Source organism: Monodelphis domestica, chromosome 1, assembly GCF_027887165.1.
Source record: "Monodelphis domestica isolate mMonDom1 chromosome 1, mMonDom1.pri, whole genome shotgun sequence".
Taxonomy (NCBI): domain Eukaryota; kingdom Metazoa; phylum Chordata; class Mammalia; order Didelphimorphia; family Didelphidae; genus Monodelphis; species Monodelphis domestica.
This window is the reverse complement of record NC_077227.1, coordinates 421,452,452-421,596,630: the sequence shown is the minus strand read 5'-3', so window position 1 is coordinate 421,596,630 and position 144,179 is coordinate 421,452,452. Positions and strand designations below refer to the sequence as shown.

Below are 144,179 nucleotides of genomic sequence, written 5' to 3'. Positions count from 1 at the left end.
ATCCCAATATTAAACAAACTATTTGACAGAATAGGCCAAGAAGGAGTTCTACCTAATTCATTCTACGACACAAACATGGTACTGATCCCAAAGCCAGGCAGGTCAAAAACAGAGAAAGAAAACTATAGACCAATCTCCCTAATGAATATAGACGCAAAAATCTTAAATAGGATACTAGCAAAAAGACTCCAGCAAGTCATCACAAGGGTTATCCACTATGACCAGGCAGGATTCATACCAGGAATGCAAGGATGGTTCAATATTAGGAAAACCATCCACATAATTGACCATATTAACAAGCAAACTGACAAAAATCACATGATTATCTCAATAGATGCAGAAAAAGCCTTTGATAAAATACAACACCCATTCCTATTGAAAACACTAGAAAGTATAGGAATAGAAGGGCCTTTCCTAAAAATAATAAACAGTATATATCTAAAACCATCAGCAAACATCATCTGCAATGGGGATAAACTAGAAGCCTTCCCAATAAGATCAGGAGTAAAACAAGGATGCCCATTATCACCTCTATTTTTTAATATTGTACTACAAACACTAGCAGTATCAATTAGAGAAGAAAAAGAAATTGAAGGTATTAAAATTGGCAATGAGGAGACCAAGCTATCACTCTTTGCAGATGATATGATAGTTTACTTAAGGAATCCTAGAGAATCAACCAAAAAGTTACTCGAAATAATCAACGATTTTAGCAAAGTTGCAGGATACAAAATAAACCCGCATAAGTCATCAGCATTTCTATATATTTCCAACACATCTCAGCAGCAAGAAATAGAGAGAGAAATTCCATTTAAAATCACCCTAGACAATATAAAATACTTAGGAATCTATCTGCCGAAACAAACACAGGAACTATATGGACACAACTATAAAACACTTTCCACACAGCTAAAACTAGATCTAAACAATTGGAAAAACATTGATTGCTCATGTATGTGACGAGCTAACATAATAAAAATGACAATCCTACCCAAATTAATTTACTTATTTAGTGCCATACCCACTGAACTACCAAAAAACTTCTTTACTGAATTAGAAAAAACCATAACTAAGTTCATTTGGAAGAACAAAAGATCAAGGACATCCAGGGAAATCATAAAAAAAAATGCAAAGGAAGGAGGACTTGCAGTCCCAGATCTCAAACTATACTATAAAGCAGTGGTTCTCAAAACAATTTGGTACTGGCTAAGAGACAGAAAGGAGGATCAGTGGAATAGACTTGGCGTAAATGATCTCAGCAAGACAGTTTATGACAAACCCAAAGATCCCAGCTTTTGGGACAAAAATCCATTATTTGATAAAAAAAAATCCCGGGAAAATTGGAAGACAGTGTGGGAGAGACTAGGTTTGGATCAACACCTCACACCGTACACCAAGATAAATTCAGAATGGGTGAATGACTTGAACATAAAGAAGGAAACTATAAATAAATTAGGTGAACACAGAATAGTATACCTGTTAGACCTTTGGGAAGGGAAAGGTTTTAAAACCAAGCAAGACTTAGAAAGAGTCACAAAATGTAAAATAAATAATTTTGACTACATCAAATTAAAAAGTTTTTGTACAAACAAAACCAATGTAACTACAATCAGAAGAGTAGCAACAAATTGGGAAACAATCTTCATAAAAACCTCTGACAAAGGTTTAATTACTCAAATTTACAAAGAGCTAAATCAATTGTACAAAAAACCAAGCCATTCTCCAATTGATAAATGGGCAAGGGACATGAACAGGCAGTTCTCAGCCAAAGAAATCAAAATTATTAATAAGCACATGAAAAAGTGTTCTAAATATCTTATAATCAGAGAGATGCAAATCAAAACAACTCTGAGGTATCACCTCACACCTAGCAGATTGGCTAACATAACAGCTATGGAAAGTAGTGAATGCTGGAGGGGATGTGGCAAAGTAGGGACACTAATTCATTGCTGGTGGAGTTGTGAATTAATCCAACCATTCTGGAGGACAATTTGGAACTATGCCCAAAGGGCGATAAAAGACTGTCTGCCCTTTGATCCAGCCATAGCACTACTGGGCTTGTACCCCAAAGAGATAATAAGGAAAAAGACTTGTACAAGAATATTAATAGCAGCACTCTTTGTGGTGGCCAAAAATTGGAAAATGAGGGGATGCCCTTCAGTTGGAGAATGTCTGAACAAATTGTGGTATATGTTGGTGATGGAATAAATACTATTGTGCTAAAAGGAATAATAAAGTGGAGGAATTCCATGGAGACTGGAACAACCTCCAGGAAGTGATGCAGAGCGAAAGGAGCAGAACCAGGAAAACATTGTACACAGAGACTGATACATTGTGGTACAATCGAAGGTAATGGACTTCTCCATTAGTCTCAATGCAATGTCCCTGAACAATCTGCAGGGCTCTAAAAAACACTATCCACAAGCAGAGGATAAACTGTGGGAGTAAAAACACCGATGAAAAGCAACTGTTTGACTACAGGGGTGGAGGGGATATGACTGAGGAGAGACTCTAAATGAACATTCTAATGCAAATACCAACAACATGGAAATGGGTTTGAATCAAGAACACATGTGATACCCAGTAGAATTGCATGCCGGCTGTGGGAGAGGTGGAGGGAGGGGGGGGTGGCAAGAAAAGAAAATGATCTTTGTTTCCAATGAATAATGTTTGGAAATGACCAAATAAAAATTAAAAAAAAAAAAAAGAGGTAGTGAGTTTCCCTTTCTAGGAGATCTTTCAGTGGAGGTTTGAAGACCACTTCTAGAGTATATTACAGTGAGAATTCTTTTTTCATATGAGTTAGAACATCTAGTTACCCTAGATCAGCTGTTCTCAACCTGTGGGTCACGACCCCAGTGGGGGTCGAATGACCAAAACACAGGGGTTGCCTAAAGCCATCAGAAAATACATATTTCTGAGGGCTTTAGCCGCTGAGAAATTGTGCTACTTTACAGCAAGATCTCGGAAAGAACGGGGACCCTGTTGCCTGCACATTGTACTAATATTAGTTACCTATCAGCAGCCCTCCCCCTATGAGGGGTGATGGATTTACCCTCTTGCCTGGAGACTGGACTCAAACAGAGACCCAGAGAGAGCACCCGGGAGCTGGCTCTGGCGGGGTTAAGAACGAGTCCTGGAGCAGATAATGGAGCTGAGTAACCCCAGCAAAGTGAAGCCTTAGCTCGAGCTGGAGGGAGACGACAGGAAGAAGGCAGCATCTGCGGACCCCCTCCCCAGGCAGGACTTACCTCCTGCCCCAGTGCTCAGGCTGCCTCCTGCTGGATTAATATTTCTCAACATATAATTAAATATTGTTTTTGTGATTAATCACTATGTTTAAATTATGTTGATTTGTAGCAATGAGAATACATAATGCATATCAGGTATTTACATTCCGAATCATAACTGTAGCAAAATTACCGTTTTGAAGTAGCCACCAAAATAATTTTTTGGTTTGGGGTCACCGCAATATGAGGAACTGTATTGCAGGGTCATAGCATTAGAAAGGTTTAGAACTACTGCCCTAGATAGTTATTAAGATCCCTTCAGACTTTCAAATTCTGTGACTCCATGATTATATGAAGGACATACCCTTTACTTGGATTGTAAAGAATTAGTGATAAGAAACAATAACAAACATAAAAACTTAATACTATGTAAATAGAATGACAAAAATTGGCCTCAAAGAAGAAATATGAGAATGCACCCTACTTCTTTGACTTGTACAGTTTTGCTCCCTTATAGTGTGGGAATCGCCACTCACTGCCTACCTTTCATACAGTTTCCAGAGGGAGAGCACTTTTACTTGTCTGGTTTTGATATCTGTCCTTTTGAGATGTTTTGTAATGATCAGTTGGAAGAGAGCAGTTCCAAGATTCTACTAGTATGCTGCCATCTTGGCTCCCTACCCCACTTCTTTGAAAAAGTAAAGGACTGTGGACTTGGAATGCTTTTATATGTTGTCTGACTTTGGTGGATGTGTTGGTTTGCTTTGCTGAATTTCCTTTTTGCCACCTTTTCCTTTTTTATTCTTTGTTATGAGGGATGGCTCTCTGGTGAAAGAGAAGGGAGGAATGTGTTGGGAAATTAAGGTAATATAAAAATCAAAAGATATCAAGAAAGATTTGAAAAGTAAAGACTAGGTACATATTCAATAGATGAAGAGTGGGAGACAAACCACTCTAGGTTTAGGGAGAAGTTGTTGAGTAAAGGGATGCAAGATAATATAGAATGCACTAGGGGAAGGAAAGTAGTACCAGTTGGCTAGAGCATACAGTTAACTAACCTGGATATAGTCTTTTGGACATGCTTTACATTATAGTCCTGATTTATGGTCACAGAGATATGGTATCCATTGAGTGCCAGTTCTTGAGAAAGATTTATTTAGAATAAGAAAACCAATCCTATTCCACTAGTCCCATGGAAAATCTAGTTCTGGGGAATGACTTCCATAAAATTAATGCTCTATTCATACCTGTTGTTTTTTGACTTATTAATAGCTTGTTTAATTTATTTTTAATTAATTGCCTATTTTACAGGGCACTAAATGAGAGCTGATCCTTATGTGTTGTTTGGATCACTCCCCTCCCCGCCAATAATATGATTGGTTTCTTAAATTATATTGGGGAAAAGTCTGAGAATTGATTTGTTGGAGAGGGTCAGGTCTTTTAACCAATGGTTGTTGACTCAAAGCTCTGCCTCATTTGTTTTATTTGCAGACTGGAGAATTCTACCACTCCACAAAAAGAATAGGAGATATTTCATCAAAAAGCTTTGATAAAATCTAGGCAAACTAGATCTATTGCCTTTCTCTCTATTTACTTTCTCCCCCTGCCCCCCACCCCACCCCAAATACTCTTGGTTATTATTCTGGAACCTTACTTAGCACTTTGTTGTGTGACGTTTTAAAGTAAGTCATTATGTGTGATTTTGAATTAGAACCCAAAGAAGGGAGAGAACCATTACTTGGCATGGAAGCATGAGGTATAAGAACTGAAGACAAAGATAAGGTAGAATGGCTTAACTCTTAGTTGGCTTCTTTTTCTATAGACTAGAGGGGACAAAATGAAAATAGCTAAGATGGAACAGAAAAGTAAGGGTAAGTCAAAGTAAAGAGGGAAAAAGTAAGATGAACCCTGTCCCAGGATGGATGTGAAAGCTGAACTGTTGCCAGGGACTTTGAAAGGTTGTGAAGAATAAGAGGGGTATTGTAGGCTCTGAGAAGGGCAAATGCCCCGGTATTCAAAAACAGGCAGTGAGTGTACTCTTCATATTGGCTAAATAAGCTTGAATTCAATTTGAGAAAATTTTTGAAATATTTTATTAAAGGGATAGTTACTAAATGACTAAAACATTAGATGACAAAAAGTCTGCTTAATTCTCTAGGCAAACTAGATCTATGAGCCTTCCTCTCCCAGTAGCCTCCCCTGATACTCTTGGTTATTATTTCTTTTTTACTCTGTCAAATTTAATGTGTACTTTATTTTTTTATTTAATTTTTAGAAATTCAGTTTATTATTGTGGGGTCCAAATTCTTTCCCTCTCATCTTCTCCTCCCATCAAGAAAGCAAGAAAAAAATCTATATAGACAGTCTGAATAACTTTATGAGAAACAGGTTATATACTTGGAGCTAAAAACTACTTTAAAAGTCTTTTAGTCCAACTCCATCTGTTATAGCCAAGGAAACATCTGCCCAGAGAGGCCAAATAACACAAAGAGAAGGCAAACTGGTTGCACTGGGATTCAAGCCCAGGTTCCCTGATTTCATTCAAATCCAATTTTTTCTCCATCATACCACTACTCAATTAATTGCCTTGTGTGACAGGGTTACTAGACTAGTAAATCAGGACAAATACTAAAGGTATCCTTTACTTAGATTTTGGTAAATCCTCTGACAAAGTCTCCCAATTTATTCTTGTGGACAAATAGAAAGATGAGACTTGTTAATGTTCAGTCGTGATCCTGTCCATGGGATTTTCTTAGCCAAAGCATTAGAGTGCTTCAACATTTCTTTATCTAGTGGATTAAAGTAAACAGAGGCTTAAATAACTTTGCCCAAGTTCACATAGCTAGCAAGTCTCTGAGGCCAGATTTGAACTCAGGTCTTCCTGACTCTAGGCCCAGCACTTTATCTATTAAGCCACCTAGCTGCCCCTAAAAGACCATGATATAGTTAGATGGATTTGGAACGGGTAGAATTGCCTGACTCAAAAGAATGATCAAATTGTAAAAAGGTCTTTAATGTCCTGCCTTGGAGATCTGACTTGTGCTGGACTAACTCTTTATCAGTCACTTGAGTAAAGGCACAAATGGTTTCCTTGCCAAATTTGAGGATAATACACAACTTAGAAGGATAAGTAATATTTTGGGTGATAGTCGAAATCCAGAAAGTTTAGATTGTTGGGTTGTGTCTAAATTTAAGAAGGATAAGTGTTAAAGTTCCAAAAATCACCTTCACCTAGCTTTGACTAGATGATACTTAGAAAAGAATCTTAGTATTTTAGTGGATCAATGTGAGTCAATTGTATGATTTTTCAGTCAATAAATTTTAGGCTACATTAAGAGATGAAATTTCCCAGAAAGGGGAGGTAATTGTCCTGCTGTCCTCCTGACAATTATGCTCAATACTGGATACCACATTTTAAATTTTTTTTTTTACCTTCTGTCTTAGAATTAATACTAAATATTGGTTCCAAGGCAGAAAGGTAAGGATTAGGCAGTGGAGTTAAGTGACTTGTCCAGGGTCCCACTGCTAGGAAGTGTTTGAGGCCAGTTTTGAATCCAGAACCTCTGACTCCAGGCCTGGCGCTCTATCCACTGAGCCTCTTAGCTGTCCCCTGGGTATTACATTTTAAGAAGAATATTAATAAGCTACAGAGAATCCAGAGAAAGATAACCCGAATAATGAAGGACCCCAGGATTTTGCTTGTGAAGGTCATTGAAGGAAATAGAGGTCTTTCTCCTAGAGGAGAGAATAATTATAACTGAATGATTATTGCTTAGCATTTATGTAGCATTTTGTGGTTTACAAAATTCTGCGCAAATTTTATCTCACTTTATCCTTCCTAGGAACCTGTGAGATGAGTGGTATTATTTTCTCCATTTTACAAATAAGGAAACAGAGGCCAAAAGAGATAATTAAGTGATTTTCCTAGTTAATACATGCCTGAGGCAGGATTTCAACTCAGGTTTCCCTGCTGTCAAGAAACTGCCACCTAACAGGCTCTAGAATAGCTTCTCCAAAAGAAGACTTATGGGGGACAAATATGAAGTGTTTGAAGGACTGTTGGGTGGAAGAGAGGTTAGAATTGTTTGACTTGACCTCAGAAAGCAAAATAGAAGCAGTGGGTAGACATTGCAGGGAAGAACATTAAGGTTATGCCTTATGTAAAGAGAAAATTTCTGTTATGGATATTTTAATTTTCTTTTTATTATTTGGGCTTCAGGTTAATTCCTCCTGAAAATTTTGATTAATATTAACCTGGTCAAAACTTTTCCCATCAGATGAACAAATTTACTTAAAGTCTTAAACATTCAATAGATAATGTTGTTTATAAGAACCCCCAAATCTGAAACAGTTTTAAAAAGAAACATATTAGATCATTTGGTAAAGGAGAATAATCAATAATGGAGCTGTGGCACCCTCTCCTCTAGGCTCTGGAAGATTTACATTGTATAGGATTTAGACAGGCGAGTCCACACACTAATCACATGCACATAGTTTAACAATTTTGCTGAGGGCAACTTTATTATTTTTTATCAAGATATTTTATTTTTACCAATTTCAGTAAATAAATTTCCAACTTTTCCAAAGTTTTATGGTACAAATTGTCTCCCTCCATCACCTCCCCCCTCCTAGAGCTAGTAGGTAATTAGATCTGGGTTATATATGTATTATCATGCAAAACATATTTTCATATTGTCCATTTTTATAAGAGAATAATCATGTTAAACAAAATTCCCCAAACAAAAACCAAATAAACAATTAAAAATTGATCTTTCATCTGCCTTCTGACTTCATCATCAGTTCTTTTTCTGGAGGTGGATAGCATTCTTTGGCATAAGTCCCTCAGAATTGTCCTGGATCATTATATTGCTGAGAACAGATAAGTCTTTCACAGTTGATTATCCCACAATATTTCAGTTACTGTGTACAATGTTCTCCTGGTTCTGCTTATTTCACTCTGCATCAGTTCATATAGGTCTGTCCAGTTCTTTCTGAAATCATCCTGTTCATCATTCCTTATAGCACTATAGTATTCCATCACCATCATATACCACAATTTGTTCAGCCGTTCCCCAATTAATGGACATCCCTTCAATTTCCAAATCTTTGTCAGCACAAAAAGAGTAGCTCTGTAGGGGCAGCTGGGTGGCTCAGTGGATTGAGAGTCAGGCCCAGAGAAGGGAGATCCTGTGTTCAAATCTGGCCTCAGACACTTCTCAGCTGTGTGACCCTGTGTGTAAGTTGTGTGTAAGCTGTGTGTACAATTGTGTGTAAGTTAAGTTACTTAACCCCCATTGCCTAGCCCTTACAGCTCTTCTGCCTTAGAACCAATATACCATATTGATCCTAAGATGGAAGGTAAGGGTTTAACATATATATATATATATATGTACATATATATACATACACACACATACATTTTTTTTTTGTACAAGTAGGTCCTTCCCTCCCTCTTTTTTTTTTATTCTCTTTGGGATACAGACCTAGTAGTGGTGTTACTGGATCAAAGGTATGCATTGTTTATATTCCTTTGGGCTTAGTTCCAAATTGAGAGGGCAAATTTAAAGCCAAGTAGATTGAGATGGATAGGGGTAAATGTCAGTAAACATTCAATAAAATTTGAGGGGAAGCCAAAATATAAGGGGAACCCAAAACACAAGTTTGAATGGACCCAAAATAAGACCTGGTTGAGGGGACCCAAAATATTCTTGGGTGCATCTAGAACCTAGGGAAACTCAAAATTCTTTGTAGTCATCTCCAGTACTTCTGGAGTGTTACTGAGGTCAGAATGATATTCTGGGTTCAAACCTTCCCTAATTACATCAAGTGGGGTTTAAATAGCATAATAATGAATGTTTTATGAATAATAAAATAAATTATAAATTATAGCCCTCAAGAAGAAGCCAGAGAACGAATCTTAATTGTTGCTGAATCCTTGATGATATATAAATTATCATTCTTAATCACACTACTTGTTCATCCTCTAAATATAGTTTAATTTGTAATCTGACTCAGTTTGCCTCTAGAGTTTGTTTGATGAGGTTTGTTTCTTTAGGGTATATGTGAGATTATGACTATTTAATGAAGTTTGCTCAACTTTTTAACATTGAAGGAAGTATGAAATTATGGATCTATCTTCCCTTTAGCTTCTTTGGTTCAAGAGGAATGTAAGAAACTGCAGTAAGTAAATGAACTCTTTATCACTCTGATGTAATTTTGCCTATAAGAAATACTTGTTAGAATCCTCATAGTTTTCTGAGGTCTGAACCTATGCACGAGCATAATAGTAAGACAGGTTTTTACTTCCATAACTTCTAAATTGTGGTAAATATATATTTGGCAGTTATTACTTGCCCCATGAGCTCAGAGAGTTCTGGCATCATTTTTCTGACCACTCGTGGTACTTGGTCAGTGATTCTGGTCTGATATAAAAAAACAAACACAAACAAATTTCATTGAGTTACTAAGAGATGCCCTTCCTGGTCTAGTTCTAATTCTGGTTCTAATTTGACCCAAATGGGGTCCAGTGCTGTAGTTTGTTCACTGGTTAAATAATCCTGGGAAGAGTACACATCTGGCAAATATCTGTGTTCCATTGAGACTAAGTCTGAATCATATGAGGATCCCATTCTTTCTGTTTACTGTCACAGTTATCTATTTTATTTCCAAAACAAAGCTGAGACTGACATATAAAATTTATCTTGATGGATTGTATAAACTGATTTTAGTGAATTGGTTTCAGTTAAATTGGTTCTGTGAATTGGTTTCAATTTGTTTGCTTCAGTGAATTGGTTTTAGTGATTCTGATTTGGTTCTAAAATCCTTCTTCTGGGTCCTTCAGATTCTGGTTCAAATATCCCTGATAGAAATTTTTGCCCCCAAGTACAGGGTCTAGTCAGTCCATTTCTTCTGAAGACACTCCTTTGAGTTGTCTTCTGGATAATTGGTAAAAGATTCCTTTTAAGGAATTCAAACTAAAGTCCAGTTTAAAAAAATTTTTTTTTGTGAAAATATTTGAACAGGACTAATTTTAGAGGATAGATATCTTTGGCTTCAAGGATGATCCTTTGATTTCAGCATTCTGTGTGGACTTAGAATGACCATAGAAAATCAATCCCTTTACCAAATGGCTTATTGGTACATTTGGGCAGACTTTGAGAATCAAAAATTCTGACCTAAAGTTGCTGCCCAACAATTGACTTTGACAACTCTTCCTATAGATGTATCCAAGGCCTTTGATAATCAGAAAACCCACTTCTTTTTGCTTCTGGAATCCCTGAACAGACTCCTATTCTAATTAAATATGCCTGTTTTGTAAATAAGGGGGTCATTGATTTCAGATCCATAGAGAGAACTGATACACAGAAACCCTTTATTCTGTGATGAGTAGGAAATTAGGATGATTCAATACTATTAAATTAATCAGTAAGGTTTTGTATCTAAATGATCTTTCCCTAATATATTTTGAGTAATAATACATGTATAATCCAATGGAATTGCTTGTCAGTTCTGGAAAGGGGCAGGGGGAGTAAGAAGGAAGGAAGACAATGTAAATATGTAACTTTGGAAAACATATGTGAAAATTTGTTATTGGAATAAAATAAAGATAAAAATAAAATAATTAATCAGCTCTCCCTGATCTCTGTAATATACTTCAGTTCTGATGCGAAGCTCTTCTTCTCAATAAGCAGACACTTATTTTCATTCATCCTTTGGTCAGGCTTTTAGAAGAAGATAAGGTCTCATGATAGGCAGGACAAAAACTGAAAAATAGTCTCTTTTTTTGTCTTAAGTCTAGCCAGGTCAAGGAACAGAAATGAGGATAAACAAAAAATAAGAATTAATGGTACTGTAAACTTATTGGAGGCTACACTTGCAATTAAAATATATCTTTCCTATAAATTTCTAAATTTTGATTTTAATGTTTTTGTAAAGGCTGAAACATCTTAATAGATATTTCAGTTGCTGCTTCCTAAAACCAAGATTACATAAACATAATGCTTAAGTATTTTTTAAAAATCATTCTTTCCCTTGAAGCATGATAGATTTATTATTTTAATAGAAAGTGATTTCATTACCTAGAGAAGAATAAAAGAAAAAAAGTTGGTTCACAGTCTATAGCTGCTGTGAATCTTAAAACTGCTCAAACTGTACCTTAGAGATTTGGTTAAGCAAATTCCCCTATTGTAACAATGTGAGAACTTTTAAAATTACTCCACCCTGCTCAGACAGTGCCTTAGGGCAAGATAAAGTTGTAAACTCCTTTCTGAACAATGAAATGTCCTCAACTCATACTTATAGTGAAGCAAAACCCCTAAGCTAGGTAGTCTATCTTTAGATCTAATACAAAAGAGTACTAAGTACCTATAAAGGTTAAGTTAATCACTAAAAGGCCAAGAAACTTACAAAAGGCAAGCTTAACAAAAGAAGTGTGAAGTTTTAGTCTACCCAGAGAAAGTAAGAACAAAAGAAGATGTGAACTAAGAATGGACAGTACTGGGGAAAACATCTACTGTGATTGGTAGATGTGAAAATTTAGGGGAGGTGACATGAGAGAAATTTCTCTTTAAAAGGAGCTGGTCTCTCTGAACTTAGTGGAAGGTTGGAGTTAGCTTGGAGGAACTGGCTCTCTGAACTTAGTGGAAGGTTGGAGTTAGCTTGGAGGAGCTGGCTCTCTGAACTTAGTTGGAGTTTGGAGTTAGTTTGGAGGAGCTGGGTCTCTGAACTCAGTTCAGGAGTTGAGGATTTCAATGAAGGACTGGAGTTTCACTTAGGACGATCTTGTGGTGAGTGATAAAAGACTGACTAGTCTTTCTTAAGGCTCAGGCCTAGGCCCTTCCTACTATTTCCTCTTACTCTCTCTCTCTTTTCCTTCCCTTAATTCCTTCATTTGTATTAACTAAAATCTTCCATAAAACCCAACTGACTTGGGTATTCTCATATTTGGGAATTTTTCCCATGGCGACCACTTATTTTTGATTCAAAACAAGACACTAAAAATTATCTTTAACGTTTTGGCAATTCACAGTCTTGAAATCCACATTTTCATGGTTACACTGCTAAGCCTTCTCCTGTGACACCTCCTTCTGTGAATGATTTAATAATCAATGGAGGAGACTACGATATAATTTGGAAAGAAAGAAAGAAAGAAAGAAAAATGGGGCAGCTGGGTGGCTCATTGGAATAAAAGTCAGTCCTAGAGATGGGAGGTCCTAGGTTAAAATCTGACCTAAGACATTTCCTAGCTGTGTGGTCCTGGGCAAGTCACTTAACCCCCATTGCCTAGTCCTTACTGCTCTTCTGCCTTGGAACCAATACACAGTATTGATCCTAAGACAGAAGGTAAAGGTTCTTTAAAAATTAAAAATAAAAATAAATTTTAGAAAAGAAGGAAATAAAGAAAAGTAACCAAGTTAATATAAAGAGTTGAATTAGGATATAAGAAGAAAGGGGCAGTGTTGAAGTTTGAAGGACTTTAATAGAAGTCCTTTAAAAGAGAAAAACGAGAGAAAATTTAAGAATATAGAGATAAAGAGATAAGATGTTAAAGAAAGTTGGAATCCATTGTCAGAGATAGCATGAACAAAGAGTTTGAAAATCAAGGATTGGAGTTTTGGGGAAAACATTTGAGAAGGTTATTCACTAAAATAAGTTACTAAGAAGGTTACTCACTAAGATAAGAAGATACAGAAAGCTTTTGCCTGTTTCGGCAATATTCTATAAAGTTATAACATTTGCCAAATGGAAACCATAGTAATAAATTTGCAGCATGAAATTATCTGAGTATAGTTTACTAAAACTCTGTCTTTGAAAGACCATTAGAAGAACATGTTCCAGTTTTTGTTCAAGGGTTATAAAGTCATTTTGTCCCTAAATTTACAATTTCCATATTTTAGGAGAGCCTCATAGACGAGAATGTGAGACTGTCACTATAAATCTGGAGCTGAGTTAACTAAAAGCAGTGGTCTCTAGGATTTGAGGTGATAAAAACTGACAGCTCTTGGGGAAAAAAAAGATTTCGAATGATAATATTTCTGATTTTAAATTCAGATTTGATTGAGAGTGTCCCAAAACTAAATTATAATATGGTCCCATTTAAAATGAGATATTTTCCTGTTAGGATAATTATCACATCTGACTCTCCACAGGTAAGTCATACCTTAATGCAAAATACAACTTGTACTTGACGTTAAGGTGATATACTTAGAAACTTCAAGAATAAGAATTAAAAGTAGAATATACTGTATACTGATCTTTGAATGTGGTTAGTATAGAATGGTAAACTGAAAGATGGATGAAGTAATTTTCTGTGTAAGTTTTGGGTTCAAACCTTGCCTCTTACATTCACTAGCTATTATGACTATGAGAGTCACTTAACCCCTCGATCTTGGCTTCCTCATCTGTAAATGGGAATAATAATACCTCTAGCACCTACTTCACAGAATGGTCAGGAGACTCAAAAAAGAGAACATAAAGTGCTTAGAGACAGTGACTAGTTAAGTGACTGACCTAGGGTAACACAACCAGGATGTTTCAGATGTTTCATAAGTAGAACTTAAAAACCAGACCTCTCTGGCTCTGGATCCAAACTTTGTTATTGTGGTTCTTCTTGTTGTTGTTGTTCCATAAAGCTATATGTTCAACAAAAACAAAAAAAAAATTTTTTTGTAAACCCCAGGGTCATTTAATATACCAACCATATTTTATCATACAATTATTTAATGTTTAAGAGGCCACTGAAGAATTTTTAGTGTGAATGTTTTAGCTAAGGGACCTTAGATCTGCTTGATTTCTTTTTTTTTTCCCATCCAACTTGCTCTAGTCCTGTGGGAAGGGATTTCAAAGGAGCAATCCTGCACCAAATTATTATACAAAGCATAATAGAACCTTGGGCTCAATGTTATTTGCCAACGGTTCATAGGAATGTTTGACTGCTCCTCCACATTAGTCATCTTATTTTAGAAATGTCAGGGAGAGCACCTACTGTCTTACTGAAGGCCCATCAACTCGTCATTGTGAACTTTAGATTACTCCACCCTACTTAGTCTAACAAAATCAGGAATGTCTACACTCATACTTAAGAATTAAGTATTTAGGAGGATGGCCTATGACAGACATGTGTTAGCAAATGACAAATCAGAAACAACTGACAGACCCCTGGGCTATCTTAAGTCAAGCCTAAGATATCATTGGTACATGTGAGATGCAGGAAAGAGATATAGAACCGTCTATGCATTTCGTGTCACTTTCTCTCTCCTGTGCTTAGACGGCAGAGAGGTGGCTGACAGCAGCTTGCTGAGTGTGTCAGCATCTTGGCATGGTGGCTGCTATTGTCCAAGTTTAGTGGCGAATTTTCCTTGATACCATACTGGAGGAAGCCTAGTAACCTAGTTCAGGTGACATGTCATCTCTGAGATCTCTCTGAATTTAGGCTGATTTTTCTCTCTTTTACCTTCCAAACACTATCCTCTTAGAGAAAACCTCTAATCTTCAAAGACTGGAGGACTTTGAACTCGCCTGGCACAAGCTGGGCAGGAGAAATCCTATACCTTTCCCTCTCTCTTCTCCTTGTTTTCTTCCGTATATATTGATTAAACCACCACAGATTTCCAAACTGACTTGGGTATTTTATTTGGGATATCCCCTGGTGACCAAAAATCAAACTTAGATTAGGTCACAACCCTAAATTATCCTTATATCATGAACCTGAATTCTTTTTCCTCCTGCCATTTATAGTAATGGGAGGAAAGCAGAGACCTTTTATTGTCCAGCTTTATCCATCTATTTTTCTGGCAGTTGATTCTGTGACATGGGGGAATAGTAGTGTAGAGAAAAGAGCACTGTGCTTGGAGGCAAGAAAATGAGTTCAGATCTCACCTCTAGTGCTTACTTTAAGGTTCTAGTCTATGAAGCAAAAAAAGTTTTTTACTTTTCTGGTAAAGTTTTACCATATTTAAATATATAAAAAGTGTTTCTAGCTCACTGGCAGTACAAAAATGGGCAACAGACCAGGCAAAGCCCTTAGGCATAGTTTACCTACTCCACCCTGCCCCCCCCCCCACTAGGAAAATCCTTGACCTTCACTTACCACCTTGGCAAAATGGGGATAATGGGCCCACACTCCAAATCCAAATTCAAAGTAGTTCCAAATTCTCAAATTTGGGGAAAGGAGAAAAGAGGAAATTTAATTCGATAATCATCAATCAATCAACTTTTGTTAAGCAATTACTCTGTGCTAAGCACTGAGCATGCAAAAAGAGACAAAAGACCCTCCCTCAAGAAGCTTACAATCTAAGGGGGGGGGGGAGCAATATGCAAATAAATATTTACAAAGTAAGGTATCTGTAAGATAAATAGGAAATAACTAAAAGAAGGAAGGCATTGGAATGAAGAGAGGTTGAGGAAGGCTTCTTGTAGATGGGATTTTAGTTCGGACATAAAAGAAGCCAGGGAGATAAATCCTAGGTGGCTTAAATTCTGCTTTAAGAAGCAGACACTGGCAAATGTTTAGTGTTGTTGTATTTGTTCCCTGGGAACTGGAACTGGCCCAGTCATTCAGTCTCATAGACTTGGGCTCCATATAAAGACTTGAGAAACTGATATGTCTATACTGCCTTCTCCTTCACCCTGATTCTTATCCACTACTCTATTTCCTAATCAGTTGATCTATCTCCTAGTGTTGACTGGGGTGATGGGGCAGCCCTTCTGAAGCCAACCTCAGGGCTTCAGCCAAACCTGGAAAGATTAGTCAGGGACTGTGGCCCAGGGCTGGGAATGGGACAGGAATTCTGAAATAGGGATGTTTTACTTAGAGAGGAATAGATGAATTCTGGAGCTTAGCACAGACCTAGTACATAGTAAATGCTTAATAAATGTTAATTGGCTGCATGACTGAAAAACATTTATTAAGTATTTACTTTGGGCTAGGCACTGGATCGTTTTCTCTGGCTGCCTCCATGCTCTCCTTCTTCATCTGCTCCCACTGGAGTCCAAAGCTTCCTCTAAGTCCCAGCCAAAAATCTCATTTTTTACAGGCAGCACTTCCCAATCCCTCTTAATTCTAGTGCCTTCCATCCTTTAATGATTTCCTATGCATTACCCAGAGAACTTGCTTGTACCTATTTATTTTATTATTGGTTCCCCCTTTAGATTGTGAGCTTAGCACATTGCTTAGCATGTAGTAGGGGCATAATAAATGTTTATTGACTGACTGAAGATAAAAATACAAAAATCCATCCCTTCAGAGGCAATGGCAGTGTTGATCTAATTACAGTTCTAAGAACTTCATTTGGTGGTGGTGGGGAGGGGTGTTAGCATAGGACAGTGGGAGAAAAGGGAAGTAAGGGAAAATGAGGCCAGCATATTCTCTTCAAATGAAGAGGGAAGCAGCTTAGTTCTTTCTGACCATGTTTTCTGAAGATTTGATTTGGAGTCAGAAGCAGATTTAGAAGGATGAGAAGGTCCACTTTTGATAGAAAAACTCAAGGTAGGGCTGTGATAGATATCTGATATGGGGATACAGGGTCCCCTGGACATCCTAAGTCTCTACATGAATCCCAGGTCAAAGAGTACATGAGAATTTCTCATCCTTAGACTTCTGCAATGCTGACTAAAGAAAATCATCCCTGATGCACATTGCATGATCAAAGGAATCTCTGAGAGATGCATTCTGGAACATTTCCCCTAGCTTTCTGACAAGCAGAAATATGAGCCTTTTGTTTGCATCTCAGACATCAATATATGCAGCCCAACCTCCTTTATGATCAAGGATACCTGTGCTTCTATCCCAGACCCCAAGGCACCTCACACAAGAATGTGACCTTTTGTTTGTCCTCCTCTCTACCTCCCACTCCTGGTCATGTAGTCTCTGTTCCTTTAAGGTATAAAAATCCTGAACGCCTTCTCTTTGAGGAAGCAGACTTTCCCAGCAAACTGCCTTCCATCCATTCACTCAATAAATTCCTCTATTTTTAAATATTCCTTGGAGCCTGGTCATTCTTTGAGAGCATACTCTCCAGAACCAAACATATCAAGCTGTCCCACAACTTAACCTCATTTATTTGATAGATGGCTATGTGGAAAAGTAGCTAAGTAGTGCAATGGATAGAATGTCAGGCCTAAAGTGAGGAAGACTCGTCTTCCTGAGTTCAAATATGGCCTCAGATGTTTACTAAGTATGTGACCATGGGCAAGTCACTTAACCCAATTTAGTTTAGTTTTCTAATCTGGAAGATGAGCTGGAGAAGTAAATGGAAAACCACTCCAGTATCTTTGCCTAGAAAACTCGAAATGGATTCACCAAGAGTCAGGACTGAAAATGACTAAACCTGAGATGCAGGAAGGCCCTGAGACATGTTTTTAGAAAGCTAGAGTAAAAGTAAATAAATAAAAGATTGAAAGAGAGAAATTTAAGCTTCATGTCAGTGGGTCCCAACTGTAAAGATTAAAATTTAGGGAAACTGAGGCAGGTAGAAATTAGTTTCTCTTTGTAAGGAGTATTATATTTTTATGAGGTTTATTAAAGATTAAGGATTAAAGAAAATACAGGATAAGAAACATGTGCCTAGGCCAGAGAGGCCTAGGCAAGATAATCTCACATCATGGAAGAGCTGCGTCTGCTCCAAAATGGAAGTCCAAAAAAGACCACGAAAGCCTTTGCAATCAGGTTAAATCTCTTCTTGATCTCGGCCCACCTGAGAATTCAGTGAGATTACAAAGCATTTTGGGGAAGTGGAGCAAGGGCTTGTGGGGATTGAAGTCCAGAGTTCGAGTCTATTTTTACACAACAAGAGAAGGAAGGGGCTCTTATTTTTGGTTCATAAGGTTAGATTCATCCTGCGGAAAGAGGGCTGTCCCCAAAGGAAAGGTCTGATCTTTCTCTCTCTGGGTTCACCTTTGCCTCAGAATCAACTTTTGGAAAAATCTCTAAAACAAAAACTTAGGTATGACTCATGTCTAGGCTCTCCAGAAAATAAGGATTGTAAGGTTTCTTCTAGAAAAAAATTCTCAGTGCATAATATGGATATCAGGTATAGAACTATAAGAGATGAAGTTCAGAAAGATGGTGGATTCCTGTTAGTGGATCACTAAAATGGAATAGGAGCCTTTCCATCAAAACAAGTAAAGTTTCATGTTACCAACCAAAACCCTATTTTAGATAGATAGGTTTGAAAAAGTCCTTGTCTTGATTAGTTAAAACTCATTTGAATAATTACGATAATTGTTTTTGTAAATTGCATGTTTTGATTAGCTAGCTTTTAAGATAAGATTGTAACTCAGAAGAATCCAGCCAATGGAGAACAAGGGGAGGGACCATCTTTGCATCAGGGGCTAGGATAAAAGAAGGCTACCTGCCCCCATGCTTTGTACTTGCTTGCTAGCTATAATGGTGTAACACTGGATCATGAGTACCCATTCTCATGAGGAGGAAATACAAGAGCCTTTGCCATGCTGACTCTGCATTCAAGATTCTTTTGAGTAGGTGGTCATTCCTCTGGGAACGGAAGTTTGTTTCCTTCACCACAGAAACAACTTAAGAGGCCAAGACTCACTGTCATATATTAACAAATAGAGAACTCACAAGATATTTCAAATAACCATTAAATTCTCCCTTCAAAAGTAATTGCTATATATATTTTATATTCATTTACCCCTCCAACCTGTATTTCTAGGCAATTCAGAGTCTAGATCCTCAAATCAGCCAGGGTTTAAAAAAAGGGTCATAGGATCTTAGGGTTGGATGGTTCTTCCAAGGTCACTGAGTCTTGTACCTGGACAGAAATGTCCTCTCCAACATAGGGATGTGTCCAGCTGAGCTCTGTGAGGGCTGGGCAATGCGGGTTAAGTGACTTGCCCAGGGTCACACAGCTAGGAAATGTCTGAAGGCAGATTTGAACCCATGTTCTCCCAACTCCAGGCCTGGAGCTCTATCCCCTGAGCCTCCTGGCTGCCAGATTCTATGATTCTTTAAAGATTCTTCTGAACTAACCAACTGAATAAGCATCTCTCACAGTCCTCATTTGGTATTCTTTGTTTCCCTAAGGTGCCTGTCATAAATAGTGTACATTAAAACTAACTACCTGAGTCATTTATTTCCTTACAAGGCTATAAGTTCCATAATGACAAGGAAAATATCTTATCTACACTTTGAATTTTGCTCATCATCAGAAGGTTTTATGTGGCTTGGGAAGGTGGTAAACATTGATTGCTGTTATTTCCCTCTGGGACACAGCTTCCAGGAACAGAACAAAGGAGATTCCTTCTATCCTGGGTTAATGAGAGGTGGAGATCCCTAGGGAGAGGGGACATCAGGCCTATTGCATGTCATTGGCCAGAAGAAAGTGGGGTTGGGGGCAGTGTAATGGCCTGAGTTGGTCACTTGTAAGGAGAAAAGACTAAAGAGAAGTTAATGAGAAAAAAAAGTTTAAACCAGATTCATGATTTCATCAGTGTAGGCTGTTCCAAGCGAGGAACTTTGTCTATGGATCTAAATAATAATGGTAATGATAATGATGATGATAATCATGTAAAATGCTTTAAGATTTGCAAAGTGCTTTACAAATATTTCATTTTATCCTCATAACTTTGAGAGGCAGATATAATTACTATCTCCCATTTTAATAATGAAGAAACTGGTGATGAGAGGTTAAGTGCCTTGCTGAGGGTCATGTGACTAAGTGTTCTCCTGGATTTGAACATAGGTCATCTTGGTTCCAAGTCCAACACTGTGCCCTAGCAGATTGACACCTTCTCTGCAATTATAATTTTAGAGAATTGTCTGGGGATACTGTGATGTTCAATGACTTACTTAGAGCCACAGCAAACTGTCTAACTCAAAGCACAGTCCCTGGAGAGGCATCCACTCTATGACCTTTAAGAAAGCCAAGGATTAGATTGTTATGTTCTTTGGAGTTGTCTTCTCTGTGAGTGTGCTTCTAAACTCCCTATGTATGGAGCCAGACAGCACTTTATGTGAAGTCCAAAAAATTACTCCTACGAGAGCATGAGAACTTGTAGGCAGAGTTCTCACACCTCCTTCCTGTTCCTAAGCCCTACCCTGAGAAGTATTTTTTATCAAAGTGACATTCAAAATGAAAGTTTAGGTGCTATTGTCAACTTATTGTGTGCTTGAGTTTCAAAAGTCTTGTCTAGAGCCTATTTGCAAATATATAAGGATCTAGACCAGTGATGGTGAACCTATGGCACAGGTGCCAAAGATGGCATACAGAGAGCTCTCTGTGGGCATATACTGTCCCACCACCCCCTCAAAGTTTGTTACTGGAAAGGCAGAGGGGCTCAGGTGGAGCTGCTCACCTCCCCCTTTTCACCAAGCCTGATGACATTTTTTTTACATCCCTTGCCCCTCTGCCCAATAGCCCAGTGGGAGTACTCAGGGGGTAAAGTGGGTGGCTCTCAGAAAACAGAGCTAGATGGGAATAGAGGGCTCAGGCCACTCTCCTTCCTTTCCTCACCTGTGCTGAGGACATTTCTCACATGACCTGTCCCTCTGCCCAGCAACCCAAAGGGAACACTTCTTCCCTCCCCTGTGTAGGGTAAGGGGAGGCCAGGATACATGGTCTCAGGGGTGGAGTGGGGGAGGAGCCCAGTACTCTGTCTCTAAAAGGTTCACCATCACTGAACTCATGCCAGGGGAATTGGGTAAGTACATTTGGAAAATGCCAATTTGAATTTCATTGGTTTTGTTTTACTTCTTTGAGTCAAAGAAAACAATTTCAATATGTACAAACTAGAAGTGTTTTGTTTGGCAAGAATTTGAGTCTTCAAAGAGAGAGCTCATTAACACTTTTCTTCAATAGTTATAGACCAGCAGAGTGAACCCTTTCACTGCCCCCCTCCAAAAGCAACCCTAGGATCAGAACATACTTTAGTTTATTTTTTATTTTTTAAACCCTTGCCTACCATCTGGTAATAGAGACCTTGGGAAGGATTGTGGGTGCATTCTGATCTAAAATATGCTTTGAAGAGGTCAGCTGGGTGGCTCAGGGGTTTGAGAGAAAGGTCCAGAGATGGGAGGTCTTAGGTTCAAATCTGGATTCAGACATTTCCTAGTTGTGTGATATTCGGCAAGACACTGAACCCATTGCCTAGCCCTTACCACTCTTCTGACTTGGAAACAATGCATAGTACTGATTCTAAGATGGATGACCACTCCAGGATTCCTTGGATCAAGTTGAGTCCTTAATGGAAATTCAAAGTGTTTCTTTGTTTTGTTTTTTTTTTTTTGAAGTTTTCTTTGAAGTCTAGAGTAAATCCATGGGAATATGTAAAGATGATGTTCATGAAGACCACTGAAGAACGCATTAAAGGTCACAACTAGAACAAAATTGACTTTCTTTTTGTATGACTATAGATTTGGAAATGAATTTGGTGTGGAAACCCTATGTGAATTTGTGACTCAGCTCTACTCATGACTACACAGTACAGGTTCTGATGACTTCAGTTACGAAAGGCAGTTTGAATCAGCTATGTTTTCCTTTTGGCACTGAAGATTTCTATTACCATTCAGTCATCTTGGTGGCATACCCTCAAAGTTTGAATCTCATCCAGAAGAGTTTCAAGAGAATCATCCATGACAAATACTTTGACATTAAAGCTGTAAGACAAGAAAGCCATCTAAATAAATATTTTCTTTTCAGTAAACCCACTAACATCTTATCCTCTGAATACTGTTAGGATTACATGAAAAGACTCTACAAATATTGAACTTGTCAAGCTTCTGTGGCAGTCCAAAGAGCACAATGAATATATCAATAGAGGTCCTTGAGTTTTTTCTTTTTATTTAGTCAATTTAGAACATTATTCCTTGGTTACAAGAATCGTATTCTATCCCTCCCTCCCCTATCCCTACCCTTCCCATAGCCCATGAGCAATTCCTTGATCAGAACCTATTTCCATGTTGTTGATGTTTGCACTAGGATGTTCATTTAGAGTCTATATCCCCAATCATATCCCCCTCGACCCATGTAGTCAAGCAGTTGTTTTCTTTGGTGTTTTTGCTCCCACAGTTTTTCCTCTGAATGTGGATAGTGTTCTTTCTCATAGATTCCTCCAGGTTGTTCAGGATCACTGCATTGCAACTAATGGATAAGTCTATTACATTTGATTGTACCATAGTGTGTCAGTCTCTGCATACAATGTTCTCCTGGTTCTGCTCCACTCACTCTGCATAAATTCCTGGTCATTCCAGTTCACATGGAATTCCTCCACTTTATTATTCCTTTGAGCACAATAGTATTCCATCACCAATATATACCACAATTTGTTTAGCCATTCCCCAATTGAAAGGTATTCCCTTATTTTCCAATTTTTTGCCACCACAAAGAGTGCAGCTTATATAATCAGTTTTGATGGATAGGTGATCCTTGGTTGAAGACCCAATTCTCTTGCCTTTCTGAATATCATATTCCAAGCCTTGTCGTCTTTTAGTGTGGAAGCTGCCAGATCTTGTGTAATCCTGTTTGGTGCTCCTTGATATCTGAATTGTCTCTTTTGGGCTTCTTGTGAAAATTACTCCTTGGATTGGAGGCTCTTGAATTTAGCAATTACATTCCTGGGAGTTGTCTTTTGAGGATTTAGTGTAGAGGGTGTTTTATGAACTCTTTCAATGTCTATTTTCTCCCCTTGTTCAAGAACATCAGGGCAGTTTTCTTGGATAATTTCTTGTAGTATGATGTAAAGATTTCTGTTTATTTCTGGATTTTCAGGTAGACCAATGATTCTCAAATTGTCTCTTTGTGCTCTGTTTTCCTGATCCATCATCTTTTCAGTGAGATATTTTATGTTTTCTTCTATTTTGTCAGTCTTTCGCCTTTACTTTATTAATTCTTGCTGTTTTGCAAGATCACTGGTTTCCAATTGCCTAATTCTGGTCTTTAAGGACTGGTTTTCCTTTTTGGTTTGGTCTATCCTGCATTTTGTGGCTTCCAGCTATTTCTCCAATTGGGAGTTCTTGACCTTTAAACTGTTATTTTCTTTTTGAACTATTTCCCACTTTTCTTGCCAGAAGGCTTCCATCTTTTTGATAAGCTCCAATTTAAATTCTTCAAGAGCTTGTGGACAATTTCCATTTTGGGGGGAAAGGTTTTGGTGCATTTATTTGTATTTCCTCTTCTATTTCCTCTGTAGCCTGGGTTTTTCCTCCATAAAAATTATCCAGGGTCAACCCCTTCTTGTTTTTCTTGGTGTTGGGAAGTTATTGTTCCTGGGCACTGTTTGCCATTATTATAGTGGTTTTTCCTTCCCTTTCCATTTAGAAATTTTAGTGAGATGGGCAGGCTCTCTGTGTATGGAGCTAAGGAGCAAGGATTTTGACTGAGGCCAGCTCTCAAGTCTCTACAGCTTCTGCTGTTTTCTGCCCTTCTCTGTGCTGTCTCCCTGCCGGTGCCCATGGTCTGTGCTCCTGAGTCTGCTGGGGCCTCAAGTCTAGCTGCTCTCAGGGTTAGGTCCTCGGTGGTCTCAGTCAGCTGCCAAGGACCCAGAGGTTCCCCTTACTCTCTCCAGAGGTGCCTCTTGCTCACTCACTGATTCTGTGTCCTGGCTTTGACTCTGAATCTGTAGGTGGGGTGGGGAAGGGTGGATCAGCTCACATTTTGGGGGAAGCTTTTTCACCCCCTTATGGTGTAGAAATGCCCAAATCTCACATACCTTCAATGCTGCACCCTACTGTAGAGTCCCTTCGTTCATATGAATTTTTTTTTCTTTTTGAGGTAGTCTGTATCAGTAGGTGGTGAGGAGAGGAAGAGTCCTGTGTCTAGACCAGCTTCATGTTTACCTGGAAGTTGCTAACCAAGGTCCTTGAGTTTTAAAAAATATCTGGAGAGTAGAATGTATTGGGCTAGATATTTCCTCAGAATAATATCTCTTTAGAAATATTTTAAACTCTAATTTGCTAAAAAATTATTTCTTTTACAATAACTAACTTGTATTATTAGTTTAAAAAAACTTTCTGTAATTTTGAATCTTCTGGCTTCAGTGATAATATATCAAATTTTTATAACTATTACAGTGACTACCCTGATCTCCACTTCCTGGCAGTCAGGTATTTCATCCTTTCCCCTGGATTCCACAGGAAGCAAATGTGCTTCTGAGTTTTTATAATAGCATAAATTTAGAGCTAGAAGAGCAAATTATATGAGGCCATATAACATAATTCCTTGGTAGTTTATCATTGAAGGACTGAGACTCAGAAAGTTTAAATGATTTTCTGAAGGTCATGCAGGTAATAAATAGCAAAATTAGGCCTTGAACTCAGTTCCTCTGATTTTAAACCCAATTCTCTTTCTATTATACCATGCTATTTCTTTCCATTTATTAGTCTATGTTACTAAATAGTAAATCTATAAATAGGAACTCTGGCATGAGGGGCAAATTCAGTTGAGAATGAAGGGCATGGAATAGAGCTGAAAAAGGGCTATTCCTGTGCAGTAAGTCAACACCCATTTATTAAGTACTTACTATGTGCTAGGCATTGTGATAAGTTCTGAGGATAAGAGGAAAGGCACAACCATTCCTACAGTTGAGGTAAATGGAGACAGAACTCCTGGAATTATGATGAGGTTAAGGAACTAAAAAGTCAGGGTGATCAAAAGAGTCCAGATTTCAGGTAGAGAGGACAACTGTGAGCCAAGTATTGAACTTATTGAGGAGCAGGAGAGTGACTACAGACCTATAGGCTAGTGAAACAAGTACACTGGAAACAATGGAGTGGAACTTAAAGGAAGGGAGCTGCTTGCTAATTGATGGGGCAGTTCTGAAAGTGGCCACAGGAAGAAAAGTCTGCCAACTTTTCCTTCTGGTTCTGCATGTGATGTGAGAAGAGGAGTAGGCAAGGAGAGAAGTGCCAAGAGATATCTTGTCTAGGGAAGAAGCCAGATTTCAGTAAGTATGAGAAGATAAGAGGAATATGACAGGAAGAGATATGGAATGAAGAGAAATTCATTAAACTAGACATCACAATGGAAAGGGAAGGCAGTGGAAGATGGGGGTTTAAATGGCCAGCATATAGAAGGAACTTTAAAAAAGCAGGTTGATCAGAAACCTGATCAGAAAAGGCTCTTATTTTCTCTATAACGGTGTGTGTAAAACCATTTGGACTAAAAAACAATGTATGACTTATTTGACAGTTGGGTTCCCTGACACCTGAACCCTTCCTTTTGGCATTTGCTTTTTATACACACACTTTCTGGGACTCAGTTGCCTCATCTGTAATATAATAGAGTTGGATTGAGTATGCTCTAATGTCTCTTTCAGTTCTAAAGCCTATGGCCCCATGATCCTATGAGAAGGGAATGGGAAGAGAGGAGAGACACAGATTAGAAAAGGCTGAACAAAGGGCTGATTTTTTAAAAAGTGTGTGTGTGTGTGTGTGTGTGTGTGTGTGTGTGTGTGTGTGTGTGTGTGGTGTAAGAGAGAGAGAGAGAGAAAGAAAGAGAGGGAGAGAGAGAGAGAGAGAGAGAGAGAGAGAGAGAGAGAGAGAGAGAAAGAGAAAGATAGAGAGAGAGAGAGAGAGAGAGAGAGAGAGAGAGAGAAAGAGAAAGACAGAGAGACAGAGACAGAGACAGACAGAGACAGAGACAGAGACAGAGAGAGAGACAGAGACAGAGAGAGACAGAGAGACAGAGAGAGAGACAGAGACAGAGAGCCAGAGAGAGAGAGAGAGAGAGTGCAATCTCTTTTGACAGTCAGGTGAAACCAATGACATTTAATATCGGTATCAAAATACACCAACAGACAATCTCAGGTCAAGCAAAAAAGGGTCGATAAGGGTGGCTGTTCTGGAGCTGACTGCCTCCATTAATGCCCATGGGATGAATGTGAAGAACTGCAGAGCAACGTTGAATGGGCCAGAGTGGATGATTTGATGGCAAAATCAAAGGCTGGAGGAAGAAGGATAATCAGGTTAACAACAGCATGCCTTCAATAAAGATGTGCATTTAATGTAATTTGACAGGGAAGCAAATGCAGATGGTGATGTTAGTCTTTTGAATAATGATCATGCTCATGAAACTGATTTTTTTAAAAACCCTTATCTTCTGTCTTAAAAATGATTTTATTGGTTCCAAGGCAGAAAAGCACTAAGGGCTAGGCAATGAAGGTTAAGTGATTTATCCAGGATCACATGGCTAAGAAGCATCTGAAGCCAAATTTGAATCCAGGACTTCCCTTCTCCAGGTCTACTCTCTGTCTACTTAGCCAACCTAGCTGTCCCACAAAATAGATTTTTCAATCTTTTTAGAGAAATTTTTTCAGTCTTATTTAAAAAACACATCTACATTTTTGCCATTACTTTTCAGGTCCTCTTCTATTTCTTCCCAAACATGTATAGTCAGACTAGAATCTAGGAAGATCTGAGTTCAAATGTGGCCTCAGACACTTACCAGCTATGTGACCATGAGCAAGTCATTTTACTTTTATTTGCCTTGGGTTCCTCCATCTATTAAATGGGGATAATAATAATAGTACTTGCCTCCCAGGGCTGTTGTGAGGATCACATGAGATTGTAACATCCCAGGTATATTATCATCTTGAAAGTATTATTGATATATTTATATTGTAACCTATGTGCTTATGTACCAGACTCATGGTCATATTACTTCTTGATCATTGTATTTCCAAATCTACTGGCCAAAGGTCAAAAGAATTCCTGGGCAGGAGATTAGCTGCCACAGGGTCCTAACTAGCTCTTTGTTAGACCACATTCCATACCAAGTCAAATGTTTGATTAACCTCCTCCTCTATGATCATATGGTTGTCAATTGAACCAATGTTAAATCCTATGCCATGTCACATGTTCATTAGCTACTTCCCACTCCACATTCCTGGATTCTTCAATAAAAGTTTGGGAACATGTGCAATACCCTCTCTCTCAATACCATCAAAGGAGCAAGCACGATGGAGCCCATGTTTTTTTAACTCTCTCTCTCTCTCTCTCTCTCTCTCTCTCTCTCTCTCTCTCTCTCCCTCTCTCTCCTTTACTCATTTTCCCTCAGTTTCCAATCTCCTTCTCAGGTGTCCACTCATTAATATATTAATTTGTGGCTGAAGGCAGCTACAGAAATGATAACTATAAAGTATTTGACACATAGTAAATGCTACAAAAATGTTAGCTACTACTACTATTTTTTCTCCTTAATCATTATTTCTATTCAGTTGATGTCATCTTCCATTCAGTTCTTATCCTTTTGTAGTCTGGCTTTGTTCTCCTGAAAGGCCATTCTCAAAGGGTATAGTTATTGATGAATATATTTTCAATCACATCTGATTCTTGGTGATTACATTTAGGTTTAATGGGGTTTTTTGCAAAGATACTGGAAAGTGGTTTGCCATTTCCTTCTCCAACTAATTTTACAGATGAAAAAAACTAAGGCAAATAAGGTTAAAAGACTTTCTCAGAGTCACAGAGCTAGGAAGAATCTAAGGCTAAATTTGAACCCAGGACCTCCCATCTCCAGACCTAGCTCTCTATTCACTGAACCACCTAGCTGCCCCACAATTAACTTCTCAATGTTCTATATAATACTCTAAGTAAGTTGTAGGAAGGTGCTAATGGGCCTTGATAGCAGAAGTTTCTTAACCAGCAGCTTCCTATTCCAATGGAATCATAGGTAAGGTACCAGTTCTGTAGGACACTGAATTTTCTATATATTTGACATAATGTTTTATTTCTTCAACTCTCAGTTTACTGTGACTATCTACAGCAAAGACACAAATGGAAAATAGCATCTTCTTTTCACTGATTATATTTTTGATATAGAGGCAATAACAAACATTTGTCAAGTGCCTAATCTGTTGTGCCAGGCACCTGATAAACACTAGGAGGTTTTGTTGTTCAGCTGTTTCAATTGTCTGACTTTTATGATCCCATTTGGGATTTTCTTGATGTAAGAGAAGAAAATGCAAAAGAGAGAAATCAGATCCAATGGAGCAAGGAGAAGCCCATGAGGTAGAGGGGCAGAAAGGAAAAACCCAAGATTGTAGGGAGAGAACAGAAGCTATGAGAACTCAAAACTGCCAGCTCAACTCTACTCCTCCAGCTGAGAGCCTGAGAAAAGGACCTCTGAAGCTAGGGATCCCCCCTGGACATTAACTGCTTCCTAGTGAACCCCTGAATCTCTTATTCAGCTCAAATATTGTAGACTGGACTTTGAAAGAAGATGATGGAGTTCAGGACAAATTGGGGATAGAGAGGTGGAGAATAATGCTTGGAGAGGAATCCCCCAAAGATTAGCTCAAGACCCTGGGCAACCAACAACTATATCCAAAAAGCAATCCTCTCCAATTTGTCCTGAACTCCATCATCCTAACCAGATTACCTCAGGAGTAGGGACAAACCTAGAAGATGACCAGAAGAAGGGTCGAGGCCAAGAGCCTAGACCCCTGAGATTTGGGGAGGTCAGTCTGCCAGTAAATAGGGATTCCTGTTACCCACTCTCCTCACCCAATATCTCCATTCCTACCTTTCCTGAGTGATCCCAATTAAAAGTGTTACTGCTTAGATCAGGTCTGTGTGCTTTCTGACACTGAAGAAGGGGACTGAAGATTTGGGGAGAACTATACTTCTTCCCAAAGAGGAGGATTAGCTCAAGACCCTCTAGAACCAACAACTATATCCAAAGAGCAATCCTCTCCCTTGGGCTGAGGAGTAAACCCAGGTCTTAAAGGGAAGGAGTGGCAGTTGAGGTATTAGAAGGACTCAGAGGCAGAAAAGTCTATCCTGCCTCTCAACAATAGCTGAGGTCAAGAAGGAAGACAGTGAATCACTTCACTGAAGGTTTTGCCTATAAGCTAACCTCCACTTTCCAGACCCACTCTCTGAGGAAATATATTGAGTCCCTCAAGGGGACCTAATTGGGTTACCTTTCCCAAAGGGAAGTGAGGGGGAAATCCATTCCTTTCCTCTCCAATTCTCTCAATTCTTTCCCTCCCTCTCTCTAATTCCCCAGTGCGACCCCCCTTACTGGCCATATATTACATTGACAAAGATACTAGAGTGATTTTCTATTTCCTTCTCCAGCTCATTTTATAGATGAGAAAACTGAGGCAAATAGAGTTTAGTGACTTGCCCAGGTTCACATAGCTAGTATGTGTCTGAGGCCAGATTTGATTTCAGGAGGAGGAATCTTCTTGATTCCAAGACCACTATTCTATCCACTGTGCCATCCAGCTGCCCTAGGCATCAAGGATACAGAAATGAAAAGGTCCTTGCCTTCAAATCAACAATAAGACTTGTCATCAAAGAATTATTAAGTGCCTACGTGGGCCAGATACTGTGCTAAGGATAAGGGATAAAAAGGAAAGCAGATAGTCCCTGCTTTCAAGGAATTCATAGTCTAAGGGGGGGAGACAATTTGTAAAAAAAATATGTACAGATGAACTATAGTGTAGCAGTCCAGCCCATAGGTATTGTGGAGAGATAAGGATTGTGAGTGAGCACATGGCCATTCTGCGCATGGCAATGGGCTCTATTCCCAGCGTGGCTGAAGTTAGGGCGCGAACCCTTGCTTCCCTTTGTCTCACTCACCTGAGGATAATAACCCCACCTTCACCTTGTCATAATTTGCAATTATCCAATGGCAATACACTATGTAACTCATCTATATGTATTGAGGCATCATGTAACTTATCAATATATATTGAGTTCATTTGTGTATCAAAGAGAATAAAAGAAAGGGATGCAGCCAGCTCCTCCCACTTCGAGAACATCGACAGGTTTCCCCTACAGACCAACTTCTCCTCTTTCTCTCTCCTTTTTTTCTATCCTGAGGCCTGGCCCTTCGGTCAGGTCTCTCTCTCTGTCTCTCTCTTTTCCAATGCTAATACCTAGCATTGTCTAACTCTTTCAGTCTCTAATCTCTCTCTCTACTGAGCTAGTATTATCCTCTGACCAGGGCAGTGTTGAATTGGGATCACTGGATGGGAATAGCCTTAAAAGTAACATCCAGTGGTTGGAGCATGGCTGTGGCTCCCGAATATTAATAATTGATTACTAACTCATTACTCATATCTCAAAGGTCGACTCTTTCACGCCCTTCGCGGGATTCACAAACTTCTATCCCTTTTCTATTTTCCTACCATAAAGCTTCTCGCTGGCCAGGAGGCTTTATATAGATAGGATGAATCAAAGACAGTCAGAGGGAAGGCATCGACTTAATTCTAATGCTAAAATGTAACAAGGAAATAGCAGATTAGCCAGCAAAAAAAAAAAAAGGAAAATTCCAGATAATGCAGGTAGATTGCTTGAGATGTATTACTGGAGAAAACTTCTTGCATCAATCTTCAGAGAATCCTACCTTCCTGGAAGAGGTGAGATTTTAGCTAGACTTAAAGGAAGGAAAGGAAGTCAAGGGGAGAAAATTCTAAGCCTGGGAAAAAGAAAAAAGGGAGTTGAGAGATAGAATGTCTTGTTCAAGCAACAACAAAGATAGGCCAGTTTCATTGGATCACAAAGTATGTGTAGGGGATGCAAAGTATGAGACTAGTAGTAGTGGTAGCCTCTTGGTTACCGAGAATGGGACTATTGTCTTTGTGCAGTTTCATCTACGGTGTACCCTCATGTGGCTTTGGAGTACAAAGACTGAGGTGCAGAGTTTGTGGCACATGGGGCATGGGATCCCAGTTGTTACGGGAGGTGCGGTTGTGACCTGGTGTCGGCGTACACGCGCAGCGGCAAGACATCGACGTCATTCATCTTCAAAGGTGGCGGCAGCATGGTTAATGTGGGTTCGCCAGCTGCTTCTGTCAGAGGCAGCGAGTTCTAGTTGCTTTGGTGTAATGCCAGCCCACTTCAAGTTTGACTTTAGCTGATCCTTGAATGTTTTCTTTGGTTGACCTTGTTTCCTGAGTCCAGCTGACAGTTCACCATAGAACACCTGTCTTGGTATTTGCTGTGGGTCCATGCGGATGACGTGTCCAGACCATCATAGCAGGGTTTTGAGGACCATGACTTCGATGCTGGTGGAGTTGGCTCTGTCGAGGACTTCCTGGTTGGTGATACGGTCCTGCCATCGGATCCTCATGATTGACCGGAGGGAGCGTTGGTAGAATTGCTCCAGCTGTTTCATGTGTTTCCGGTACAGTGTCCATGTCTCACAACCATACAGGAGTGAGCTGAGGACCACTGCGTTATACACTTTGAGCTTCATCGCAGTGCTTACACCTCTGTGTTGGAGGACTTTGCAGCACAGCTGCCCAAGTGCCTGGCTGGCCTTTTGGATCCTGGCATTAATCTTGTGGTCTAGGGACCTGTCGTTGGCAATAGTGCTGCCCAGGTACTTGAAAGTATTGACGTTGGAAAGCTGCGTGCCATTGATTGTAATGCATGGCTGGTTAGTTGGCCTCCCTGGTACAGGTTGAAACAGCACTTCTGTTTTGCTGAGGCTGATAGTCAGGCCAAACAGTTTTGTTGCTGTAGAGAACCTGTCCACAATGGTTTGGAGATGATTTTCTTGGTGGGCCATGAGAGCACAGTCATCTGCAAAGAGAGCTTTCAGGATGAGTCTCTCTGTTGTCTTTGTTTTTGCAGTCAGGCAGCGAAGGTCAAATAGTGAGCCATCCAGTTGGTATTTGATGTAGACACCCAGGACTAGATCCATCACAGCATTTCGTAATACTTGGGTAAAGTATAGGTTGAATAGTACCAGAGCAAGGACATAGCCTTGTTTCACACCATTGGAGATGTTGAAGTGATCAGAAGTCTCTCCACCAGATAGGATTTCCCCTGTCATGTCAATATGAAAGAGCTGGATCAGTTTGACGAATTTTGCTGGGCAACTGAGCTTGCTGAGGATCACCCACAATGTGTCCCTGTTCACTGTGTCGAACGCCTTTGTCAGGTCTATGAAGACAATGTAGAGACTCAGGTTCTGCTCAAGGCATTTTTCCTGCATTTGCCTCACCGTGAAGACCATGTGGATGGTGCTACAATCTGGTCGGAAGCCACATTGTGATTCAGGCAGGTTCTGCTCTGAAACAGATGACAGGAGTCTGTTGAGTATAACACGGGCGAGGATCTTTCCAGCAGTGGAGATTAGTGAGATGCCTCTGTAGTTGTCACAGGCTGCTTGTGAGCCTTTGTTCTTGTATAGGGCTACGATGGAGGCATCTCTGAGTTCTGGGGGCATGTCTTCCTCTTCCCATATGCTGGTCAGCACTATGTGGAATGCCTGGAGTGCCTTTCCATTTAAGACCTTGTACACCTCATTTGGGATCCCTTCTTTACCAGGTGCCTTGCCTGCACTCATTTGTTTAATGGTTTTTTGGACTTCCTCTATTGAAGGAGGGACATCAAGTTGTTCAATGGAGTGGTTTTGGGGGATCTGGTCAAGGGCGCTTTGGTCGACTGAAGAGGGTCAGTTGAGAAGCTGACTGAAGCGTTCTTTCCACCTGTTGCTGATGTCTTTTTTATCTTTTATGAGAGTGTCACCGTCAGAGGATAGCAAGGGAGTGGTGGTGGGTTTTAATGGCCCACAGACAGTCTTGAGGGCACTGAAAAATTATTTGTAGTTTTTTGTATCAGCAAAGCGCTGGATTTCTTCTGCCTTTTTTTCCCCACCATCCGTCTTGCATCTTCCTGATCTCACACTGTGCTGTGGCTTGGAGAGACTTGAATCTGTCCTTTTTAGGAGCAGAGTTTGGGTTATTTTGCCACTCCATAAAGGCTTTGTTCTTTTTGCTCAATAGGTCTTCAATAGCAGTGTTGTTCTTGCGGAACCAGTCCTGGTGGTTGCGTTGTTTGGGGCCTAGGACTGCCTTTGATGTTTCCTTCACTGCATCTCTGAACTGGTTCCATTTCTCGGTTGAGCTTCCAGTGAGTGGTCCCTTGGCAGACAGCTTGTCGTCCAGGCAGGACTGGAATGTTTGCAAATAAGATGGATCTCTAAGACGACTCACATTGTAAAATGCGCAAACTGTCTGGGCGCATTTTGGATGGCAAGGCGCAATGTGCATTTGAAGAGTCACTCTAACCAATCAGTGGTCTGTCCAGCATTCAGCTCCTCTCATGGCTCTGGTGATCTGTACATCCTGGATGTCTCGCCGACTTACAATGATGTAGTCAATGAGATGCCACTGTTTTGATTGTGGGTGCATCCACGTTGTTTTATATTTGTTTGCCATTCTGAACACAGTGTTCGTGATGGTGAGTTCAAACTCTGAGCATTTGCTGAGTAGCAGTAGGCCGTTGTTATTCATTTTGCCCACGCCATGTTTGCCGAGCACTCCTTTCCATCTTTTATGGTCCTGGCCAATGCGGGCGTTGAAGTCTCTCAGTAGTATCAGCTTGTCATTTGTGGGCACTGAGTGCAGGACGGCACTCAGGTCAGAGTAGAACTGCTTGATGGTCTCCTCTGTGCCCGTCAGTGTTGGGGCATATGCGCTGATGATTGTGGCATACCAGTCTTTGCTGAGAGGCAAACGGATCTTCATGAGCCTCTCACTGATGCCCACAGGCAAGTCTGGCAGCTGTTTGAGCAAACTGGTCTTAATAGCCAGGCCAACACCGTGGATTCTGTCTTCATTTGAGGCTCTACCTTTCCATAAGAAGGTGTATCCAGTTGTGGGTTCGCTGAGTGATCCCTCTTCTGGTAAGCGTGCTTCACTTAGGGTTGCAATGTTGATGTTATATCGCACCAGTTCTTTACTGATTAGAGCTGTTCTTCTCTCAGGTCTTGGGGTATTCTCTCTGTCAAGTAATGTCCTGATGTTCCATGCTCCTAGTAGGAGTTTCTTTGTATTTTTCTTTGATTTCGACCGCTTAAAGGGGTGACCTGCCAGCCGCGGTGTGCTGACTGGGTGTTTGTAGGGCAAGAAATGTTTGGGACACCTTTTCTAGTCCCCTCCCTTGATTAGGGTGAGCAGTGCTGTGCTAGAGAGGGCTGCTTAGTTGCCCAGGATGCTGCTGAATGTCCCTGCTGCCCACAGGGCCAAGTGTGGGCCACCTATGTGCAGGATTGTGACTACAACTGCCAGTGGTCACCTCCACCTGTTGCGTTGCCACTCCCCCATCGCCGCAGGTCTTAAAGAGGGTGGATGGGGTTAGGATAGATGAATATGCACAAAGATACTTGTGCGTGAAAGAGATTTAAGTGGAAAAGCCGATGCACAGAGACAGTCCCACTCTCTCGGCGTTGGAAGCCTGGGTCCAGTGGCACGAAAAATTGTAACGTCTGGAGACTTCCTCAGCTGTATTGGATGGCCATGTTGTCTTTTGTGCTCCAACAAGCCCTAAGCACTCCACAGTGCTTTGCTGCGTCGCCATCTCAGCAGTTGAACCTTCTTATTGGTTTCTTCCGCCTGTTCTGCCGAAGCAGTCTTCACATGCTGGGTGAGCAAAGCCCTGGTTCGCCAGGGGTCGACGACCTGATGGCTACCCTCACAAAGTTTAGCCAGCCTGTTGAAGCCATTGCCTGGGGTGTGGCTGCTGCCGCATGCTAGCAGCTATTGGGAGCTACAAGTGAGAGCTGGATGTCAGGTGAGGGTCAGAGGCTGGAGAGCTGCCCTAAGAGGGCACGACAAGCCCTCCATACCAGAGATACTACCCCTCCCTGAACACCCCATACACCCTCAAAGTATGAGACTGGAAAGGTAGAAAAGGAGCATTTCATGGAGAGCTTTAAGAATCAAAGAAATTGTTTTACATTTAATCCTGGAAGGAATAGGGAGCCATTGGAGTTTATAGAGTAGGGGAGTACATGGTGAGACCTAAGTGGAGAATGGACTAGAGTAGGAAGAGACTTGAAACAAGAACACTACCTAGGAGGTTCTCTATTTTTGACAATCCAAGATGGAATGCTATGCATCAGAAAATCTTTCAGAAAATGAATATAAAACTAGAGGTGGATTTCATTAGATATTCTGAGGCCCCTTCCAACTTGAAATAGGCTGACTTTATGATCCTATGATCTGATTAGTTCAGAAGTGAATGGGTTTTCTCAGAGGTTAATGGGCAATCATAGGCCAGTTCTGTAAACTGTCAGAGGAACAGAGGTCAACAATGACAGAAAGAGAAGGTAGGTCATATTCCATAAATGAAGTATGACGAAACTCAGAAAAAGAATGATTTTGAGGCTTGCTGTCAGAAGAGAGAAAGGGGCATATATACGAAACATTATGAAGGTAGAAAAGATGGGAATTGGCAACTGATTAGATATGGAGATGGGGTGGGAGAGGAGTACAGGAGAGCTATGTAAGGAGTCTAATATGGATGATGGTACCCTTGATAGTGTAAGCAAAGAACAAACGCAGAACTGAAACAATTTCCAAAGAAGTTTATCAAGTCATCTGGCAGAAGGAGCGGCTGAAAAATGTGACCTACTCCCTTCCTGCCTCTGCAAGTTTTATATATAGAATTTAAACAAAGGAACAAGGAAACCAGAACTGATTGGCCATGGAAAAGAGGAAATTTCCAGAGAAGACAGGTAGGTTGCTTGAGATGTATAACTGGAGGAAACTTTTTACACCAGTCTTCAGATCTGGCTCCCCTTAAGGTTTTTTTGGGTCAACATAACCTAAAGTCCTGAGTTAAGCATTAAACAAATGTGACCTTTTTTTTAAAATAACAAATCTGGCTTCTCAGCAATGATGGGCTAGGTTGAAACAATGCAATAAAGTTTTCTCACCACAGTAATGGGGAAGTCGGGCACAGGACATCTCCAACTGAATGTCCTATCAACCTCTTAAACTCAATATGTTGTCAAAAAACTTTCATTCTACTGGGAAGGTGGGGAGGAAAGAGAGGTAACAATGTGTATGCATATTAGTATATACATACAGATATTCAAGATATCCTGAAAATCTTAATGAAGCTTTAAGTTTTCATAGTTTAGTATTTTTAAGTATCTTTAGTATCTTAAAACTCCATTAAGACTTTTAGGACCCCCTATATGCAAAATAAATACAAGTTGTTTATTATTGTTATTATTAATTTGGAGGGAGAAAGATTAGAAAATCTAGAAAGATTTACTGGAGACAATATAAAGATAAAGAGGAGAAAGTAAACTACCTGAGGGCAAAAATTTTTTCTTTGTATCCCAAGCACTTAGTACAATGCCTTGTACAGAGGAAGTACTTAATTATACATTTATTTGATTACTATAATCAAATGCTATTTAATTATACATTGATTTGAATTACTTTAGACCTTGTTTTATAGGGATTTATTTACAATTTAATAAAGGGAAAGATCAGGGCAGAAACAACTATGGTTGAAAGGACAATGAGGTATGTGTAAAAGAGAGGTTGAGGCAAAGTTCCTTTTCAATCTTCATTAAAAATTCATTCATCTTCCTACTCTTTGATCCATTCACACCACTGCTGGGTTTGTACCCTAAAGAGATAATAGAGAAAAAGACGTGTACAAAAGTATTCATAGCTAGGCTCTTTGTGGTGGCAAAAAATTGGAAAATATGGAGTAGTTCATCATGTGAATTTTAGATTTACTCCACCTTGCTTAGTCTTTAGAATTTTAGCAACCAGGAATGTATATGCCCCCATTTAAGGATTAAGTATGGGGAAGGAAGGTCTTTGACCCACGTGTGCTAGCAAGTAACAAATCAGAAACAACTGACTAACCCCCTGGGCTGTCCAAAGCCAAGTTTAAGACACCATTGGTACATGTGAGACACAGGAAGTGATTTAAAGAACTGACTTTATATTTCATGTCACTTCCTGTGAGAGGGGCTTTTATGGTGGAATTTGACTTGGTGGAGCTTGGGTCCTCAGATTGCTTCCCTGAAACAACCACATGGTGAGTGATAAGGCTGACTCCCCTTTCCTTTGACCTTTTTGAAGGCACCAGCCTCCAAGGAGGCCCATTATCTTGGAGGAGGCCTCATGGCTGGAAGCCGAGCTAGATTTAATCTTCTGGGAAGACCACTTGGCTGAGGCCCCTGAACTCCCCCTGCTCAGACCAGGCCGGAGCAGATCTTCCCTTTCTCTCTCTCTCCCTCATTCTTAATTACTTCCTTCTATTATAAATAAACCACCATAAAATTTACCTGTAACAATCTATCAACCACTAAAACATATATTCAGTCTCAACCCTAAAATTTACCCTTAACAGTATGGTGACCACTAAAAAATATATTGTCTCAACCCCAAAATTTACCCTTAACAGTCTGGTGACCACTAAAAAAATAGATTCAGTCTCAACCCTAAAATTTACCTGTAACAATCAATTGGGGAATGGCTAAATAAATTGTGGTATATATTGGTGATGGAATACTAGTATGCTGAAAGGAATAACAAACTGGAGGAATTCCATGTGAACTGGAACAACCTCCAGGAATTGAGGCAGAGTGAAAGGAGCAGAACCAGGAGAACATTGTACACAGAGATTGATACACTGTGGCACAATCAAATGTAATGCACTTCTCTACTAGCAGCAATGCAACGATCCAGGACAATTCTGAGGGACTTATAAGAAAAAACACTATCCATATTCAGAGGAAGAACTGTGGGAGTAGAAACACTGAAGAAAAACACATGATTGATCAAGTAATTCGAGAGGAATATGATTAGGGTTTTGATGCCAAAAGATCACTCTACTGCAAATATGAATAACATGGAAATAGGTTTTGACCAATGATACATGTATAACCCAGAGGAACTGCTTGTCATCTTTGGGAGGGGGGAGGAAAGAGATGGAGTGGGGGATCATGAATCATGGAATCATGGAAAAATATTCTAAATAAAAAAATATTTTTAAAGAATTCATTCACTTAAACATTTTGATTTATAGAATATTCACATTTTCTAGCTAGAAGCAACTTCTTAGACCATTCAATATTCACCAAATAGGAAACTAAAAGCCAGAGTTATCAACTGCCTTATGTTGGGTTTTTTTTTTATTTAATTATTTGATTAACAAGAAATTGTTTTCTCTCCCTCCTAGCAACCTTTGTAACCAATATGCATAATCACAAATCTGCCATTGTTCATGTCTCAGTCTGGTTTAGAATCTATACTCAGTATCAGTTCCAAAGCAAAAGAGCAGTAAGGGCAAGGCAATAAGGATTAAGTAACTTGCCCAGGGTCACATAGCTAGAGCTAGGCACTGCCTGAGGCCACATTTGAGCCCAGGACCTCCCATCTCTAGGGCTGGCTCTCAGTCCACTGGGCCACCTAGTTCCCTACCACCCATCACCTCTTTTTTAGGCTTTACCACAAGTTTCTGGAATTGTTTAGATTTTTTTTTTATTAGAGTTTTAACGTTTTCCAAAGATATATATCATTATGATATTGTTACTGTATGAATTGTTCCAGTTTTGCTCATTTCACTCTGCATCAATTCATACAAGTCTTACCAGGTCTCTGAATCTGTCCATTCAACATTTAAATGCATTCCTTACATCATACACCTAATTAATAAGAATTCTAGGATTAGAACCCAGTCTCAACTCATAAACCATTGTTCTCTCTACTGCACAATGCTTTAAGTTACATTTAAAAATACCAGAAGAAATTTAAGATTATTAATAATCTCTGTTTGGTAGGTCAGCTTTGACAAACAGATCTGTCAGTGAAAAATAGACTTGGCTAAGAATCATTCAACTGCATACATAGTTACACTGAATTGCTGGTGTCATCACATTATCTATGTCATCCTATTCTTTCTATGGCCTATTTTATGATAATGTTCCTCATGCAAGCTATGCCACATGAGACTCATTGGGATCAAAATAGAGGCCATTATCACAGCCCATTCCTGTGCTGGAAGGCAGAGACCATAAGACTTTATTTTGGTCTTGAAACAATCTATATATGTTTTTCATGGGTCATCTAAAACTTGATTTCTTTGGCCTCAGAAAAATTATTTTTCTATGTATTGTCATACTCCATTTATGGAATGTGACCTGCTCAGCAAAATGACTTTACCATCATTATTCTCTGTTTCTTTCATAATTGGCCTCTGCTCCTTTGACAGTTTACAGAATTGGCCTGTGATTGTCCATTTACCTCCAAGAAAACTCATTCATCTCTGAACCAATCAGGTCATAGGATCATAGGGTCGTAATATTTCAAGTTGGAAGGGATTTTATGTGATCCAATCCCACCACCTAATTGTATACATATTTTCTAAAAGATGTTCTAATGCACAGCATTCCATCTCAGAAGTCAACAATAGAAACTTGGCAAGGCAATGAATTGTGACCAATCAGGTTCTAGGAAATACTGTTCCAGAATATATTTCCCTATGAAAATCTCTCTGTATACAGGTATGTTTCTTACACTAGTGTCTAAGTTAGACTCCCTTATCTGTAAAAAGTTTTAAATCCTACTGTGTAATTAGAAATCTTGTGCTTTTGAACTATATTTCCCAGGATCCCACTGACTTTTGGTCATTATGAATTGATGTAGACAGGGGATAAATGGATCTTCTGTGGCTAGCTCTTTTTCCTTCCTGGGTTGGCACATTGGTGGTGTGAGCTATTTGAACAGGTAGATTAGCCATGGGCACATGGTTCTATTTTGTTACCTTTTCATTTATTTCTAGTAATTATTAATAAATCTTATAAAATATAATATTGAAATTATTGTATATTAATTTTAATTTTTACACTACCCAGAAGGCAAAATGATATGTATCTGGGAATAGTCATAGCTTCCAACAATATCACCACAAAGAAGATAATCAGGGCCAAATGAAGGTAATGCTTAAAGATATTTATGGAAGTTGCATAGTAGATCTATGTGCAAAGAAGCAATAGTAACTTCTTGGGGAGTAAGGTGCTGTTTTCAGTAAACTAGACATGAGACCACAAATAAATTAAATGAATGATGAGTACCTCTTCTATGCCAGTCTCTTTGCTATCCTCCCTCAGAATGCAAAGAATAAGACACTTGTTGGTCATTAGGCAAACTCTGGAACAGGAAAAGGCAAATCTCTGCCTAGAGAAGGATTGGGCAAGGTCCAAACTGGAAGAATTGCAAACCCCAAACTGGTTCCTATTGGTACCAGGATGTCGCCAAGAGGCTGAAATCCAAACGTTTGAAATGTGGGAAAAACTGGCTGTAGGAGCTGAGATTCAGGATAGAAAAACCTTCCAGAACAGCTGACAAGATACAGGGAGTGGGAGTAATGGAAAGCTAATTGTGTGTTTGACTCCCCAGTTTTGGTCTTTTTATGGAGGCTGCTCATGCTTTTGCCTCTTAGTTTCTCTGGCTTTCTTTAAATCTTAACTCAAACACAGTTGGTGACTTCCTTTCTTAGATTACTTCCCATCAACTCAGTATGCATCTTCTATGCATCTTCTTTGCCCCTAGTTATTTATATGTTGTCTCCCTCATTAGAATATGAGCTCCTTGAAGGCAGGGGTTGTTTTATTATTACCTTTCTTTTTATTTACACTGCTGAATAAAATGCTCAACCCATTGGAACTGCTTAATAAATGGTTTTGATAGATTGAATTAAGAACAAGCAATTGTTAAAATTTTCAAGGCAAAAAGGGAATTGACACATTTTTAAGACCAAAGTCATTTCTCCAAAAAATAAATGGACAAAGAATGTGAATAGCTGATTCTAGAAAAGAGGCACATTCACAGTAATCTTATGCAAAAATGCAAATTAAAGCACCTTTGATGTTTTACCTCACACCCATTAAACAGGCCAAGGTGATACAAAATGAAAGTAGTCAATGTGGGAGGGACTTGGGAAGTTAGACATCTTAATACACTTTGAGTGGGATTGTGAATTACTAAAACCATTCTGACTGGGTCAATCAGGGAAAGTTCCCTGGAAGAGGTGGCATAAATTCAGAATAATCAGGTCAAATCTTTCTTCCAATCCTGACCTTAAACCCTTTCCCCTTGATGATGTGTATAGATACAGTCAGAGATTTGAGCAGCAGATTCTTTGAGAATGACATCAAGGAAAACAATTGCATCATTCCCACATAGTTTCAAACATTAGACATGAGAATATGGCAGGCGAAATCAGAAGACCTGGGATTGAATTCCAGCTCTGATATTCAGGTGATCATGAGAGACTCTCTTGTCGATTTACCCCATGTAAGTTGGGAAGAATAATTCTGTCATTAAATATCTCATAAGGTTTTTATAAGGAAATTCAGCTGTAAATGTTAAAAACATTATAGAAAAAAATTATTGATCATAAGAAGGTAGAAAAACATTTTTTAAAACTACATTCTCAAATCACTGCATGGTTTCAAATGTACTCTTTCTTTTTTTCCTCACAGGAAAAAATGCTCTACAAAAGAAAACTCATTCTATTCCTGCTGATCACATCAACTATAATGTTAGTGTTTTGGGGACATTTTTACAGGTAACCAAAGGCTTAATTAATGGACACATAATTTGATGTCTAATAATTAACATGAAAAAACTCAAATGACTATTTTATCTTTTAAAAGTGACAGTTACCAGAGGCAGCTGGGTAGCTCAGTGGATTGAGAGCCAGGCCCAGAGATGGGAGGTCCTGGGTTCAAATGTGGCCTCAGATACTTCCCAGCTGTGTGACCCTGGGCAAGTCACTTAACCCCCATTGCCTAACCCTTACTGCTCTTCTGCCTTAGAATCAATACATAGAATTGATTCCAAGACAGAAGGTAAGGGTTTAAAAAAAAAAAAGTGACAGTTACACACAGATCAGCCCCATTTTTGTTTATACTTTAACAGTCATCAAGCATAATAGTGCTGAGTACCATAGTAAATTGTTATGGCTAAGTGAAAAGCAATTTCTCCTTGTCTCCAATTTTGCTTAAGGTCCTCAGAAAAGTGAGAAATTCATTTAAATATTTCCTCTTTTCTAATACTCTGCCTTGGCTCTGAAAGAGTACATTGTACTAAAGTCCACCTTCTGTATGTAGGATCCCTTTCCTGGTCCCTGTTAATGCTAGTATCTTTTCTTGAATGATTACCTCTAATTTACTTTGAATATATCTCATTTTCATATTGTCCTCCCCTAACCCCTTTAGTCTGTGAGCTCCTAGAGAACACGGATTGCCTTTTTTCCCTCTCTTTATATCCCTAGCACTTCACAAAATACCTGGCATATAGTGGCTGCTTAATAAATGTTTATCAAATGACTGTGACTGGTGAATATTGGAAGAAAGGCTTTGGATTTGAATGCTGGATTTAAATTCTGTCACTTTAATATACTTACATGCAAGTAAGAATAACATGCATGTGAGATGACAGCAAATTATCACTCCTCATCTCTAGATTCCTTGCCAGTAAAATGAAGGATCCCTCAGGTTGGTCCCTTCTAGCTCTTGTGTTCCTATTTCCAAAATCCCTCTTGGTTCTAACATCCTAAGGCCCTTATTCTACTGCCTTGTGCTCTCAGCTCCCTTCCAGATCTAGCCTTCTATGATCCTTAGCTCTACGATGCAGCATAAGAATGAATTATCCAACTATCCTCAAGATATTAGCACCGTAGCAGGATCTGCTTTCAACTTAGGCATTCCACCTCTATGATGATACTGAGGGAGTTTCTTAGTCTGCTAAAATATGAGTCCCACTCAACTACTTGTTTTTTATTTCAGTAATTATGAAGTAGTTTCTTCCAAATGTTAAAATAATATATTTCTATTTTTTTGTTTTGTTGTTGTTCAGAATCGTGGCGCCAAAAAAGTCACCATGGAAATATACCTCTTTGTAAATGTTTCTGTTTTATAGAGCTTCTATAAGTTCTGGGTTGGGGCCAACATTTGCAAGCAGGTCATTGGTAACATTGTAATGGTAATGGTGTGGTACAATGGGAAGGACTTGGGATTTGGAGTCAGAAAACCTGGGTTCAAATCCTGACCCTGCTACTTAGCACCTATATGACCTTGGACAAGCCACTTCACATCTCTGAACCTCAGTTTCCTCACATGCAGAATAAAATGGGTGAACTTAATGACCTCTAAAGTCCCTTCCACTTCTAAATCTATGATCCTTTCCTATTCAGAGCCTATAACTCAGCCTATGGCTAGGTGAACCTGAGAAACCATAGCATCCTTCTCTTGGGAACACCAGTGGAAACAATTGTAGATTGGAGAGCAGATGGTCATGCAGCCCTCCCAGGGGAGTGGATGAAGGATCATTGTGAACCAAGGTGTTTGGTACCTGGTGAGGGGGAAAACAGAGATTTGTGTGGCAGAAGATTTTCTTATCAGTCCAAGGTTTTGTGGAAAGCTTAAGGCTTAGTTACTTTACTAGACTTGGTTGGCATTTGCCCCCATATATCAGCATCCTGACAGAAACAGCCATGGCCTCTCTACATTACAGAATTATAGAAGTTCTGCCTCTTAAACCAGAGCCCCCTTAGCGTTAGCTTCTGATCCTCAAGACAATGGAAGATAGATGTGGGGAGGGGAGGTGAAGAATTATTATCTCCATTTTGGAGATAGGCAAACTACAGTGCAGAAGCCTTAAAGCATTTGTCCAAGTTCAAAAAGTTAGGCAATGGATGGGACAGACATTAGGAATCCAAGTCTCCTCTTCCTGAGTGAATAGCTTCATTTGCCAACTGCATTGTCAGGGTAATTCTTTGATCCAAAGGATGGAATCATTTCAGATTACAGCAAATGCCTCCTGCTTCATTATCCTTCTCTTCTGTTTGCATCTAGGAAGAAGAAAGCCAGTCAAACTCCTCAAAACAAAAAACCTTTTTCATTGTTCCAGGAAGATTTTGAGTAAGAACCAAATCTTTGCTGTTTATATACCAAGTAACTACCCTCCTGTCCTACTTCATTATGAGTCCACAGCTGGTCGCAGCATGGAGAATATTCCAAATGTGTGTGGGGATGTGGACATGGTGGTGGTGGGGAGCTCTTTGTAAACCTTTACCTTAATTTCCCCTCCAAAGCTCTTATATACAAAAGGAGGGTCCAATAAGGATCAGGCACTGCGAGAAAACTGACATATTTGATCTTATACCTCGAAGCCTGTTTTACTACAAAGAAAGGACCTCAAAATCTGCTTAGGGGATAAAATTAAAGTCATTTATTTATAACCCTGGCCTTCACCTTAAAGAGAAGCAAAGGAAATAGAGTTAGAGGAAAGAGGAGGATGACAAGACCTGCATGAGTGGAGGGAAAGAAATTCAGAATGCCTATCAGGTGGCTTATTTCCAGTTTAATGGTTATACATATATATATGCATACATGCATATCTATAATCACATATCAACTACACATGCACATGTGTAGATATATATACATATCTATATAACTATATCTACACATTTATACATTTAATGTGTAGTATATATTTGTGTATGTATATAAATACAAAAATATATTTATATATGTATTAATTGGAAAGGGAGTGAATTTGTGATTTGATTCATAGAGGGGACTCTCAAGTGAGGAAACTCCCTCTACCAATGCATTGGCACCATCTGTGTATAATATTAGACAGTTGCCTATAGTTCTACATTAAGAGACTTGCCTAGGATCACACAGCCAGTATGTATCAAAGGTGAGATATGCTCAAGTTCACCCAGGTATCTCTCTCTCTCTCTCTCTCTCTCTCTCTCTCTCTCTCTCTCTCTCTCTCTCTCTCTCTCTCTCTCTCTCTCTTCTCTCTCTCTTTCTCTCTCTCTCTCTTTCTCTCCTTTCTTCTCTCCCTCTCTTCCTGTTTCCCTCACCCCTCTCTCTGTGTCTCTGTTTCTGTCTCCATCTCTGTCTGTATATCCTTCTCTCTGTCTCTGCCTCTGTTTCTGTCTCTCTCTTCCCCTCCCACTCATTCACTCCATACAAAATCAATTTTTAAAAAAGTAAATTGAGCACAATTATTTTATAATAACACACTTGCATGAACCTTTTTACTTTCAACATAAGTCATTTCATTTGTGAGGGAGACAGGACAGGAATTAGTCTTAATAGAGGAGAAAACTGAGAAGCAAAAACAGTTAAAGTTCTTGGCCAAGGTCACCCAGTTAGAAAGAGCAAGGGGATGAGGGAGGGCAGAAAGAAGAGTAGCTGGTTGCCTTTTCTGATATTTCCAAATCTTTAATTGAGAATGGAGGGAGAGGAATGTAGGAAATTTAAAGTCAAAGTATTAATAGTTCATGAGATTCTGATTTGAATGGGACCTTAGAGAGCACCCAAGGTCCAACTCCTTCATTTTATATATGACCATATTAAGCCCCAGAGAGGTTAAGTGAAACTTGCCCAAGGTCATAAAGCTAGTAAATAACAGAGCTGGGGTTTAACCCAACTCTTCCATCTCCACCCTCAGAGCTCTTTTCATTACATTACATCTCTTGTATTTACATTCCATCATTTACCTCTCCAGTTCTTTATATGGAATAGAAATTTAACCCTAAAACATATTGATTCAAATTCTACACTTTGAAGCATTTGAAGGTAGCCATTAAGTCCCCTCTTAACTCATATTTTCTCCAAAATAAATTTTCTCTATTGTTTCAGTTGATTCGTGTGTGACATGATCTCCAGGCCCCTCAGCATCCCCTTCTAGATGAGCTTACTCTTCTCTAAGTCACTTTGATTTTGTTGCTATTTTTTAAATAACTTCCCATAACTGGACAATGATATTATAGAAGGGGATGAAAGATCATGGGGCTATCACCTCCCTTGTACTGGACACTTTGCTTCTATTACTTCAGCCCAAGATTACCTTAGTTTTTTATTTAACTTCTGGGTCATACTATTGACCCATATAGAGGTTGCTATTCAGTAAAATTCCCAGAGCTGCTAAGACAGAATTCCTTTCTCAAAAATGATTAAGTTCAATTTTCAAACTTGAATGAGTTTATTTTGCCTCTGTTAAATTTCATCTTGTTAAAATTTTCAATTTAACTCTTGTCTATGTTTTCCCATAAGTTCCTCTGGTATGGATCTCTGCAGTGTGTTGAAGGCTTTCTTCCTTGCTCTTGATATCTCAAGAGTACTAATGAAATATATTAGATGTCCTTAGCTTATCCCTTGTTATTGCCAAGTGAAAATTCCATATTCCTTTTGACTCATGAATTTTTCATGACATCTTTTACTGTACTTAAAAAAACCCTTAAAATTAAAGTAGGCAGTGAGGAAACTAAACTATCACTTTTTGCAGATGATATGATGGTATATTTAGAGAATCCAAGAAAATCAACTAAAAAGCTAGTGGAAATAATTAATAACTTTAGCAAAATTGCAGGGTATAAAATAACCTCATTATAAATCATCAGCACTTCTATATTTCCAACAAAACTCAGTAGCAAGAGTTAGAAAGAGAAACTCCATTTTAAAATTGCTCTAGATAATATAAAATATCTGGGACTCTACTTGCCAAGACAATCTCAGGAATTAAATGAACACAACTATCAAACACTTTTCACACAAATAAAACGATCTAAACAATTGGAAAAACATTAATTGCTCATGGGTAGAATAAGCTAATATCATAAAAATGACAATCCTACCTAAATTAATCTACTTATTCAGTGCCATATCGATCAAACTACCAAAAAACTTTTTTTTTGTAGAATTAGAAAAAATCATAACAAAGTTCATCTGGAAGAACAAAAGATCAAGAATATGAAGGGAACTCATGAAAAAAAATGTGAAGGATGGTGGCCTACCAGTATCATATCTTAAACTGTACTATAAAGCAGTGATCATCAAAACAACATTGTACTGACTAAGAGAGAGAAAGGTGGATCAATGGAATAGATTTGGGGTAAATGACCTCATCAAGCCAGTGTTTGATAAACTTAAAGATCCCAATTTTTGGGACAAGAACACATTATTTAACAAAAACTGCTAGGAAAATTGGAAAACAATATGGGAGAAATTAGATTTAGATGAATATCTCACATCCTAAATCAAGATAAATTCAAAGTGGGTAAATGACTTAAATATAAAGAGGGAAATGATATGTAAATTAGGTGAACATAGAATAGTATACCTGTCAGATCTATGGGAAAGGAGATAGAGATATCTATCAAGCTATCTAATCAAGAGATAGAGAACATTACAAGATGTAAAATGAATACTTTTTTATTATATTAAATTTAAAAAGTTTTGTACAAACAAAACCAATGCAACCAAAATTAGAAATGAAGCAACAAAATGGGGGGAAATTTTTATAACAAAAATCTCTGACAAAGGTCTAATTTCTCAAATTTATAAGAAACTAAATCAAATGCACAAGAAATCAAGCCTTTCCCCAATTGACAAATGGTCAAGGGACATGAATAGGCAGTTTTCAGATGAAGAAATCAAAACTATCAATAATCATATAAAAAAAAGTTCTAAATCCCTCCTGGTTAGAAAAATGCACATCAAAACAACTCTGAGGTACCACCTCACACATAGCAGTTTAGTTAATATGACAGTAAAGGAAAATAATAAGTTTTATTTGCAAAATTGGGACACTAAAGCAATGCTAGTAGAGTTGTGAATTGATCCAACCATTCTTGAAGGCAATTTGGAATTTTGCCCAAAAGGCTTCAAAAAACTGTCTGCCCTTTGATCCAGGAATACCCCTACTATGTTTGTACCCCAAAGATAAAAAAAACAATTTGTACAAAAATATTCATAGTTAGGCTCTTTGTGGTGGCAAGAAATTGGAAAATAAATAAATTAATTAAAAAAAACTCTACCTTCCACTTAAAAACTAACACTGTGTTCCAAGGCAGCAGAGAAGGAAGGGCTAAGGAATTGAGGTTAAGCAACTTGCTCAGGGTCACAAAGCTAGAAAATATTTGAATCCACATTTGAACCCAGGAACTCCATCTCTAGGGCTTTGCTCTCTACCCAGTGAGCCATCTAACTTCTCTGCTTCTTCATAGTTCCTTGTTTGTAATGTCTGCTAATACCTACTCCATGCCTCTCAATTTCCCTTTGGCTAATCCTTAACTTAAACTCATTTGGCAAGTGTGCCTTCTGGATCTCTCCATTTAAATTATTGTTAGTATAACTCTTGGCTCAAAGAGCCAGTTGTTTGGGACTCTCTCTTCACTGATGGAAGTTGATTTCTCAATGCTCCTTGCCTACATGAAGAGAGGATAGAATATGAAAAATTATATCTCTAACTCTTTAAAAATATTATTATTGGGGGCAGCTGGGTAGCTCAGTGGATTGAAATCCAAGCCTAGAGATGAGAGGTCCTAGGTTCAAATCTGGCCTCAGACACTTCCCAGCTGTGTGACCCTGGGCAAGACACTTACCCCCATTTCCTACCCCTTACCACTCTTCTGCCTTGGAAACAATACATAGTATTGACTCTACAGCAGACATTAAGAGTTTATAAAAAATTAAATTAAAAAAAAGAGAGAGAGAGATAATGTGCTATTACAACCTCTCTTCAAGTCACTAAAGGGAGAGAAAAACTCTAGGAATAACCTGATGTGTAAAGAAGCTGAAAATCTTTACTGTGTTCCATTGCCAGTTTGTTATACTAGAGATTTTAGGAAATTTCCCTTTGGGTAAGATCTGGGACTGACCCTGTTAGCCAAACTGAATTATTTCATTTCAGTGGGAGATTTCTTTCACTCTATATTATCTGGTATACATTCTCTTCTGTATACTTTCTCTAACTACAGTTTAATATTTATTTGGATAAATGGGCTTATTTGCTATTTGCTAAGTGTGTTCATTATGGAACGGGCATCTGGTAATGAAGCCTTGGATATAACTTGGGCCCCTCCTTTTCCATTAAGGAATAATGATCAAGAATAGAGCATGAACCTAAAAATCATTTCCCCATGACTATTAATATTTAAGGGAACTGATAGATATAATTCCAGCCCTCCCTGGGGAGACCAGAGTTACCCAATCTCTGACTTCAATCTCCTGCTTTCCTTCCTGGCAGGAATAAAAGTCTCCTTTGGAGGAAGGTGGAGGCAAGAAACACTAGAGATGTCTATTTTTGCCCTCCTGTCAACCATATCCAGACAGATCAATACACACATAATCTATATGGACAAAAACAAAACAGTGCCACACACACCCTTATAATATAATGTGTTAAATAGTATAGAGCTAGAAACATGACATGTCCAAAATGTTTATTAATGTATAGATGCCAGGGTGGAATCATGTCTACTGTAGCAAAGGAGAATAAAACTTATGCAAGGAATGATTGACAGGGCATGAGACTTGGAATTCTCCCAGGGCTAGCAGGATTCTAAACTATTGAAGAGACAGTTCCCCAACTGCCTTGAAAGCAGTATCTTGAACTTGTGCTATCAGAGGGTTATAGAAGTATCACACAGAAAAGAATAGCAGACATCCAGAAACTGAGTGCTCCTAAGACCAAAAAGAAACTCAGAGCCATTCTTGAAACAACTGGTTTCTGTAGGCAATGGATACCTGAGTATAGTGAATTAAGAAAGTGTTTAACAGACTTAACCAGGAATACAGAACCAGAACCTCTGAAACTAAATCCTGAATATCTGCAATCCTTAAGTAAGCTTTTAAAAAGCCATTTTATCTGCCCCAGCTCTTGGTATCCTGGACTATACAAAACCATCTCAACTATTTGTCAGTGAAACAAAAGGTATTGCTTCTGGTGTATTGACCCAGACTTTAGGACAAAGTTATCATCCAATTGGATATTATAGTTGTCAGCTTGATCCAATAGCTGCTGGTACAGTTTCTTGTCTAAGGAGTGTAGCAGCTGCAGCTGTGTTAGTCCAGAAGTCAGCAGATTTAGTTTTGGGATGTCCATTGACTGTATATTGTTCAAATCAAATGGAAGCACTAATGAGGAAATTTCATACTCAAGCATATTCAAACCAACAAATATCTAAGTATGAAATTATACTCCTAGGTAGTGAAAACATCCAGTTAAGGAGGTATAGTGTATTAAATCCAGCTACACTTCTTCCTGATTTGCTAAAGAAGAGTGAACCATTACATGAGTGTGTAGAAGTAGTAGATCTAGTGGATATGCCTAGGATGGATTTAAAAGACATTCCAATCGAAAATCCAGACTTGGTGTTATTCACTGTTCTTCATATTTGTGTAATGGAATTTGATGTACAGGTGCTGCAGTTGTTACAGAATTTGAAACACTGTGATATGGATCATTACCTAGTAACCTTAGTGCTCAAAGGACAGAGTTGGTCGCTTTGAAGCAAGCATATCTTCTAGCTGATGGTAAAAGTACAAATATTTATACAGACTCTCGTTATGTATTTTCTGTTTGTCATGCTACAGGACAGATCTGGAAATAATGAGGTTTTATTACTACATTGGGAAAACCAATTACTCATGCAGAAATAATAACTGAGTTGTTGGATGCTATCCAAAAATCTAAACACCCAGAGGTGATCCATTGTAGAAGTCATACTTATAGCAGAGATTCAGTCTCTAAAGGAAATCATAGAGCTGATATAACTGCAAAATTTGCTGCCAGCAATGCTCCAGTGTATGTAATGAATTTGTCAACTACTGAATCTGATGATCTAGAAAAAGCTTATGTAGACTCAGAAATTCAAAAGTGGAAGGAGAAGTTTGGAACAAGGAAATAACATGGAATATGGGTTGCAGACACTGGAAAACTGCTGTTACCAAAAGACTTGCATACCTATTTGTGTCAAGCCATCCACACAAAAGGTAATTTTGGTTCTCAAGCTGTAATTGATTCTGTAAAGAGGCAATGGGTAGCTCCTGGAATAAGTACTGTAGCTAATAAGATCTGTACAAGCTGATTTGTTGGCCAAAAAATTCAATTAAGGGGCATTCAGACAGAAAGGTTTAGGTGGTAGACCTTTAGCATATTGTCCTTTTGAGAGTCTGCAAATTGATTACATCAGTATGCCAAAAGCTGGAAGATGCAAGTTTTGTCTGTTAATTGTACACAGATTAACTAAGTGGCCTGAAATATTTCCATCAAATACAAATACAGCTAGCTTTGTGGTAAAAGTGTTGATTAAGGAAATTAGTCCTAGATTTGGAGTACCACTTACCATAGACTCTGATAAGGGATCTCATTCCACCCAGGATATCCTGAAAAGAATTTATGAGAATCTTGGAATAACACCCAAATATTATGTTCCTTATCACCCACAAAGTTCAGGTCAAGTGGAGAATGTAAATAGGGAACTCAAGACTATGGTGGGGAAGATCTGTGCTGAAACTCATCTAAAATGGCCAGATATTCTTCCCATAGCTTTGTTTTACCTATGTACGAGACCAAGAGCAGATTTACATGTATCATCTTATGAAATGCTCTTTGGACATGCTCCACTACAGGCAAAGACTTGTAAGATGGTCTATACATCTCTCTTAGAAGGAGATTGTCAACTTGCTTCGTACCTAAGTGATTTACAACAACGACTTAAAGAATTACATGATATGGGAATATTGATCCAAGCTGGCCCATTGGATTGTTCTCTCCATAATTTTAAACCAAGAGATATGGTATATGTTAAAATTTTTGCTAAAACATCAGCAACACAAAAGAGTTGGTTAGGTCCTTACACCATTGTGTTAGTATATCCATCTCCAGTAAAAGTTTTGGATAGAGATTCATGGTATCATTGTTCACACATAAAATTAGCACATAGTATACATAATGAAAATGCACAAATTATTGAACAAGAAGAAATTGAAGAAGAATAAATAGTAGAAAGTGAGAATCATCAGTCAAATTGAGTCTGCAGTCAGAAAGATCAGTAAGGAGAGGACCATTCTAGTGGAAGAGGACATCTGGATGGAAGAGAACAATGCAGATGAAGAAGAGAATACAGGAAAGTAATGGACATTGTTGAAAGACTGAAACCTTATAAATTTAAAGACTTTGAGAAACTTGCAATGAAAAGAATCACAGGATTAATGGACTAATGAATTAAAATTTTGGGTAATGTATTATAACAGAAAACAGCATAACACATATTCACAAACATTCATAAATATATTTACTACCATGGAGTTGGAGAAGAATTATTCAAACAAGATGTGAAAAGAGGAGGAAAAATCTGAAAGAGTTGTAAGTATATTACATGCAACAGTAATATGACATTAACATAACAGTAACACTAACAACACTAGCAAAACAACATAACATAGCAAAAATAACAACATAATAAAACATAAACACAAATATATAAACATGATTAGCTTATGTTGAAATCACTATGTGAATGAGTAAAACAATGTATAGTTAGGGTACTAACAATGTTAGAAGTAGTTATAAATTAGTTATTAACAAAAATTAGGTAGATTTTTAATTTAGTATAGAAATATAACTAGACAGGAGAATTTTATTAAGATAGGGCTTTAGTTAGATAAAGATTAAAATTTAAGATAAATAAGATAAGGTACTGACTTGCATTATAACATACATAACAATATACATTACATAACACAAATAAGATATAGCATCACATATACAAAATTGTAAATATATATGTAAATAGCATGTACAATAGTTAGGATTATAAATTAATTATATTATAGTGCATGTATATATGTAACATACATTTATCATAAGCAGAAATATGAAGTATATATATAGCATATATGTATATATTGTGTGTATGTACTATATATATGTAAATTTTATGTAAACAGATCACTTATGTACCTATTGTTACATGTAGTTTGCATAAGTGAGTTTAATGTTTTGGTTTAATTTCTGTGTAAAACTTGTGCAATATTGTATTTCTTGTAATTTTCAAAAAATTTTCTCTCAGTTTGCTGTTATGCATTACAATAGTAGTAGTAGTATATTTTATATTAGTTGATAAGAGTAGTATCTATCAGTTTAATGTTTGCATGGAAGTTGTGTTTATCTTTTGCTTTTGATGTTATTTGCTTGTTGCGCTTTTGCATATGTTTGAAATTTACATTTATTATTTAATCCCTTTTTCCCTTTCCTTGATAAAATCCCTAGAATAGGATAGTATTAGATAAGTTAAAATAGTTGAGTGTAGGTGGTTTGTTATTTTGGTTAGATATTTTAGTTTAGGTAATCTGTAAGTAAGCTGGTTTGTGCACAAATGCCAAAATAGTGTTTTCAACAGGATTTAGGCTTTGTGCAAAGGGGTGACTGTAGCAAAGGAGAATAAAACTTATGCAAGGAATGATTGACAGGGCATGAGACTTGGAATTCTCCCAGGGCTGGCAGGATTCCAAAAGAGACAGTTCCCCAACTGACACTTTGGACCTTAGAGAAGGAGGAGAGAGGTATAAATTTGAATCATCTTGAGTCCATCCATCAAACAACAGGCCTTGAGGATCTTCTAACTGTGGCGAAAGAATAATTCCAGTCTTCCTGGTGAACAGCCAGACTGGAGATTAGAACACTACTCTGCTGGGACATCTGAAGACATCAAATGGACTCCTGTTTCTGGATCATCAAGGACTCTTTGTGAGAAACTGATCCCATCCCCTGTTGGACAAGCTTTTAGATAACCTAGGATTTAGTTTAGAGTAAGTCAGATAGGATTTATATAGTGGGTTAAAGAATTTAGATTTCACCTTTTCCCCTTTCCCTTTCCTTCATCACTTCTATGTTAAAATAAATTCAATATTTATATGTTTATCTCTCTGTATTACTTTCCTTCCCCCTATCCAAATTATCTTTCCTTTTAACACTTCACAGTAAAACAGGCATCCGGTACTCTTTGATTATTTTGAATTCCAAGTAATAGTTCTAATTCTTCTAATTTCTAAAGCATTTGAAATTTTACAAAATTACTTTCTATAAAATAATGGCCACAGGAGGTTGGTCCCTTAAGATGTGCATAGTCTTCACCAACTTTAGTTCTAAATGGACATTTGGGTATCATTTCAAAGTAACATTCCAGAAGACATTTATCAAGATTCTTTTTATTTTGTGTCTCAAAGGATAAGATTTCCTGGGCAGCTAAGAATCAAGATCAAGTCACTACTAATCTTAATTTTAGTTATTATAAAAGACTTTTTTCTAAATCTAAAAAATAACATGAATCCCTTTTCTATTTAAATAAAGTGATAAAGAATATAAATTAGCAATACATTATTGCTAAGATCCTTTGTTTATAAAACAAAAATCTCCTCTTTCCTTATGGGTTGGGGCTCCATTCTGGCTGGAGAGCAGTGAGGTAGCTCTGGTAACTGGATGAAAGGAAGTAGGTGAAGAGGAGACATACTTGTTGAAGGCTGTGACCCAAGAAAAGGCTTCCTTTTAGTACTCTCAGATAGACAGGTGCTGGTCTACTTGTCAAGCACACCCACACATGGGAATCCCCGTGGGGACAACAGGGCACACTCTGAGGCTAAATCTTAATCCTGAAACCCCTTAGATTCAGTTTTTGCTAAACTGTCTTTGCTGCCCTTAACTGACTATTTTAGGAGTTTACGCCATTCAGAACCCTCCCATCCCTACTGACCTTAGCTTATGAGTCTTCCTTGTACAGGAGCCAATTCAACTAAAGTATTTATCTTTTGCCTCATTTTCTTCACTTTCAGGAAGGATGCAGCAGAAGGACCTTATTACTCAAAAGAAACCCATCTGTTAGACTGGATTCATTCTGAGTAAGAACAAAATATCTGCTTTATAGGAATGGATGAAGGGGCAAAGCTCAATATGAGGTGGTAGGCTTGTTCCATTGCATCAGCCTGGGGAACATTCCAGATGCTAAGGGAGAGAGGTTGGCTTTTAAAATTTTAAGACTGTCTTTTTTTCAAGGTATTTGTATAGGAACCCTGTCAGGCTTGGTTTTGTTTGTATAGATATAATAATAATTTTACATATAATAACTATTTTTATATATACAAACAAAACCAAGCCTTGTGGGGTTTCTACACAAACTTAATGAAAAATTTGGCATATCCTCCTTCCCTTTAAGGTAGAGTGAGGTGGGGTTGGAAAAAGTCAAAGAATTTTTTAAAGATAATACTATTCTCATTTTATAATTGATAGGACACTCAGAGAATGTTTGTGTCTTGCCTAAGGTCAAATAGAATTTCCATCCAATAACCCAGATTTCCTCTGAATCCACCAATCCTGCTTTATTTTCATCCCTTCCATTATTTCACAACAGAGAAAATAAAAAGATAGAAACATTCCATTGTGGAAAATGCAAAGAGGCCATAGTGAGGTACACAGAGACCATGGGGAGTTGCACAGAGTTTGATATTGAAAGACCTGGAGTTGCACACTGGTTCAGCCCTACCACCTCCAGCCCCCCCCCCCCCCCCCCCAGCTATGTGACCTTGGGCAAGTGTCTTGTGGATTCATAAATTCCTCTCCTATCCATAAATCTGATAGGTAATATGTTCTCTGTTCTTCTAATTTACTTATGGTATCTCCTTTTATGTCTATCTTATATCCATTTTGATCTTATCCTCATGAGTGGTATAAGATACTGGTCTATACCTAGTTTCTACCATACTACTTTCTAGTTATCCCAGTAATTTTTCTCAAGCAATCATTTATTATTCCAAAATCCTGCATCTATGGTTTTGTCAAATACCAGGTTACTATAATCTTTTACTATAGTTTGTTGTATGTCTGTTCTGTTCCATTGGTCAACCTTTCTATTTATTTCTCAGTACTAGATAGTTTTGATAACTGCTGCTTTATAATACAATTTAAAATCTGGTATTGCTAGGCCTCCTTCCTTTATATTTTTATAATTAATTCCTTTGATATTCTTGATCTCTAATTCTTCCAAATTAATTTTATTATTTTTTAAATTAAATAAAATAATTTTTTTGGTAATTTAAATGGGATGGCATTGAATAAGTAGATTAGTTTAGGTAGGATTATCATTTTAATTATTTTGGGTCTTCCCATCCATGAACAATTAATATTTTTCCTATTATTTAGATCTGAATTTATTTGTATAAATAATGTTTTATAATTATGTTCAGGTATTTTACTCTATCTGTGGTTATTTTAAATGGTGTATATCTTTCTATCTCTTGTTGCAGGACTTTGTCAGTAATATATAAAAATGCTTATGTGGATTTATTTTATACCCTAATACTTTGCTAAACTTGTCTAGAGCTTCAACTAACTTTTTGATGATTTTCTGGGCTTTTCTTCATATACTATCATGTCATAAGCAAACAGAGAAAGTTTTATTATCTCTTTGTCTATTCTGATTCCTTTGATTTCTTTTTCTCTTATCGCTATTGCTAACCTTTCTAACTTGGTATAACATTGATGATAATGCACATCCTTGTTTCACTCCTGATCTTATTGGGAAGGCTTCTAGCTTCTTCCAGTTACAGATAATACTTGCTGATGGTTTTAGGTGGATACTTGGTATGATTTTATGCCTATGCTTTCCAGTGATTTTATTTTTTTAATTAAAAAATTGTTTTTATTGTCATACAAAACACACTTCCATATTGGTCGTTGTAAGAGCAAAGCCCTACATAACCAAACCCCCAAAATCAAACCATAAATATGCTGATGTGAAAGAAGACTCCAGGAGTTTTTCTGGACGTGGATAGCATTTCCCATCATAAGTCATTCAGGTTTGTCCCAGATCATTGCACTGCTGACAGTAACCAAGTTTTCAGAGATAACTCGTATAATATTGCTGTTATTGTGTATAATGTTCTTCCAGTTTTGTTTATTTCACTCTGCATCAGTTCCTGCAGATCTTTCCAACTTTTTCTGAAATAATACTGCTTATAACTTCTTATTTTACAATAGTATTACATCACCAACATTTACCACAATTTGTTCAACCATTCCCTAATTGATAAACATCTCCTCAATTTCCAATTCTTTGCCTCTACCAAAATAGCTTCTATAAATATTTTTGTACAAGTAGGTCCTTTACATTTTTTATCTCTTTGGGATACAGCCCCAGCAGTGGTATTACAGAATCAAAAGGTATATATATAGTTTTATAGCCCTTTGGGCATAGCTCCAAATTGACCTCCAGAATGGTTGGATCAGTTCACAACTCCACCAACTATGCATTAGTGTCCCAATTTTGTCATATCCACTCCAACATTTACCACTTTCCTTTTCTGTCATATTGGCCAATCTGATAGGTGTGAGGTGGTACCTCAGAGTTGTTTTACTTTGCATTTCTCTACTCAAGAATGATTTAGAACATTTTTATATGATTATTGATAGTTTTGATTTCTTCACCTGAAAATTGCTTGTTTATATCCTTTGACCATTTGTCAATTGGGGAATGGCTTGTATTCTTATAAAGTTGACTTAGTTCTCTATAAATCTAAGAAATTAGATCTTTATCTGAGAAATTTGTTATAAAAAATTTCCCCTACTTTGTTGTTTCTCTTCAAATCTTGGTTATATTAGTTTTGTTCGTACAGAAGTTTTTTAATTTAATATAATCAAAATTTGTCACTCTACATCTTATAATACTCTTTATTTATTGTTTGGCCATAAATTTTTCCCTTTTCCAAAAATCTGCCAAATGAACTATTCTGTGTTCCCCTAATTTAGTTATGGTATCACTTTATATCTAAATCATATGTCCATTTTGGCCTTATCTTGGCATAGGGTAACAGATATTGATCTATATCTATCTTCTGCACTGTTTTCCAATTTTCCCAGTAGATTTTTTTAGTCAATTCTTATTCCAAAAGCTGGGATTTTTGGTTTTGTCAAACACTAGGTTGCTAAAATAATTTGCTCCTATATACTATGTATCTAATCTACTCCACTGATCTTTTCCAGTAATTTTAATAGGAATGAGTGTTTTGTTTTTTCAAAGGTTTTTTTCTGCATCTATCAACACAATCATACATTTTTATTACTTTTATTGATAGTATCAATTATGTTGATAGATTTCCTTATTAAACCATCCCTGCATTCCTGTTTTTTTTTTTCACAGTGTATTATCTTTGTGCCATTTTGTTGTAGTCATCTAGCTAATATTTTATTTAGGATTTTTGTATTCACATTCATTAATGAGATTGGTCTATAATTTTTTTTTCTGTGTTTTTGCTCTTCCTAGATTAGGTATCAGCACCACATTTGTTTCATAAAAGGAATTTGTAAAACTTTTTACTTATTATTTCAAACAATTTGTTTGATATTGGAATTAATTGGTTCTTAAATGTTTGGAATGATTTATTTACAAGTTCATCTGGTCCAGAAGCTTTTTTAACATAGAAAGCTAATTTATGGTTTATTCAAATTCTTTTTCCTGAAATAGTTTTATTTAGGTATTCTATTTCTTGCTGTGATAGTCTAGGCAATTTTTTTGGTCAGTATTCTTCTATCTTTATTGTTAAATGTGTTTTCATATGCTTGAGCAAAATAACTCCTAATAATTAATTTAATTTCATCTTCATTGGTTGTATATTCACCTTTTTCATCTTTAATGTTAGTAATTTGATTTTCTCTCTTTTTTAATTAGATTAACCAATGGTTTATCAATTTTGTTGATTTTTTAATGCATTCCCAATTCATTCATCTTTTCTTTTTCTATTTTGTTAAAAGGAGCTTGTAGAGATATAAATTTCCTCTAATTACTGCTTTTGCTGGATTTGCATGCTGTCTCCTTATTATCATTCTCTTTAATGAAATCATTTATTGTTTCAGTAATTTATTCTTTAACTCATTCATTTTTAAAAATTAAGTTAGTCTCCAATTAGCTTTTACTTTTTATTTCCATGGTCCCTTATTATATACAATTTTTATTGCATCATGATCTGAGAAGGTTGCATTTAATATTGCTTGTCTTTCTACATTTAACTAAAATATTTTTGTGGCCTAATATGTGGTCAATTTTTGTGAAGGTGCCATATACTGCTGAGAAGAAGACATATTCTTTTCTGTTCCCATTCAAATTTTTCCAGATATTAATCATATTTAACTGATCTAAGATTCTATTCATCTCCCCAACTTTTTTCTTATTTAATTTTTGGATAGATTTATCTAGTTCTGGCTGAGGGAGATTAAAGTCTCCCATTATTATTGTTTTGTTATCTGTTTCTATCTGTAACATTTAATTTTTCCTTTAAAATTTGGATACTATAATATTTGGTGCATATAGATCTAAAACTGATAATCCTTCATTGTTCATGGTACCTTTTAACATAACATAGTTTCCTTGTTTTCCTCTTCTGATTATATCTATTTTATTTTTGACATATATTTTATTTTTAACTTTGTCAGAGATTAACGATTGCTATCACGGTTTTCTTTGAATCATATGAGGCATATTATATTTTACTCGAGCCCTTTATTTTTACTCTCTATGTGTCTTTCATTTTAAAATGTGTTTCTTATAAACAACATATTGTTGGGTTTTAATTTTTGACCCATTCTGCTGGTTTCATTTCATGGGTGAATTCATTGCATTCATATTCAATGTCATAATTACTAATTGTATACCTCCCTCCATTTTGTTCTTCTTCACTGTTTGTCCTACGTCTTTCTTTTTTTCCTAGATCCCTCCTCAGACTTGAATCTCTCCCTTATCCCCACACTTTACTCCACTATATCTTGATATATACTCTTTTCCTAGTATCTCTCCCTTTTCTTATCCCCTTGCACTATTTTCTCTTAATCTACTCTTCCTTTTCTTAGTCCTTCAGTTCCTTAAGGGGCTCTCCTTTATTCAATCTTAGTTCTTCTCTTATCCCCTTCCCCTTTCCCTCCTGTTTCTCTGTACATTAAAAAGATTTTTACCCTTCTTATTGTGTATATTGTTGTCTCTTTATCCCAGATGTGATGAGAGTGGGGTTCTAATATTATCTGCCTTTTACTCCCTCTTCCCCTCCTCCTTCCCCTTTCCATGGCAGTTCTTCCACTCATTCCTTCCATATGGGATAGCCATTCCACCCTACCTCCTGATCTGCTTTACTACCATTTTGACTCATTCCATTGTATTCACCTTGACCTCATGCTTTCCATCTATACATGCCCCTTCAATATATATCCAGGCAATAATTCAATTCCCAGGTGCCCTAAATAACATTTTCCCATACAAGAATCAAATATTTTTGTTTTTTGGCTTACTAATGATTAGCCCTTCATCATTACCTTTGTATGTTTCTTATAGACCAAATTCCTACTAAGTTCTGGATTTTTCACCAGGAATAGTTGAAATTCCTTTAGTTTGTTAAATATCCATTTTTTTCCTTTTATTATTATGCTCAATTTTGCTGGATATGTTATTCTTTGTTGCAAGCCTAGTTCTTTTGTTTTATGAAATACTGTGTCCCATGTTCTGTGCTTTTTTAAAGTTGTGGTTGCTAAGTCTTGTGTTATTCTGACTGTAGCTCCTTTGTATTTTTTTTTCTTATTGCTTATAGTATTTTTTTCCCTTAACGTGGAAGCTATAAAACTTAGCAATGATGTTCCTGGCCATTTTCCTCTTTGGATCTTTTGGGGGTGGTGATCAGTGGATTCTTTCCATTTTTATTTTATCCCCTGTTTCCATGATTTCTGAGCAGTTTTCCTTAATGATCTCTTGGAGTGTGGTAGCTAAACTCTTTTTATGATCATAGCTTTCTGAGAGTCCAACTATTATTAATTATTTTCCAGGTCAGTTGTTTCTGTGATAAGATGTTTCATATTCTCTTCTATTATTTCAGTCTCTTGATTTTGCTTTATTATTTCTTGTTGCCTTAAGAGATTCATTAGCCCCCTCCGGTCCAAACCTACTTCTTAATAGATTATTTTCTTCTGTGACATTTTGAATCTCTTTTTCCATTTAGCTGATATTTATTTCATAATTTTCTTAATTTTCTTTTCTTTTCTAGTTTTTCCTCAACCTCTCTTATTTAATTTTTTAGGTCCCTTTTAAGTTCTTCCAAAAGCTCTTTTGGAGCTTGTGCCCATTTATTTTGTCTCTTTGTTGTTTTTGAGGTATGTGCTTTTATTTCATTGTCCTCTGACCTTGAGCACACAACCTCTTCCCCCTCAATAAGGTCTTCTCTGTGGGCATAGTAGCTATCAATAGTTTGGTTATTTAACCTTTGGCTGCTCTTTTTTTTAAATTAATTTTAATTTTAGTAGCTATGTCAATAGGCTTAATTATTGACTTTGCTGGGCTCCCAGGACTCCTATTGTATTTAGATATGTTGTCTTGGTTTTCGGAGGGGTTTTTGTTTTTACTGGATCCTATTTGGTTATTCCAGTTTTTATAACCCAGGATTTGATATATTCCCTGTGTCTCCTGTTCAAGCCCCCATCCAAGATGGATCTCAGGTCCTCCAACCAGAGACCACAGGCATCTGCAAGCAGACAGACAACCTCCTTGACTAAAGATCTGTGGCCACAACCAGGGGCCCTCCAGTCCACATTCCCTGGTTCTCCAACATTTTTCACCTGTCTGCAGCAAGGTTTGATACCCTGTAGGGTGCAGAGCCCAAGGACTCCTTGGTATCCACTCCCTGAATCCCCAGCTGTGGGCCAGCATGGTGCTGAGGGAGGGGGAAGGGGTTGTCTCTGATGAAGAGGCTAACACAGTTAATGCTGCAGACAAAGCAGCTTTGGGGAACCTTTCTCTGTGGATGTGGATTCCAGTGGCATCCTTCTGGCTGTATGCTCTGGGGCTCACCCAAGCAGGTGAGGTTGTTAATTCTGCCCTCGGGGGTTAACGATTGTTGATTCCAAGCTGTTTGTTCAGTTCCTGCTGCAGGCCTCTGGGAAAGTCTTTAGTTATCCTTTGTGGTTTAGCTTCACTTTAACTCTTGTGGCTTTTGCAGCTTTTAATATTAATTTTATTTATTTACTTTTTATTGCTTGTAGGGGTGTTTGGAGGGCCAAGAAGCTCCTTCTTCCCACAATGCATCTTCCATCTTCTCCTATTAGAAAACTTGGGGAGATTCCCCCTGCTTCCAGTCTTAAGAAAGACTACCAAACTGCTCATCAGTAACCTTATTTCTTAACTGATTTTTGGTAGTAATGCAGGAAGGTGCTTAAACCCAGGATTTCACCTGTCTCCATGGCCACCAACACTGTGATGTTGAATTTACATGGGGTAATGGAAAGGGCACTGAACTTGAAATCAGACAGGGGTGGGGCTTGGCTACTAATTTTGATATTTATTAGATCTGTAACTTTAGTCAACTTATTTTATATTTCTGAGCCTCAGTTTCCTCACACATAAAATAGGTATGAAATATCAATCATATCTACCTTTTTGAGAAGTTTAACATATGAAAAGCATTTTATAAAGGTAACCTTTGTGTAAAGAGACTCTGTGTCAGAGGACCTTTAACTTTCCTGGATCACTGACTCCCCTTGGGTAGAATCTGATAACTTCAATATCTGGCTATCTACTTTTGAGAATTACCTATCTATATCCTTTTATTTATCTTTTGGGGAATCCTTCTTGTTCATTTATTTGCGTTGCTTTCCTATGGATCCTGAATATCGGCTTTTTTAAGAGAAATTTGCTGCAAATCAAGTAACCAAGATTCAAAAGCAATTTAAATGTAATATCATAGTATTCAATAATCCCAAGAACATCAACTATTTGGGTAAAGGCTATTTTCCCCAATTTTCCTTCGAATTCTAAGTCTTGCTTTTGTTTGGGCAAGAATTTTTCAATTTTATATTCTTCAAAATTGTCTGCTTTTGTCTCTTGTGATTCTTTCCATTTATTGTTTGACTGAGGCCTCTTCTAAACAAAAATAGTGGAAAGTTTCTCCTTCCCTCCCCCCTCGAAGTTGTTTGATATGCCCTTTTATACCTGGACTGTGTATACATTTAGAGGTTATTGTAGCATATGCTGTTATATGTTTGTCTGAGCCTAAATTTCTCCCAGACTGCTTTTTAGTTTTCTCAACAGTTTGCATAAAATAATGAGTCTTTACCCCAGTTGTGGATGTCCTTGGTTTTACTGAACACTATTATATTATGTTCAATTGTTTCTGGACCCAATCTGTTTCAATTATCCACTTTTAAGAAGTGCCACATTGTTTTGATGATTACTGCCTTGGTATACTTTGAGTTTTAGTATTGCTAGGTATTTAGCTTTTACAGTCTGATTGCAGACAGAAGCATACTCTTTTCTACTTGTCTTTTTTTTTTTTAAAGTATATTCTTCCACAACATGGCCAATATGAAAATATGTCTGAGAGGGGGAGGTAAGGGAGAGGAGAGATTTTGGACTCAAAACTTTAGAAAACTAATGTTAAAAATTGTCTTTAAATGTATTTGGGGGGAAGTAGAGCTAGGTGGCTCAGTGAACAGAGTGAAGCCTGGAGAAGAGAGATCCTGGGTTCAAATGGGATCTCAAACACTTCCTAGCTGTAGGTCTCTGGGCAAGTCATTTAACTTCTATTAGAACTAATATATAGTACTGATTCTAAGATGGAAGGTAAGGGTTTAAAAATAAATAAATAAATGTTTAGGAAAAATTAAATATTGAAAAAATTGGTGTTGACATTTACTAAGTAGATCCTAAATTTGAACCTAAATATTGTATTTCTTTAATTCCTGGTCTGTTTTACGTCCTTTTCTTTATACTATATATAAATGTTAGCGAATGATGAGAAGTTAAAAAGGGAAAAATCTGTTTCTTCATCTATAAAATGAGACTGATTATATCTGTAGTAGTTACCTTAGGCATTTTGCTTCTGTTTCTGTTTTGTTTCAGATGACATAAAGAATGTGAAATGCTTTGAAAACTTTAAAACAGTATATACATTTCAGTCACGTTGTTGTTTATTATTATTATTGCTTCAGTACTGCTCTGAATGGAGATCTAGCAAGGGGAGAAGCCAGAGTTTTCCTCTCCATGTGGAAATTTTATTTAGTTGCTTCTCTTTTGCTGGCAACTGTTCTAGGGTTGCTGCTCTCCATCTCAGTGCCCCACAGCTTCACTGTCATCTTACTCTGCTCATTCAGGTGTTACAGTCCTTTCCGCCACTGTTTCTATCTTCAGTGGGGTTTCATAGCACCCAACTATATGGCTTTCATTCAGCATGTAGGGCTAGTTTTCTCTTCTCTAGGAATCCATAGAGCGACTACATAGTAGCCTCAGATGATGATGTTACCATTTCTTCACACCTCTTGTAGGTAGAATGTCCTCAGACCATTTAAATTTCTTCAGTTTTATACCTGTGTCTCACAGCTCAACCTCCCACTTAAAGGGTCTCTATAATTTCTCACAGGAATGATCCAAACAAATGAGTCTCAGTTTTCCACTCTGTATTGGCTGATGGTGATTTTGTAGCTACTGATCTCTTTCCTTTCTCCAGTGTCCTGAATTGGTGTGCTCACATTTGTACAACTCCCTGAGTTCTTTGATTTTTGAAGCATCATTCCCATTCTCTTTCCATATTTCTTTTGTCTTTTATTTTCCATAAAGGTTCAACTTTTTATCTCCCAACTCAACTCACGCTTAACACTATTCCACCTTAACACTAGAAGCCTTTCCTACCTCAAGATGCTTCTGCCCTTCTTTCTTTGCTCTCTTCATTCCTTTCCTCTTTCCTCTCTCCCTCTTCCCTTGCCTTCTTCCCTCCCTTTCTCTCTTTCTTCTGGTGTGACCTGGAAATATCATTGCATAGAGTCATCAATATAGAGTTGGAAGAGATATTAGAAACCAAGTTGCTAATTTTATAGATGAAGAATCTGAGACCCAGAGAAATTATGTGATTTGTCCAAGGTCATACAGGCCTTTGTGTGACAGCATTAGGGTTGGAACCATCCCCATGTGATCTAAGGTAAATCACATCTCTGTCCATCAATTGGGCAATGACTGAACAAATTATAATATATTGTTGCAACAAAATACTGTTGTATTATACAAAATAATGAACAAGGTGATTTCAGAAAAATCCAAAAGGACTTACATGAACTGATGCAAAGTGAACAGGAACAGAACCAGGAGAACATAGTACACATGAGTTTTTTTCCAATGATATGTGTCATCTTCCACAATATGATGATATGGAAATATGTATTACATGATGGCATATGTATAAACTATATAAAGTTGTTTACTATCTCAGAGAGTGGGGAGGGGAAGGAAAGAGGGAATTTGGAACTCAAATGTGAAAAAATAAATGTTAAATTCTACATGTAGTTGGGGAAAGAATAAAATATTACAAAAATTAATTAATATAAAATGATAGTCTAAAAAAATCACACCCCTTCTTTGGATTATATTTTGTTTCTGTAAAATGAAGAGATTGAACTTAGATGCTTTCTAAGATCTATCTTATTTTTTGTTTTAAATAAAAATTGTATTGATTTTTTAAAATTCAATAGTCATTTCCTAATGTAGTCCTTTTCTCCACTGAGATCTCCTTTGTCACAAACACAAAAACAAACAAACAAAAGAAAAAGTTAAGCAAAGCCAACTGATCAAGTGACTGCATCTGACAACATATGGAATATTCCATGCCTGTAGTCCCCTTTATCTCTTTGCTAAGAAGAGAGCAATGTTTTAAAATTCTCTGTTTCCTGGACCTAAGATTGATCAATATAATTCCTCTTTTTTTACTGCCTTTCAGTGTTATTAATATATATATTTATATATATATATGTATGTATGTATTACTGTACTCATTCTGTATTTTGTTGTTTTACTTCTTCTGTTTTCTTATTTTTATCAGTTCATACAATTCTTCTTATGTTTCGCTAAATTCCTTCTATTCATTATTACATATGGTACAACAATATTATATTATATTCATATATGTTGTGAGCAAGGTGTTTGCAAACCTTAAGATACTGCAGGATTGTTACATAAAATTTTGATGTCCTTCCAATACAGAACATTGTTCTTTGTACACAGTGGGCGTTTCTGGAACCAAGTAGCTCTGGCACCATCTAGGAGTTCGGTTTCTAAGTAACAAATCTTTTGGCAAAGAAAGAAAAGGACAAGGGAGTGGAAAGCATAAATTAAAACCTCTCTCTCCTACTGCATGCATATCGGGACTGTGAGTCTCTCTCTCTGGGGATACTTGGGGAGGCAATATGACACAATGGAAAGAGCATTGATTATATTAAGAGGATCTGGAATTAGATTCTATCTCAGAACCAGTATAACTTTGGACAAGTATCTTTACCTCTTCAAGCCTCGGTTTCCTCATCTGTAAAATGAAAGGATTGGATAAAATATCCTCCAAGGTTCTTCTGAGCTCTAGATATATGAATGGATGAACAAATACATTCATATGAGCAAATTTGTTGAATTGATATTGAATGAATAGAAAAAACTTGATACTCTACTCATTGACTGTCATCGTGTACATCTTTGCTCTTTCTCACAAAAAACTTGGAAGGAAAATATGACTGGTTTAGCACAAACCTTCAGTACCAATAAAACATGACTCAGAGTTTATTGTACATGGGGTTCCATAGCACAATTTTTGTTAATACTATATGACCTGCTGAAAATATCTAGGAAAAGAAGATGGTCTATTTCTCATTTATTTCCTGGAATATGTATAAGACCTTGAAGAAATTCCTCAAATCTCCTGATAAATATTTTATAGTGAACCATAAAGTTATATTTTACATCATTAAGGATAACTCCATGATGCAAAATATCTCTTTTCGGTTCATCATAAAATATTTAAATCAGGATAACTCCATGAAGATTCCATCAATTCTGTTAGATCCTCTTTGGAGAATCCAAGTCTTTGAAATCAACAAAGACTGAAGATGAAGATCATTGGGGAATATTTCATAAGTCATATCCAGGATGTAGCTGACTTCCTTTTCTGCATGGAGATAGATCAAATCTTTAAGAATGAATTTGGGGTGGAGACTCTTGTGTAAGGAATTAAATTTTATGGTTGGACTAAAAGAATTTTAAGATAGTACTGTGGTCACCAATTTAAAAACCAATACAGCCCAAGTCAAAATGACTTTTAGCATTTTTTATTTACAAAAAGAAAGATGGAGAGAGTGAAAGTAGAGAAAGGAAAAAGAGGATAGAGAAGATGTCTATCCTACCACACTAAATATTTGCTCTGGTGCTTGTTCAACTCCAGCAGGGTTCATTAACCCCAACCAAAGGGCCCATTGGTAAATTAAACAAGGGTTCCACCCATGTGGACTCCTCCATGAAGGGGAGGCCTCTCTGGATCTAATATCCCCAGAAGCCAGGAAAGAGGGGCCAGGTTTTTCACTCACCAAAGCCAAAGTTCAAAAGGAGAAGATCCAGAGAAGCAGCCCAAGATCCAGAGTTCCAGGTCCAAGTTGTAGCTCTAAGCTGCAGTCCCAGTCCAAGATCCTCCAACACGAAAATTCAGGATGAAGACTTCTTGCGCAGGAAGTTAATCATCTTTTATAGTGCTTTTTTATGTCACTTCCTGTTCCTTCCTCCACTTTATGGGGACCAATTGCAGTCTTTAAATTTGCTTAGCACTGCCCAGTAGGTAGTCAGTCATTTCTGGAGTTATCACCCACTTTAGTATGTGGCTTGTGGACCTCCCTTACTTAGTGTTAAGTAGGGGTGTCTATGCTTTTGGTTGATTAAATTAAAAAGTAGGCAAGGGGAGAGTCAATCCCATCTTCACACTAGGCAAGTTGGTTGCTCAGCTCAAGCAAAGGTGGTATTTACAAAATTTGAATGATTTCACTTATGAAAGGTAGCCTGATTCAGCAGCATACATTACCTTTAAGAAAGAGGATTTTGATTATACTATTGCAGTGTCTTAGTACACACCCCAATGAGTGCTAAACTTTACCCAAGAATGCAGCAAGGGAATGTTTCAGGACAAGGAGAATGGCAAAGTTGAAGGACATAATGAAAATCACCTAAATAAGAGTTGTTGTTTTTTTTAAATAAACCTACCAAGATCATCACCAGAATATTGTTGGGATTACCGTCCATGAGACAATTCACATGCTAAACTAATCAAGAAGGATTGGTGGTCAATATAACATGATAAAAAAATAATTCTTAATTTACAGCTATACAATTAAATGTGTGGATTACAGAGCATATTTGCCTGACCAATTCCGAAAGAAAGAAGCAATTAAGAATTTTTAAAAGTTAGAAATCTAACAAAAGAAAAAAGTCTTCTTAAATAGCAAATGCATACATTCTTTTTGCTTTCTGAAACAGCAAGATTTCTAACTTGGATGATGTGGGCCAACAAATAAATCTATGAAAACTGGTTGTAAATGCACACTGATTTTGTCTAAAGGGAACAAGTCAATTTAACAAACAGTTGTTAACCACTAAGAAACACATTTGGCATTGATAAAATATGAGAAGATATATTCTAAGTAAACAATGATCTACATATTTTAGTAAAAGTCAATATCATCTTGACAGAAAAGCAATTGTACTATAGGTACAGAATGAGGTATACACAGTCAGACACTGTGATTTAGGGCAAGAAACCACTTTTCTCTATGCCTTGATTTCCTAATCTATATGTAGGGGGGGTGGGGAGGAAAGTTTTAGTTTCTATCCTTCTTTTTCCCCACTTCTCTCTCTGTCTGTCTGTCTGTCTGTCTCTTTTTCTCTCTCCTCTTCTTCCTCCTTCTCTCTCCTTCTTTCCTTCTCTCTCCCTCTCCCCATCTCAGTTAGTAAGAAAGGAGTGATATCATTGGATGAGCAAAACTTGGCTATGCCTTTGCAGAGATTTAAACAATTAAGTCCTTGCAATAGGTAGCAGTTTCAATGAGAAGGAGAGAAAGCCAGCAGTCAAGGAAAAACCTAGTTCTTCACCTCTTGGTGGTAAAGGAGGGAATTTTCTTTTTCTGACCCTCAACATTGGTCATGACTTCTAGAAACAGAGCAACTTGACCATAAGGTGATCCCTACCAGTGAGTCAATTCCAAAGAGATTGAGGCACATTTGAAGGAGAGACACATATTCCAGATGGACATTATTATAGACAGTTTCTTCAGATAGAAAGTGCAGCCAGGTCCCTTGCTGCAGAAAAGAGAATTGTCAATAGACTGGAGAGATAATTAGTTCTAGCAATAGAGAGTTGAGATTTGTGAGGATTCCACAAGGAAAGAAAGGATAAGAATTTAAAAAACTGAGTTCTCTTGGCCATATGTATACTTCCTATTGCTGTATTCCGAGTTTGTGACCACTCTTCCCACTGATAGTTTGTATTTGTAGAAGTGTACCCCAGGTTTACTGTGGAGGTAGGGAGTTGTAGTTACTACTGCTACCATGTCATCTTAGTAAAACTTGTGCTTTGAGCTTATTGTGTTTAATCCCTGAACCAAGGTTCACTGTATAGGATTCTCTCCTTATTGCTAAAGGCTCTGTCATTCATGAGGGACAAGGGTAAAGTTAAGAGATAGCTCTTTGGAGACTCATCTTTTGGGTGTTCCTGGCTTCCATCTTTGAGAAAGAAGATAGAAGAAACCAACCTGACTTCAGGTTGCTGAAGGAAAAGATTCTGGGAAGACACAGAAGGAGTGGATAGTCTCTGTCACATTCCTATTCCTACCCTAGGGACTTTGAGGGATTTCCTTTTGGGTGAGATCAAGGACCCTCTCTCTTGATTGAGCTATCACCTTACTCCCAATGGGAGAGGTCCTTCATTCTGTCTTCTGTTTTTCCTGGTATATATATTATCTTATGTAGACTTTCTCTGATTTCTGTTTTGCTATGATTTGGAGAAATGAGTTTCTTTGCTATCTATTAATTGTAATAATTGTGGAACTAATTTTTGGTGGGAAAGGGACCAAACCTTGGATAATGAACTTTTCCCCTCAAAACAACAAAGCTCTCAAAAGTTAGATGGAACCCCATCAAATCCCCTAGATGAATGATATTTAAGATAGCAGATAGATATACTAGATATTCTAACCCAGTACCCTCCTCTCTCTGGGGAGAGTAGAGACTGGCCTCTGGCCTCCACTTCCTACTTTCCCTCCTAGAAAGAATGCATGTCTCCATTTAAGAATGGTGAGGAGAAGACGTTAGAGATGTGTATTCGATCTCCTCTTGAGCCACATACAAGGACAGGCCCCTTGCAACCTATGGAGCCTCACTACACATATGGGGCACACAATTCCACCATTTCCTTTCATGTGTTTATTGGCTGTTAATGGGAAACACAACAATAGGAACTATACTATTAGATATTAGCACCACAGTCTATATATTGAACCCAAGAGAGGTAGTGTTCCTGCATGGAACCCAAAATGAATACAAATTGGGTGAGTAGCCCCTGAGGGGTAACATGTAAAAAGTGAGGTAGTTGTAGACCAGATGATCTCTAAAGTCTCTTCTAGCTCTAAGTCTGGAAAAGGGAAGGAGGGGTGGCTCTGTGATTGTGGTTTGAGTGATTAATGTCTAGAGTCTAGAAAAGGGATCAGTATCTTTTCCCTGTTCCACAATATTCAGTAATTAATGCTTTCTAAGTCTACAGTTATGTGGTTAAGGATACCCGTATGCTGATAATGTGAAAAGATATTCCAATACATGTTATGTATCTTAGCAAAGTTTAGAGAAGGTTAGACGTATAGACACCTGGGTTCTGAAATGATTTTGTTGTTCAGTTGTTTTCAAGCATATCTGACTCTTTGTGACCCCATTTGGAGTTTTCTTGGCAAAGATACTGGTTTGCCATTTCCTTCTTCAGCTCATTTTCAAAAGAGGAACTGAGACAAATAAGGTTAAGTGACTTGCCCAGGGTCACATAGCTAGTAAATGTCTGAGGCCAGATTCGAACTCAAGAAGTTCATCTTCCAGATTTCAAGCCCAGTGCTCTATCCTCTGTACCACCTAACTGCCTTCTTAGATGACTAACACAAGCTAAGACAAAGCTCCTACTGATCTTCCAAGGTGTTTCTGGAGGAAAGAATAGGCACCTTGTCTAGGTTGGTTGAATGCACCAGGCCCACTGTCAACATAGTCACATTAAGCACCGGTGTCTGCAGATCAGTTTTCTGAACAATAATAATGCATCCTAGTAGGTTGGCGCTTTCATTTTAATTATGAAGATTGATATTAATATATCTCTTTAATGTGTTATCATTTTCCTCAGTTAAAAATCCTGGGTCTTAATAGCAATGCACTGAGATGAAGAGATTAAGAGCTGTAGTCCTTGGTTTTTATAGCATACTCAACATCGTGAGCTAGGTCTGTAATACTCCCCTGTCCCTGCATGATGAAAGCTAACTCGCAATGTAGATAGACATAATCTATACCAGTAATCTCTAAGCTTCTTTGGTTATAAACTCCAAATAATAAAACATTTTAAGCATGCACTTTAATATATGTATATTTATCAATTCTTATACAAAATATTGATGAAAAGGATCAGATGATGGTGAAAAAATAATTTTAAAAACTATTTAATCTTATTAATGGTACAAAAATCTTTACACTCTTAGTAAAATATCATCACTAATATTTTAGTGGGAACAATATGATTAAATAGTCTTCATAATTTTTGAAAACTTTGGCTTAATACATTGTGGTACAATGATACAAAGTTTTGACTTTAAATTCTCCTTATTTTGATACTTGATTTTAATACTTGTCATCACTGAAAAAGAAATCCTCTAAAGATATGTCTAGCCAAATGAAAGAAGTGAATCATTTGCTGCACTTACTAAATCAGAACATTCCTTTTTCAATACTATATATCAACTATAGGAATATGCAAGCTATTCAATTTCTACCTTCTTTGTTGCTAATTCTTTGTTCTAACAAACTAACCAGAAGAGACTGTATTTTTAACAAATTGGTCCAAATCTACTGAAACTCTTCATTTAGAATATTTTAAAATAGATTTCAAAATTTCATTTCCAACTTTTCAAAGTGACCAGATATGAGAGGTTTTTGCCTTTTAAAAAGATAACAAACATTGATTTTAGCAACAAAAAAGCCTATTTTTAAAAGTATGGCATTCCCAGTAAGATCAGGAATGAAGCAGGGATGCCCATTATTACCACTACTATTTAATATTGTACTAGAAATCCTAGCAGTAGCAATTAGAGAAGAAAAAGGAATTGAAGGGATCCAAGTAGGCAATGAGGAAACTAAACTATCATTCTTTGCAGATGACATGATGGTATACCTAGAGAATTCGAGAAAATCAACTAAAAGGCTAGTGGAAATAATTAATAACTATCAAATTTGCAGGATACAAAATAAACCCAACATAAAAATCATCAGCATTTCTATATATTTCCAACAAAACTCAGCAGCAAGAATTAGAAAGAGAAACTCCATTTAAAAGAACTCTAGACAATATAAAATATCTTGGACTCTACTTGCCAAGACAATGTCAGGAATTATATAAACATAACAACAAAACACTTTACACACAAATAAAACTAGATCTAAATAATTGGAAAATTATTAGTTGCTCATGGGTAGGATGGGATAACATAATAATAATGATATTCCTACTCAAATTAATTTACTTATTCAGTGCTAAACCTATCAAACTACCAAAAAACTTCTTTATAAAATAAAAAAAAATTACAAAGTTCATGAGAAAGAACAAAGATCAAGAATATCAAAGGAACTAATGAAAAAAATGTGAAGGATGGAAGCCTAGCAGTGCCAGATCCCAAACTGTACTATGAAGCAGTGATCATCAAAACAATATGATACTTGCTAAGAGATAGAAGGGTGGATCAATGGAATAGATTTGGGGTAAAAATGACAGCAGCAAGATAATGTTTGATAAACCCACAAATCCCAGCTTTTGGGACAAGAAGACACTATTTGACAAAAACTACTGGGAGAATTAGAAAACAGTATGGGAGAAATTAGGTTTAGATCAATATCTCACACACTATACCAAGATAAATTCAAAATGGGTAAATGACTTAAATATAAAGAGGGAAATTATAATTAAATTGAGTGAACATAGAATAGTATACCTGTCAGATCTATGGGAAAGGAAAGCATTTAAGACCAAGCAAGAGATAGGGAACACTACAAAATGTAAAATGAATAATTTTGATTATATTAAATTAAAAAGTTTTTGTACAAAATTAAAAGGAAAGCAATAAATTGGAGGGGGGTTATAACACAAACCTCTGACAAAGGTCTAATTTCTCAAATTTATAAGGAACTAAGTCAAATGTATAAGAAATCAAGTCATTCCCCAACTGACAAAATGGTCAAGGGACAATAGGCAGTTTTCAGATGAAGAAATCAAAGCCATCAATAATCACAAAAAAGTGTTCTAATGATTCCCAATTGAAGAAAATCAAATCAAAACAGCTCTAAGATACTACCTCACACCTAACATATTGGCCAATATGACAGTAGAAGGAAAATAATAAATGGTAGAATAGGATGTGGCAAAATTGGGACACTAATGCATTGCTGATGGAGTTGCGAATTAATCCAACCATTCTGGAAGACAATTTGGAATTATACCCATAGTGCTTTAAAAGATTGCATGCCCTTTGATCCAGCAATACCACTACTGGGTTTTCAGCCCAAAGAGATAATAAGGAAAAAGACAAGGAAAAGAATATTCATAGCTGCGCTCTTTGTGGTGGCAAAAAATTGGAAAATGAGGGTGTATCCCTTGATTGGGGAATGGTTGAATAAATTGTGGTATCTGATGGTGATGGAATACTATTGTGCTGTAAGGAATGATGACCTGGTAGATTTTTGTATGAACTGGAAGAACCTCAAAACTGATGCAGAGTGAAATGAGCAGAACTAAGAGACACAGAAAGTGAAACATTGTGGAACTATCCAATGTAATGGACTTTACTACTAGTAGCAATGCAATAATCTAGGACATTTCCAAAGGACTCATGAGAAAGAATGCTATCCACATTGAGAGAAAGAATGGTGAGAGTAGAAACACAAAAGAAAAACATATGACTTATCACTTGTTTATATGAGCATATGATTTGGAGTTTAGACTTTAAAAGATCACTCTATTGCAAAAATGAATAACATTGAAATAGGTATCAAGTAATAACAGCTGTATGACACAGTGGAATTGTTTGTCAGCTCTGGGAGTGGGGAGGGAAGATGGGAGGGAAAGAAAATGTATCATGTAAACATGGAAAAATATTTTTTAAAAATTTAAAAAGTTTAATTTCACAATTTAAAAAAAAGTATGAACTTTTTTCTCCTTTCTCTTTGCCTCTTCCTTTACCTCGCCCCATATCTCTCAGCTCTTTTTTAATGAATAGGAGGGAGCAATATTGTTAGATGAGTAGGAATATCTTGTTATTCATGATAGTTTCATACTATCATTTGTTAGTGTCTCTTATTTAGAGTATGCTGGAGTCAGCTCCTAGTGGAGCTGATAGTTAAATTTTCAATGTGAGCACTGAAATTAGCAAATTCTTCAAAAGAGGAAATGATTCAATATGTTTTTATGTGATTTATTGTTTGGATGTCATCTATGTTATTTGATTTATTGTTTTGATGACTGTATAGACAAAGTGAAGGAGAAAATGTTAATGAGGTAAATTAAACTTAAAAGTGTATCAGAAGCATTTTGTGTGTGTGTGGTTAGAGAGCTAGTTGTTTAAACATTTACTGGCATCCTTCTGTTCTCAAGCCATAGTATGATCTCAAAGGATAAATCATTTTTAATAAGGGTAAACCCATATCTTAAATAATTTTGATGATTTTGATATTTGAATCTTGCCTAGATTCTTGTCCTATCTGATTAGACCATCATTGTTTTTACCTCATAATGTAATTCTTGAAGAATTCATACTAGGAACATGAGATCTAATATGGTGACATCTCTGATAATGACTGTGGGTGTATAGAAGAGGTCAAGATTGGCTGTGAATAAGTACTATACAGCAATATAGATAGATAGATAGATAGATAGATAGATAGATAGATAGATAGATAGATAGATAGATAGATATAGATATATAAAATCAAACCTGCAGGAAGCCCCCAAAACTTGACTGGACTCTCCTTTGAGCAAACTGCTCTGTGGAAGTACCAGCTGGATGGTATTCAGCAGGAAAGAAGGCGATCATGGAAGCTGTAAATCATCAGCCAGTGGATTTGCTGAGAGGTCACGATCCTCTATGTTGTGAAGATTCTTGCTTTGTTTTATATCCTTGCTTAAATAAAGCTTTAGCATTAGACAGCAAAACCCTTTCGTCACCTCTTTTTGTCAATTTTCCAGAAAGAACTCAGCATAACTGGCAGGATACTAAGATAATAATTACTGGCCTTAGGAAAGGAATAAGTCAGAGGTAAGGACCTGCAGCACTGGGATGTCTAGCCATAAGTCCTAAGATGCCCCATAACTTAGCTCATTGGGTAGAAAAGAAAGATAAAATATATTTTATTTATAATAAAAGTTATATATTCAATATAAAATGTTTTATTGCAATATAAAAGTCAAAATGGGAACCTGGTGCTAAATTCTCTCCTCTCCCCACATGGAACTAACAGTTAGGTTCTGAAGAGGCAGGAAGGGAGAGGAAGAAACTGTAAGCAGCAAACTGAAACCATTCACACACAAAAAAAAAACTAAACTAAAAAATTCCCATGCCTACAAAGTCTATTTACAATAGAGACCTGTTCATAATCAAACTATAATGTTCAAATAAGCTCAGAATTTAAGACAAGATTCCCCACCATCATCCCTGCTCCCTGTAACACATGCACCAAAAGAGAGAATTTAAAGACCTGGCACGCTTTGACCAGGAATACGAAAAACTTCATTTTGTATTAAATCTGTTTAGGGGCTTGAAGAGATGAGTTAATGTCAGCAAAATGCTCATTTTTCTTATTTTTGTATATGTCTACTTAAAATGAATCTTTTCTGTTTTTAATGAGAGTCCATTTGAAAAGAAACAGGCATTTTCTATGATGAAGTTTCTTCAACTTTTCTGATTGGAACTAGACTTTGAGTTCAGCAAAGTTTCTTTTGGTGGGGTGAGAAAAAAGGCTAGAAAAATATGATGAAGACAAGATTCTCTTTTCCCTCCTTTTCCCAAGATTTGTTGTACTGGAAAGAGTCAGAGTGAGTCAGAGCAAGAGAGAGACAGAAAAAGGCAGAGAGGGAATTTGTAATGAATTTGATAGAGATTATCCCATTTTATTATAATGGGGATAAGACTTCATGATGAAATTTCTTCAGAGTGAAATATGAATGTTTAGTTTTAAAACCCTTACCTTCTGTCTTAGCAGTAAGGGCCAGGCAATTGGAGTTGTGATTTGCTCAAGGTCAAGCATACTTAGAAAAGTGTCTGAAGTGTAAGATTTAGAATTGTTTTTACTAAATATATGAATTAAAATAATTGAATTGTGGTTGCCATTTATAAAATAATTAACCCTCAAGTCAAAATAGCTGTCAGTAGCTTTTAACAATGTAATGTAATGTAAATATAGTAAAAGAAGAGAAATGTAGGAAAGAAGTAGAAAATACTGACTACCTAGATACCTTATAATTGCTGTCTGAAGAAGTCCAACTCACCACCCAGTAGGGCTCTCAAGTCCCAATCTCCATGTGGAGTTGCAGCAGTCTCTCAAAAGTTCTTGTGGTGTCTTCAGCAAGGGTTCCACCAATGCAAGCCTCCTCCTTCAACTCCAGTCACTGACTCAGTAAGCCTCTCCTCCACTGCAGAAAATTCCAGTCCAGAACGAGTCTAGGAAAAAGTGACTGCCTCCAAGAATCTCCCTTCAGCCCAGCTCACCAACCCAGAATGAATGAATCCATCCTTGGGCTGGCCTTTTTAAGCAGTTTTCTTTTGTTACTTCCTGTCTCTCCCCCCTCTTTACAGGAACCAATTGCAGCCTTCCAATTTGCCTAGCACTGCCCAGAAGGGGGACAGTGCTTGTGGTCTTTGGACTTACCTAGTGACCTACCAAGTGCTAAGTAGGGGCACTTCAGATTCTTGATTGATCAAATTAAAGGTTGTTGATTGATCACATTAAAAATAAACAAAAAGAGTCTGAATTCTCTTTCACAAAGATCACATTTGAACCCACAACCTCCCATCTCCAAGCCTGGCTCTATATCTACTGAGTCACCTATCTAACCCCAGGATGAACTGTTAACCTGAGAATTTATATTTTTAAAGGATTTAGATATTTTGGTACCCAGCATGCATTGCATTGAGCAAATTCTTTTCTTTTGTCTCTGAGCATAAGATACTACTCTCATAGGGAAAGATATTGTAATAGAGTTTAAGCATTTTCTCATATCTTATCTAGGCTTTAGTTATTTTCTATGTAAAATGGACTTGCAATCACGTTTGGAAGCACATTTCATTTTCAGAGGACTAAGTTCCCAAAATAGGAAAGAGATAGACAGATAGATAGATGCCACAGGCAAGGTCCAACCTCACTCACGACTCCAGGGGTTCCCGACAGGTGGCGAATGGTCTGTCAAGTAAATAACAAATGGAAGACAGCTGTATATTTATGGGCATGGGCATGCTTTGCATCTGATAGCTGCTCCACCATCCCCAGACTTGATGTTTATTTTTATACCCATTTTCTTGGCACACAGATATATTAGCTAACACATGTGTCTAAATAGAGATAATTGGAAAAATGATACATCAACTTTTTAACAAACCGCTTGATTAACATTCTATATTCTTATATTGTGATTACAGATTCTTGACAGCATAAAGATTTCACACAAGATAGATAATTTTGTCAGAGGTGGCTTAATTTTCTCATTACCCTGTGAGGAGTTTTGAGCTTACAAACAATCAAGGAAATTTACTTATTTTTAATAAAAAGAAATAATCAAACAGAAGTCCTTAAAGACAATTCAACAATCATATCATTAAGGCTGAGAGGTACTGGGAACACAATTCATATTTAATATTAGACTGATCATTTTCCAGGGTTTAATAGGGAGTTTCTCAAGGGGAAGAATCAAGTCACTGAGGCATGATGAAGCTTGGTGTACTTGCACATTTTGTATGGGCCTTTATGATTGATTTGTATGCTGACTTCAAGAGAATAAGTTTCTGTAAGTGGGAAAGTTCTGGGCTTGGCTTGTAGCTACAGTTTTACTGAGAATTATGTACCTAAGTAAAAGTTAACCCATGGTAGTCTTTTGGAATTGGGTTTGAGGGTCTGATCTTTTGGTGATGTTTTGGAGAAATAGAGTACAGGTATTTTGCTCTTGTATTATTCCTTCTGAGGTTAGGGGGAATAGTAATCATGTCAATTCCATAGGTAAGGAATGTTAATGAGAGAGGTTCTGCAAGGGGGACTGAGTGGTCAATCACATCTTGTCAAGGGCCACTCTGTGGCCTCCTTAGCTACCACAAGTGACTTTGTCAAGGCGTTGTGGCCTGATGACTCCCAGCAGATAGATAGATAGATAGATAGATATTCTTACATGTATTTTATATAGATATATACATATTATATACATATATACATTTAAACATATTTTATCTCAGAGCAGATCTGTAAATTTATGATTTCTTAGAAGTTGTCAAAATTAAGCAATTTTCACTATCAAACTATTTCATATTTTACTGAACATTATTTTTTTCTGTAAAATTTATCCTCCTTTTAAAAAAATATAAACTATTAAGATTATAAATTGTCTCAAAGGTAAATGACCCCAAATTTATGAAACATTTAACATATGCATTTTTAATACACTTGCGAAGATGGTGAAACACTAAAAAGCAGTATATCCTAGGTCTCACATCCAAGGACTGAGGAAGAATACTAGACTAAGTAGTGAATGAGAAATCCAAGTCATCATACAGGAAATAATGCTAAAAGAATGAGCTTTAAAAAATGCTGATAATAAAGAGCAGTTATGGAACTAAGAGACCCAGCTCTAAGAAAGTATAAATTGAAAACATATACAAGCAAAGTTTCCCAAATGAAAAGAGCTTGCTACAAGGGTCAAATAAAATTCCTGGAAGAAATGAAGCAAGTGATATTAAAAGAAGGATTTAAAATGATAATATAAATTAAATGAAAACTCAAGAGGAAAGAACTGGAAAAGAAATGAGGAAACACTGAGAAAAAGAACTAATAGCTAGTACTTGAGGAATAAAGTCCTGTCCAAATAACAGACCCTCCAATAATTAGAATGGATCCAATTGAAGTTATTGATTCCTCAAGACAACAAGAAATATTTACACAAAATTCAAAAGAGTGAGAAAAATAGAAGAAAATGAAAGATGTCTTGTTTCAAAAAGAATTACATGGGAAACATGTGGAGAAATAATTGAGAAATTATCTACCTAAAAGCCAAGACCTGCAGAACCTGGATATTAGATTGTGAGAAACCATTAATGAAAATTGCTCAGATCTATTAGAACCAGAGGACAAAGTAAAAATAGAAAGAATTCACCGGTCATCTGAAAGAAACTCCCAAATTAAAATTCTTGTGAACAACATAGCGAGAGCTTCCAGGCCAAAAGAAAAATGCCACAAAGTAGACTGGCAAAGATAATGGAATGGTTTGCCATTTCCTTCTCCAATTAATTTTTTTAACTGTTATCTTCCATTTTAGAATCAATACTAAGTATTGGTTCCAATACATAAGAGTGGTATGGGCTAAGTAATTGGGATTAAATGACTTGCCCAGGGTCACCCAATTAGAAAGTGTCTGGGGCCAAATTTAAATCCAGACCTCTCATCACAAGATCTTGCTCTCTATCCATTGATCCATCTAGCTGTCCCTTTCCTAGTTCTTTTTACAGATGAGCAAATTGATGTAAACAGGGATAAGCAACTTGCCCATGGTTATACAGCTAGGAAGTATCTAAGACTGAATTTGAACTCAGGTTTTCCTGACACCAGAGCTCTATCTACTCTACCACCTAGCTATAGAATTTGCTTCCTACATCTAATATAAACTGATCCTGGGGTAAATGGCAAAAGTCGTGCCTTCATTTGGGGGTAGAAGAAGGATACACTACTTTGCGTATGGGAAGACAAATCCTCTAGTATTGTAAAAGTTGAAATTAAATCTAAATAATAAAAATATTCTATTTCAAGAGATTTATTAATGATCATTAGAAATCAAGGAATAAAGAAGATACAAAATAAAGACCACATGCCCATGGTTGATCATGTCCTTGCCTAATATTCTCTCTCTACAGGAAGTATGTAAGGACAGGAAGTCAGTGGGCTTCTGGGAAATGTAGTTCCTTTTTTAAGGTAACAGGTTTTCAATTATACAGTATCCCATCTCAATGTGCTATGGGGAAGAGAAAGAGACTGATAGGGCAAGGGAAGAGCCATTTTGTTATTCCTAGTTTAAGTAATTAGTATTGCCTAGGAAGTCCTAAATTCTGTTGCTTATGCACTGCCAAATAGCTGCCAGTGGCCTTCTTAATTTGGCTACTTGGTTCAGAACCCCAACCCTGCAACTGTAGTTATAACCCTGGTTGCATCCTAGGATTTTGAAGTGAAAGAGATTTTAGAGACTGTCTAGTCTACTCCTTTCCTTTTATAAATCTGAAAGCTAGCTTCAGAGAATATAAGTGAGTCCACAGAATTACAGAGTCGCAAAAGACATTTCATAGATCTACTTATATTTCAGCTCATTCTGGTATAGAATCCTTCCTATAATAATCACTTGGATATGTAATCAGTCAATTTTCCATTTTAGACATTCAGTAAAAAGGAACCTACTATCCCCAAAGTCAGCCGATTCCACTTTGGGACCACTCTAATTGTAAGGAAGTTTCTCCTTACATCAAGTTCAAACAAATTTCTGAAACATTTGCCAATTGGTACTATCTTGGACTAAGCAGAGAAATTCTAAATCCTCTTCTGAATAAGAGCCCTTCAAGTGCCTGGAGACAGCAACCTGGTGTCCCCCCATCCTCTCGCCAACTCTTTTTCTCCTTAGGCAGGTTTGCCCAGTCATACAGGCAAGAAAGAGCAGAGTAAGGATCTGAGGTCCTCTAACTCCAAATCCATTTGTTCTTTCCATTACACCAGCCTGCCTCTCCTAGTCTTCACCTTAGAAAAGCAAGATTGATGATGACTATACATAGTCAAGTATAATGGTTAAATTGGGATTTTGATTAAATAAGGGAGTTATAAAAAGTGGTCACCAATTATTATCTCTTAAGTCAGGAAAACTATTAGCATCTTTTAACAATTTTGTTTAATTGGAATATTAATAAAAAGAGGGAAATATGGAAGGAAAAGAGGTAAGGAGACTGCCTAGCCTACCCTAAAGACTGATCCTATGAAATGAAATTCACTACCTGACAGAGTTCTAATCTCCACGTGGGGATCCTAGTCACTCACTAGCAAGCCAGACAGGCTCCAGGCAAGGTCCCAATGCAGAAAAATAACCCTCATGAAGTGAAGTTACAGAGGCAGCAGTGAACCCAACAAGAAAGTCCCTGACTCCAAGAAGTCCCAAAGACAAAAACTCCAGTAGAAAGGCCCAAAGCTCCAAGTTGAAGTTGAAGTCCTAAAGCCCCAAGGATCCATCCTCCAAAGAAGAAGTCCAAAGGAGAAGTTTCAAGAAGTTCCTTGGAAAGGAAGTAGAGTCCTTTTTCCACATCACTTCCTATCCCTTCCCCACTTTTGGAAACCAATCACAGTCTTTCAATTTGTGTAGCACTGCAGAGGGGAGGGGGAGGGGATGTAGTGGTCTTTGGAGTTATCACACACTCTAATAAGTGACTTGTGAACTCTCATACTTAGTGACTGGTAAGGTACTAAGTAGGGGCACTTTAGTTTTTGATTGATTAATTTAAAAGTCACTGATTCACTCTTCACACAAGTTTGGGCTGGACAGGTAGCTGTGGAATTTTTTTACTCTTATGATAATAACCAGGACTTTTTATGTTTTGTAATGTAAATAACATTGTTCTGGAGTAGATAGTGTTATGGGCAGTGGAAGGATACCCTTGGGGTTCGGGAAGGATGCCTTTTGCAAGCATGCAATGACTCCAATACTTAGCTTAAAAACATTATTAATTTAGAAAGTAATGTTGAGAGTGGCCAGGAGGATAGCAAGGTAGAACAGCAAGATGGGGAGCAGTTCCCTGGGAGGACAGCATGAAAGGAAAGGCTGTTCCTCCATGGGGACAGCATGGATGGAGAGGCTGTCCCCCAGACGACATCAGTTCTGGGGATTTTATACATTCTTCACAACAGTTAGTCACTCAGGCATGAGGTGGGGTGATCATACTGGGGTCTGCCTGGGGACATAAAGATTCCTTAGTTTTAGGGGACAAACAGATGTCCAATAGGATCGAGATGTGGTCTGAAGGTGCATCTTTCTGTCCATCTAGAGGACGATCAAAGGAAGATAGTCATCTCAGGACCCTAAGTGGGGTCATTGGGTGTTTTTAGTCTCAGAGTTAGAAAAACAACAAGGGAGTTCCCTTGACAATAGTTTGCCTGGGTTTCTGGGGTATAGTGCCCATGTCAGATAGTGGTTGGTATTTCATCATTATCTGGTAATGGGGGAATACAATAAAGGGGAGCTGTAATGAGGTAGGGTGCAGGACAAATATGCTAGTGAGGAGGTGAAGTTCCAAGAGTGAGGAGTGGAGGAGATAGGCTGAGGAAAGGATGGCCTGAGTGTCTCCTGAAGTATGAGTGGTTTCTGGTTTAGTACAGGCTCTAAATCTGGTGGCTGCTGAACATTCTGGACAAGGCATTCATGTTGCTAAATTCAATACAATAGAACATTTGTTTGTGTTCAGGAGGCAGGAGAAGGCGTCAGCATTTGCTGACTGCCTTTGGTGGGAGGAAAATACAGTAGAAACAAAGTAGCCACTAGAAGATACAAAGGTCTACTTTTATTTTTGAAGTAGATGCATCACGCATTACTTGTGCTTTATTTTAGGCAAGAGTGCTGAGAACTGTATGGATCCAGAGTTTAATGAGAGGACTGAATTGGTGGGAGGTATGACAGACCTCTGCCAGTCAATATGTAGATATATTAGGTATATCCAGGAGCAGAAAACACAAAAACAATCTACTTCTGGAAAAAAACTTAAGCTTTGGGCAATCAGATTGAGTCAGACCAAGTGTCAGTGACCTGAAACTCCTTTTCAGATTCTTAACCTCCAGTGGATTATCTGGTAAATACCTCAAACTTGTGGCTGGTTCACACCAATCTGCATCTTCTGTACTCCCTGGTTTCACCTCTACCAAATAAAATGTCCCTCCAAGGTTAAGCTCATCACCTATATTCTCATCCCCATCCTGCTAACTCAAACTTTGAGTGACTCCACCTCCCTCAGTCTCCTCTGCCCTCTTTTTGAAGGGCTAGAGGGTGGTGTGCCAAAAGTCTCCCAATGCTCTCCTTTATAGAGGACAGAAACTGGACTTCTGGCTTTTCCCACTCTGTGTATCCTATTATGCCTGGGTTCCACACCATGGGACAAGATGCCCCGAGATGAGATACCCCCTTAGCATCTCCCTTCCCTTTCCTACCCCTTTTTGTGTGTTGTCTCCCACCTTAGTCTGTAAATTCCTTGAGGGCAGAAACTGTATTTTGTTTTATTAATTATGTCCTCAGTGCTTAGTACACTGGGCAGCACATTGTAGGTACTTAGTAAATGTTATTGGATTGGATTAGATGTCCAAAACAAGATTCATTTTCTCTTCCCAAACCCTACCCTCTTCCCAACTTTTATAATACTACCGAGAGTACCATCATCTTTCCAATCTGTCTGGTTCATAACTTGGATGTCATCTTCCACCTTTTACTCATGCTTTCCTCACATCTGTTGTCACATCTCATTTTTTCTACCTTTACAACATCTCTTTTGTACTTTCCATTCTCAACTCTCATGGTGCTACCATGATGGTGGTATCATTGCACCTAGACTAATAATAACAGCCCTCTGGATGCTTAGATTTCTTCCTTATCACAATTCATTCTCCATTTAACTGCCAAAATGGTTTTATTAAAGTTCAGATCTGACCATGTCACCTCCCCACTCCTCATCCCCATACACATACACTCAATAAACAACAAGAATTTATTGAGTGTATGTGTATGAGACTAAGACATCAGGTATGTGGTAATATTTTGAGCTAAAAGAAAACTAAACTGGGGGTTCTATTCTACTTTAGACAGAGGTTTGAGAGGAGTACAGGTAAATCCTTTGCTCTTCAGTTTGGTTACACACTGAAAGATTGCTAAAGGACTTAATCAAAGTTATTTGGAAGTTGTGGAATTCACACTATAATCCACTGAGAATAAATTATTTTGAAGGGGGTTTGATATATTCAAAATTTTAAATTGTGGTAAGCTAAGCTCACTTGTTAAAGAAGGATGGGACAGGTTAAAACCTAAATTGAGCCAAGCAGCCTTAGGATAAATTGCTCACAAGCTATTAACCCCTTCCTTGCACACAGGAAGGAGAAAGAAGTGCTTATGATTGTTCCACACTGATACTTAAGGACTGAAATAGGGGCTTCACAGAGTTGACAACCACTGTGGCGATAGAACTTAAAGATGAGTAGGGAGGTGAAAGAGAACAAATAGATGTTCTATTCTTATAATTGCATCCCTGACCTAGGGATAATTTCTAAAATTAATGTATGTGTTGTGGGAAAATCACATATGATTCTATAATTTCTCTGGACAGTTACCCTGAAGTGATTCCTGTATGGCCTTGTCTTAGTCTTTCAGATGGCCCAGGTCCAAGAGATGATACAGCTCTGATTTATATTACTATGGAGCTACTCAATTCAGCACTCATGTTCTTTATTTCAGGTTTTTGTGACTAAAGTGTGATGTGTATATTATTGCCAAAATACATAAGAATAATTGAGTGATCAGCCTTGTAGGGATATAAAAGGCTTGTTTGAGGGCATGGCAATTTGTTTCTGGACTGCTGATAAGCAGAATTTCTCTGAGTTGTAATGGGTGAGACTTGTCTTTTAAGGGAAAAGAAGGCTTCTGGGATCTAATGGTGACAAAGTACACAAAGGACAGAGAATGTCCTGGAATGGTTATAAAGGCATATTCTGGGCTCATCTGGGAATGGACCTTTTCTGACCATCTAGGCTGTTAATTCTTGAGTGATACAATGATGACATGAGACAGTGATAGCTTTGGCCTATACGTGAAGCCCTCACTATGTGTCCCTTGGGACATGAGGAAATATTTTCCCTATCGGCCTTTTCCTTTGCAACAAATTCCTATAATCAGCACATAATGCAAATTGTAAAAGTAAAGTTTCCATTTCCTCAAACAACCTATTAGGTTAATAATGGAAAACTCTTAAATTGTTAGGGAACATACTTTGAGAAGTAGGTGAAGTTTATTAATAGATGGCTTATATTTGTAACCTTAATTTACCACAGTTGAAGTTTGGATCTTGAGCTTGGAAATATAGTTCAAAGCTTTCTCAAATTTCTCCCAGTATTTGGGATAAAGAAATACATTTGTAAAATATTGTTACTCAAGTGTTTATAGTTTATAGTAACAGAAACATCACATACCAACTCTGGAGACAACTCAGGAATTCGATTTCTTGAAGGGATCTATTCCTGTCAGAAGATGTTTTCAGAAGATGGCTTCTCTGTTTCTAAATGATGTTCTAGTTTTTGCCCCAGTCCTGGTTTCTACACTTCTATCTTAAGGGCTGACTCTCCACTTTGTGACCCGTCTACCAATCGGGGGAAGTAGTTGCTGGACATCCTTCAGATCTCCAAGCAGGTCCCCACCTACCTAGGACCCAGACATTCACAGAGGACACGCCCCTAAAGACCCTGTGTTCACAGCCTTTCCCTCCCTGTTCAAGTTTTGGCTACTCCCCTGTCGGATATGTAGACCTTGCATTTGTAACCTTGTCACTTCTCTAGTTGCTTCTAGGGTAAAAGCACTCATGGGAGTCACCTAGATGCCACTGTAACCTCAGCAACCATTCCAGCCTGAAGCCCTGGGCATTGCCTACAGGCAATACTGTAACAGTTAAAAGAGTGGGAGACATAAACTGTGGCATTTAAAAGAGTGGATGCCATAAACTGTAAGAGTTGAAGATATAAATTGTGATAGATATAAGAGTGGGTGAGTAAATTGTGACCACAGGAAATATGTTTTCACTACAGTGTCTTGTTTTAAATAAATATATAAGGTGGTCACCAGGGAAATATTCCCAATTATGAAATATACCCAAGTTAACTGGGTTTTATAGAGATTTTAATCCATACAAATGAGGAATTAAAGAAAGAGAAAAAAAGAGAGAAAAGGAATTAAATGAGAAAGGGATAAGCCGGCCCTGGCCAGTCCTGGCTAACCCAGGCCTAAGCCCTAAGAGAAAAGATCAGTCAGTACTTAATCACTCACCACAAGATCTGTCCAAGCAAGGATTCTAGTGACACCAGGCCAGCTCCATCTCAGCTGACTTCACCAGCTCAATCCTGAATCTGAATGTTTCCGAGAGAGTCTCGAGAGAGACCCTTCAAGGCAGCTTTTCCCAGCTGACTGTCTTTAGAGAGAGCTTTTTGTCTCCTTTTAAAGGGCATTTTCTCCTTTGTCACCTCCCCTAAATTTTTACATCTACCAATCACAGTAGACGTTTTTCAAAGGACAGACCATTCTTAGTTCACACCTAAGAAGGTGTGAACTTTTGAGTAATTCACACCAGGAAAGCTCTGAGTAAGTTTCTCAGCTCTTTGTTCCTTATAAATTCGCAAGTTGCTTGACCTTTATAGGTACTTAGCTTAAGGGCTTTTGCCTCACGATAAGTATGAGTTAAGTACTTTTTCATTGTTCAGTAAGGAGCTTATAACTTTATCTTCCCCTAAAGTATGCTTGAGTATGTGTGGAATAAGGTCAGAGTTCTCACATTCCTGATCAAGTACCTTCATTGTTTAAAATGGGGAATGGTCTTAACCAAATGTTCAAAGGTAGAGTCTGAGAATCTTTTAACATTCACAAGTCTGAGAAATTTTAATGTTTACAATACCTCTCTCCTAACAATAGGCAGGGACAACTCTATAACCATTCTCAGCTCTGAAAAAAACTACAGAATACTGAGACCATCATCCTCTTTCCCCTAGATATTTGGAGAGAGGGGAGATGATATGGGTATTATACTCCCAGAAACTCGGGCAGACTATTGACAGGGAAATTCTTCTGCTCCCTTGCATCCTCGTGATGCCTAAGGATTCTTTGCTTTTATGCTGATTATCCGGGGCTAGTTCCATGCATTCTTAATCACCTAGTAGCCTAGTAGCCTTTGTCAAGGATCACATTCATACTGTCCAGCTATGGTCCTTCACCAGCAAACTCTGACTCCCACTGAATCCCCTTATGAGGGTCGCATGAGGAAGATTCCTCATGTACAGCAGAAGAAGTGGGGAATGAAGGAGGTCAGGACAACCTCCCTCTAGGGGCCAGGAGTAAACTCTTGCCCAAGTCAGCATAACTGTTCCAGCAGCTAAGCAGATACTCCCTGTATTGTGAACCCCTCAGCTAGCTGCAACTGCAAAATCATGACATCCAATTGTTCAACATTTCATGCTAGCCCTCTATACTATAAAAGGTGTTCCCCTAGCCACGCCAGTGCTGCTCTTTCTTTAGAGCAGCCCTAACGCGTTAGTTTCATTAAAGGTGTACCCTTGCTTATTTGCATTGTCTCCATGTCTCCATTCTTGGGGGATTTTCTTGGACCCAACAATTCCTCCAGGATCAACCATAAAAATCTCTCTATTTGACATTTAAATCCCATCAAAATCTGGCCCTTTAAAAACCTTTCTAGACTTCTTACACTTTATTACCCTTTGTACATTTTATAATTCTGCTAAAATTACCTACTTGTTATTGCTAGCACATGGCGTTTCGATCTTAACGTCTTCCACCAGTTCTGCCCCATATCTGGAGTGTTCTCTCTCCTCACCCTTGCTACCTGGCTTCCTTGGCTTTCTTCAAGATGCAACTCGAATCCCACCTTCTGTAGGAGGCTGCCCATAGTCCTTTGCTTCTAGTTCTTTCCCTCTGAAATCACTTCCCATTTATGCACTTTATATTTTGTATGGATGTAGTTGCTTGCATGTTGTCTCCCCCATTAGAATGTTAGTTCCTTAAAGACAAGGACTGTGTTTCCTATTTCTTTGTCTCCTCTGCACTTAGTACAGTGCCTAACATTGTAGACACTTAATAAGTGTTTGAATCTGACAATTTGTGAAGAATGGATTGGAGTGGGGAGAAGATAGAAATGGTGATTAATAAATGTTTGTTGACTGACTTGGCTCTAAAATCTTGGATAGGCCACCCATTTGCCTCAGACACTGATATCTTGGCCTTCTATAAACTTCCTGGTAACTGGTCCAGGTAAGATTTTTGTATTAGGTCTGCTCTCCTTCCAAATTAGACATCGATTCCTATGAAGGCAGGATTGCCTTCCTCTCTGTCTGGGATTTCCCTACTTACTGTTAGTTATCAATGCTTTTCTAGGTGGACCTGACAATAGTATTGATTTGGCAGATTAAGATGATTAGATTAAATATTCTTTTAAAAAATTTATTATAAGGATATTTTTACCAATTATAGGTTTGGGTTATCCATATATTATAATGCAAAACACATTTCCATATTGATCATTTTTGTAAGAAAATGATCAGATAAAATCAAACCCCCAAAATAACCCATATAAACCATAGTGAAAAATCATCTGCTTTAATCTGCATTCTAACTCTAATAGGTCTTCTCTGGAGGAAGCTAGCATTCTTTGTCACAAGCCCCTCAGAATTGTCCTAGATCATTGTATTGTTGAAAGTAGCTAACAAAATTGGACTAAATATTCCAATTTTACATTTTTTTCTACTACTCAGATACTGAGTATGTAGAAGGAATTTTCTGAAATGTTTTTGCCATACCTACAAGGAATTGTTAGATTTCTATAGTAGTGTAAACTATGATAAATTGTTAATATAGTGGGATAAGGTCATATTAAAGACCTTTACTACTATAGGATTAAAAACATATATTTTTACTCTCTAACAATAACAGCGCTTTTATTATTTTTTTTTAGGGTAGTAGAAAGAAGACTAGGTTTCGAATCATCAAATCAAGGCTTGAATCTCATCCCTGCCCCTTGGGCAAGTCATATCATATTCTGAGCCCCAGTTTCCTCATTTGCAAAATGGAGGCAACAATATATGCACTAGAATGCCTCAGGGGCCTGTTTTGAGACTAAAATAAGATAATGAATTGAAAGCACTTTGAAAAACTTAAGGAGCTGTTGATGGAAATGTGAACTGATCCAAGCATTTTGGAGAGCAATCTGGAATTATGCCCAAAGAGTTATAAAACTGTGCATATACTCTTTGGCCCAGTAATACCACAATTAGGTCTATTTCCTAAGGAGATTTGGGGGAAAGGGAAAAAAAACTCTATGTTCTAAAATGTTTATAGCAATTTTCTTTCTGGTGGCAAAGAACTGGAAATTGAAGAGATGCTCATCAATTGAGGAATGTCTAAGCAAGTTGTGATATATAGTTGTGATGGAATACCACTGTACTTTAAGAATGATGAATAGGTTAATGTTTTGAAAAACATGAAAAAGGGCAGATAGTTAGCACACCAAGCCTAGAATCAGGAGGACCTGGGTTCATATCTGGCCTCAGATACTTCCTCACTATATGATCCTGGGCAAGTCACTTAACTCCTAGTTGCCTCACCCAGTGATGGCAGACCTTTTAGAGACTGAATGCCCTAACTACAACATTTACTCTGCCTGTGAACCCCCTACCTTACCCCAGACAGGGAAAGGATAAAGCACTCCCATTGGGCTATTGGGCAGAGAGGTGGGTGATGTGAAAAATGTCCTCAGGTGTGCATGGAGAAGGGGAGGGGAGATGCCTCCTTTGGCGTGCATGCCATAGGTTCTCCAGCATGGGCTTAGCCCTTGATGACAGAAAGTTAGGATATAAAAGAAAAAAAAATCTCATAAAGAACTACATGAAATTATGAAGAACAAAATGAGTAGACTCAAGAGAATATTGTATACAGCAACAGAAATATTGTTTAAAGAACAACTTATGTATGTTTTCCTCCAGAAAATAACTGACAAAACTAATCAAGATATGGTTTTATACATACACATATATAGTCAAATGATGCCTTCTTTACTGTGGGGAGGGAGGAGCGTACCTGAGAACTTAAATATAACAAAATTTTTTAAAAATTTAAAGAGGGGGAAACTAGGTGGCTTAGTGGATTGAGAGCCTGGCTAGAAATGGGAGGTTCTGACTTCAAATCTAGCCTCAGACACTTCCTAGCTGTGTTGACCTTGGCAAATCACTTTGCCTAGTCCTTACCATTCTTCTACCTTAGAATCAATATACGGTATTGGTTCTAAGATGGAAGGTAAGGATTAAATAAAATGAAATAAAATCTCTTCCTCCACTGGGAGTCTATGAATGAGTCTGCTGATATTTAAAATACAGGGGGCAGCTGGGTGGCTCAATGGATTGAAAGCCAGGCCTAGAGACAGGAGGTGCTGGGTTCAAATCTGATCTCAGACACTTCCCAGCTGTGTGACCCTGGGCAAGTCACTTGACCCCCATTGCCTAGCCCTTACCACTCTTCTGCCTTAGAACCAATACATAGTATTGACTCCAAGATGGAAGGTAAGGGTTTTCTTTAAAATTAAGGAGCTGCACAAGACAACAAAATTAATAGTCTGTGGTTCTTGCTAAAAGATCTTATTTACATCTCCCTTGATGTTTCCACCAAATCTCACCTTTCATTGGGATTTAGTACTGGGACAAATGGTATCACACATCAGGACATGCTCTTAACATCATAGAAATCTCTTTCACTGATGTAACTTATCTAAAGCATCTGGACATGTTATTTCTGCTTATTCATCATAAAACCTGAGCCAGTCAGGGATCTATCTTCTCAAGGAAACTGATGCCTAAAGGAATTGTAGACCAGAGCATTTTACCTTAGACATCAACAAAGCAACTTACTAATGTTAGTGTTGTGGGGTGCAGATGTGTACCCCTGGGGTTCAGGAAGGATACCTTTTGCAAGAATGCAAGACTACAAAACTTAACTTAAAAGTAAAGAGAGATTTATTAGCAATGTTGAATTTTTGGCAAGCAAGACAGCATGAGTGGAGCAACCTGGGAGGTTGCTCCCAGAATGCCTCACTTCTGGGGTTTTTATATTCTTTTACAGCAATGAGGACTTGACTCTGGAGCTAGGGGTTGGGGGGAGGTTTGCCCAAAGGCATGGGGTGGTTCTCTGATTTGGAGGACAGGTAGATAAGGTGTGTCTTTGACCATCTCAAATCAATGGGACAATCAAAGGAGGATAATCCTCTCAGGGTCTGATGTTTGGGGTTGGGAGTCAGAGGGTATAAGGGAGCAAAGGAATTTCCCTGATAATAGTTTGCCTGAGTTTCTGGGGGTACCATGCCCAGGACATTAGGAAAGGGCTTTTTGGTTGATCAAGTATCAGAGAATGTTCTACAGGAATAAATTTCCTTACAAAGTGTGATCTTGCTACAGCAAGCCAGCTTTCTAGAAGCCAGGGCATCATTAGGTCTCTAGTGTCCCCCCAGAGAAGCTGCACTTCTCCCCCCATTATCTTTTCCCTATTCACTATCTTGATTCAATCAGAGTGGGGCAGATTTCCAATCCAATGAAAGTTAATATCAAAACTCTTTCTTTTTAAAACCCAAGGTTAGTCTTCAGCACCAAAACAAAGGAAAAAGGGTCCAGGCTAGTGTTAAATTTAAATTCTCACCTGGAGAAGTAATTCTGCACATGTATAAGGAGGCCACATGTTCTAGTGCATAGAGTGGCTTGAGTCAGTAGTCTAAAGAAGCAGCATGGTGTAGTAGATAGAGAACTAGCCTCTGAGTCGGGACAACCTGGCTTTGCGCCCAGCCTGTGATTGATACTGAATGTAACTGACCATAAGAAGTCATATAAGACTTGGCTACTCTCAGCTAAGATCCAGGACCATTCTGAGGGACTTATGACAACAAATGCTATCTGCCTCCAGAGAAAGAACTGGAGCTGGAATGCAGATGAAAGCAGACAACTTTTTAATTGTTCATTTGCGTTTATGTTTTGGTCTTATAAGATCATTCACTTATACAATGAACAATTTGGAAATATGTTTTGCATGATAGTATATATATAACCCAGACTGAATTGCTTGCCAGCTCCAGGAAGGGGGAGGAAAGGAGGGAGAAGACGATTTCAATCATATAACTTAAGAAAAGTTTTGTGAAATTTTATTACATGTAATTAGTAAAAAAAAGGGAAAAAAAACTAGGAAAAAAGTCATTTAATCTCTCAGAGTATCAGGCTACTCTCCAAGACAATAAGTGAAGGAATTGCTAACCTATCTATCATCCTTTGCAGATCTCCTGTCCATATCTCCTAGATGGTTTCTCCTCCTTTCCAATGTTCTTTTTTTCTATGAGAGGAAATTGGCTCCTTTGGTTGGCTGTGGAACCAGAAGAGGCTACATCTTTAAAAACTGCCAGACAGAGAGTCTCTCATTTTTCTGTGCACTCTTTGCTGCAGTGTTAAGATGGCAAAGATCATAATTTATTCATGTGCCTAATCTAGTAGCCTGTTCTTAATCATCATCTTTCTAGACATTTCTGAAGTTTTTAGTACTATTCATCATCCTTTTTTCATGAATCCTTTGCTGGATCTTCATCCAGATCATCCCCCATTAACCATGGTTGTCCTCTAAGGGTCTGTGCTTAGTCCTCTTTTCTTCTATACTATTTTCTTCATGGTTTCATCAGTTTCCTAGTTCTACTCACTTCACTTTGCATCAGTCCATATAAGTCTTTCTAGGTTTTTCTGAAATCCTCCCCTTAATCATATCTTATAATAGTACTTCATAACATTCATATGCGATCACTTGTTCAACTTGCCCTCATTTTCCAATTCATTACCACAGAAAGAGTTGCTGTAAATATTTTTATTCATATAGGTCCTTTTCCTTTCATTGCTCTTTTTAGGAGAACCCTTATGTTTAAATAAAGCTTTGGCAGGACCCTGATAATAAAATCCTGTAAAGTACTGTTATTAACAAACATAGGACAGCTAGGTTGCTCAATGGGTAGAGAGCCAGGCTAGAGATAGGAGGTCCTAGGAATTGTCTAGCCCTTATCATTCTTCAGCGTTGGCAACAATATTTAGTATTGAATCTAAGATAAGCCAGTAAGGGTTTGAAAAAGAAAAGCAAACAATATAAGATTTTTTTAAAAATCTGGGATATTTCATGGTTCCTTCTAGAATGATTTGAGAAACATTGCTCTAAGAAAAAAAGAGATGAAAATTTTAAAAAGACTAATGAACTGCAGACAGGATATGGATGAGCTTTGAGCTAAGTTAGAAGAAAACAATGAAAATGTAGTCCAACAAATTCAGCCCAAGGTAAAGTCATAAATACATTTATTTACAGTCTGCAGAAGAGTCTAGTTTTCCTGTTCAACTTGTTATATCTCTGATATCCATGAGTTTGGAAAGGTGTTAGGTGACAGTGGAAACTTACCAATTATGAAACATTATTTTTTGGGTACCAATTAACATTACTAGAAAGGTTACAGTATGGCATAGTGTACAAAAAGGTCAGCCTCAGAGTCAAGAAGAATGAGGTTCAAATCCAACTTCTGATGCATGCTGCCTATATTGCCATAGGCATTTAACCTCTCAATTTTCACATCACCCTCTGTATGCACACACTCACCTACCCAGGCATATCACAGATGCATTATTGATTTGAACCACTAGAGGAATTTTCACCCTGGTATTTTTCAATACGGCAGTAATCACTGCTCCTCTTTCCCCTCCTACAGCATTTTTTTCCTACAGTAGTTTTTAAAAAAACATTCTTAGAACCCTACTATTTATTTATTCAATGATCACACCAACGAAGAGATTCTCTATTGCTACCTGAGGATCTGCCCTTTGAATAGGAACTCTCTGAACTAGTCTAGATCTTTTCTGCCTTCCTTTTATTCCAATGAGCTGTACACATCCCATATTAATTGCAGGACATTGTTCTCTTAACAATTATAGCAGAGGAGAGTCTCAGGTTACCACAAACGAATGCAGGGAACTGTCTAAGGCCCAGAGATAAGTCTAATTCCTTGGATAAACAATTGAATAATTAATTCTAAGTTTATATCTATGAACTGCCTTCTATCTTCCTTCAGGAGCAAATTTGAGTGTATTGGATAAAGAAAATGAAACTATTATAAAATATTGATTTCCTCACATCAAGGTAATAAAAAGAATATAAGGGCTGGTTTGTGAGCATTTAGAAAAGGAAGTGGTGATCACTGAAAGTCTATCCATATTGGTTTCATCAGTAACAGGCCATGTTAGATTAACCTCATTTCCCCTTTTGACAAAGCCACTGGCTAGAAATAGCAGAGGAATGCTATAAATATTCATCAGAGGACTTCTAGGGATAAAACACCTAAATGTCAGCAAAGCTTTTGACAAACTCTCCATTGCTATACCTGTGAACTAGATGTAGAAATGTGAGTCAGATGAAAAATAGACAGATTCAGATCTGGTCGAATGAGAAGACAGAAAGAGAAGTCATTAAAAGCAAATATTCCATTGCACGGAGGTCAATGGCAAAAAGAAAGGCCCCCTATACATCCAAATGTCTATAGTAGCACTTTTTATAGGAACAAAGAACTTGAAAAGAAGGCTGTTGATTGAAGAATGGCTAAACAAGTCATCGTACATGAATGTAAAGGATTATTACTGTCCATAAGAAATGAGGGATTCGATGAATGTGGAGAAGCTTGGGAAGATACGTATATGAAACTGATTCAAAATGAAGCAAACAGGCTTTCATTGACTCATTCCTCCCCTCTCTAGCTTTGTATTTCCTTAGAAATTTCCTTGTATTTTCTTTGTTTTCTACATCTACATGTAAAAAACAAAAACAATGTTTTCTCCAACTAGAATATAATTTTTTAAAGACAAGGACAGTTTATTTTTTACTGCTATGTCTCCTATGACTAGAATAGTGCCATATGTAGTCAATGCTTAATAAACCTTATGATTGACCTATAGAAATGAAGAGCTGCTATAAATATTTTTGTATAAGTAAGTCCTTAACTACCACCCGTCCAGCCCCCCCCCTCCACTTCTTTTTTAATCTTTTTGAAACATAGACTCAGTAATGGTATTACTAGATAAAAAGGTATATACAGTTTTATAGCCTTTTGGCCATAGTTCCACGTTGCCCTTGAGAATGATTCAGTTCACAATTCCACCAAAAATTCATTAGTGTTCCAATTTTGCCATATAAGGAAAGATTTTATGACCAAAGAAGGGAAAGAGAATACTATAAGATATAAAATGTATAATTTTGATTATATTAAATTAAAAGGCCTTTGCACAAACAAAAAAATGCAACTAAGATTAGAAGGGAAACAAAAAACTAAGAACAATTATTTTACAGCAAATGTCTCTAACAAAGGCTCCATTTTTCAAATATATAGAGAACTGAGCCAAATTTATAAGAATATAAGTTATTCTCCAGTTGACAAATTGATATGAGAATATGAGCAGGCAGTTTTCAAATGAATAAATTAAAACTATATTTATATGAAAAAATACTATATAAATCACTATTGATTAGAGGAATACAAATTAAAACAACTGAGGCATCACCTCACAGCTATCAGGCTGACTAATAAGACAAAAATGGAGAATGATAAATGTTGGAGGGGATGTAAGAAAATTGGGACACTGGTATATTGTTGATGGAGTTGTGAACTGACATAACCATTCTGAAGAGTAATTTGGAATAATGACCAAAGGACTACAAAATTGTGCACACCCATTGACCCAGCAATACTACTACTAGGTCTATATTCCAAGGAAATCAAAGAAAGGGTATGTGAAATGTTTTATGTTTATGTGAAAATATTTATGGCAGCTTTTTTTTTTTGTGCTGGCAAAGAACCAAAAACTGAAGAGATATCCATCATTTAGTGATTGGCTGAACTAGTCATGTCATATGATTGTAATGGAATACTATTGTGCCATAAGAAATGGTGAGAAGGATGATTTCAGAAGAACCTGGAAAGACTTGATAAGAACTGATAGAAAGTGAAGTGAGCAGAACCAGGAGAACATTGAACATGGTAACAACAATATCATACAATGATAAACCACAAATGACAACTATTATCAGCAGTGTAGACATCTATTACAACTCTAAAGGATCTAGGATGAAAAATGCTATCATCCATTATAGAAGGAACTGATGGAGTTGAAATTCAAATGAAAGCATACCATTTTCCACATTATTACCTTCACAAGTTTCTTCTACATATCTTCTTTTACACCATCATGAATTTGGAAATATGTATTGTATGATAGCACATGTATAACCTATATCAGATTACTTAATATATTGATTATAAGACAGAAAGTAAGGGTTATTTAAAAAATTATATAGCACTTACTATGTGCTAGACCATAGGCCAAGTGCTTCACTATTATTTCATGAGCCTCATAAGTTTTGAAAAATACATGCTTCTTTGTATATGGAAATGTTCTTGTTGACATTTGTCATGTTCATAATTAAAAAGAAAAATTATTTTTTAAATGAAAGATTTACAGACTCTAAAGAATTTAATGACCATCCACAATTCCAAAAAATGAATCAAGTTTTTCTGTTCTTCTCTGCATGTGGGAAGGTTTGAACTCATTGATGTTTTGTTAAGTTCATAATTTTTAAAAAAGAAAAGCAAAAAAGAAAAAGAGCACAAAACTATGATTCTTACAGCAGAGATTTAAGAAGAAATTGGGAGTAATTCTAGCCATTTTTGAAAAATCTCACATAATCAAGTTATTTCCCTGGTATGGCCTTGAAAAATCAATATATTATCTTGACCATAGCTTATTAGTCACTGCTAACAGAAGAGGTAACTTTGCTATACCATGTTGAGTCACCTGGCATATGTTTTTTTTTTTTATTTCCCTATGGTCTTTTCAGTATGAGAGTCCATTCCAGGCCATTAGACATAGCTTCTAGCAAATGTTTCTTGAAAACAATTTCCAGATGTGCTACATGTTTCAGCCAAGAAAACATAATTACTGACCACTGGAATAGTATATTCCAGAAAAAGCATCCTTTATGAAGCATGAGATATTTCATAGGCTCCTCAAAACTTCAAATCAAAGGGTTCCTCAGAAACTGTAAAATATACTTTATTCCCTATAGGAAGGTCAAACTACCTTGACAAATTGTCACCCATTCTCACCTCAAATACTTCTAGCAAGAAGAAACTCACCATTTCTCAGGGAAGAACCATCCACATTTGGATTACTCAAACTGATGGGAAGCTATTCCTTACGAATCAAATTTTGTTTCTAAGAGGCAGTTAGGGAAATAGAAGATCCAAGAAAAAAAGAAGAAACTTCATAATAAAAGCACTTTACTCAATGACTCTTGAAAAAAGATTGTTGGGACGTTCATGAACTGATGCAAAGTGAAATGAACAGAACCAGAAGAATATTGTATACAGTAACCTCTATATTTTTTGATGAACAACTGTGAATGATCTAGTTATTTTCAGCAATGTAGTGAACCAAGACAGCCTCAGAGACTCATTGAAAAATGCCATCCATCTCTAGAGAAAGAACTGGTGGAGTCTGAATACAGACCAAAAAATACTGTATTTCTCTTCCTTCCTTCCTTCCTTCCTTCCTTCCTTCCTTCCTTCCTTCCTTCCTTCCTTCCTTCCTTCCTTCCTTCCTTTTCTTCCTTCCTTCCTTCCTTCCTTCCTTCCTTCCTTTCTTTCTTCCTTTCTTCCTTCCTTCCTTCCTTCCTTCCTTTTCTTCCTTCCTTCCTTTCTTCCTTCCTTCCTTTCTTTCTTCCTTCCTTCCTTCCTTCCTTCCTTCCTTCCTTCCTTCCTTCCTTCCTTCCTTCCTTCCTTCCTTCCTTCTTTCTTTCTTTCTTTCTTTCTTTCTTTCTTTCTTTCTTTCTTTCTTTCTTTCTTTCTTTCTTTCTTTCTTTCTTTCTTTCTTTCTTTCTTTCTTTCTTTCTTTCTTTCTTTCTTTCTTTCTTTCTTTCTTTCTTTCTTTCTTTCTTTCTTTCTTTCTTCTTTCTTCCTTCCCTCCTTCCTTCCTTTCTTTCTTTTCTTCTTCTTTTGTTTGGTTTGAAATTTCTTCCACAAAATAACTAATATAAAAAATATTTTACATGATTGCTTGCCATATTAAGAAATGGAAAGGATGGAAGGGAGAGAATGAGAACTCAAAATTTCTAAAAGAATTTTAAAAATTGTTTTTACATGTAACTGCAGAAAAAAATATTAAAAGAAAAGATATTGTTTGGGCTCTTTAGTATCACATGGAACATCAATTATAGATAAGCTTAGGTAACACTAAGTCTTTTAAAGACCATTTTCCTGATAGGAGCAGCAAAAGATTGACTGACTATAGGCTTTGATAAAATTCCTTATTCATACTACATTCTTGTTACAGAGTGTCACCATATCATTGTTTTGTTGTTATTTGGTCATTTTCGGTTGTATCTGACTCTTCCTGACCTCTTTTGGGGGTTTTCTTGGCAATAATTCTAGTGTAATTTGCCACTTCCTTCTCCAACTCATTTTACAAATGATAAAACTGAAGCAAATAGGGCTAAGTGACTTGCTGGGGATCACACAGCTAGTAAGTATTTGAGGCCATACATGAACTCGTCTTCCTGATTCTAGATCCAGAACTCTATCCCACTGTGTTACCTAGCTGCCCCTGTTTTTCATCATTGAGTAGTGAGAAAATTGGTATCATCCACTGGGTATATGACATTGTAATATCTATTTTTATAGACATTATACTTCTGAACCTCTTATCTCCAGTTGCCCTCCATGGCCAACTGGAATTTTCTTCTGAAGAAATTTGATGCCCAATAGGATTCTAGTATATAACATTCCCTCTTGGAAGTCAAGAATAGAAATTTACTGATGGAAAAGGTTTTAACCAATCAGGTACCAGGGAATATCCTTCTGGAACAAACTTCTTTACAAAGATCCATCTAGCTTCTTATCCCTTTCTTATAAATCAAACTTCCAGGGGTAAGATACTTTTCTAGGCTTACAACTGGTCACTCCAATATGTAAATCCATCAGCTAATGCTTCATCCCAACAAGAGAAGTCACTCCCTTTTGCCTTACCCCAAAAAGGCATGAACATGGAAGGCAGCAGTGTGGTACAGTGGAGAGCATGCTGGCTCTGTGATCAGAGGATCTGTGGGGAAATTCTGCTTCTGATCACCTTTGTGACTATATTCTCCTCTGAAAAAATTAGATTAGATTATCTCTTAGGTTATTTCCATTCCTAAATCTAAATCATAACAATTCTATTTTTTTTTTGCCAGGACACTTTTACATTCTTCAAAATGATTGAGGAGCCTTCCTAAAGCTTTGTTTGTATGGGTTATAGCTTCCAACATTTACGATATTAATAATGTAGGGAAAGAAAGACAGCACAATGGAGAGAGCACCAGGCCTGGAGTAGAGAGGTCCTGGGTTTAAATCTGGCCTCAGATACTTTCTAGCTGTGTGGCCCTGGGAAAGTCATTTAACCCCCATTGCCTAGCCCTTACCACTCTTCTGTCTTGGAACCAATTCATAGTTGATTCTAAGACAGAAATTAAGGGTTTAAATTTTTTTAAAATGAACAATGACAAAAGATAAGATTTTCAAAAGAAACAAAAATATCTTATCATTATGAAAATAGTTTTGACTTTGCAGACCTCCCTTAAAATATATAAGGGATTCTAAGGAATCCCACAGTTGGAGAACCACTGCCATATCCATATATCCTATCTAGAGGTTCAGAGAGATTGAGGTAAAGAATGAGGTGGAATGCTAAACCCAACCTACAACCCTCTATCATGAGTAAAATAACTAAAACTAAATGTAATGAAATTTGAAGATTCTTTATGAATGCCAGAAGCAGCAGCAACATTCTGAGAAGTAAATTGATGCTACATTTAGCTAGGAATTGCATTTTGAAAGAGAATCAGAGACTTATATGTGACTCGTGACATTGTCTTTAAACTATAAATCTCTGCATGAATAAAGAAGGAAATATAACCAGGATATCTGGGACTTAGGAAACTGAAATAGTATTATGGCCATTTAGCTGCTCTGTATCCTCCCTTATCAACTGATGCTTAGATGAATGAGTATCAACAATAGGGTACAGCTCATATGACCAGGAGACAGCACCAAGGAATTCCTGCTACTGTTCTTTGTGTGTGTGTGTGTGACAAGATTGACTATTGTTATTCAGTCATATGCAACTCTTTGTGACCCCATTCAGGGTTTTCTTGGCAGAAATATTGAAATGGTTTGCCATTTCCTTCTTCAGCTCATTTTACAGATGAGGCAACTGAGGCAAAGGAGGTTGAATGACTTGCCCAGAGTCATACAGCTAATAAATGTTTGAGACCAGATTTGAACTCTGGTTAATGATGAGTCTTCATGACTCCCACTGTGCCACCTAGGTGCCCTTCATAATGACCAAGGAGGGACAAGGAGGCTCACACTTAAATCTGAATCTTTTCCCTTTTGGATCTGCTATTCAAGCCCAGATATTTCTGTGGCTTGGCCCTGGGAGAGGCAGAAGCAGCAGGGCAGAAACTAAAACATTTTAAAGTGCTTCCCGACAAAGAAGATCCTGATGAAGATAAAATTATTATTTTTTAGAGACTGGGAAAAGAAGCAGCATTCAGAATAGACAAACCATGAAGCTAATTAAGCCATTTCTGCAAGAAAGAGCTTAGGCACAGAAAAGACATTCAACCTGCAGAGGCCTTGTCAAGTTGGCAGATGACTGTCTATAATGTAATAGGAGAAATATGGTTATGAGTATGCCCTGGCCTGGTGGGGATTGGGGGGGGGGAGAAGGAGGAGTAAAGTCTGAACCACTGGGGAGCCTCTGGATTATCTGGGATGAGCTCATCTCACAAGAATATTCCATTATTCAATGGTCATAAATAGTTCCTTTTCTTAAGAGGCAGGGAGGAAAGCTGGACTGTATTTCAATATATATATATATATTTACAAATCCACTCTTCCTCTATTGTTTTTTTTTCCCTCCCAGGAGAGAACAGTGATCATCAAAGCTAAAATCATTCTCTTCCTGCTGATTTTCCTAAGTAATGAGTTGATGATTCTAGAATATTCTAATAGGTAATGATGCCATACTACCAAAGGAAAGCTTTGCTTTACCTCTGATGAATGAATTCAATCAGCCAAAATGTCGAAGTATATATATTTTTTTAATGGACAGCAACTCAGGATAAATAAATAGGGCTATCCTTTTCCCTCTTATTAGATCTCCCTAATTATAATATAGGAGGTAACCATTGAGCTAAGCCTTGGAAGAAGCTAGAGACTCTAAAGAATGGCTATGGAAAGAGAATGTATTTCAGGCATGGGGAATATTCTATTCAAAGTCACAGAGGCAAGAAAGAGAATGCTGAATTTGGTTGGGAATATAAGTGAATGAGAGTAATGTTTAGCAAATATGGGAAAATAGTTTGGAACCGGTTTGTAAAAGGCTTTAAAGAATAAGCTAATAAGTTTGTTTTTCTTTTTAGAGGCAATAGGGAGATACTGGAGGTCCTTGAGCAGAGCAGTGATAGGAAAAAGGATTATTTTAGATTTAAGATTATTTTAGCCTCTATGTGGAGAATGAATTGGACAGGGAAAAGCCAACATTGTACATGTTAGATTCAAATAGGAAGCAGCTACATCTTTCTCAAGTGTAAATGTTTTCTGCCTCCTCTTTAGATTCTCAGGAGAGAAAACTTTTCATAGTGTCCTTTTTTCTTATTAGCTTTTATTGTTATTGTAAACATTTTAGATAGCTATCGCAGCTTCTTTATTAACATTGATAATTGATCTTTTTTAAGGAGTCATTTCCAGGCTCTTGGTAGCTTAAGGCAATAGTATCACACTTTTAAAAAAAGATACACGCAAGTATGGACTTGTAAAGTCACAATTAACATCCTCTATGTCATATCATATTTTTATTAATTTTATTACATATTGCCCAATTACATCTTAATGTGGGTTGGGATCCTCCATTGGGAATTTTGCCAACAGAAATGTGCTGGACCTGAGGGGAGGGCATCTTCATGTACTTTCTCGGCTTCCTAGGGATGATAAACAAGTTTCTGTTTGACTTACACCTCAAATATGGTCTCTCAATTAAGATGAATTTCACTTTAGTAATTTCCCCTTTAGAAATTGTTAGCCCTGGTGGAAGACCCTTAGCTTTAGTCAATCAGCATATTTCACACATGCACCACACAGCAATAACAATGGTATGTGCTCAGAGAAGTAGCAGGGTCACTTACCTGGGAATCAAAAGAGCCCATGCTGTCCCTCACTAAATTTGTGACTTTGGGCCAAATCACTTATGTCACGCCTCTAGATGTCAGTTTCTTTACATATGAAAAGAGGAGGTTGAACAATCTGATCAATGAAATTGCTGCATAACTCTAAGTCTGTGAATCTTAGTACTGGCTGTAACAAAGTGATATCTTTATCTTTGCTGGACTAAGTAATGGAGATTGCTCTCCTAGTATCATGGACCCCAAGGAAGCAGCAGGCTGAAGTTGCCCTAGCAGAGAGTGAACCTGGACTCCCAGTTTGAGAAGAAGCATCTTTTTTTTTTTCCCGTCAAGAGTTTTGGGGTTTTTTCCTAAGTTTTAGAAATTTTTATTTAATTAAAATTAATTAACTTAGAATATTTTCCCATGATTACAAGATTCATGTTCTTTCTCTCCCACCCCCACCCCTACCCCCATAGACAATGCACAATTCCACTGGATTTTGCATGTGTCACTGATCAAAACCTTTTTCCCTATTATTGATAATTGCACTAGGGTGATCATTTAGAGTCTATATCCCCAATCATATCCCCATTGACTCATGTGATCAAGCAATTGTTTTTCTTCTGTGTTTCTATTCCCACAGTTTAGAAGAAGCATCTTGATTCAGCTTTGATAAATAATCTATCTGGAAATTAATTCAAGGGTTCTATTTAGGGAAGAAGATTCTGGAAATTGGAGGTTAATCTGTGAAGTACCAGTGAAACTCCAAGGGAGGGATCAGAGAATTAAAGAATTTCAGAGTTATAGGGAACCTCAGAGGCCATCTAGCCCAAACCATACCTGAACAGTAATTCTTTTACAACATCCCTCTCAAATGGATAATTAACCTTTATTGGAGGCTTTCCAGTGATGAAGGAGAGGTTAGCACTTCCTGAGAAAGCTCAAGCTATTTTTGGGCAACTCTCAGTGCTAGAGAATTTTCCTCTCAACTCCTTGCAATTTTCCCACAGTGCTCTGACTTCTACCCTGGAGAGCTAAGCAGAACAAGGCCATGCCCTTTTACAAATGACAGATTCTGGAGGTTTAACAGAGAATCAAAAGCCTTCAGGGACCACAAGAAACAAGAGCCAGGGAATATGATGCAGGAAATGCTCCATGATTCAGAGAGAGCAAGGATTGGCTCTTGGGATTCAGGGCAGATGGACTTGGCAAGGAAGAAATTTAATAGTTCTACAGAATCAATTTCTTTTCCATGGGAAATGGTCCAGAGGATGTTAGACTTCCCATCTTCCTATTGGGCAAATACTGAGTTTAGAAGCATAAGATTTTCATCTTAACCATATGATCTGTGTATAAATTCTCTGTGTCTATTTCCTCTATTAAATTATCCCTTCCCAGGTTAAAAACTATGATACTGAATGGTTAGATAGATCATACGCTATCAGGACATCAAAAATGGAATCTTACTGGTCAAAGCAAATGTTCCTAGCATCTGCTCCATATGGAATTGGGTCCAGGAGAGATGCTAGTTAGCCCTTCTGGGTTCCACTTGAATTTCCCTTTTGACTTGGCATTCAGGGCTTCCAACAGTCTACTTTTTTCATCTTCATACCACTTATACTCACTCGTCCTTCCCCTGTTCCCTCTATGTGTTCACTAAGCTCTGTCCAAATTTGTCTATGTAACATTTTCCTCTTATAAAACATGAAGAAGCAAAAAAATCCCTGGTTAAAAGTCAGAGGTCTTGGGTTTGAGTCCTTGTTAAGTCCCTTAACATTCCTGGACCTCAGTTTCTTCATCTATAAAATGATGTGGTTGGACTAGGTGGTCTGAGAGATTATTTCTATCTCTAAAGTTTTGACCCTATGAAGTTACTTAATTCCTCTGAGTCTTGGTTTTCTCTTTTGTAAAAAAAAAAAATTCAAGAGGCTCCACCAGATGGTTTACCTCTAGATTCTCATTTTCCCACCTCCATTACTTTGGTTGGTCTCCTTCCCTTTATTTGAATTTCCCTTCCCTTCATCTAAAGTCTTTAGCATTTTAGAGATCATCTATAGTCCAATTTCTTTTATTTTACAGATAAGAAAACAGACTCAGAGGAGTTAACTATCTTGCTTAAGGAAATCTTAGCCATCACTCAAAACCCAAGTGCAATATTAGTCTTCCCTCATCTCCTATAATTGAAAATGATCTTTCTTCCTTCTGCAAGCTTCATAATTCATTCTGTCTTTATCTCTCTTACACACATGTTCTCTTTCCTATTATTCTTAGCATTTGTGTCAGAGATCCTACTAGGTGGGAAGTCTCCATGAGTCTAAGGCCCTTACCTCATTTATCTTTGTATTATCCCTACTGTCTAATGCAATGCTCTGAATCCAATTGAAAATGTGTTTGATGTCTCACAATAAATCGTTTGATCTGACAGACATTTACAAATCTATTATAATCAAATAATAGCCAATGCCCTCATAATCACCCTCTCTCTTTTTCTGTTTGCACTCAGAGTGAATCAGCTAAAAACACCTCATCAATCCAGTGGGCTTCTGCTATCAGACTGGTTTAATCCGAGGTAAGAACAAAACCTCTGCCCTACATGTAGTAAATACTCGGGGCAGCATACAGCAAGTGGTATCAGGTGGCAACAGCAGCAGCCCAGGGGAATAGTTGAGATGGGGGAAGGATGTTTACTTAGAAAGGCTTATTCACCACTCAGTGGACTCAACAGCTAATGGCTTAATCCAGTCTGTCTTGCATTGCTGAGACAGATCGGTGTTGGGGTTGAGCTAATTAGGACATAGTTCCTTGTATATAACAGACGTGTAAATAAATCTTGAATTAAATTTGATTATAGCAAAGCAATTGAATTGACCTAATTTGCCAGTAGACATTCAAGAGGAAATGGGCATAGATTAAAGGGCCAGGAAATCACATAATAACAGTTGCCATGTGCATCATTCTTCACAAAGTGCTTTATACATACTGTATAGGTAGTACACTGCTTCTTGGAGTCTCTGAAATATTAGAAATACCACCTTGGAGGCAATGAAAGGGCACTGACTTTTTTCAGTAGAAATAGCCCTGAACTTGAAGTCAGCAGATCTGGATTCAAATTTGACTTTCTATTCACTGTACAAGTTATTTAACCATTCAGTTACTTTATTTACAAGCTCTGAGTTGGACTAAATGGTCTATAAAATCCTTTCTACTTGTCAATCCATGAACCTATGATCTTATATGATCATCACAAAAACCTAGTGAAATATGGAAGGCAAACATTCATTCAATACTTCAATGGAGGTAGCTCAGATTGAGAGTCGGGTCTAGAGATGGGAGGTTCTAGGTTCAAATCTGGCCTTAGACACTTCATAGCTGTGTGACCCTGATCAAGTTTTTCTTCTCTTGAACAAATACACTGTATTGATTCTAAGATGGAAAGTAAAGTTAAAAAAAATAGTTGGATGGATCTGTGATCTCTGAGAGACATATGCACATCATTATGGCCTTCCATGGGTAAGTGTGATATTGATTGGTTTACTTAATCAAAAGACCTTACCCCACTTAAAGTAAGTAATAAGATAATCTGGGGCTTTAACCAGATGAAATAATCAGCCAATCAATCAACCATAGGTGATAGACTAAGTACCAAAAATACTTGGAACTGGAGTGACACTGAACAGAAAGGAGAGCTTGACTAGGTTAAAGAAACTTGGCCATGCCCTACATTCATTTATAAATTATTACATGAATTGAGAAGGCAGTCATTCCAGAAATAGGACCAGGTTTGACATTCCAGTAAAATCTCTGAGGTAGAAGCATTGGAGGAGAAGCATCTTAGAAAGAGAGATCTTGGCCTAAATCTTCTTTCCATTCCCCACCTTTGGTCAAAAGAGAGCTTTGAAAGGTCCAGAGGATATGAGACTTTCCATCTTCCTATTGATATTCTAACTACATTACCAGATCAACTAACCAAAGTGTCTTCATTGGGATCCAGCCACAGACTAGGAATAGATTCATGGTTCCCCAAGGAGTCTATCTGAGAAAAAAAAATAATATACCTAAAGGAAATTTCTTGAGGATCCCAAAATGCTAGCAATCAGGGGCTGTGGGTTACCTCTTTAGCACACATTCTCTCTAAACTTGAGTCTACTTTCCTCTATAATCTGTATGTATTTGTGGGAGAGTATGTCACAGAGTTTTGGTGGGGGATGTCTTGTACTATTTTTATTGTCCCACCCTGGGAAATACTTCCTTCTATATATTCTCTAAGGTTGCCTTACTATAATGATTCTTGACTGATAATGTTGGGGTAGGAGGAAGATTACCTAGTCAATGGTATTAGAGAATCAGCCCCAATTAATCAAGGACTTCAATAAAAACTCTACCACTGTACATAGTAACAGCAATGTTGATGATATGATATGATAAACAGCTGTAAATGCCTTCACTGTTCTCAGCAATACAAAGATCCAAGATAATTCCAAAGGACTTATGATGAAAAGTGCTATCCACTTCCAGAGAAAGAACTGCTGGAGTCTGAATATTAATTTGAGCATATTATTATTTTTTTTCATTTTTTAATATTATTTTGGTCTGTTTTTTCTTTCACAACATAGACAGTAATGACATTTGCATGGCTGTACATGTGTTGCTTCTTTCAAATTGCATACCATCTTAATGAAGGAGGAAGGGAGAGAATTTGTAACTCAAATTTTTAAAGAATTAATGTTAAAAATTGTTTCTAAATGTAATTGGAAAAAATAAAATATATTTTAAAAAATTCACAGAGAAGGCAAAAAAAAAAGCCCTACTGGGTTGACCTTGGGCAAATTACTTCTCTCTGTTTCCTCATATTTCTTTCTTTTAAAAAAAAATAACCCTTACCTTCTAAGACAGAAGAGTGGCAAGAACTAGGCAATTGAGGTTAAGTGACTTGCCCAGGGTCACATAGCTAGGAAGTGTCTGAAGTTCCTTATCTTTCAAATTAGAAAATTGCCTTATTAACATCTAAAGTCTTTCCCAATCTATTATGATTCAATGACATGAACTCAAATCCTAGCTTTGCTACTTGATTCTTATATGACCTTGGACCAGTCATTCAGTATCTTCATTTTTAAAATGAGGTATTGGGCTAGATAGCTATGGTATCTTCCAGCTCTAATTCCAGGGAACTCAGAAATGAAAATAAGAGTTTCAAAAATCCTTTGTCACCAGCGTACTTGCTATTCAAAATCTGCAGCTGTTTTCCTTACCACCACGTTCTTGGAGGACCATGAGCATTTCTTTTCTTTCTTCCTTTCTTTCTTTTTAAACTCTTATCTTCCATCTTGAAATCAATACTGTGTATTGGCTCCAAGGTAGAAGAGTGGTAAGGGCTAGGCAATGGGGGTCAAGTGACTTGCCCAGGGTCACACAGCTGGGAAGTGTCTGAGGCCATATTTGAACCCAGGACCTCCCGTCTCTAGGCCTGGCTCTCAATCCACTGAGCCACCCAGCTGCCCCCAACCATGAGCATTTCTGCAGGGTCTCTGCGTTCTCTTTTTCAGATAAATGAGTCTTTAACCAGAAGATTCTTGTACTTCATGGACAGAAAGAGACAGAGGCAGAGAGACAGAGAGACACAGACACAGACTAGTGAAACCATTCTAAAGAGAAACATTCTAGTTAAAGAGGTGTCAGAGGGATGCTATTTTCAGCTTTGTCCATTTGGGATTGGAACTATTAATAAAGGTGATGGATCCCCTGTTGTCCTAGAAAACAATGTAATTCATTGGAAACACTTGTCACCATCAAAACTGATGGGGGTAGCTGTGTAAATATACTGACCAAACTTTGCCCCAAAGAACAAGAAAAAAAATCACTTCCTTCTCTCCCTTGCTGGCAGAGATAAGGGACTACAGGCATGAAACACCATATACGTAGCTAGTCTTAGTAAATAGATTTGTTTTACAAAGGAGGCTACTGTCTGATCTACAACATAGGCAGGAGAGGTAGTAAGGACTACAGAGGAAAGACAGGAAAGGAAAAAAACAGAGCAGAAGGGATGGAAAAAAGACCAGAGGTCTCCCAACTTTTGACAGTATGCTGAAGCTTCTGGATCCTTTATGAAAACATTTTATATAATATAAGATGTATAAGTTTACCCAAGAAAGTAAATTATATTACAATCGTTTTCCAAACACTAAAAATAAATTTCATGGACCAAGATTAAGATCTTCTAAATAGCAAATAGGAATAAAATGCTAATAACAATTGCTTTGGATGCCATTCACTGTCTCCATGACAAAGATTGTCAATCCCTAGCTTATGTGCTAATGCTCTGAGAAATGCCAAGCCTTCCATTCCTAAGAAAACCCTGAGAACTGGACTCAGGAAACATAACCCCATGCCATTCTTCATCTTGCTCATTTGCCTGGCTAACAGCTGGTGTTGTCATATTGCTATTTTATCCAACAGAAGACGTCCAAATGTTAGAGCGGTGACTGACTGGTTTGCTCCTATTGTGTGGGAAAGGACTTACCATAAATCATTCTTAGAGAGTTATTACACAAGGAAGGACATCACTGTGGGTTTGATGGTGTTTGCTATTGGAAGGTAGGTATATCTAGTAACTACCCTTCATTTCTGTTTTCTCATGTTAGAAATGTACATGGATTTAGCAAAATCCACAAACACGAGCCAGAATATGAACCAAAGTGTTTATATTTAATAATATGGTTTTTTTGTTTTTTGCTTTTTTGTACTGGTTACTTACAGGAATCCAAGAAAATAGGAACATTTCCCAAGGAGTTTCCAATCTCTCTGATCTCACTCCTACCAGAAAAAAAAAATCCTCTCAATTATCAATCAATTAATCAATTAACATTGATTAACACCTACTCTCTTTTCAAGGCACTCTGCTGTGATGAAGCTACAAAAAAAGAGGCAAAAGTCTCTGCTCTCAATGAGCTACGATCTAAAGCATTTGCCTACAAATTGTAGATAAGATAAATGGGAATAATTAATAGAAGGAAGGCACTGGAACAAAGTGGGATTAGGAAAGGCCTCTACCACTCACCTAATAAACAATCATTCAAACTTTGCTCAAAGTCCTCAAATGAGAGAGTCCACTGTCTCATGAGGTAACCTGTTCCTCTTTTGTAGGTGTTCCCAGATTTCAGTTGTGTCCAATTCTTCATGACCTCAATTGAGGTTTCCTTGGCAAAGATACTGGAGCAATTTGCTATTTCCTTTTCCAGCTCACTTTTAAAAAATTAATTAATTTGTTACATTAAAATTCCCAGATAACTAACTCCATCTCTCCCTCTTCTCTTTTTATTAGAGAAGATATCATTTGACACACACACATGTGACACATATAGGCAATATTTGTGTGCATGTATAAATCACCCCTCTATCTGCCCCAGCCCATTATCTTTTAAAAATATATTGCACTGGGGGCAGCTACGTGGCTGAGTGGATTGAGAGCCAGGTCTAGAAATGAGAGGTCCCAGGTTCAAATCTGGCCTCAGACATTTCCTAACTATTATAAAGATTAAAATTTAGGGGAGACTGAGGCAGGTAGAAATTAGTTTCTCTCTGCAAGGAGTATTATATTTTTAGAGGTTTATTAAAGATTAAGGATTAAAGAAAAATACAGGATAAGAAACACGTGCCTAGGCCAGAGAGGCCTAGACAAGATAATCTCACATCATGGAAGAGACGCGTCTGCTCCAAAACGGAAGTCCAAAAGAAACACAAAAGGCTTTGCAATCAGGTTAAATCCCTTCTCAATCTCCACCCACCTGAGAATTCAGTGAGATTACAAAGCATTTTGGGGAAGTGGAGCAAGGGCTTGTGGGGATTGAAGTCCAGAGTTCGAGTCTATTTTTACATCCCGCCATTTGATCGTTATTGGGGAGACAAGTTTCCCCAAAAAGGATCATGAAAACATAATCAACTTAAACATTATAGTAATTTGAAGGTAAGAGAGAAAAAAACAAAATCAATGATTGCTAGATGCATTGACAAAAAGCCGTTAGGGGGCAGTCCCCTTTGGCATGAAAGTATACATACACATAAATGTTCAATCAACTACACCCAAAGTTCATTTTTGTGCAGCTTGTGGTCTGGAGGCATCTTCATTATGTCTTCTCCAACAGTTCAGTTCTGGATTCAGGGAAGTAGCATCTTCTTTACCTAAAATTCTTCTCAAAAGAAATTTAAACTTTGTAATTTAAATAATGATATTTTTTACACTATGTAACCCTGGGCAAGTCACTTAACCCCCATTATTGTTATTCTATTATAGTAACTATCCTTTCCATATATATGACATATTTTATATATTATATATGTATACATATATATTTTAATATATATATACACAAAGTTACCCCTGTGGGATCACTTTTTAAACCTATAATGGCATTGACAGGACAGAAGGAAATGTGCTATCACACATTCTATGAGTAATTCCATTAAGTGGCTATCCACTGTAGTTCACAAGCCCCTACCAATGAACTTCTAACTATCAGCTAGTAGACTCAATGTTTTAGCAAAAATAAAAAAATGTTCAGTTATTTTCAGTCATGCATAACCCTTTGTGATCCCAATGGGGGCTTTTCCTGGTAAAGATACTAGAGTGGTTTGTCATTTTCTTCTCCAAATCATTTTATAAATGAGGAAACTGAGGCCAAGTTAAGTGATTTGTTCAGGGTCTCACAACTAGTAAGTGTCAGAGTCCAGATTTGAACTCAGGAAGATAGCCTTCCTGACTTCAGGCCCACAACTCTATCCACTGTGCCATCTTGCTACCTTGCTTCCAAATAATAATATAATATAGCATAGCATAACATATAAAATTAAATTAAAATACTTGCTTAAATGGTATAACAAAAGCAGTGATTTCAAAGCATTTCCCCCCAAAACCTGGGGCACACTCTCCCACAAATGCACACAGAATCCAATTCTCACATGTGTAGGGAACATGCCTGGCCAATACAACACACAGTCCTTGTACTTTCTGTTCCAGTAGAGTACATACAAAGCTGGCTGGGCAAAGCATTGATATAAGTGATAATTAAGTCATCTTGTTGTTAGTTAAGTGACTGATTGATCTTGCGCCAGTCCAGCCACAAACTGAGCCATTAATTGAGCCTTTCAGGCAAAATGCTTCAAAACCAGCAGCACTACCAATTCCACCATGACATTATGTCCTCTGAGGATCCAGTATAAACTAGCAGAAGAGTGACTCAAAGCAAGACATGGAAGAGTTAGGTATAGATAGAGTGCTAGACCAGCTGTGTGACCCAGGACAGGTCACTTAATTTCTGTCTGTCTCAGTTTCCTGATCTGTAAAACTGTATTAATAGTTCCTACCTCTCAGGGTTGTTGTGAGGATAAAATGGGACAATATTTTAGAATCATTTTGTAAACCTTAAAGTATTATACAAATGCTAGCCCTTATTAATATCTCTAAGTAGGAACAAGTGTCCAAAAACTGAAGAAACTTATAGACAAAAAGAAAATTTCTTAAATTTCTTTCCAAAAATGATTGTACCAATTCACAATTCCAACACATGTTAGTATGTTTATCATTTCACAACCTTTCTGATATTTATTGCCATTTTTGGTCATCTTTGCCAATTTTCAGGGCATGAGATGAAACCTCAGGATTTTTTAAATTTACATGTATTATTAGTGATTTAGAGTACTTATATGTAGTTGAGAATACTTTGTGATTCTTTTGAACACCGCATATTCTTTGGCCACTTATTTATAAGGGAATGGCTTTTAGTTTCATATATATATGTTCATATATGTAGCTTGGATATCAAACCCTTCTAAAAGAAATATGGTACAAAATTTTTCTCCCATTTGATCTCTTGATTTCTCATCTTTTACGTATTAATATTTTTATGCAGAAGCTTTTAGTTTCATATAATTACAGATATCTATTTTATCTTTTGTAGTTGCCTCTTTCCCCTGTTTGCTCAATAATATATTTCTTATCCATAGCTTATTATGGGTATATTATCTGCTTCTCCTAATTTTTATATGGAATAATCTTGAATATTAATGTCACATCTGTATGTGTATTATGGAATATTGAATAAGATCTAATATGGTCTAAATCTTTTTTCTGCCAGACAGCTTTCCAGGTTTCTTAGCAGTTTTTTTTTCAAATAGGCAATACTTTCCTAGGTAATTTTTGTTTTGTCAAACACTGAGATATTAAGCTCTACTGTCTCAGATTCTCCCCATCTAGTCTCTTCCACTGGTCTGGCTCTCTACTTTTTAACCAGTACCATGTGGTTTTGATAACTGTTGCCTTATAATATAATTTTAGAAGCGTAAGAGTGCTGTTACCTCTTCATCCCTATCTGTTTCCATCATTTTTCATGACATTCCAGATCTTTTGTTTTTATATTGTCTTCTGTACAAGTAAATCTCTTCTCACTTTCTTTGTGGGCATGTGAATCTGGTTATCATCTTATTTTTTAACTTTCATCTTTTTTTGTTTATTCTGTATATATTTATAGCTATCTAGCTATGTCTATACCATGTCTTCCTCCAAAAGAAAGTTTCATGAGAACAAGTAATATTTCTTTTGTTTTTGTATCCCCAGGGCTTAGAATAATACCAGGCACATAGAAAGTGTTTAATTCTTACTCATGAATCACATATAAGCAGGATACTAATGATTTGTAGGTAATATCTAAACCCTGTGTGGTTCAATGAGCTTCACAAAAAGGCTACATCTGTGATATGGAGGAATAACTGCTCCATAGTCATACCTTGTTTAGGAAGTCCATGCTATTGGTTATAGGGAAAGATTGTGGCTAACAGTCCATCACTGCAACTAAAAGTCAACACAAAGAATTTCTTGCTACATGATAAGCAAATACATCAACATCATTTTAATACTAATCCTTAACTTCTATTGCTATCACTGCTTTTTCCATTTACTACCCAGGTATATTGAAAACTACTTGGAGAAATTCCTTTCCTCTGCAGAGCAATACTTCATGGTTGGTCACAAGTCAATTTTTTACATCATGATGGATAACTCTTCCAAGATGCTTTTGAGAGAAGACCTTCCTCTTCGTACATTCAAAGTATTTCATGTCCAGGAGATGAAAAGATGGCAAGACATTAGCACAAAACACATGAAGATCATTGGGGAGCATATTGTAAATCATATCCAGCATGAAGTTGACTTTCTCTTCTGTATGGACGTGGGTCAGGTTTTTCAAAATGACTTTGGTGTGGAGACCTTGGGCGAAGCTGTGGCTCAGCTCCATGCATGGTTTTATAAACAGAATCCCAATCATTACAATTATGAGAGGCGCCCTTTCTCTACAGCATACATCCCCTATGATATGGGAGATTTCTATTACCATGCAGCCATTTTTGGCGGGACACCCCTTCAGGTTTTGAAACTCGCCCAAACTTGTGAGAAGGGAATACTTCAGGATAAGGAAAATGGCATTGAGGCTCTGTGGCCTGAAGAAAGTCACCTGAACAAGTATTTTTTTCTCAACAAGCCTACTAAAATATTATCCCCAGAATATTGCTGGGATTATTCATTATCAGACAATTCTGATATTGATATTGTTAAAACATTTTGGCAAGATAAGTTATATGAAATTAATTCACATAGTGTATCATTGTTATGAAAGCATCTGGAGGAATGGATACAACACTCAAGTTTCTGAATTCGAATTTATTATTCTAGCCAGTAAGTAGGAAAGACAGCCATTTAAAAATTGTTAATATTTTAGAAAAAAAATAAGAAAAAGTCATGCTTTCACCAAAATGCAAACTTACTAAGCCTTTTCCTGTTTGTATTCTTGAGCCTTGTAATTTTAATGAGAAATAAAGGACCATTTTATAATTATTAGGTAGAGATAAGTGGCAATTTTGTATCTTTTTGAAGAAATGGGAAGGTGTTTTGGCCTTTAGGAAAATAGACCCTAGGTTGAGAGCCTGAAGAAAACTTAGAAACCTTCTATTCCAACTTCTTCATTTTAAAGATTAAGAAATTAAGGCTCAGAGAGATGAATTGACTTACCCAAGATCACATAAGAACTAAATGGTAGAGTTAAGATTAAACTAAGATCCATTGATTCCACATCCACACTGCTTCCACCATACCATACTTAGTCTTCCATTTTCAGCTCAGATTCCCGCTTAGTAAGAGGGCTGGGGCATTCCTAGACCTAGCTAAGTGATGGAAGAACAGAATCGAGATTCACTCAGGGACTTAGCAAGATTTCACAAGACTGATAATGAAATATGTGTCTCTTGCCATGGCAGAAAATTAACAGGCATGGGGTCAAGAATAAGACATACAGTTTCAGACAATCTTGGTGATTTCTTTTGCTTGGCTATACTTACTTGCTAAAAGGGAGCACTTATGCCTTCTGGCTAAGATGGAGACATGAAGATCATACGGAATACTAGCTCACTTACATAGATACATCAAATGTCACTCAGAAAACTGATGACCAAGAAAGACCCCAGAGAAACAGCTTTAGGTTTTCCTATCCAATCTAAGGACTGAATAAGAAGGAAGAAGAGGAATTTGATATTTCTTATACAAGATGCTAAACCCAGAAAAGACTATATTTAAGGCAAATAGGTGGTATAGTAGATAGAGCACTATGTCTAAAGTCAGGAAACAAGTTTAAATTTGCCCTCAGATAATTCCTAACTGTATGATCTTGGGCAAGGCAGTAATCCTCTCTTTGCTTCCAATTTCTCAACCATAAAATGGAGATAGTAACACTTAGCTCATGAGGATATTGTGGGGATAAAAGAAGGAAATACTTTCAATGTTTTTCACACAGTACCTAGTGCATAGAAAGCTCTATATAAATGTTTCTTTCCCATCCCAGTTCTCTTTCCCCTATGCAAACATGAGGGAAAGGGTTGGGAGAATAACCATGTCATAAACCTCACTTTTGTCTGAATAGGACAAAGGAGAACTCAACACACACAAACACACACACCCATTTCAATTATGAGAACCATACATTTTCTGTAGCATACATTGCCTTTAATATGAAAGACTTATTTTTCTTTTTTAATTTTTTTTAACCATTACCTTCCGTCTTGGAGTCAATACTGTGTATTGGCTCCAAGGCAGAAGAGTGGTAAGGGCTAGACAATGGGGGTCAAGTGACTTGCCCAGGGTAACACAGCTGGGAAGTGTCTGAGGCCAGATTTGAACCTAAGACCTCCCATCTCTATTTAATTTTTTAATTTTACTTAATTAATTAAGAAAAATTCTCCATGGTTACATGATTCTTCTTCTTTTCCCCCCTTCCTGCCACCCCCCTCCCATAGCCAACACTCAATTCCACTGGGTTTTACATGTGTCATTGATCAAGAACTATTTCCATATTATTGATATTTGCACTAGGGTGATCGTTTAGAGGGAGACTTCTTTTTCTATGCAATCACAATGAAGAGTTTGGAGTAGAAAGATGTTAAACTCAACAGGGAAATAGGTAGGATAAACAACACAAGTAAAACAAACTTCAATTTCACAGAATTGATCATAATGAAGAGATTAAAAGGAGAGAAAGTATGGTAATTACAAAACAGTATTAAGACAATATTTTGTCTAAAGTCCTTGATTTAATCTGAATGAAAAAAACCTTTATCAGTCTTTCATTAAACATCAATTCTGAAACAATGTTCTACACTGAAATCTTTTTTTTTAATTTTTCCAGATTATGTGTTAATACAATTTTTTAATATTCTTTTTCTGATATTTTATATCCATTTTCTCTACTTCCCTCTCACCCTTCACTCCACCCCAAGAAGGTAGATACTATGATACAGGTTGGGCATATAATATCATTTAATACATATTTCCAAGTTCATCATGTTCTAAAACAAGAAGCATATTGCTTTCAGTAGAGAAAAATTCATGGTGGAAATAAAATGAAGAATGGTATGTTTTGATCTACATCCAGACCTATACCTTCTATGGCAGTAGATATCTTTTTTTGTCATAAGTCAATGGGAGTTATGCTGGATCCTTGCCTTATTGATAATAGTTAAGTTGTTCACAGTTGATCATCATACATTATTGTTATTATTGTATACAATGTTCTCCTGGTTCTGCTTATTTTACTTTGCATCACTTCATCTAAGCTTTTTCAGGGTTTTTTGTGATCATTTTGTTTGTTGTTTCTCATGTAATATAACTATTCCATTATACTACAACATCACAATTTGTTCAACCATTCCCTAATTGATATATATTCCTCAAGTTTCCAGTTCTTTGCCATCACAAAAAAGAGCTGTTATAAATATTTTTGTATAATCTCTTAAGAATACAAACCAAGTAGTGGATATTACTGGTTCAAAGGATATGCACAGTTTTATGGCCCTTTGAGCTTAATTCCAGATTGTTCTCCAGAATAATTATATCAGTTTACAGCTCCACCAATGTGCACTGATTTTCTTCACATCCCCTCCAACAATTATCATTTTCCATTTTTTGTCATGTTAGCCAGTCTAATGGATATGAGATGGAACCTCAGAACTTGTTTTAATTTGCATTTCTCTAATTAATAGTGATTTGAAGCATTTTTTCATATAACCAAATATAGTTTTAATTTCTTGAGAATTATCTGTTCATAACCCTTGACCATTAATTAATTAAGGAAACCTTTCCATTTTAAAAATTTTGACTCAGTTTTCTATTTCAGAAAAAAAGACTCTGTTAGAGACACTTGCTAAAAAGATTTTTCCCCAGTTTTTTTGCCTTTAAAATTAAACTTTGAACAGTTGCATTGATTTTGTTTGTACAAACTTTTTAATTTAATGAAGTCAAAGTGGTCTATTTCACACCTCATAATGTTCTCTATGTTTGTTTTAACCTAAATTCTTTTTACCCAAAAGTCTGACAGGCTCTAATTTGTTTATGGTATTACTCTTTATTTCTAAACCATGTATCCATTTTGACTTTACCTTGGTATATGGCACAAGGTGCTGATCTATTCCTAATTTCTGCCAAACTATTTTCTAGTTTTCCCAGCAGTTTTTGTCAAATAGTTAGTTCTACTTCCAAAAGCTTGGATCTTTGGATTTGTCAAACACTAGGTTACTATGGTCATTTATCATTGTGTGTTAAGTGCCTAATATATTTCATTGCTCCACCACTCTATTTCTTAGCCAGTACCAGATTGTTTTGATGGTTGCTGTTTTATAATATAGTTTGAGATCCAGTATAGCTAAGCCATCTTCCTTCATATTTTTTTCATTAACTCTGTTAATATTCTAAGTCTTTTGTTCTCCCATATGAACTTTGTTGTTTTTTCTAGTGTTATGAAATAATTTTGGATGGTTTGATTGGTATGACAAAGAATAATAAAATTAATTTATGTAGAACTGTCATTTTTATTATCTTGGCTTTATTATGTTGGCTCATAGCCTACCCATGAGCAATTAATATTTTTCCAGTTGTTTATCTGACAGTTTGTTATCTGACTTTATTTATACACTAAAATCTGTTTTACACCATTATTTTATTGAAGACTATTTAGTTTCTAAGGGGGAAGTTCTGTCAAAGAACCCAGAAACACTCCTCCTTGAAGTGATTAAGGTAATTATTTGACTAAGAAAAGGAATAAGACTTATTCAATTAATAGAAGTATCTCTTGGATTCATACTTGACCAGATAGAATGAAGCACCTTATGTGCTCTGGGTTGTTTTTTTTTTTCAGAATTATTGAATCATTTTAGGAAAATTATTTTCTAAGATACACCAAAAGTTAAGTGACTAACAATCTGATGAATCAAAGGCATTAACTGAACTTACTCCTGACTTCTGTAACCACATTTTATCTTGTGAAACTTTGTCTTTATCTGGGAATCCTAGAAATTTTGAGCAAAAGTGACTCTTTGACAGAGATTAACAAAGGTATTGGAGAACTTCCTTTTTAAAATTTTTATCTCAGCATAGATGCTTAGAATTAGAAAAATGCAAGTAATAACTTTATCTCTAGTAGGATTCTGTCTAAAATGAAGTGTATTAAAGAACACTATCCACCTCCAGAGAAAGAACTGTTGGAGTCAAAATACAGATCAAAGCATATAATTTTTCACGTTAGTTTATTTGGATTTTTGGTTTAATATGATTATTCTCTTACAAAAATGAACAATATGGCGATGTGTTTTGCATGATAATACATGTATAACCAAAATTAAATTGTTTACCATCTCTGGAAAGGGAGGGAGGGAAATAATTTGGATCATGTAACTTCAGATAACTTTTATGGAAAATTATTATTACATGTAATTGGTAAAATAAGATATATTTATAAAAAATAAAAATAAACAAAATGAAATATATTGAATTTTTCTTCCACAAAAGTATAAGGACCAATATTTGAAATATGGGCTAAATAAAGAGATGAGGCAGAAGAGTAGGAGCAAACAGAATACTTTAATGAGAGATTACTTGTATCAATAATATTCCTTTTCTTTAACCACTTTTGCAGGGTACAAATAGATAATAAAGTAAAAGAGTATATGCTGGAGATGTAATCAATAATCATGAATATAAATGAGTTTGAATTTATTCATAAAATAATGAAACTTTACATAATCCAACCATATGTTGTTTTCAAGAAACATACTCAAGGGGCAGTTAGATGGCAGAGTAGAAAGACCACTAGACCTGGAGTCAAAGGGACCTGGATTCAAATGTGGCCTCAGACACTTCCTAGCTGTGTGTCACTTAACCCCAATTGCCTAGGCCATGCCTTTCAAGTTGATGTTACTAAGACAGAAAATAAGAGTTTTTTAAAAACCACACACACAAACACATGAAACATTAAAATTTACAAGAATTTAAAAATGAAGGAATAGAGAAGAATTTAGAATACCACAGACATTTTTACAATCAGGGAAAATGAGTATGGTCTGTTAAGACAGCAGTAAAGAAATATGGTTAAAGGAGCTAAGAAAAATATTATGCTTAAAGGCATCATATATAAGGAAATAATAACATTTTTGATATGTATATATGCATGTATATTTGCTTACCATTGGGTGTACTAAGGGACTTAAGGAAAGTTCAGAAGAGAAATAGACCCCCAAAACTACAATCATATTAGATAACTCATTATTCCTTTTTTAGATCTAGACAAGTCTAGGAAAAATATAAACAAGAAAGCAGCTAAGGGCCTCAATAATATTTTAGAGTGGTTAGATATGGTGTAGGTAGAAGAGAGAGACATGATAGATTGATTACTGAATGGTAAGGAAAAGGAATATATTTCTTAGATTGCATGGCGCCTTTATAAAAAAAATGATCATATACTAGGACATAAAAACTTTATAAATAAAAGGTGAGAAATATTAGATAAATCCTTTATTGTCCAAAATATGACTTCAAAAAATTATCAATGAAATAACTTTGCAAAAGGAATCCAAATTTAAATGGAACCTAAATAATTTAACTCAAAAGAATTGATGAGTCAAAGATCAAAATCTTAAGAACAATGATTTTATCCAAAAAATTACAGTAAAACAGCATCCTAAAATTTTTGGATACAACTTAAAAGGTCATTAGAAGAAATATGTCTTTATTCATTTTCATCCATAAGAAAAAAAAATCAGTGAATTGAGTATTCAGCTAAAAAACAGACTAGAAAAACAAATTAAAAAAAAAAACACCACCCAACACAAAATGAAAATTCTGAAAAAATTAAATAAAATTGAAACAAAACCTAAATATATGTGATTAATAAATAAAACTAGAAGGTAGTTTTTTCTTCCCTCTCAGACCAATAAAATAATTAAATTATTGGCTAATTTGATTTATAAAGAGAAGAAAGCCAAAATCCCAATATCGAAATGGAAAAAGAATTCATAATAAATGAAGGGTAAATTATCAAAAATTATATTTTAGGGGGGCAGCTGGGTGGCTCAGTGGATTGAGAGTCAGGCCTAGAGGCAGGAGGTCCTAGGTTCAAATCTGGCCTCAGACGCTTCCCAGCTGTGTGACCATGGGCAAGTCACTTAACCCCCATTGCCTAGCCCTTACCACTCTTCTGCCTTGGAGCCAATACACAGTATTGACTCCAAGACAAAAGGTAAGGGATTAAAAAAAATCATATTTTATAATTATATGCAAATAATACACAAATAAGATAGATTAACATTTATAAAAATATAAAAACTCAGCTTAACCAAACAAGAAATAGGTGACTTAAATGGCCCAATCTCAGAAAAAAAAAATTGAAGAAGTCATAAATGAACTCTTTTAAAAAAACAACAACAACAAAACCGTTACCTTCTGTCTTAGAATCAATACTAAGTATTGGTTCCAAAGAAGAAAAGTGGTAAGAGCTAAGCAAAGGGGTTTAAGTGACTTGCCCAGGGTCATACAGTTATGAAGTGTCTTCCCATCTCCAAGATTAGCTTTCTCTCTGTGTGTCTACTGAGACATGTAAATATCTCCATGTATGAATTCTTAAAAGAAAAAAAGACCAGTATCATATGATTTACAATGAATTCTTAAAAACATTAAAAATAATAAATTTCATTATTTTTTGTTGTTTACTAAAATAAGAACCTTAAATGCATTCAATATCATATTAACACATTATCAATGGAGCTGTGAATTGATCTAGCCATTCTGTAAAGCAATTTCAAACTATAACCCAAAAGTTTCTAAATTGTGCCTGCCATTGGATCCTGTGATACCACTACTAGGTACATACTCCAAAGAGATTTAAAAAAAAGAGGATCCATTTGTTAAAAAATATCTATAGAGGTAATTGTTCATTGTATCAAAGAGCTAAACATAAACATAAACATCATGTAGAGAAAAGCTGAACTAAGTATGGTACAGAAATGTAATGGAGTAATGATGCTACTTTATATATGTGTATGTGTGTATTCATATATGTGTGCATGTATATATGTATGTATGTGAAAATGATGTATGTGAAAATTCAGAGAAACCTGGAAATACTTTATAAACAGATACAGTGTGAAATTATCAGAACCAGAACAATTTATGTAACTACGATATTATAAAGGAAAACAGCCCTGAAAGATTTAAGAATTCTGATTAATGCAATGACTAATTATGACTCCAGAAGATAAATGAGGAATCATGCTCTTGATAGATTGGTGATGCAATAGATGTATAGAACAAGAGATGCATTTTTGGGAAAGTCAATGTAGGGATTTGTTTTTCCTAACTATGCTTATTTTTTACAGGGGAGAGCTTTTATTTATTCATTCATTCACTCATTCATTGATTTATTTGCTCATTTTTAAATTTACTTGCCTTTATTCACATTTTTGATTCCTGTGTTGTATCTTTATTCAATATTTAGTCATGAGTTTATTTATTTGTTTGTTTGTTTTTGGACAATTGAGGAAGAAACTTATTGTTGGAAATAGAGTAGTTACCCAAAAAAGAAAAAAATGCCTTCAAATGACATTTTTTTAAGTACACATAATAGTGTATATAAAGAAATTTAGAAGAGGATATAAATAAGCAGGCACCCTGTTGGTATCATGTTGAATGAAAATATACTTTAACTGGAGGAGGAATGCAGATGAAAGCATATGATTTTTCACTTTTTTTATTTGGGTATATGTTTGGGGTTTTGGTTTTAAAAGATTATTCACTTATAAAAATGAATAATATGGAAATTTTTAAAAGAAGTTTTTAAAAAATAAACCCTTACCTTCCATCTTGGAATCAATACTGTGTATTAGCTCCAAGGCAGAAGAGTGGTAAGAGCTAGGCAATGGGGGTTAAGTGACTTGCCCAGGGTCACACAGCTGGGAAGTGTCTGAGGCCAGATTTGAATCTAGAACCTCCCATCTCTAGGTCTGGCTCTTAATCCACTGAGCTACCCAGTTGCACCTTAAAAGAAATTTTTAAAAAGGAAAGAAGCTATACATAAAAGACCCTAGCCTTCATATGCAATTTTTTCTGTTCTTTGTACATGGAAATGTCCACATTTATTGATGTTTATAAAAACATTTTTAAGGGAAGGTTTCTATCTGTGAAGTATTAGTGCTTAGGAACAGAGCTGATAGGAAAAAAAAGAAAATAACATTATCAAAAGATTAAAAATTATGCAGAAGGTAAAAAGAAGTTCAAGAGGTTCACAAACCAAAAAAATAAAAACAGTTTCAAAATTGTGTTATATGCTGGTGATGGAATACTCTTGTGCTCAAATGAATAATAAAGTGGAGGAATTCCATGTGAACTGGAACAAACTCCAGGAATTGATACAGTGAAAGGAGCAGAATTAGGAAAACATTGAAATAAAATGTAATGGACTTTTCTACTAGTAGCAATGCAATGATCCAGAACTATTCAGAGGGATATATGGGAAAGAACACTATCTACAGTCAGAGGAAGAACTGTGGGAAAAGAAACACATAAGAAAAACAACTTCTTGATCACGAGTTGAAAGGGATATGATTGGGGATGTAGACTTTAAATGATCACCCTAGTGCAAATATTAATAATATGGAAATAGGTCTTGATCAATGACACATGTTAAACAGTGGAATTACATGTCATATACAGGAAGGGGATTGAGGTAGGGGAGAGAAAGAACATGAGTCTTGTACCCATGGAAAAATATTCTAAATCATCTAATTAAATAAAATTTAAAAAAAAGATATACCAAAAAACTCCCCAGTTTTACTATATTATTAATATGGACAGTTGGAATCAGTGGATAAAGAAGGATTTGTTCCAGTGGCCATGAAGGCAACTGAAGCAGGTTCTGTGGAGAGTTGAGAACTTGGTCAGACATTAAAGATGCCAAAGTCATTCACTTCATCCCAGGCCATCACCAGTCTTCTTGACTTTTGTCTTACCACTGGATTTCAATGACTGTGGAAGATAAAATGAAACTGATGACCTCACTTAAATCCAATTCATGCCCAAATTAAAGCATCATCATTGATTCTCTGAAAATGAAGGACAAACAACACTATGAACTTCTCAAAAATCCAAACCATACATGATAGAAATTAATAATTTCATATACAATATTCTATGTCTTCTTGGCATATTAAAATGTCTGATTTTTATTATTTTATGATTAATATATGGTGGCTACAAAGGAAGTGGCTACTATTAAGGAAAATAACTTTATTATGATTTATATTAATATATGTGTTCATAACATAAAAGAAAATTTGAAACATAAAAATTCCACAGGTGAGTCTTTTCAATGGAGATCTTTTCTATTGACTAATGAGGTAAAGAACTCTTTCACTCCCCTACAATTTCTTTATTTTACTCTTCTAGAAGCACCACCTCTTGTCTCTCCTCCTTTGCCCCCACCAATATCAATGCATGCTATATTAGAGTGAATATCTTATAGAAGAAGACATTTATATTTAGGGCCAGAAACCTTGCCTTCGACAGTGGAAAGTTTGTTGAATAACCATGAACATTCTGTGTTCAGAATGAGTAAGGCACAGGAAATGAGATAGGAAAAGGCTTTTAAAGATGTGCTTTGGTATTTTGCCACTAATCTGTTTCATCAAAATGCTAAAAGCCTTCTTATCCAATAATAAGATAGGTTTCTAAATAGTACTTTCAAATACATGAATTCGTTTGACCTTCACAACAATCCCATGAGGGGTTGACAGTAGGCATTATTCCTTGTATCTTACAGATGGAGAAAATAAGGCTCAGAGAGAGAAGTGACCTGCCCAAGGTTGCAGAGCTCATTAATGATAAACCTAGTTGTAGAAACTATTACACAACAGGAACCTCATTGTTTGACCATAAGCCTTTCTTCAATTGCCTGCGTAATGGAATTATTCTCTCCCCCTTGCCAGGACTCTTAATATCTACATTTCATTGGTCCACCTTGCTTCCCAAGATACATTGTGGGGGCTGAGAGCAGATGTTGGGCAGGATGGGGAGCAAAGTGTACATTTGTTGGTGGGGTGATCTGGAGAGTTGGAAAGCTACTGATACAAAAGTGGTACTGTTTTTTGAAGGGGAATTGACAGGGTGACATAGTCATGACAATGATCTTGTTGCCAGAAGCACTAACCCAAGAAACCATAAAATACCTTCAAGAGCAGGTAGGTGCTTGGGTCATTGAGGTGAATGGCCTAAAATGGCCATAGCAGAAGTGAAAATAAAAACTGAAAGAAAATTACCAGAAGAGAAGGAAACAATTGTTGGACCTAGAAGAGAAAGAGGAAGAGGATTTCTGATGTCCAACCTATTATGAGTTTAAACTGTATGTCCCTATATATTGAGCTATGTCGCTCGGAGCCCTGGTATTTAAGATTACTTAATGATTTCCTATGATTCTGTGTTTCATACAATGGATAATTTGGGTGGGGAAATGAATGCCAACATGGATGAGGGTTTTTTTCTGCCCTCTAATGAAGGAGGGGTTTGGACCATTAGCTGAGTGGAATGGTACATTCTGCAATATGTGCCTTTTGCTTTATATTTAATTATGCTTCTATTAAATCTAATTATATGTTACTTAACCATGACTATGACCTTGAATTGAGGAAGCTGAATTCCAGCAAGGTCTGGGAAAGGAAAAGGTTATGGAGAGGTAGGAGGGGCTAAACCAAAGACGAAGTGACATTCCTGAAAGAGTCTAGGACCGAGTAGTCATGTAGCAGTGAAGTGGGGAGGACGGAGTTAACTGGCTTGTGTCCTTGTGGATCCTGATTATTCACAAGACCCAGGCTTGAATATTACATGTGTACACTCATTTGGGATTGTTCCTAGAGCAGCAAAAGTTAATATGATCATTGGCCTGGCTGTCTTAGCACTCCTACTGAATCTTGTCAGCTTTGTTCCTTTTATACCAATGTGCCAATGTGGAAAGTCATTTTACTTCTTGTTTGCTTAGCTCTAAAACAGCTAAGGCATGTCCTATGTACCTTTCAAGGCAGGGGGAAGGAGATTGGCCAAAAAAGGCAACAGATGACGACACACAAAAGCTACATATCTATAAAAGTTTAGTAACTCATAAATGCATAAAATGTATGTATTGTTATGTATGATGTTACCTGGACAGCATTTTACTGTTTGACAACATAAATGAAAAGCTACACAATTTTTTTTCCTTAAAATCAAATTTTTAGTAAAAGAACTGAGGGTCTATGCACTAGTTTGGAAAGATGAACTGACTTGCCCAGGGTCACAAAGTGGGTTAGCTCTCTAACACAGGGCTCCTGACTAAACCTCTAGATCCCTTTCTCTTCTCAACTAGAGGCAAATTCCTGAGAGCAAGAACTCTTTCTTACACTTTTTTTTGGTCACCCAAAGTATCTAATAGCTTAATACTTTGCATGTAATAATCCCTCAATATATATTATTTGGGGTGGCAGAGACGAGGCGAAAGTACAGAAAAACTGAATCCCGGTGATGTAATATATATTTTTTAAACTCTTACCATCTGTCTTAGAATAATTATGAGGTATTGATTCTAAGATAGAAAAGTGGCAACGGTGAGGCAATTGAGTTTAAGTGACTTGTCCAGGGTCACCCAGACAGGATGCAACTGAGGCCAAATTTGAACCCATGCCCTCCAGATTCTAAGTCTAGTGCTCTATTTACTTTGCTGCCTAACTGCCCTTCATGGATACAATCTATAGAGACAATGTTATCCTACTACTTCACCTTTTCCATTGGGCCTGCATGATTACAGCATGGAATTGCCTAGAAAAATAGCACTTGAGAGGTAGCATTGCATGATGAACAGAGCACTGGACTTACCAATAAAGTAAGAATTAAAAAGAACTGAGTTCAAATCCAGCCTCCAGCACTTGCTGTATGATGCTTATCTAGTCATTCTCTCTGAGCCTTATCTCATCTGTAAATCTAGAGATAATAATAGTACCTATCTGAGGAGGAGCAAATACGACAATGTATGTAAAGCCCACTGGAAACCTTCAATTGTAACATTAACTTATTATTGTTTGTTGTTGCCAATCTGAAGATAGTTAATCCTTTGCTTTTGAGATTATCAGGTTCAGGGAGGGAGGGAAGTGGTCTTCATTTCATCACAATGTATATTAGCTGACTCCTCCGGCAATTAGTCTCATTGATGACTCTTTCAACAGGAGAGTGTTCTGGTCTGAGAGCCAAAAAACACTCACAAATGTGATCCTGGATCTTCAGCATTATCACTTCATCCACTGTGTGCTATTTTCTTTGGGCCATGACATTCATTGCTCTTCAAATAAGCTTACCACAGGAAACTCATTGCCCTGGAAGAGGAGTCCATTACTCCAACAACTCCTTAGGGGAAAAAGAAAAGCAGGCAATCCATGCCTTTCATTTCTCTTTATATAATAGATATATCTTCCATGGGTCATTCAATAATTACTTTCCTGACTGTGGAAAATTCTAATTAGACAAGGAAATATTCATGTGGAATAAAAACCTCTGCACAGATCTAAGTCCAAAGACCAGAGCCAGAAAGTCTCCCTAATATACCTGGCTAGTGTATGGCTTATCAATGTATGAGAGGGAAAGACCAGAAGCAATGGAAAAACTTCAAATTTGACAACCTATTTCAGGAGAAGAGGAAAAGGAACTCCAGCTGACTTTGGGGGATGGTATGGAACTTTGTAGCTATGCTCAGGAGGGGGCAGTTAGAAAACTGGAAGAGCTGCTTTGTTATTGGAGCTGAGAGAAGAAGGAACTGACCTTTGCTGTGAAGATACCCATTTTCTCAATCCTTTTGCCTGAGCCATAGAAGATCTTATCCTTCAACTGGTGACACTTTTAAGATAAAAACCTTTGTCCCTTAGGGGAACCTCAGAGCTTATCCTGAAGAAAGACCCTTGTTCAAATTCCCCAGATCTATATAGGAAATAGCTAAGGATTTCCTTTTCCCTCTGTCCTCATTACCCTTTCAACCCTTTATATCTAAATAAAATAGACTTCTTGATTTTTTAATAGAAACTTCCATCAGACTCAATGTGTTAGGAGAGGGAATTTCAAAGAACATCATTCAAGAAGGAGGCTGAGGGGAAATCTTACTTACCCTTTTAGTCCAGTCAAAACTGACTCCATTTGTTAACAGCCCAACTTGGGAGAAGGGAAGGAAGGAAGGGTTATCTTATAGCTATTCCTTAAGTAGCTGGAATTTTGGTTCCTTCAGTTTCCCCACTAATACACCAACCCTCTACCCTGGGACTAAGACTTATACCCTAAAATCCTAAGCAGGCCATAACAATTCACAACGTACCAAATATTAATTATTTAAAAAACAAAAGTAACATCAATTAAAGGGACCACATTCCATGCAGAAGCAGAATGATAATTTATCCTTGCTTGTTATTGTTCTTGTGACTTCTAGCACTTTGGGCTTATTAGGTTTCTTCTTCCACGCAGCCTCAAGTTTTTTCAGATAGTTTGAGCAGGAATTCTTTGTGGTTGCTAGTTGTCTGGCTTGCTTATGGGATTTAAATGTTGTTTGATCCTTGTATGTGAATTGCTATGGCCTGCCTAGGGCTTTAGGGCACAGGTTATAGTCGCAGGGTCAAATGTTGCTAAATCACCCACTAGTCAGGTATATTAGCAAGGCTTCCTGGTTCAATATATGATCATTGTGCTCTTGGATTTCTACTCGTTCCATGTACTTGTTTTTGCTTGTATTGCTTGTTTTTGCTAGTGTTCCATGAGGTGATAATTTGTTTTACTTAAACTTTGTATAAAGGATGTGTTATGCAAATTCTCTGGTACTATCAGATCCTCATGTCAGAAGATAAGGAAAAGAGCCTTTGTCATGGTAATAAGATTCTACCAACTATAGTATACATCCTCAAGAGATTTCTGGGGTCCTCATCATTTTTCAATTGATGGTCAGTGGTATGAATTTATGGTAAATAGTATGAAGTACTTGGAGACATTGGTATTTGCCACTGTACTTAGAAAGATTTTAGTCCAGTAGAAACATGGCTGAAAGTGTGAAATCAACTAGAAGTTACTGTTCTAAAGCTATCATTTAAGTAGTGCTAGGTATACAGAACCTCTATCAAGTACAAAGGTCATCCAATATCTCAATAAATAGTATTGATGGAACAAGTAAGTATCTCAGTGCCAGGTCAGGAGATGGGAGTTCCTGGGTTCAAATCTGGCCTTAGCTGCTGTGTGACTCTGGGCCAGTCACTTAATCCTAATTACCTAGCTTTTACCTCTCTTTAGCCTTGGAACTAATACTTAGTATTGCTTCTAAGACAGAAGGTAAGGGTTTAAAAATAAATACTAACCCCATCTCTCTTGAGTACAAAAGTTTAGAAATTTGTGAAGAAATATCTCATAATTCCTAAGCCTAGCATTGATCTATTTCACTGTTCAGTATTTGGATAAGGATAACCTGCTACATATAAGATCATAGGACATAGAGTCAGGAATACTTAAATTCAAATCTTGTTTTAGACACAACTAGCTGTATGGTGCTTGCAAGTCACTTAATTTTTTTTCAATCTCTGTTTCCTCATCCATATAATGGGGATAATACTAGAATCTCTCTCACAGAGTTGTTGTATCAAATGAATTGACATATATAATGTATTGCAACCCTTAGAGCATCATATAAATGTTTCTGTTATTTTTTAGTCATTTTAGATGTGTTCAACTCCTCATGACCCCACTTAGGGTTTTCTTGGCAAAGAAACTGAAGTCATTTGCCATTTCCTCTTCCAGATCATTTTATAGATGAGGAAACTAAGGCAAATGGGGTTAAATGAGTTGCCTAGGTCACAGAGCTAATCCATACCTGAGGTGAGATTTGAATTCAGAAAATTCCTGATTCTTGGCCTGGTACTTGATCCACTTTGATATCACCTAGCTGCTCATATAAATGCTAGCTATTAATATTATTAATAATAACTGAAAACAAAAGAACAAGAAGCAACAATTAGACATCTACCATCTGATAGTCTTTGGAGATCACTGGGGTAATTAACATAAGAAGATCTGCAAGGACTTGGTCAGCTGTCTTACATGTGTACCAGTGTTTGCAGATGCAAGTTGTCTCTGTTATGCACTAATGCCAACCAATAAGCCCCTGATAATAATTTTATTTTTTATTTTTATTATGAACCCTCACTTTCTGTCTTAGTTCATTTCTGAAACAGAAGAGTGGTGAGGGCTAAGCAATTGGGGTTAAATGACCAGCCCTGGGTCACGTAGCTAGGAAGTGTCTGTGGTCAAATTTGAACTTAGGACCTCCTGTCTCCAGGCCTAGCTCTCAATCTACCTTCCTATCCCATTTTGGCAAGCACTAAGTTGCATGCTATTAACTAGAACTGAGTGGTAACATTAGGCAACTATAAACTAATGTAAACAAAGATTTTGAGAAGTAACAAAATGGATCTGCAGAAAAAGCAAGAAGCTTAGGACTTGGTAAAATGCCAATCAACTGAGACGGAGACAGAGTTCCAATGGAATCTTGAAGGGAACAGTTAGGGAAGCCCAGCTGCTTGAACTTCACTTCCTTCTCTGGTTGTTGGAAGAGAAGGTGGAAGACAAACTCTCTCTTTGGTCATTGATTATCCATATGACTGAGTGCTGAGAAGACTTTTGGGTTTAGCTCAGAAGAAACCCGGCAGCCTTTGCTGTCAACATCTCCCTTTAGGGAAAGATAACATTATTTCCTGAATTTGAATACATCTTAGAATCATCAATCAACAGGGATAACTTATAAAATTAGGGAGACCTATTTTCCTCTCACTCCTTCCCCTCACCTTACCTACCTCCTCTATTTAAAGAATAAAAGACCTTTTAGTTGAAAGATTTGATTGTGAGAGTTAGTTATTAGAGGAAACCTTCAAACTTACCATTTCTTAGAAGAACATTCAAGACAGTTGAAGGGGAACAGGAAGTAGTGTAGGGGAAGGAGCGCAAGATCCAGTCTTTCCCCTAGTTGGCTTCCTGGTGTTATGGTTCTAGCATTTCCTATTACCATAATTCTCCTAATAGCGGTATCTACTACAATTTGGCACCCCAAGAATAGTCTGACCCACCCCAGGCTAAGGGATATAGATTTCAGTTGAAAAGATGCTGCTGCAAATAGTATGTGGAGTGATGGTATTGGCTTCTTTTGCCTGTTACTGAGTTTACAATATATTATATAGTGCAGTCACTGGTGTGGTTATGGACACTATAGGATTAATAGCTAATTCAATGGCTTTCATAACTACTATGCCATTCACTGATAACACAGTGGTATGGCAAATAATAACATAAGCTTATGTATTTGCCACAGCAACAATCCAGACATTGACATACATTAGGAACATCATTAAATTGATGACACCTAAAAAGGCAGCCCAGATTCTCGTGGTAGATACTAACCTGGAACAACTGGTCAGGAAGATGTGTGAGGAATATTTAAATAAGCAAGAAAAAGGACAGGCTCAGGATGGGAAAGGGAAAAAGACAACAGTGCTGGTAGATAAAGAGAACAAAGGCAAAAACAAGAAATCTAAAGACCAGAATAAGAAGGGGGCAGAGATAAAAGCTAAGAAAGATACAGACACCGAAAAGATCTTGCCTCTTAGGGATATTGCTAAGATTTCTGACTCAGCTGATATGGTCCATTCCAAAATACACAAACAATTCTCCACCCGGGAATTGGATTCCATAAAAACATAGATTCCTAAAGTTTATAAACAAGATTTACTGAGCTCTTAAGGAGATGAAAAGGACATTTAAAATCTTCAAGCTAGATTTTCAGGATTCAGATTTTCTTTTGTCCAAATTATTTAGCCCACATGAACACAGTTCATTGAAAATACCAGGAAGGATAATTTCCTGACCAGTTGGCCCACAGAGGAGGAAAGGGAAGATTTTGACTTTGCCAATCCTACTGGTTTGGCATATCTGAGAAAGTGCAGGGAAGACCTCCTGCAAGCAATAAAGTCCTTTTGGTCCAAGCCCAATGCTTGTAGCAAATTTGGCAGGCTAAGCCAAGAGAAAGAAGAGCATCCTGCAAGTTTTATTGATAGACTCGCTGAGACAGTTGAATCGATCATGGGTATTAATCAGGACTCAGGAGAATCAGTGGCACATGTTATGAGATAACATAACATAATAACATAATAATAATAATGAGATAACATAAGAGGTTGAAACTCTTATCTGAAGAATTTCTTTAGGAATTATTTTCCTAAATACAATAACATAACAATGAGCTATGAGATCCAGCTAGCTATTTATATGACATCCATAAAGAACAGGAGCAAGAAAAGAGAGATTTAAGACAGAAATTGAAAAATACAGAGCAATCTCTTAAAGAAAAGGAGATTGAACATATTAAGAACCTATAAACCATTAAAACTTACTCCAGACCCTCATGCCAGCAACAGAGAGGTCAGGGAGAAACAAAAAAAAATGTTTTTTATGTCATAAAGTGGGTCACTTGATTAAACACTTATCTTTAAAAGAAATATGAACAGAACAACAAAAGCAATAGTACACAAGGGAGAACATATAGATCCAAATCAATTCTTCCTGTCAGCATTGCAAGTTGAGAACAGAATCTGAGACACCAGACCTTGACAGCATGAAATTGGTCATAAAAACAGGTGCAAAGGCCAAATACATCTGAATGTTTTGACAAAAGGAAGACACCCTTTATGAAGCCAGGAATTTAAGATACTTGGAAATAAGCAAGAGCATGGCAGAAAGGAATGTTAGGGTGTGACAATGAGGAACTTGCAGGAGAGAAACAAAAAAATATAAAGAGAAAAGAAATTACATGAGCGGTACCTAAAAGCAAATTTATTGGATCTGTGAGAAGTTATGAGGAAAAATCAAATCAAACCTTAAGTGAAAAGCAGAGACAAGTAAAGGAGATAGACCAATAGATTAAATATATGATAGCACAGATACAAGCTGATATTGGAAACTCATACAGAAGGGGCATAGTAACCAGTCAAGAGAAAAACAAAGAACAGATAAAAACGTATCTAGGAAACTTCTTCAAATGCAAATTAGGTTCAGGGATTGAAATGGAGAGAAAGAGAATTCATGAAAACTTGCATAAACAAAATCATAAGTTGATGGAAGAAACAGTGAAACAAAATTTCAATTCCCTGAAACACAATAACCAAATAAATAAATAGACTAAGGTTACTATAGCAGATATATCTATAGGAGCTATAAACAATGTAAATAATCTCACAGACACAGATAAAACCCCACTTGGACCAATTAAAAATTCAAAAAACCATTTGGTACAGACTTCCTGAGAGAAAATATCTAACTTGTACCCAGAAACTGAAATTTTTTACCCTATACAAAACAACTGGTAAATTCAAATCTAAAGGGAAATGGAACTGAAAATACAGTTGATATTGATAATCATATTCAAAGTACTGGAAGAGAAACATCAATTAGATTTGAAAACACAAATAGAATGCAGGACACAACAACTTCCATGATGATCAAGGGTTCAAGAAACTCCCGTAGAGTCAACATTCTAAATGAAGGGGGGAGGTCTGACCAAGTCAAAGTATATGAACTAACAAATAGATATGGTTTAAATTCATATTCCAAAGAAGTAGAAGACAATATACACTCAAATATAAATGAAGATCAGTAAGGGAATGAATTAAACTAAGAAAATTTAACTGGTCCAACCATCCAAATAGCAGTGGAGGGAAGTGCAGTGCAAAGTGAAAAATTGACAATTAATTCAATGTCCACAGAAAAACCAGAACCATATGTATGGATTAAGGTGGAGAAGATTTAATACAAAGCTCTCATGGATACTGGTGCTTCAAAATCAATCCTAAAGACATTCCCAAGAGATACCACTATAAGGGGTATGGTTTCAGTAGCTGGAGCTACTGGAGAGATACAGGAAATCCCAGAGCTCAAAAGCACAATGGTTAAGCTAGGTCCTCTTACCATTGAACATACATTTCTCCTAATTCCTGGATGTCCAGATAGCCTTTTAGGATGCAATTTTTTATGTAAGATCAGGGCAATCCTGCAATGTGAACAATCAGGGAATATATACCTACACTTGCCCAAAACATTCTTTAAAACATTATCCATTGCTATATCTGGAGCAATTGGAGGAGAACAGATACAAACTTTAACATTATTGTATGAAATACCAAATGACATTCCACAAGGGTTTTTGCTAAACATCAGAATGATGTGGGTAGAATAAAATCAGTTGCACCAGTAAAGATAGAAGTCAGGGATGGTGTTCCTCCTAAGATACCTCAATACAAATTGAGCAAAGAAGCTATATAAGGCATAACACCAATTATCACCAGCTTGCTAGAACAAGGCATTTTAAGTCCTACAGTGTCTGAATTTAATAGTACAATTTTGGCTATTAAGAAAAACAAGCTAAATGCAGATGGGACACAATGATGGTGATTTGTACAGGATCTTGGGGCAGTAAACAACTTTATAAAGAAAACATACATAGTGACACCTTCTCCAAATGCTATTATCACACAGATTCCACCAGATGTCTGGTGGTATATAGTGATAGATCTGAGTAATGCATATTTTACCAAACCATTGCACCCTGACTCTCAAAACAGTTTTGTTTTCCAATGGGGACAAAATAAGCTCTGCTACATGAGGCTTGTCCAAGGATGTTGTGAGTCAGCCTCTATATTCTGCCAACTACTTCAGAGAGATGTAGTAAATATCAGTGTCAAGTACAGCAAGTTGGTGCACTATGTGGATGATTTACTTTTAGTATCACCCGATCCAAAGATGTGCTTGGAAGATTCAAAAAGGCTACTGATAGAGCTTTATAAGAGAGGACACAAGGTCTCTAAGAAGAAGATTCAGTGGGTACTCCCAAAAGTAGAATATCTTGTATTTATCATGGAAGAGGGCACCAGGAAAATTTCAAGCAAAGGTATAGCTGATATACAGAAGCTAGGCATCCCTAGTACCAAGAAACAACTCAGGGCATTCCTAGGGGTTGCTTGTTTCTCAAGATAGTATATTATAGGGTATTCCCATATTTCAAAGTGTTTGACTGACTTGACAAAGAATGAGGTTAAAGAACCCTTGCAATTAAATAAGGAATATCTATATGATTTGTCAAAGTTGAAACAAGTTATTTTAACAGCTCTGGCTTTAGGAATACCAAATTACAAAAAGGAGTTCCACTTATATGTACATGAAGTTAAGGGCATCACTTCAGGGGTATTGGCTCAATATTTTGGGTTGAATTTAGGATCTATTACATTTTACAGCTCTATCCTAGACCCAGTCACACAAGGAATGGTACATTGCCTGAGAAGCATTGTTGCAACTGCTCTCATGGTAAAGAAAGCAAATGATATTGTACTGGGATGCAAACTACATGTGTATTCTGCACATCAAATTGAAAAATTATTACAATCGCAGAATATGCATGCTTTTACAAATGCAAGAATATCTCAGTATGAAATCATTTTGCTAGGTAATGACAATATAACCATTCATAGGTGTGCACTGTTAAATCCAGCTATTCTGATACCAGATTTGCCAATGGGTGGAGAACCACTGCATGATTGTAACCAAGTAGTGGAAATGAAGTATAAGCTCTCAAAGACCGCTTAGTGATCCTGATATGAAGTTATACACTTATGGATCCTCATACATCTATAGAGGACACAGGGTCACAGGGGCAGCTGTAGTAAATGATGACAAAATGCTTCGGCATGCATCATTACCAAGTCATGTTAGTGCCCAGGGCACCGAGTTAAAAGTTTCACTTGAAGCCCTGGAAATGGCAAAAGGCAAAAGAGTGAATATATTCACTGATTCCACTTATTTTTTCTCCATGATACATGCCACCAGTTTTATTTGGAAGAACAGAGGTTTTATAACATCATTGGAAATTTATAACATTTATAACATCATTTATAACAACATTGGAAAACCAAATGCATATAGCAAACTTATTGACAGTCTCGTAAAAGCTGGAGAATTTCCAAAAGAGTTGGCCGTGATCCATTGCAAGGCACATACTCATGGCAGGGACAGGATATCCCTTGGAAACAAAAGAGCAGATATAACAGCAAAATACACAGCCAGATTTTGTCCCTACCAAGTGCTGAGTCCTTCCCTGGTGGAAAATAGGGCTAAATTAGTTAAAGGCGTCTGGGTAGCTCAAGGAGGAAAACCAATTCTCCCCAGAAAATTATACCAACATCTATGCAATGTGATTCATTCCAAAGGTCATTATGGAGTGCAATCTATTCTGATTTGGTACAAAGGTTCTGGATGGCCCCAGGGATTACAACAAATGCCATTTGAATTTGTCAGGCATGTGACATATGTAGGAAATTTAATCAAGGACACTATAAGAACATAGTATTGTGAGGCAGACCTCTAAGTTATATGCCTTTCCAAGGTCTACAAATAGACTACATAAACATGTCTAAAGACAAAGGATTCAAATTTGCATTGTTCATTGTGGATAGATTGGCAAGATGTGTTGAGGCATATCCAGCTATGAAAAATGGCACAGCCACAGTAGTGATATCTTTACTGAAAGACATAATTCCTAGGTATGGCATCTGATACCATAGACTTGGATAGAGGGACTCATTTTACTTCTCAAATTTTGCAAGAAATATATAAGAACCTGGGTATTAAAAGCAGTTTCCATGATGTATATAGGCCACAGAGTTCAGGCCAAGTTGAACGAATGAATAAAGAATTGAAAACACTTATAGGAAAACTCTGTTCAGAAACCATTTGAAATGGACAGATGTTATTCCACTAGCATTGTTTCAACTAAGAACAAGCCCCAGAGGGGACTTGCATGTATTCCCATTTGAGATGTTATATGGTCAACCTTTATGGCATGGTAGGACTGCAAAACCATCATATTTGTCCATGTTAAAAGGAGAATGTTTACTTCATCAATACCTAGTTGAAATACAAAACAGGCTGGAAGTACTAAGGAAGCTAGGATTGTTGGTACAAAGGGTACCATTGGATTTCTTGTTGTACAAAATGGAACCAGGAGATTAAATATATGTGAAAAATTTTAATAGAGAAACATCTACATAACCAAGATGGATAGGTTCTCTAGACTTGATTATGGTTACTCCCACATCGGCCAAAGTATCTGGGAAAGATCCATGGTATCATGCCTCGCATATAAAACAACATTATTCCTATAATATTACCAGTGATATAGAAGAACAGGAAATAAAAACCTTAAAAATTCATAATAAAATATCTGAAGTATTGCCAATAGCCCTAACAATATCTTAACAATTGTCCTTATAAATGGAAATCTATACATGACAGTAGAAAAAAAAAATAACAAAATTGAAAGCACTGCACACAACACAAGAACAACAACAACACAAAGGAGAGACATGAGAGTACAAGTTAAAACAGAATATAAGCACTGGAAAAAAGCAATGATGAAATATCCCCAAATATGAAGATATTAGCTCAAATAAGAAAAGATCTCTGCTTACAACAACAACATTAAAAATGTAAGAAGTTTACTTAACTAAGAAGACACATCTATGCAAAACACATTACATCATGTATTATTCTATCTATACCAACAAGAAAATAAGAACCATAGAGTAAAGGAAAATTTTATCTCCAAGAAAAATTGAAAAGTCAAGATAATTTCCTAATATAAACATCTCAAAGAAACCAAATCTACATGAAATGAAACCCCTTGTAAAATTAAACATCAAATGATATAAGACAATATCACATTTCAAAATCATAAGATATATCTTAAAAATCTACTTAGTACAATATACTATATGCACCCACATATGAAGATTGTCACACAGAAAAGCATACATCCATGCATGAAGAACCAAATCATAAAGACTGACAGGCATGCATGAAGAATTCAAACTTACTTCCATGCACAAGCAAACAAGAAAAATCAATCTTACACACAGGCATACAAAGAGCTTACACGCATGCATGTTCCTGTATGTTAAAGAACATACTTCAATCAAGTGACTTCAATCAAGATGAGATGACAGACAACATGTGTAAGCTGTACAGATGAAGTACCTAAGACATGTATGTTTTCTACAATCAACACCAAAGACATGGAAAAACTTTGAAATCTAGAACTGATAGTGATGAGGTCACATAAAAATTCATCATACATGTTAACCACACATAGTGTGATATTGAAATCACTTTTAAAAAGACTGATATATGTTAATTTAAGGTCGCCAAGGAATTCACTTATGTAATTCCTAAATGAAACATTCAAGTCAGTTGCCAAATTTTTATGGTGTTTTAATTACAAACAGGAGGAAGAAAGTATTAGAGAGAGAAAGAGAGAGAGAGAGAAAGAGAGAGAGAGACAGAGTTCCAATGGAATCTTGAAGGGAACAGTTAGGGAAGCCCAGCTGCTTGAACTTCACTTCCTTCTCTGGTTGTTGGAAGAGAAGGTAGAAGACAAACTCTCTTTGGTCATTGATTATCCATATGACTGAGTGCTGAGAAGACTTTTGGGTTTAGCTCAGAAGAAACCCGGCAGCCTTTGCTGTCAACATCTCCCTTTAGGGAAAGATAACATTATTTCCTGAATTTGAATACATCTTAGAATCATCAATCAACAGGGATAACTTATAAAATTAGGGAGACCTATTTTCCTCTCACTCCTTCCCCTCACCTTACCTCCTCTATTTAAAGAATAAAAGACCTTTTAGTTGAAAGATTTGATTGTGAGAGTTAGTTATTAGAGGAAACCTTCAAACTTACCATTTCTTAGAAGAACATTCAAGACAGTTGAAGGGGAACAGGAAGTAGTGTAGGGGAAGGAGCGCAAGATCCAGTCTTTCCCCTAGTTGGCTTCCTGGTGTTATGGTTCTAGCATTTCCTATTACCATAATTCTCCTAATAGCGGTATCTACTACACTAAGCATGTGTTACAATAGGACAAGGAGGATTAATGTGAGTGCAGATACAGTACTCCATTCTATAGATCCTGTATTCAAAACTACAGTGATAACAATTGATATGGCCAGAACAATCTGCAACATGGCAACAAGTCACTAGCAAAATCTGACTAAAATAATAATAAGGTATATAAAAGTGCAGCCAAGATCCTGAAATCCCCACCACAGAGTTTTCCATGGGTGAACATAAATTTTGTATCAATTTCTCCTTTCCTGTTTGTCCATGGATGACTAGTAAAAGGATCATCTGAATCATGAAGGACTATGAGAAAGGGATCCAGGCCAAGAAATGAGGAACTTACCCTCTGGAACAAAAACTTCATTCCTCAGAGGGCATTCCGCTATTGAGAAAGTTGTTCTTATGCAATAAACCTGTTTTTGTGTCTATTAATATTCCTAACCATATCAGATCCAACAAGAGGTACAAGAAAGCTGTGGGTGCTATCTAAAACGTTTTGTCCCATGGCCATGAAAGTGCTATGGATATTTGGGTCAAGAAAGAACTATAAGATGGCAGCAGATATGGGAAGTGTGCTTGGATTACATAGTAAAGTGCTACTGAATAGCTGACTGAATAGGACTTCTCATTTGGAGAGTATAAATACCAGTAATCTTTGGAGCTTTTGTGTGTAGACTTTCTTACTGAAAAGAAGCAGGAAGAGATTAACACTATGACAGGGGTGACAGATCATTTCAAGTATGTATAGTATGCAAAAAAAAAAAGGAACCAGAAAGCTGCTGTAATTGCCAAGGTGTGGTAGAAGTTGAATCAGCTGATGACCTTCCTTAAAATAAGAAAAGAAAGTTCCACATGAGCATGTCCTGATTTAACAAGGAGCAGTCTGAGTCAAGGGTTTGGAAATTGAAGTTGTAGGGTGCTTTCGGAACAAACGTGATTTCATGGGTGTAGGGAATTTTTTGGTGGCTAGATTCCATCTCTCAGTGCAGATCAGTAACTTTTCTGCAACTTAAGAGTTGTAGAGAATTGAATGGTGGGCTCAGAGGTTAAATGGACTATCCAGGGACAATTCACCAATGTGTCAGGAATGGGAATCTTCCCAAGTTTGAAACCAATTCTGTATCTACTCCCAGAGGCTGACTCAAGAATTCATTTCTGCATTATATATAATTAGCTACAGAAACTCTATAGAATATTCATTCAGTGTTCATAAATAACTCCTTAGGACAGGGAGAGGCAGGTTTTCTGGTATTTCATCTTAAGCTTATGCATTTTTTCTCTCTTTTTTTCCTGCCAGAGAAAGAGTATGCTCTACATTCATGAGAGCAGACCCCCAAATCTGAAATGGCTTTAGCAAGAAATTTGTTAGGTCTTTTGGCAGAACACAATGAATCAGAAAGGAGATCTCTCCTTCTCTCCAGGCTCCAAAAGGCTTATATCATATAGAATTTAGACAAGAGTAACATCTCACAAACCATACACAATCAAGCAGTATTGCCAAGATGGCAACTTGAAAGCAAGGTAAATTGGAATAGATATGAGTAACTGTAAACATGAAAAAAATTGAATGAAGTCAAAACACAAGAGAAGTCAAAACATAAGCCTGGGTGGACCCAAAACAAGAATGATTTGGATAGATCTATGACTTGGGGGAACCCCAAATATCTCATAGACCTCTCTAGCATTGCTGGAGAGTTACTGGGGTCAAGAGAAATTCTGGATGCAAATAGCTTCTAACTACTGTACTAGACGAGGATCAGGAACCAAAGCTTGACAAGTCTCTGAGAGGGAGGGAACAGATAGATAGGAGCACTACTTCCTCTCTCAGATAGAGCTGCCTCAGAGAAAATGAAATTGGATCTATGTCCAGAGCTGAAAGGTAAGAGGAAATCCCCTTCAATCTCTGGTTTCTGACTCTTTTCTGAATGATTATCTTTGATCCCCTCAGTACATTTGAAGAATGAGATGTTTACTTCTTCTGTAATTTATAAGATCTATTTATTGTCTGGAGACTTAGGATTGGTATGTTAGGGAAAGGGGAAACAGGAAGTTCCTATTCTATTTTCAATCTAAATTCCCTTCAGTGGTTGAGGGCTCCGGTCTGGGTATCTGGGTCCCTGAAGACCACTGTGCAGTCAGACTGATGTAGTTTCCTGATATAGAGATACAGTTTTGAAGATATGGATGGGAAATCTTCTGGATAGATAGTCTCTTGCTTTCCCCAAAGGGAAAAAGTCTCTATCCACCACTTCTGAGGAAAGATAGCTATCTCTCTTCAGGGTCTCTTCAGATCAATTGAGGGATTATAACAGGCTAAGCTCAGTGAAGTTGCTCTTTCCCCTCTCAGTTCAGAAGGGACAAGAACTCCTCAATTGTCCATCTGCTTTTCTTGGCTGGGGATTCCAATCCCATTCCCCCGTTGTTAGCCAAAGTTCCATTTCCTTCCTGCATAAGGTTTTCTTGTAAATCAAGTCCTTGCAGTGTATTCTGTATCTCTCATCCATACTACATAAAATTGGATTTAAACAGTATAATATTTTATGATAATTATCATAAAATTTTATTATAAGTATTATCAATCATTTTTCCTATAGTCTTCACAGGAAAAAATCCTATTTCTGCCATTGATTCTATTAATTATATTAGTTACGATTAAGGAATATTCTTACAGATAACTGAGAAACATTGATGAATCCAAACAGTTTTACCTCTGATGACTGATTTTAGAAAGCTATTTTGTAGGCTTCAAGGAATTATATATTATATGTTATATATAACATATAAATTAATGCACATTAATTTCTCAAGGAAGGAGGGATGTGGATTGAAATTGTGATTTTACTGGTATAAGAAACTCTTGGCAAAGAAACTCCCTTTATCCTTTCTTCCTCAGAAACTCACCAGCTATGCAATTCTGAGCAAGTTACTTAATATCCCAGGGCTCATTTTCATCAACTATGAAATGAGGAGCTTGGATTCCATGGCCTCTAATGTTCCTTTCAGTTCTAAATCCATGATTATGCAAGTCTATTCGCAACTCACAGTCTTGGTTGCCTGGGAAAATGAGACATCCAGCAACTTGCCGGAGGTGTCAGAAGTGGCAGTTAAATCTACATCTTGCTAATGAGTCTGAGGTTGACACTCTCTCTGCCTCTCACAGGATGATAAAATGAGGAATTGCCTCCTGCTTGTACCCTGACCCACCTTTGTCCCTAATTTGAACAGAACTCAAAGTTACATTCCATAGCAGGCAATATGAGTTGAGAACTGTGACAAGGGCAGTGTCAATTACTTAAAAATAAACCACTTTTCTCTTTCTCCTTGTATTGACTTTTTCTTTCTTTTCTTTTCTTTTTTTTTTTGTAAGTAGATTTATGTGGCTGATAAAAGCTACTATATTGAGATAGATGCGATCTCCTTTGAGAATCTGCTTCAAGGCACTACTCAAAAGTTTTGCTTTGAATAAATGCTCATTTGGGTAGAGAATCCTTGCTTGGCTTTGTGAGTCCCAGGTTTCATATACATTTATAATAAATGTATTTATAATTTATATTTTACTACTTATAATAAATGAATGCATTTCTTTTGGACTGATGCCTCAAAGGATGGTGAGGAAATCATCTAGATTTAGAGATGAAAGAGACTTTAGAGAATATCTAATCCAATCCCCTCGAACTGAGGCAGTGAGGTGACCCGGTGGAAAGAGCACTGTCGATGAACTTGGAGTCAAATCTAGTTTGAATCCTTCATCAATACTTATTAGCTGTGTGACTGTAGCCAAATCATTTATCCTCCTGCACCTCAGTGTCTTTGTCTATAAAATGAGGACTTGGGTTAAATGGCCTTTAAGGACCCTTCCAGCTCAAAATATATGATCTTGTGAATTTGTAGGTGAAAAAAAGTAGAATCTGAGAGAGAGAGAGAGAATAGTTTGCACATCAGCTGCTTTACTCCAAAGCTGCATTGCTTCCATTACACCACAATCATGAACAACTGAAAAACACAACCAAATTAAAGTCTTGCTTGTAATTTTTAAGGAACTTGTCAAAGGGCCTTTCCTTTGGATTTTTATTCTTTGTTTTTGTCTGCAGTTTAAGCTCAGCTGTGAGAGTGGTAGAGGCTATGATTTTGTTACGAGAAAGTAGGGTCCATGGGCAGCTAGGTGTCCCAATGGATAGAGCCCCAGACCTGGAGTTGGGAGGACATAGGTTCAAATCTGGCCTTAGATACTTCCTAGTTATGTGAGCCTGGGCAAGTTTGCCTAGCTTTTGACCTTCTGTCTCAGAGTTGTACTAGGAGAGAAAGTAAGAGTTTAAAAAAATAAAGTATGGTCCATATAGTAGGCACTTAATAAATGCTTAATGATTGACTGGCTGTCTATGATGGTTCCAGTTCTTCATTCACCTCTTGGGATAGGTGATGGCATCCCAAATCACATTCTGCAAGAATGCCTTTAACAATACCCACCCCATCCCAAAGATCACCTCAAAGTTCTGACCTGATTTCAATATGTCATTGCCAAGCCAAGTCAAATGACAGACCTGGGGCTTGGTGCCCTCAATATTATCAGTGAGATGTTCCTGGGTCATCAGGCACCAACTCACCCAAATTGTTCGCCTCATTTGTCTTGGCCAGAAAGTTAACCATGACAATCCTGACAAATACTAAACCATCCAATTGCTCATCATTTAAAATCAATTGAAAGTCATTCTTTGCACTTTAAAAAATTATATATATATATACATATATATATATATATTTCTTTTTTCACCTACTTCTAGTAATACCTTAGTATTAAATAAATAATATAAATATAATAATATAATATAAATAAATAAAGTAAATACCTTCATTTTACAAGTGTGAAGATTGGATTTATCTATCTCCTGATTTGTAACAATGAAGAACTTTGCATTACTCCACCTTACTTTGTATACAAAATCAGGAATGTCTGTAAACATGCTTAAAAATTGAGTGTTTAGGAGGATGGCCTTAGATAGAGAAATTGAAAAATCAGAAACAGCTGACAGACCCCTGGGATGTCCTAAGTCAAGCTTAGGCTATGATTGGTGCGGAGGAGACGCAGTCATCTAGTTTGTGTGTGTGTGTGTGTGTGTGTGTGTGTGTGTGTGTGTGTGTGTGTGTGTGTGTGTGTGTTTGGTGGGGCTTCCTGTTGGCTGTCTCTTTTCCCTGGAGAGGCAGCTCTGGCTGGCAGCATGCTAAGTGTTCTGAAATCTTGGTGTGGTGGCAGTTGTTTGTCTGGATTTTGGCTGTGAGTTTGCCCTTGAGATGATTCAGGTTCAGGCATCTTGGCTGAGCCCTCTTGGAGTTCAGGCTGATTCCTTCCTCCTTCACTCTCCAAACTCTTACCTTCCTAGAGCTTCTGGTCTTCCTCCTGGCACAAGCCAGGCGGGAGAAATCCCACACCCTTTCCTTCTTCCTTCTTCTTAATTTCTTTCCACTATATTAATTAAATAACTATAAATTTCCAGCTGACTTGGGTATTTTTTTAATATTTGGGATATCCATGGCGACCAAATAATTAATATAGTTTAGGTCACAATGTTAAAATTATCTTTTACACAAGCATCTTCTGTCTAATAATGAATAGTGGCAAAGTGCCATGGGATCATAAGTAAAGTATTAGAAAGGACTTCAGAGACCATCTTATCTAGATTATTCATTTGAACATATAGGGAAACTGAGGCCCAATTAGACAAAGTGACTTGTTCAAAGTCACATAGATAGTAAGAATCAGAGGTGGGCTTTGAATCTCTACCCTCTTAACTTCAGTAGTAATATTTTTTTCTTTTTTTTTAAAACCCTTACTTTCTATCTTAGAATCAATAATAAGTATTGGTTCCAAAGCAGAAGAGCAGTAAGGGCTGGTCAATGGGGGTTGAGTGACTTGCCCAGGGTCACACAACTGGGAAGTGTCTGAGGCCAGATTTGAATACAGAACCTCCCATCTCTAGACCTGGCTCTCAATCCACTCAGCTACCTGCCTACCCTGGTAATAATCTTTCCAACATTCTATCTATACTATCTGTTCTAGGCAAAACA

The 144,179-nt window shown here is 37.1% G+C and overlaps 1 protein-coding gene across 1 annotated transcript; it reads left to right on the top strand.

Annotated features, from left to right (window-relative positions):
• Nucleotides 1-35,399: 35,399 nt before the first annotated feature.
• LOC100016068 (N-acetyllactosaminide alpha-1,3-galactosyltransferase-like) lies at nucleotides 35,400-114,116 on the top strand. The gene is made up of 7 exons (XM_056816837.1): nucleotides 35,400-35,468; nucleotides 39,426-39,460; nucleotides 43,817-43,882; nucleotides 54,599-54,664; nucleotides 104,742-104,807; nucleotides 108,692-108,829; nucleotides 113,193-114,116. The coding sequence occupies exons 1-7, from the start codon at nucleotides 35,400-35,402 to the stop codon at nucleotides 113,893-113,895; spliced, it is 1,143 nt and encodes a 380-aa protein (XP_056672815.1). The 3' UTR covers nucleotides 113,896-114,116.
• Nucleotides 114,117-144,179: the final 30,063 nt, after the last annotated feature.

Bases quoted from the DNA above. Each gene is read 5' to 3' on its own strand.
- LOC100016068 (XM_056816837.1), top strand. From the start codon at position 35,400: ATGGGGTGGGAGAGGAGTACAGGAGAGCTATGTAAGGAGTCTAATATG. The intron at 39,461-43,816 runs GTATGTTTCTTA...GTTTGCATCTAG, and splicing joins GAAAATCTCTCTGTATACAG to GAAGAAGAAAGCCAGTCAAA. The intron at 43,883-54,598 runs GTAAGAACCAAA...CTTCACTTTCAG, and splicing joins TTGTTCCAGGAAGATTTTGA to GAAGGATGCAGCAGAAGGAC.